We start from the raw sequence: 144179 nt of genomic DNA, 5'->3' as shown, positions 1-144179 counted from the left end.
TGATGATATTTTTTTTTATATTGTTAAAAACTTGTATTTGTCATTCATTTTTGCACGAAGGAGACGTGCGGAAATGGGTGATTTACAGTGATGTATGTGTGTTAACATTTTTTTTTTTTTTTTTTTTACATTTTTAAACTTTTAATAAACATGTTATAAACTGTAATACATATTATGAACGTTGCGTTGCCATATTTCAACATTTGAATTAGCCATATCGAAAATTGCCATTTTATTACTCTATACCAGAGACGTATATATATATGTCTCTGTCTATACCAAATAAACATTATAACAATCAACTGGATTCTTTCTTATTCTTCTATATACATACAAAAGATATCAATACTAAAGCATTACAGTATTCTGCAGATTACTGACATCGATTGCTAGTTATAATGTAAAAACAGTATGCCTATTAGAGTTACTCCCCTTTACATAGGCCAATTGTCAAACATCCAATGAATAAGGAGTTATATTTGTTTTGTTCTCACATACAACTCGTTCTTGCTGGGTAAGATCGAGATCTTTTTAGGTGCTTTGGGAGTGATTGTAAATGTTTGTTTTGCTTTGTTTTGTTTTGCTGTTTTTTTTTTATTTTTTTTTTGGGGGGGGGGGGGGGGGGTTGTATCGGGGTAAATTGTCGCGCTCTTCCGAGGGCGTTGTTTGAGCGCTTGCGAGACTCAGGTCTCCCAGTAAGATCTACCAAGTGAGATCAACAGTTGTCTAACCAGGTCAAGGTTTAAGCGATTCTGGATGATTCAGTTCTAAAGACAAAGAATCATATCAACGTCATAAGGCAACGTGTCAGGAACCATAGGAAAGAATTTTTCCGACATTAAAGAGAACGCTCTTCAGGGCCAATACTTAGATTGACGGATATTGAACGTGAGTTCATTCTACAGACTGACGAATACAACTTGGAACAGTTCTCTACAACGGCGAGGTTCGAAACTAGGAGAAAGTGAATGTTCTCATGAGGTTGTAGAGAAAGAGTATCTAGATTTGGTTTTGGAAATAAATAAGTTTCAGATGGACCTGTACGAAAAACAATTTTTGAAACCAAACATCAACCATTAATCTACCTTAATACGATGCCATGTCCAAATTCCAGACTTACGCGTCGAGCGCTCCAAATTCAACAGTAACTTTTCCATTGTACGAGCGATTAGACGCACGGGTTATGTAGGTGCTGATATTATCAGCAGACTGTGAAATGATCCGAGAAGATCATACTATGTATTCCAGGATAATAAGTGGAAGATAAATATCACTTTTGTAAATATTTACGTTATTCATATCCATGTTTGTTGTGGGAGATAACACGTGATCACAATAATGATCATAACCAAAATTTAATAAATCAACACAGAATTTGAACATGTTTGTAGGTTGAACAAAAACTACTCATTGTACTGTTGTGCTCCTTATATTAGACCACACCTATGATTTCATTTTAATAAAAACTGGACAACATTTCAATTTCAATTTCGGCGATGGCCATATTGATTTTTATTACATTGTCCAACAAATTTTATATTGTCATTAATATCCACATCAAGTCTTATTTAAAGCTGAATAACGGTTTTTTAGTTATAAGGTTTTATGATTTAACCAATCAGAAGATCTGAATCAGACCTACGATTTTCGAGAGATTTGTCGGACAAAGCGCGGCGGAACACAAACAAATTGATAATTAAATAAACATTTATAAAATAATCAGAATTTTATGTTAATGGCGACTAAAAACAGCTGCCGGATTATGTACTATTTAATTCTATGTCCTAGGTCCGTCACTGTCGCCATTGTGTTTAAAACGTTACATCATGCACTGGAGCATATACGTGTTTGAAAGAGTCAGTATTGCAAAGCTGCTAAACAACTCGAAAATCCATGGACTACTTTTTCCTTAAGTAGGTGCTACAATCGGATTTTTTATAGGTTAGTTGCTTATGTACTGTGAAGCAAACAGTCGATAAATTAACCGTACTCTGTCTAGTTATTTAGTTTTTTAACAAGGAAATCGATTAAAACCGGGGTTCGATGCTCAGTTCATTTATTAATGTATTATTATTATTATTGTTGTTGTTACTATTTCATATTTATCTTTCATTGTCATCCGTCAACTTTTTCTACAAAATGCTTCTCGTCATGAACGACTGAGGGGACTGTGACCAAATTTGTTTGTGCCCTGACCCCCTATGACCTGTGGGGCGCGGGCCAAAAGAGTCAATTCCACTAGTTCTTTAAAATTCCACTCCTCCTGAAGGAATTATTAACTTTTGGCCATATTTGGTCTGAATCGTGTTTGGATGAGAAGAAATCAATTTTATATTAACTGTGTATCGCCTGTAGGAATGATTGGACTGAATCAATTTGGTGTAAAAGACGGATCTCGACTCCTCGGGGTCCAATATGGGAAATAGAGCAAATTGTTTAAAGACCCATTCCTCCAGTAGGAATGATTAGATTTTGTCTAAATGTGGTCAGAAGCATTTTGTATAAATGGCGGATCTCAGCCCATTAGGGCAGGTTGGGTGGGGAAATAGAGCACATTCTTTAAATTCAACTCCTTTTGAAGGAAAAATTGGATTTTGCCAGTATTGAGTCTGAAGTATTCTTGGGTGAATGGGAATCTGTTATGTATAAACAGAGCATGCAGTCCCCCAGGTGCCCGAGGGGTGGGACGCAATTGGACAAATGTAAGTTAATAACAAATATTCTTCCGTATAAGGACTGTCCAAGTTTGGTCTGAAGATTTTTTATGAATAGTGAATCTAACTTCAGTTTGGTCACAAGGCCGGAATAGGAATTATGTCAGAAATTATTTGTGATATTTGAAATTCTTACAAAAAGGCTGAAAAGCTAGATTAGCCAGGTGAGCGATGCAGGTCCCTTGGGCCTGTTTGTTTCACCATAATCGCAGTTGTATGTGTCACCGAACCCTGAGGCCATGTCTTGGGAACTTGAATAAAAAAAACCAGGATGTGTTTATGAAACACTTTTCCCTTGGTTGCACCACAATTTAGAAGTGGGACATTAAACATGTACCGTGTAAGGCATGTGCTAATTGAATAAACTCTTTATGAAACACTTATGTCTTCATTGTGCCAACGCCTTACCTCTTACAGTGCGACAATTATGGCCAAAGTTAAAGTTGACAACAGACAGCACAAAAACAACATGCCTTGGAACTTTCCATTCGGGGCCATAAATAGCATACCTTACACACAGCTACATTTAAAATACACTGAAATATAAAAGCTTATTAACGGCTAGTTTGTAAGAGGAAGAAGAAACTGGGCAGTAAAAATAAAAAGTCTCACACTTCGTTCGGGGGACTCAAAAATTGATAAAACCAAGTGTAAACAAGTCACAATAAAGTTGTGCTACATTTTGATTTGTCATTGGACCTTAGCAATGTGTTGTAGCTTTTGATTTGTCATTGGACCTCAGCAATGTGTTGTAGCTTTTGATTTGTCATTGGACCTTAGCAATGTGTTGTAGCTTTTGATTGGTCATTGGACCTTAACAATGTGTTGTAGCTTTTGATTGGTCATTGGACCTTAGCAATGTGTTGTAGCTTTTGATTTGTCATTGGACCTTAGCAATGTGTTGTAGCTTTTGATTTGTCATTGGACCTTAGCAATGTGTTGTAGCTTTTGATTTGTCATTGGACCTCAGCAATGTGTTGTAGCTTTTGATTGGTCATTGGACCTTAGCACTGTGTTGTAGCTTTTGATTGGTCATTGAGAACTATTCCGATGTATGGCCACTGGAAGCCCATATTGCTCAGCGAGATCTTAATGTAACATGTAAATCCACATACAATTGTTTGTGATATATAATTATGGAAACCGGTATGGGACAAAGACATTGTGGTGTTGTATGACGTGGTCACGTGCTATCCACTATGTACAGTGTGTCCGGAAGTCGTAGTCGCCGTATATCAATGTGTTGTCGTCAGTTGTAACACATGAAAGTATAGGCATGTGTATTAGGCAGTCATGGGGACTGCCATTTCAAAAACATGTATGTCAACAATTTTACATTTTTTCTGTAGGTCTATTGTTACTTAACGTTTTCTGAAATGGCATGGAAATGAGTCAAAAATCATCTTTTTTCAATCGCGTAAGAGCAGTATCATGTATAATAATTCATTTCGTTGACTTTTGCAGAAAGGCACGGGAATATTTATCAATGAACTTATTGGAAAGACACGATGTGAGAATTAAAACAACGCTCAATAAAGGGATCAAGGGAGTTTAAGTCTGCCTTATTTAGAAATTCATGGTAAGTTTACATCTTATTCTATCAAACGAACATTAATTAAGAAATGTTTCAAGTTTCAAAATAATTGAGACATAAACTAAGGAATAATGCCTAATTTCATTCGGGATGTTTCATGAGAGACCCATCAGCAATGCTAATTGTGAAAAGAATATTTCTGAAATAGCTTGAAAACAGGAGTATTGATCATCCAAACCAACATATTAAGACCTCTCAGCTGAAAAGGGGAAAACCAAACAAACGATAAAGGAAGAAAGAAATGACCTGAAATATTGGTACAACTTAAGACCAGAATTCAACTACAATGCTTATGAACAGTTTATTTTCAATAGATCGACTGTTAGTATATATAAGGTTTAAATTTCACATATATATCAGTGTCTGAAAACATCAAATGCATTTTGGCAACGGTGACAGAACAGAAAAGGAACGAGTCTTTGGCGAGTCACTTTGTCTTTCTATCCTCAGTTTCAGCTTACCTTTTAAAGCACTTATTATTCTATTTATCCTGTTTCTCTAATTGAGAATTCAGACCACCGAAACTTCAACAATTTGCTAGACCAATGTAATCTGATGTTGACATTGCGCTGAATGGTGCACGTCAAAATAATTGCTCTGTGCGCAAATACAGCTCCTCATTTAATTGGATAGTAAACGCAGTTTTTTTAATTTTCGTAAACAATCCTGTTTGTTTCAACAAACAAAATCGTTTCTTTTCAATAAATTATAAAATAAATCTGCCGAATTAATGCACGTGCTAAAACACTGCAACAGTTTATATGACAGGTTTATTTCGACAATGGCAGCGAAAGTCGCAGGTAAAAAAATCTCTCACATGTTTACGTCATAGTGTTTGTTGTAACTGTAGCACCATTACGTCATGATATTCACCAAAATATTGGGAAATCAATCTCAGGTTTCAGCAAAGAAAAAAAAGGCATTGATATATTGTGTTGTTTTAATCAATCTAATTTATTACTGACAACACGTAAACAATATTTACACTAATCTATATATTAATGACAACACGTAAACAAGATGATGTACAATAATGTATATGTTACTGACAACATGTAAACAACATGTACAATAATGTATATATGTTACTGACAACACGTAAACAACATGTACAATAATGTATATATTACTGACAACACGTAAACAACATGTACAATAATGTATATATTACTGACAACATGTAAACAACATGTACAATAATGTATATATTACTGACAACATGTAAACAACATGTACAATAATGTATATATTACTGACAACATGTAAACAACATGTACAACAATGTATATATATTACTGACAACATGTAAACAACATGTACAATAATGTATATATTACTGACAACATGTAAACAACATGTACAACAATGTATATATTACTGACAACATGTAAACAACATGTACAACAATGTATATATTACTGACAACATGTAAACAACATGTACAACAATGTATATATATTACTGACAACATGTAAACAACATGTAAAATAATGTATATATTACTGACAACACTAAAACAAGATTTACAACTAAGTATTTATTACTGACAAACACAACAGTTTTTATAGGTCTATCACCAAACTTAAGTTTTCTACGAAAGACCTAGTGCTATGTTTAAGCAAATCATGGCTGATATATGCATTACTATCGCACCAACATAACATTAGCTTTTCCTACAAACATAAAACCATTTGTCCCTCGAAGTTTTGTGTCATATAAATATCCTTGCTATTCTTTTTAGTAAGTAATCGTGGAATAAGTTTCAAATGAGTGCGAATAAATTTCCTTTTTGAAGACAATTTTTGATATGCACCACATCTCTGACTACAAATTAACACGCTTAGTAAAGCTCTCTATTAATGTGTATTTGTATCAATGGAGACATGTAGCAATTAAAACATATCTTCCGCCATAATTAACAAACAATTACAAGCCCAAATATACACCAATAGTTATAACAGTAGCATTCAATTAACAAATACGTTAAATATGAGCATTAAGAGAACAAATACTGAGACTTAACTGTATACAATAGCATTGATCTTTGAATAATTTATTAAGTGAACATTTGTATATATCCAGAGTTACATCTGTATTAACTGATTTGGCTTATAGAAAATATCACAACAATCACAAGCGTTACATAAATCATTTTACAATAACAAAAAATCTAAATACATACCAAACATACTGTGTTGGTTAGATGCAACTAACCTCGAAAATAACTTATTCACTCGTAAAAAATATTTGGTCTGACGGTCAAACATTTTTAAGTTTTGTTCTGGTGATGTGTGTTTGAAAGGTTGCATGAGAGAAATCATAAAAGCAGGATATGTCAAATTAGGGGGATATGTCAAATTAGGGGGATATGTGAAATTAGAAGGATATGAGGAGTGAGGGAAATATTTCAAATAAAGGGGATATGTTAAATAAGGGGGTATGTCAAATAAGAGGGATATGTTAAATAAGGGGGTATGTCAAATAAGGGGGATATGTTAAATAAGGGGGATATGTTAAATAAGGGGGTATGTCAAATAAGAGGGATATGTTAAATAAGGGGGTATGTCAAATAAGGGGGATATGTTAAATAAGGGGGATATGTCAAATAAGGGGGGTATGTCAAATAAGAGGGGTATGTCAAATAAGGGGGGTATGTCAAATAAGAGGGATATGTTAAATAAGGGGGATATGTCAAATAAGGGGGATATAACAAATAAGGGGGATATGTAAAATAAGGGGGGTATGTTAAATAAGGGGGATATGTTAAATAAGGGGGATATATCAAGCAAAGTGATATTAGAAGTGAGGGGGTATGTGACGTAAGGAGGGTATGTCAAGTCAGAAGAATATTTGAAGTGAGGGAGGCATGTCAAATAAGAGGGGGGAGGGGTATGTCAAATAAGGGGGTGGGTATGTCAAATAAGGAAATATGTGGAGTAAGAGGGGTATTTCAAGTTAGAAAAATATGAGAAGTAAGGGGATATGTGAAGGGAAATATGTCAAATAAGGGAGATGACTGAAGTAAGGGGGGTATGTGAAGTAAGGGGGATATCTGAAGTAAGGGGGGTATGTGAAATAAGGGGGTATCTGAAGTAAGGGGGTATGTGAAGTAAGGGGGATATCTGAAGTAAGGGGGGTATGTGAAGTAAGGGGGATATCTGAAGTAAGGGGGGTATGTGAAGTAAGGGGGATATCTGAAGTAAGGAGGGTATGTGAAGTAAGAGGGATACCTGAAGTAAGGGGGGTATGTGAAGTAAGGGGGGTATCTGAAGTAAGGGGGGTATGTGGAGTGAAGCGGATATGTCAAGGAAGGGGATATGTGAGGTAAGTGAAATATTTGGAGAATATGCCAAACACCTTTTCGAAACTGGAATGTTCATGTCATTTCAAATGTTTGCAGATCACAAAATGAAAAATAGTTAAATCTTAAAAACAAAAGCACTTACATGGTATTATCATTATAAATTGTATAAAAAGACGATGACCGGCCCAGCCTTGTATCAGTATGGCAAAATGAGCTTCCTTTCTGCATATTTAACTTCACATGCATTGCTATGACTTGGTAAATACGGTGGTTCACTGGTTTTGTACATCTTAAGGTAACATTTAATAGGAGCTGGTCTAGCCTTTTCGAAACTGGAATGTTATGTCATTTCAAATGTTTGCAGATCACAAAATGAAAAATAGTTAAATCTTAAAAACAAAAGCACTTACATGGTATTATCATTATAAATTGTATAAAAAGACTGCCCTAACTCCAGATTTAATGGCAAAATGAGCTTCCTTTCTGCATATTTAACTTCACATGCATTGCTATGACTTGGTAAATACGGTGGTTCACTGGTTTTGTACATCTTAAGGTAACATTTAATAGGAGCTGGTCTAGCCCCAGATTTATTGGATTTAGTTTAGTCCCAGATTTAACTGGACTGGTCTAACCCCACATTTGATGGGAGCTGCCCTAACTCCAGATTTAATGGATTAGATCTAGCCCCAGATTTAATGGGAGCTGTCCTAGCCCCAGATTTAATGGGAGCTGTCCTAGCCCCAGATTTAATGGGAGCTGGTCTAGCCCCAGATTTAATGGGAGCTGGTCTAGATCGACCCAGATTTAATAGGAGCTGTCTTAGCCCCAGATTTAATGGGAGCTGGTCTAGCCCCAGATTTAATGGGAGCTGTCCTAGCCCCAGATTTAATGGGAGCTGGTCTAGCCCCAGATTTAATAGGAGCTGTCCTAGCCCCAGATTTAATAGGAGCTGGTCTAGCCCCAGATTTAATGGATTAGATCTAGCCCCAGATTTCATGAAAGTTGGTCTAGATCGCCCCAGATTTAATGGGAGCTGTCTTAGCCACAGATTTAATTGGAGCTGTCCTAGCCCCAGATTTAATGGGAGCTGGTCTAGATCGACCCAGATTTAATAGGAGCTGTCTTAGCCCCAGATTTAATGGGAGCTGGTCTAGCCCCAGATTTAAGTTTAAAAATGTAAGCATAATGCTGCAGTAACTACACTATTGTCTACAATACATATCCTGGTTCTTTCATTCGTTCCTTTCTTATTGAATTTTGACACTTAGATAAGTAAAGGTTTCTCATCAGTCGTAGAGAGCAACCAGGAGGACCAAAGTGACGGTAAAAGCTGTCGCAATGGCCATGTGGAAAATCAGAAGTATTTTTTTCACTGTGCTGTCCTGAAAAGATATTATAAAAAAGATTTATAAGCAGTGTATATTATTTATATATATAACAATAGGTAATAACACACACACATACACCACCACCACCACCACACCTACACACTCACACACACACACACACACACACACACACACACACACACGCACACAAACACACCACCACCATCACCATACACCTACACACACACACACACACACACACACACACCACCACCACCATCATCACCACACCACACACACCTACACACACACACAACTTACAAATCCACACCCACCCACCCCCCACACACTCACTACACACACACACACGCCACCACCACCACACACATACACACACACTAACCACACACATAACACCCACACACACCACCACCACCACCTACACACCCACACCCACACGCACACACACACACTACATACACTCCCCCACACACCCTCCCTCACACAATACACACACCACCTCTCTCTCTCTCTCTTTCCCCTCTTTCCCCACCACTCTCTCTCTCCCCCCCTCTCTCTCTTTATATATACATACCTTAGGGGGTTTAACTGTATCCCTTTCAGTGTACGCAGGAGGCGCTTTGAAGTGGTTTCCGTTCTGTGCTGAAACTCCAGTGTTTGTCATTCCCAGAGCATCAATACGACCTAGTGTTTACAAATTTGTCAATAAATCAATTTAAAGAAGACAAAATCAGACCAGGTTATGTTATATTGTCTTTCCGTTGATCAAACGGTGGAGGGGGCAAGCGAAAACGATGACATTCAATATCACTAGTCCGAACACATATTAACCATGACATGCAGCAAGATCATTTATCAAAAACAGTATGTCAGTGGTGGGATTGTTTCAGGATATTTTCCAGTTAAAACAAATGATGAAGACTGGGAATCATCAGTGAACTTACCAGGGTCTGATCTGTTCAGGTAGAGATCAAACGACTTCAGTGTAATCTCCATAATCACGTGATATATCACGTATCCGACTACGACCCACACGGAATACGATGGAGCTGTCGACTTCTTCATCTCCATCCCAAAACATATCGCTATAACTGTAAGGTAAATTCAATATAACGATGGTCCCACTAATTAACGTTTTTAATACTGCAGCTCTTCTCTAACAATAGTTCGGCAGTATCATGACCGTATCGAAACAATAGAAGCACATGTTTTAACAAAGAGAATGAAAATGAGATTGAAATCTCTTACCGGTAGTCGAAAAAAAAAGATAATTATCTGCGTACTTTTTACTCTTACAATAATCGATATTACTTAACACTTACTAGATAGGATATGGGCGGGACTCTCGGTAATATCAATGATATTAACACTTACTAAATAGGATATGGGTGGGACTCTCGGTAATATCAATGATATTAACACTTACTAAATAGGATATGGGTGGGACTCTCGGTAATATCAATGATATTAACACTTACTAAATAGGATATGGGTGGGACTCTCGGTAATATCAATGATATTAACACTTACTAGATAGGATATGGGTGGGACTAGATAGGATATGGGTGGGACTCTCGGTAATATCAATGATATTAACACTTACTAGATAGGATATGGGTGGGACTAGATAGGATATGGGTGGGACTCTCGGTAATATCAATGATATTAACACTTACTAGATAGGATATGGGTGGGACTAGATAGGATATGGGTGGGACTCTCGGTAATATCAATGATATTAACACTTACTAGATAGGATATGGGTGGGACTAGATAGGATATGGGCGGGACTCTCGGTAATATCAATGATATTAACACTTACTAGATAGGATATGGGGGGGACTCTCGGTAATATCAATGATATTAACACTTACTAAATAGGATATGGGTGGGACTCTCGGTAATATCAATGATATAAACACTTACTAAATAGGATATGGGTGGGACTAGATAGGATATGGGCGTGACTCTCGGTAATATCAATGATATTAACACTTACTAGATAGGATATGGGTGGGACTCTCGGTAATATCAATGATATTAACACTTACTAGATAGGATATGGGTGGGACTAGATAGGATATGGGCGGGACTCTCGGTAATATCAATGATATTAACACTTACTAGATAGGATATGGGCGGGACTCTCGGTAATATCAATGATATTAACACTTACTAGATAGGATATGGGTGGGACTCTCGGTAATATCAATGATATTAACACTTACTAGATAGGATATGGGGGGGACTCTCGGTAATATCAATGATAATAACACTTACTAGATAGGATATGGGCGGGACTCTCGGTAATATCAATGATATTAACAATTACTAGATAGGATATGGGTGGGACTAGATAGGATATGGGTGGTACTAGATAGGATATGGGCGGGACTCTCGGTAATATCAATGATATTAACACTTACTAGATAGGATATGGGCGGGACTAGATAGGATATGGGTGGGACTAGATAGGATATGGGCGGGACTCTCGGTAATATCAATGATATTAACACTTACTAGATAGGATATGGGCGGGACTCTCGGTAATATCAATGATATTAACAATTACTAGATAGGATATGGGTGGGACTAGATAGGATATGGGTGGTACTAGATAGGATATGGGCGGGACTCTCGGTAATATCAATGATATTAACACTTACTAGATAGGATATGGGCGGGACTCTCGGTAATATCAATGATATTAACACTTACTAGATAGGATATGGGTGGGACTCTCGGTAATATCAATGATAATAACACTTACTAGATAGGATATGGGCGAGCATACCCACGGACCAGTGAGCCCAGTTAAAGATTGGCCGTTTTTCATCTTTTGGACCTGGTCTGAATATTGACATGATAGGCTGAAAAGAAATTGTTATTATAGAAATACACATGTTTCAATGTAGTGTAAATAAATGGTTTGATAAAAAGTTATCTTTAGACTAGAAACCATTTGCCATTTGCAAACAAATGACACAGTCATACTTAATATAATGGTGTGATTGATGGATAACAATTTTGAAACAGAAAGAGATGTTTGACTTATTATTTAAACAAACAAACTTAAATTATAAGACAAGCGTGCATAGATGATAAATTGTGGGTTAAACTATTGTAGATATACTAGCAGTGCCGTTTTACAATATATTTGTATCTGGTGACACCATTCATTCTATGCTGTTTCATTTGGCCCGGCAGGGTGACCTCCTCTTGAGACGAGACACACCGTCTCACAAAGGTGAACCCTTATCCCAAATATTAAGTTCCCGTAATATATAAAATAGGCCCAGATAAACATTTTTTTCTTTGATATCGGACAAAGGACAAAGAATGAAGATATTGAACTCAAAGTATAAAATAGAAATTGCTATCAGTATGGGACTTTTATTGATTTCATATCAACACGAGGTCAGATATAAATAACAGTATACTCACATTTATGATAGCTAGAATCGTGACTATTATTCCCAGTGGGGGATGAGCTTGTAAATATTCTTTTCCTTCTATTTTTGGAATCTACAAAAGAAATGTTTAAATGTAAGTAAAAACCTTTCGTTATATACAGTCTTTCCAATTTCTATCGATACAACAAGGTTATAGAAAGTCTTTTTCAGCATGCTGCTCATTAATATTAAAACAAGCGCCTTGATGAACCTGCACCGCTTACCAGGTATTCTATCACAAACACACATGATCATTTCACACCATAGACATTCCTCCAAGAAACCTAGCAGCCAAATATCATGTTTCTATTCCTTCTGATGAATTAGTACTGTTTGGACGTTTTTAATAAACTGCTTTTAAACATAAGTCAAGGTATTTTTTACCTTTTTTTTTTTTGAGCTTCATCCTTGGAACCAACCATCACTATTCTAAGGACCCATGTGACCTATAATATTGGTCAAGGTTATTGGATTTCGCGCTCTTCCAGTCAAATCTTTTGTTACTTTGTTAGTTTTTTGTTCGGTTTTTTTCTTTTTTTTTTTTTTTTTATCTTTTCTTTCTTTTTTTTTGGGGGGGGGTTGTTTCTTGTTATTTTTTTTAACTTTATCTGGCTTTATCGTAGGAACCTAATATCAAGGGTCTATGGATTGTGATAAATCTGAATATATGGATTTAATGTTACCCCTGTGACATTGAATTGAGGTCAAAATCATTTCTTTCCGCAAAAGTAAACATTGGAAGACCAAGCCCGAAGCCCCACAGGATAATGTAACTTGACCCTTCTGGTTACTGAGATAATGAAGTGTGATGTCAATGTTACACTATTGTAGGTTCCAAACTATCAGATCATGTGAATTTGATTTCTTGACGTTGCTCGCGAAATACACTTACACTCAATGTTGATTCATGTAAAATAAAGAGAACCCACGAAAAAAACACACACGAAAATCAAACTTCAGCCTGCGTGTAAATATGCGCAAAAATTACATAAATGAATCACTTTCGTATTAAAGTAATCTGTTTCGTGAAGCTACATAAGGGATATACTTAATGGTTTCCAACATATACTTATAAAGTGCCGGATAAAAGAAACATAGCTCACTTGACTATATCCTCCCGCCTCAACGAAAATAATTACAAAGCCGATGAGTGTTAACACCAAGGCGGTCACCATGCATGTTCTGTGAATCTGAAACCCAAAATACAGAGCTCAATGACTGCTAAGACTAGTTATAAATTTACTGATGTTCAATGTTACAAAATGCAATGCATGTCTTGAAAAAACAACAAACATGAATCAACGACGTGTACTTAAAACTATTCATTGATGTCAAAAAACATTAAAGTGGTTAAAAAATCAAAATATGAAGTTAGGAAATTTTAATTGTAATTAAGCAAATACAATGCTAGTAAATGCCAATCAATGCCAGACAGCTGTTAGTCATCACACAGCGGTTTGTTGGGACAAAACATCATCATACAGATGTTTGCTGGGACTCAATCTTCATCACACAGCTGTTTGTTGGGACAGAACATCATCACACAGCTGTTTGTTGGGACAGAACATCATCACACAGCTGTTTGTTGGGACAAAACATCATCATACAGATGTTTGCTGGGACTCAATCTTCATCACACAGCTGTTTGTTGGGACAGAACATCATCACACAGCGGTTTGTTGGGACAAAACATCATCATATAGATGTTTGTTGGGACAAAACATCATCATATAGATGTTTGTTGGGACAGAACATCATCACACAGCGGTTTGTTGGGACAAAACATCATCATACAGATGTTTGCTGGGACTCAATCTTCATCATATAGATGTTTGTTGGGACAGAACATCATCACACAGCGGTTTGTTGGGACGTTGGGACAGAACATCATCATACAGAAGTTTATTAGGTTTGAACATAGTCATACAACTGATTGTTCAGAAGTTAAAGTTTGAAAATACCATGCTATCAGCTGCATTATTTTATCGTATTTCTGGCATCCTCTGACAGTAGTCTTACCTGAAACCATATTCTCTGTCCCATCACGTTGGTGGCGGTCCACACTGGTTTGTAATAGCGAGCGGCTACAATTCCTATCCCAGTACACAGGATCCAAGCGATTATCATCAAAATCGCTAAACAAAGGAAGAAATACTTTTAATAAAGGCAATAAGTTCCAACTATTGTCTTTCTAAATTATTTATTAAATGAAGATAATTCATGAAATAAAAAAAATCTTTGTATTTTTCCTTCTTTATATACTGGGTCATGTGATTATATAAATATTTATAAAAATTATAAATATGGCAGTCCCTGGAATCGTTTGTTTGTTTATATTCAAACTGTTGGGTAGATTTATAATGGACAAGGTAAAACAGTATTTTTGTCCTCATGTGTCAAACCTCAAGTAAAAAGTACAGTAGACACTCAAATGAATAGTACATTTCATCAATTTGGGTCATTCTGTGGTCATATATGATAAGCTTGTTTTTTGCAGAAAGATGTTTTAAAGTCAACTGTACATAACATGGTATTCACAGTTTCAAAGTTTGTGTAGGCTCATAGAAAAAAAATGTTTTGTCAATTTGGGAGGATGTAAAACGAAATATTTACAATAAAATCATTACAACAGATTATTGATTTGATAGTTGTTGTGTGCGTGCGTTGGTTTTCACTAAATAGGTACAGGTCTTAAAATCTAATACCAAAAACTGTGAAATAGGACATAGACAAATAATCTTTACCACACCAAAAAAAACAATATATAACATGAAATATTTCTCAAATCACTAACCTTTTTAACAATAATCACTATATTCAACTAACTTCTCAAGACTTGATGATTATTTGGCAGATTAAAAAATCATATGTACTTCTTCCTTTCGCTCCATATTTTTCCACATCTCCCATTTTAACTCTAAAATTTTCAGTGAGCCAGCAAAATAACGTAATTCTATAAATAGCAGGTAATATGGATGTGACATTAACTTGTCATTCTTCAAAACAATATTGTGTCAACAGAATGGTACCAATTGGCACTCTCCCTTCAGAATTAGACTAGAGTTAAATTATGGGTTAGGCTGTATTCTGTATCATACAGCAGTTCTTCTACGTTTCGTCAGTGACGCTAACGGCTTAAATTGCTATAACCCAAGACTGAGCAAGGTCCCAGTCGGTAAAATGAAAAATAATAAAAAGAGAAAGAAATAGTAAAGATTTTCTCAAAATTCATACTTTTCCAATACACTGCTTCGATATTCGAATGCATTTAAACGAGACATGCAGATTTTGGCAAACCTTGAGGACTCAAGTCAACCAGCTTTGTCCACTTTTGGAGATCTCAAAGTGCAAAAGTTAGGCAAGAGAAATGCATAAGTGGTTTTACTGTGTGTATTATTACCTCATAAAATGTTCCTGTTGATATTATCAAGCATACTTCTGATTAACAAAATCTCCACCTCGTTAAGATTATAAATCACTCGATAATACGTTAGTCAAGTATGGCATTTACAGGTCATGACATCTGCTGAAAATTAATGCCTTACCTACCAGCACAGGCAAGTGCTAATAGTTTTGAAACACCAGCACATTGCAAGTACAGGTTGGCTCAGGCATCTACACCATCATCATTTTATTTCACATATAACATATATTGCTGAAAATTAATGCCTTACCTACCAGCACAGGCAAGTGCTAATAGTTTTGAAACACCAGCACATTGCAAGTACAGGTTGGCTCAGGCATCTACACCATCATCATTCTATTTCACATATAACATATATTGCTGAAAATTAATGCCTTACCTACCAGCACAGGCAAGTGCTAATAGTTTTGAAACACCAGCACATTGCAAGTACAGGTTGGCTCAGGCATCTACACCATCATCATTCTATTTCACATATAACATATATTGCTGAAAATTAATGCCTTACCTACCAGCACAGGCAAGTGCTAATAGTTTTAATACACCAGCACATTGCAAGTACAGGTTGGCTCAGGCATCTACACCATCATCATTCCATTTCACATCTTTGATGTATTGTTGAAAATTAATGCCTTACCTACCAGCACAGGCAAGTGCTAATAGTTTTGAAACACCAGCACATTGCAAGTACAGGTTGGCTCAGGCATCTACACCATCATCATTCCATTTCACATCTTTGATGCACATTGCAAGTACAGGTTGGCTCAGGCATCTACACCATCATCATTCTATTTCACATATAACATATATTGCTGAAAATTAATGCCTTACCTACCAGCACAGGCAAGTGCTAATAGTTTTGAAACACCAGCACATTGCAAGTACAGGTTGGCTCAGGCATCTACACCATCATCATTCAGGTTTCACATCTCAGGCATCTACACCATCATCATTGTTTCACATATAATTATATGCTGAAAATTAATGCCTTACCTACCAGCACAGGCAAGTGCTAATAGTTTTGAAACACCAGCACATTGCAAGTACAGGTTGGCTCAGGCATCTACACCATCATACCACTTCCTTGTTCGTTGTATCATACTATACCGACGTAACGAATATCATTTTAATCAGGTTTTATCAATTGTTTTATTAATCCGAGTCAAGCGCACGACCTTGATTTTTTTTCAATCTGAAAACAATATCAGTGAAGTATTCAGATTTGCAAAAAAAAAACACGGAACCTGAATTTCATTGAAGTTGGAAAATGTAAACATTTCAACAAATTGACAGACTATAAGTCGCCTCGTTGACATCGAGATTGGTTCTGCACTGTTATACAGTTTTACTTTTGCAGTGATCAAATTTCATTAAATATAGATATTTTGAACAATCAGAAGGTAATATACATTTTAGGTTGCTATGGAGATTTGCAACTGTTAAGTCAAATTGAAAATTAGAATTTCGATGTCATTACTGCTTATTGCGCCAGTATCAGTCTATTTCAAGAGAAATCAATATTGCTGGAAACAACTATCGGTTCAAAAAATACTCATCATTTCAAAAAAGTAAATACTTCCTGCCCTATGAGTCGAAGATTTATTTCAGAAATTTTGGCCGTGTGAGATTCATGCATCCTCATGGGATGCACCAACCAAGCTAATAATGATTTATAAATCATCATGAAAGTTGATCTTCGGCCTGTTTTAAACAATAATTCAGTGGTGACAAAAAGTCATCATTTTAAAACATCCTTTCCTCATGGACCCTAATAGCGGGCTTACCATTTTAACATCATTAGAGAAAGCGATCGCTATCCAGTGGACACCATCAATCTCGATCTTCGATGATACTTCGAAGTCGACATACTCTGGTCCATGTTTCCAAGTGACAACATATTCACAGCTGTCCCCCTCACAGCTCACGAAACAGCCCTTGCTGGTACCGCATGTATCATCCATTGTCACTCTTCCCGATGCTGGTGTCGTTTGCTAAATCAACGGACAATATGTTTAATTGACACGTTCATTTCCGTATCTTAAAGCTCATGATAAACTTCAATAACAAATTAACTTTATTGACAAGGAAAGACTAGAACTAGTTGGAGAAAATACTACGCTTTCATTTACTTACAAATTAAGGAAATTTATGGGTTGTACTGTTCCAGAAAGAATTTTTTTAAATGTAACAACAATGTTTACAAATGTGACAAAATTTTAATGTAGCGTAATAGTTTTTTTAAAAAGACAATTTATATCATCTTAAACATGAGTACATCTTAAATATTAATTTATCAAAGTAATTAAAATAAAAAATGATATTAACTTCATCCTACCATTTAACTACAACGTGTTGATTACGTTAGGTAGGTTATAATGCAATGTTCCAAAGAGTATCACACGTGACATTAAAAAAACATCCCTGTATGTAAATCCCATTGATAAATACCGTTTGTATCTGTGTTAGATCTGTCGTTACTATGGTAGGCGCCTGAGTGGTGATTTCTTCTGTCATTGCCGCCGATGTGGTGGTCTCAGGCGGCAGAGTGACGGGTGGCTTTCTTGTTGACGGCACTGTGACCACCATGGTCGTTGGCGGTTGTGGTGGAAGAGTTGGAGGAACGGTAACCGCTGTTATTTGTGGAGAATTCACGTTCAACCAAAAAACATTGTAGGTCTGCACAACAGTTGCACTGAAATGAGAATGGCAGACTTGAGTTTGATCATCACTGTTAACAAGACAAGTAAACTTGAGTACAGTGTAAAACCTTTGCGTTTGATGACCTTACTAATGACCCAAAAAGACGGGTGTACATGTTCAAGTCGTACTGACACTGTTTGTTGAAAACATGAAAAGATATATATGTGTTACAAAACCTAAACACTATAAGCACGTGTGCCCTAAATTCAGGTCAACAATTCACTTTGAAAAAAATGGGTTGATTTCACAACGTTTTAGTCACTGAAAAAGCAAAAGAGGCACAATTCCATTTAAAAGAAGACAAAGGCAAGAAAAAGGAAGTGCTTCCTTTCATTTCACACTGTTATTATATACCTCTGATGAGAATCCAGTTTATACTGTGGAAGGGGTTAGTTTTACAAGCTTCAATTTATCGTAGTGACGAAACATTTTAAGGATGTACGAGAATCATGCTTGACCGGAAGTGGGAACAATTCAATAAATGGCAACGTAACGTCACACAGTTTTGCGTTTCGATACATTTTGTCAACAATTGACGTGCGTTTTAAAACTTCCCACAATGTTATTTTGTAGATTTTTCTAATGGACTACATTTGTAGCGGCGTAGTTGATGTGATTCTCTTTCCAGCGAGTTTTCGTTTCCTGTGGTATTTTAAACACGTAATGCTGAATTGATTGATCATTTTTTCTTGAAGACCCAAAACTAAATATTTCACTCTGTTTAAGATTTGAGAAGAAAAAAAAAGACATTTGGATGAAAAAAAACCAAATAAATAAACACGACAACCTCCCTTCTTTTGTATCTTTTTTTTTCAAAACATAAAATCGAAAACAAATTTTTGATTTCAAATCATTGTCACATAAATATATATTACTATGGAGATTTGCGGCTTTCAATCAAGTTAAAAATTGGAATTTAACATTTTTGTTTTTGCTTTTGTTTTAATTATCCTGGTATCATTCTAATGCATTTTAATGGAAATGAAATTTATTTGAAACAAAAATCGCCTTGAAAATATAAAAAATATTCAGCATTCACGACAAAAATAAGCGAATGTTTCCTGTTACATATATTTTGAATCCAGTAGTGATTTTTTAGTGTTTTGTTGTTGTTTCATTTTTTTCGGGTTTTTTTCTTTCTTTCTTTTTATTCTTTTAATTTAACCTCTCAAATGATCCTCACCAGAAAAAAGTCTTAATTTAACCTCTAAAATAGGGTGTAAGAGAAGAGAATTATATATGTTTGAGTGATATACACACATTTTGACTGTGACAGTAATTGATCAATAATATGTGGCCAGGGAGAGAAAACCAGTAACATAAAAATTACTTACATGAACTGGATGCCTCCTACAGCGGGGGTGGGTGCTTGCCAAGTAAAACTTACACCCTGTTTGTTTCTGGCGTTACTGTGGGTCAGTGCTCCATTCTACAAACGTTCAGTAAACAATTAACAAATACTGTATCAAACATGTCATTGGTATTGCTATGGGTTGTTATTGTTATGGGTTGTTATTGCTATGGGTTGTTAGTGTTAAGGGTTGTTATTGTTATGGGTTGTTCGTGTTATGGGTTGTTATTGCTATGGGTTGTTATTGTTATGGGTTGTTAGTGTTAAGGGTTGTTATTGTTATGGGTTGTTAGTGTTATGGGTTGTTATTGTTATGGGTTGAAGTAAGATCTATTTATACGCTACGGTGCCACGTATCACTCCGTCTTCGACATAACAGAAATAAAGAATTATTTCACAGCGGCCCACGATGTACTCATTGACAATATTTATTCCTCAAAGAGCCTAAATCTATCATTCTTAATGTTCACATGTTATCCGTGTGCCTTAAACGAGATATATACTCTACATTATAAACTGTTCAGCTTTATTAAGGCATATTCCATAACCATTCCGATGGCATACATCAGCTGTCTATTCACTGTATAATTTTCCAGAAAATACTTATTTCCTCTTAAAGTTGTTGTGAAAAATTCATTTTTTGATTTTGTCAATTTTCATTAGAGTTACATGTTGATCATATTTAAACCTGTTTCATCAAATCTTCACATTCATAAATATCCTTGAGTCTGCACTACATCTTTGGTTGCAGTTCACATTATGTTAATGATATGAATCAATGATAAGTTTCCTTTCAAATGAGTATTCATGTTAAAGCTAAGACGGAGGTCTGATAGTACACGGAGGAAGAGAGATGAGGCAATAATATGTGTTTAAATTACCAGAGACACAAGAGAGACATGATGAAGTACGAGACACCATGACTGACAATGTATACTGATTTACAAGAAGGATGCTCAATGCAAAATTCAAAAGTAAGAAGGTATACATGTATGGCACTGTTTTGTGGTATTGTATACACAGTGTAACATAGGACTTGACTAGAATGCTCAGTGCAAGATTCTAAAAGAAGAAAAACAGGGTTGTAACATAGGACTTGACTAGAATGCTCAATGCACGATTCAAAAAGAAGAAAAACAGGGTTGTAATATAGGACTTGTCTAGAATGCTCAATGCACGATTCAAAAAGAAGAAAAACAGGGTTGTAACATAGGACTTGACTAGAATGCTCAATGCACGATTCAAAAAAAGAAAAACAGGGTTGTAACATAGGACTTGACTAGAATGCTCAATGCACGATTCAAAAAGAAGAAAAACAGGGTTGTAATATAGGACTTGTCTAGAATGCTCAATGCACGATTCAAAAAGAAGAAAAACAGGGTTGTAACATAGGACTTGACTAGAATGCTCAATGCACGATTCAAAAAGAAGAAAAACAGGGTTGTAACATAGGACTTGTCTAGAATGCTCAATGCACGATTCAAAAAGAAGAAAAACAGGGTTGTAACATAGGACTTGTCTAGAATGCTCAATGCACGATTCAAAAAGAAGAAAAACAGGGTTGTAACATAGGACTTGACTAGAATGCTCAATGCACGATTCAAAAAGAAGAAAAACAGGGTTGTAATATAGGACTTGTCTAGAACGCTCAATGCACGATTCAAACAGAAGAAAAACAGGGTTGTAACATAGGACTTGACTAGAATGCTCAATGCACGATTCAAAAAAAGAAAAACAGGGTTGTAACATTGGACTTGACTAGAATGCTCAATACACGATTCAAAAAGAAGAAAAACATGGTATATATGTATGACACTGTTTTGAAAGATGGTGGCATTGTATATGCAGTGTAACATAGGACTGTGGCTAGAAGTCGCTGATAATCTACTGGCAATTTTCAAAATTCAGAAAACTAGGATTGGAAGTAAAATCTAGTTCCAAAGGCAGTGACAGTAGACTGAAACCGTTACAATGTTACGTTTGACCTAAAAATTGTATTTATGTGTAATAATTAAAAGTGATCTTTGTCAATTTCGTTGTCGCTGCGTCACAAATAACATTAATTTATTCTGAAATGGTACAAATACATCGTTTTGGTATACGACCTCACACTATTAATATGCAGAAATAAATATCAGTTATAGTACAAACTACACGGCCCCTTGGGATGTATTTTATTGTAACAGGTGTGTACTCACCTCCAGACCACAGGTGATCGTCCTGGCCCCGGCGGCTGACGTGAACTGTCCTACCACGTTACCATTCCCATCTCGGGCTTGAATCTGGTACCCTCTCAATATCACTCCATTTCCAACCAAGTTCACTGTAAAATTAAATTTTACACTTCAATATGATCGTCAAAGACCACTTCATCGATTATCAGGTCCTGTCGTGATTTATTCATTCAACATGATATCTCAATTTTCACATCAAATCATTTATAATTATATTGTTATACAGTTTGTTTTTGCCCCAAAAGATCAGTATGTTTTAAACTCCACACCAAATTTGGTCACTTTCAATCAAACAGAAGAAAAATTGGAGAATGGCTTTAGTTGTTTACCCTATTGTGCCCCGCCCCTCTGCCTCCAAGTGGCTCGGGAAAACATACTTTGTTTATACAAAATTTGGGACCCTACAACCAGATACGCACACATGTGGTTTTCATGCTAAAATTCATTTTCAAATCACGCTTTCCTTTGACATATTTTGTATTTACTGATGAGAGGCCCTGAACACCTCTTCTATTGACTAAGGAGTAACTTTGGTGTTTTGTATCTAATAATAAATACAGTAAATTCAGCAATGCTACAAAACCACGTAAAATCCTACGATTCTGTCCGTTCGCCTAGAATAAAAGCACGCGACTCGCTATTTTCATCGGAAAATGACGTCATCGGAATTAATTTGAATTATGATAATATCAACATTTCACACATTGGAAAATCGGAGAATGTCAGTAATTACATAAATCATTTAAAATATGTATAGCGTGGAAATATATAAATGAGCTTAGTATTAGACTGATCGAGCGAGGCCGAGAGGGAAGGCGTGGTCGCCTATCATTGTCATACTGGTTATAGGTAAGCCAATATGGAGAATTGTACGCGGGTCACAGTTACGTATACCTACAAAAAACTGATTATAATTAGTAAAATGAAAGTAATCGCCCAATTTGAATACTTCGGGTATAGTTCTATCTTTACGGTTGTTTACAAATGAATTTATTGACCCGTGCATTTAAAACAGGAAATTGATAAATGTCGTGTCATGGTTTCAGGAATGCAATTGTCGCTGTTATGGGCATTTTCATTTTAACAGAAAAGTTTGTTATATAAAATTGTTATTTCTATCGATCGGTTGTAAATGTATCAATCATTTCCCACACAGAAATGTGACAGTAAACACTCCATATGGTAAATGTTGTAGATTTTCATGCAGTGGTACCTGAGAGTGTTTCTCCTGGTGTGAAGGTAGTCTTGCTGAGCTGGAAGAAGTACGGCGGTTGAGTGGTCTGTGCAGGACTACCACTGTGTACGGGAAACATGGTGGAGCAGGTGGTAGAAGGTGCCCCCATACTGTAGCTCCAGACCATGCCCACTTTGGCAGAGAGTAACACCACCCACCACATCCTCAAACGTCCCGCTGTCAATCAAAGTGTTGATCAATTAGTATAAATCTACACATGTTATTTAATGTTAGAATTTGGAATTAAAAGTTCTGAAGGAACCCTGAAGTAGCCTTATTGAATATTTACAAAGATCTTCTATGACCAAAGGCTTAGAAAATATATGAATTATTGTTCCCATCCCACAAGGGAAATTGCATTTCTCGAATCCCAGATATGAATCAAATGCTCGTCATAGATGGAAGGATTTTAAGGTGCTCTACCAAAAATGTGAATTTCATGACTCCAGGTATAATAATCGCCCTGAGGAGAGTTAAAATCTGTTCTAGTTTATGTAAGAAACTTATGTTTTAGCATAGTTTGTTTAATTTCCATTAGAGATATTCCAATGTTAGTAAGAATTAGCGTTATAAGCTTTAAGGATATGTACACATACCGACATAGCCTGAACCCTAGAGTTGATGGAAATGGTTCACTTTGATTTACATTTTACTCAATACCGAGATATGACAAAATACAATACTCTGCATGGATACAAGGTGCTGAAATGGAATTGTGTCACGGCCCAGGAGTCTCACATGACCCATTGGGGATCGGAGTATTTCTACTGTTCGAAAAGGAAATTGGCATTTTTGTGCAACATTTGCTCAATTTTTTATTAAAATCATTCACACATAGTAAAAAGTATTAAAATGTGATGACGGATACTGATGTGCGTTATCAATTAAGTATAATGTAATAAGGCCAACGTGGGCATTATAAATTATAAATATTGTATTTATGTCATCGTAAGCCCCACCATGACTGACCTGTAGGCCTCCTTAGTTCTAACTGATTACAGACCTGTAGGCCCTCCTCAGTTCTAACTGATAACAGACCTGTAGGCCCTCCTCAGTTCTAAACTGATTACAGACCTGTAGGCCTCCTCAGTTCTAACTGATTACAAACCTGTAGGCCCTCCTCAGTTCTAACTGATTACAAACCTGTAGGCCCTCCTCAGTTCTAACTGATTACAGACCTGTAGGCCTCCTTAGTTCTAACTGATTACACACCTGTCGGCCTCCTCAGTTCTAACTGATTACAAACCTGTAGGCCCTCCTCAGTTCTAACTGATTACACACCTGTCGGCCTCCTCAGTTCTAACTGATAACAGACCTGTAGGCCCTCCTCAGTTCTAACTGATAACAGACCTGTAGGCCCTCCTCAGTTCTAACTGATTACAAACCTGTAGGCCCTCCTCAGTTCTAACTGATTACAGACCTGTAGGCCCTCCTCAGTTCTAACTGATAACAGACCTGTAGGCCCTCCTCAGTTCTAACTGATTACAAACCTGTAGGCCCTCCTCAGTTCTAACTGATTACACACCTGTCGGCCTCCTCAGTTCTAACTGATTACAGACCTGTAGGCCCTCCTTAGTTCTAACTGATTACAGACCTGTAGGCCTCCTTAGTTCTAACTGATTACAGACCTGTAGGCCCTCCTTAGTTATAACTGATTACAGACCTATAGGCCCTCCTCAGTTCTAACTGATTGCAAACCTGTAGACCCTCCTTAGTTCTAAACTGATTACAGACCTATAGGCCCTCCTCAGTTCTAACTGATTGCAAACCTGTAGGCCCTCCTCAGTTCTAACTGATTGCAAACCTGTAGACCCTCCTTAGTTCTAAACAGGTTACAGACCTATAGGTCTTCCCCGGTTCTAACTGATTACAAACCTGTAGGCCCTCATCAGTTCTAAAATGGTTATAGAGCTGTAGACCCTCCCTAGTTCTTTAATGGTTACAAAACTGAAAGTCCTCCTGGTTTCACAACGGTGTGTCTGAATACTGTATCTCAGTACTGACCACAAGTATTCTTAAGAGTGTTAATCAGGACATGTTCGAACTTTATATAAATATCTCGAGCATTTGATATTTTAGTCACATGTTCATAGGAAAGGCCAACCCATTCATTTAACATTCCCCACAGATCACGACATCAGATTTTATTGTTTGTCATACATGAATCTCACTATTTTAGTTCCGGGTCAAGACACCTGAGGGAACGTCTGATAATATTATTAGTCATTATTTAATAAAAGAAACAAATTGATAGACAACATTTATCACTTAAACATACTGTAAGGGAAGAATTTCAAAGAAAATAGCTTCTGTATGCGAAAAAAAATCTGTGGTGACGTCATAAATCAGGTTGTCTTGCATATTTTGAAATTGTTCGACATGTTATTGCAATTAGCCTGTCACGTGCTGGTATGACAGGAGCCGGCATTATCACAGAATGGATTGTGTCAACGATAAACGTAGGCCTTTCATGTATATAAACTGGGTTTCCGTTTTTTGTCGCTTTAAAGGAACAATTTACCGACCTTCCAGTTTGAAATCGACAGGATAGATTTCATTAATAAAACTGCCTGTTTTAATTTCAATATCTGGTAACGGGATCACTGCTGTTGTCCACTTAGTCCTCGTCATTATAGCATCACTTGTCTCGATACAATAGTAATCTTACTTCCTATCAATTCAACAGTGCAGCAAATACAACAGATTCGTTTCCGTTTTTTGCCTCTGATTAGTTATCTAATTTATTCGAATAATCAATATAAGTAATTAACGACATTAAATATCAAGACAGATAGTTTAATGGTTGTCCTTTCTTTACCAATAACTTCAGGAGTTGTGTTGGGGTAGGGGTCTGCTGGAGTTGAAGGGTGTCCTGATACAGGAAAGGGGCATGTTTGGGAAGGGGTCCTGATGGAGGAAGGGTCTGTTGAGGGGAGGATGTATTATTCTGGTGGTTACGGAGATTTTTTTTATCCAGATATAGAGTAGAGATTATCCTATCTGGAGAGATATATTTACGATGTTTAATTTGGTTTGCAGTCAGGGTGAGGCATGGTCTCTAACCTGATCAATCTTGCGATGAAATGCGATATGTATACATTTATTTCCCATTAATATATCAGATGAAAATGAACGAAGATCACAAAATGTTAATGTGCAATCTTTAAATGTCTAGGCTGGCGACCAAATAAAACGAAATATTCTTCTTCACTATCTATATATAAACGAGAGAGTTAGTACATATAAAAACTACATTGTGTGGACGGTTTTATGTATAAAAGGAATGGTTTTTGTCAATATTTCGGCATCACTAGTTCGTTAGAAATATAGAGAAGTCGATGCTACTGTAACAAATATTCTGAGTTCCCTAAATCTCCATTCTAAAATACTAAATCTATGTTGATATAACTGAAAAAAAAATCATATTTTTAATCTTTTCTACTTGATCGTTAATTTATGTTCAATTGTCTCTATAACTGTTATAATTGCTTTGATTAATAACACATCAATGTATTAATATCCTCGAGTATTTGTTTTCAGAGTGACACACGGACTCTCCTAGTATGTTTTGTTACATATCTATCTACATGTCTACCCGAGGTCATTACGTCATCTATTGTCTAGGCTACATCGGATTCCCGATCAGAACTGTGTCGTGTCCATTTTGGACTTTTTCAGTTTACACATTAGGACTTCTACCTAGGAGCTATATATACTTAGGAATACCAATGTAGACTGAATTTAACTTGTCAACACATCATCATTGTGACTGAGTACTCGCCGGTTTTAGATACGTCACTTTCTACGTTCTTATGTTTCTCTATGAAATCGCATAATTATTTCTTTCCAATTAGTTTAATTTGTGTGCGAATTTTCATGGCTTGCGAGCATGCTTGTGTTGTGTGATAACATGATTCGGTTGGTGCGGTTAAATGTGTAATATAGTGTATAGTTAAGATGTGTTTTGTCAGAATGTATTTATTTATTTAGCCATGAAATTCGAGTAAATCTCTGAATTAAAAATGATATGTACATGATTATTTTGAGGCAATTGTTTTTGTTCTAAAGGAATGGTCGTTAATAATATTGTTGTAATTTGTGCTCAATCCTTTTTCTTCATAGCAATACAGTAAGTTTAAACTAATCATTGTGATTTGAAACGAATGCTTTGAAAAACGATCAACCATTACAATCTCTGAACTGTTTGTTTTGTATCTGATCACATGATCTTTCTCGCCATATCACATTCAACAAACGGAATAGTGATGTTTTATATGAAATTACTGTACATAACCTGTCCTCAGTTTAAACGCTGTCTCTTTGTCGTCTAGTTTTCACTGTGAGGATATGGGTTTCACAAAGACATTCTGAGGGCATCCATCTCCTATAGTAATGTCATAGATATGGTAATGGTAAGTGTATACTGTTCCTTAACCCAACTTAATCTCTCCTGAATATTGAATAAATTTGCGTCAGGTTTTAATTTCGTAGACAATCTTTGTAGGCACATGTTTATCTATGTAGGTGCGGGGACATCAAAGCGATGTCCTGACATAAATTAGAAATAATGTCCTGGTACAGTTACAAGGAAGGGAAATATTCATGCACACCTGAGCACTATTGAGGTAGTAAAAACGTTATGGGGACATTTGAAATAATTATTTTTCTTGACATTTCGCGCAATTTCAATGCAATTTAAGAGGCCAATTAATTGTGGGGACATGCCAAACTCCCCACAATAGTAAGCGTACCTTTCCCACAACGTGGGTAATAAATGGAAAAATAATGTCCCCCATAACTACGGACTCTCTCCCCCCCCCCCCCCACTCTCTCTCTCTCTTTCTCTCCTCCTCTCTCTGTGTCTTTCTCTCGCTCTCTGTCTGTCTCTCTCCACCTCGCTCTGTCTATCTCTCCCGCACTTTCTCTCTCTCCAAATAAAAAAATGATAAAAATTAGCAGTCCAGGCAGATAAAAGAGAGTTCAGTGACGTAAAGCCGTCATGATCTTCTATAAAGCGTATGAGATGAAAGCACTTTTACCATTTTACAATTTCCGGAAATTACACTTTTATGTATACCGACAAGCATGTTATACCATTGCTACTGGGGACAGTGTCAGAGACATGCAGGTTTACAGGTCAGGCCATTATTGCCAATCAGCCCCGAGGTCCCCATAAACAAGACCATCTCAACATACAGGTACAACACACAGGTACAACACACATCACAAAGTGTATTCTCTAATAAAAGTACATTAGTATTTATTTTAATTGTTTTATGCCAATATTTATATTGCTATTTGTGCGTAGATAAAATCAAGTGTCAACGGAGAGGACACAGCCTGTTAATATTTTCAATTTCAGTTGAAATGTCGCCTCCGTTGAAAATCACTTCTAGTATTTTGATATTTATTATATAAATAAGGATCAAAATGGAAAGCGAGAAAAACAGCGGAAAATTAATAATTCTTTTTCTCAGTTGTAATATTAACATCAACATTAATCAGTGTTACCTAACTCGTGAAGGTGTTTGTACCTTTCGAATAGATGGTGAGTTCAAGATTTTGCAGAAAATTGCATATGTTACTCTTAAGGATTATTCGGGCGGGAATGTCGACGCTATCATGCTGATGTTTTGTCGGGGTGTGTGGGTAAGGTGGGGGTCTGATGTGACTTGTGTTTTTCTATATCGTGATGTATCATTATATTTCATATAAATGTTAATGCTCCTCTCTGAAATTATGTGTCATTGTCACCTAAAAGATGACATGGCTAACTTATGTATCAGAACAGAAGACACGTCAACACCATAACACAGATCCCTACACAAACAGAAGACACGTCAACACCATAACACAAATCCCTACACAAACAAAAGACACATCGACACCATAACACAGATCCCTACACAAACAAAAGACACATCCACACCATAACACAGATCCCTACACAAACAGAAGACACATCAACACCATAACTGAGATTTCTACACAAACAGAAGACACATCAACACCATAATTGAGATTTCTACAAACAGAAGACACAGCAACACCATAACTGAGATTTCTACACAAACAGAAGACACATCAACACCATAATTGAGATTTCTACAAACAGAAGACACATCAACACCAGAACACAGATCCCAACACAAACAGAAGACACATCAACACCATAACTGAGATCCGTATACAAACAGAAGACACATCAACACCAGAACACAGATCCCAACACAAACAGAAGACACATCAACACCATAACTGAGATCCATATACAAACAGAAGACACATCCGAGTTCTACACAGACGAACGCTGAATACACTTCCTCCGAAATCCTTACTCTAAGTCGTTATAATTATATTCCAGACTAGATAAATCCGTTGTTTCCTTCATTGCTTAGCTATACCGGAATAATGATGAGATAAAGCCGATGTTTCTTTATTGCTTAGCTATACCGGAATAGTGATGAGATGAGACCGATGTTTCCTTAGCTATACCGGAATAATGATGAGATGAGACCGATGTTTCCTTAGCTATACCGGAATAATGTTGAGATAAAGCCGATGTTTCCTTCATTGCTTAGCTATACCGGAATAGTGATGAGATAAAGCCGATGTTTCCTTAGGTATAACGGAATAGTGATGAGATGTGACCGATGTTTCCTTAGCTATACCGGAATAATGATGAGATGAGACCGATGTTTCCTTAGCTATACCGGAATAATGATGAGATAAAGCCGATGTTTCCTTTATTGCTTAGCTATACCGGAATAATGATGAGATAAAGCCGATGTTTCCTTTATTGCTTAGCTATACCGGAATAATGATGAGATAAAGCCGATGTTTCCTTAGCTATACCGGAATAGTGATGAGATAAAGCCGATGTTTCCTTTATTGCTTAGCTATACCGGAATAATGATGAGATAAAGCCGATGTTTCCTTAGCTATACCGGAATAATGATGAGATAAAGCCGATGTTTCCTTTATTGCTTAGCTATACCGGAATAATGATGAGATGAGACCGATGTTTCCTTAGCTATACCGGAATAGTGATGAGATGAAGCCGATGTTTCCTTTATTGCTATACCGGAATAATGATGAGATGAGACCGATGTTTCCTTAGCTATACCGGAATAATGATGAGATAAAGCCGATGTTTCCTTTATTGCTTAGCTATACCGGAATAGTGATGAGATAAAGCCGATGTTTCCTTAGCTATAACGGAATAATGATGAGATGAGACCGATGTTTCCTTAGCTATACCGGAATGATGATGAGATAAAGCCGATGTTTCCTTTATTGCTTAGCTATACCGGAATAGTGATGAGATAAAGCCGATGTTTCCTTAGCTATAACGGAATAATGATGAGATGAGACCGATGTTTCCTTAGCTATACCGGAATAATGATGAGATAAAGCCGATGTTTCCTTAGCTATACCGGAATAATGATGAGATAAAGCCGATGTTTCCTTTATTGCTTAGCTATACCGGAATAATGATGAGATGAGACCGATGTTTCCTTAGCTATACCGGAATAGTGATGAGATGAGACCGATGTTTCCTTAGCTATACCGGAATAATGATGAGATAAAGCCGATGTTTCCTTAGCTATACCGGAATAATGATGAGATAAAGCCGATGTTTCCTTTATTGCTTAGCTATACCGGAATAATGATGAGATGAGACCGATGTTTCCTTAGCTATACCGGAATAGTGATGAGATAAAGCCGATGTTTCCTTAGCTATACCGGAATAATGATGAGATGAGACCGATGTTTCCTTAGCTATACCGGAATAATGATGAGATAAAGCCGATGTTTCCTTTATTGCTTAGCTATACCGGAATAGTGATGAGATAAAGCCGATGTTTCCTTAGCTATAACGGAATAATGATGAGATGAGACCGATGTTTCCTTAGCTATACCGGAATGATGATGAGATAAAGCCGATGTTTCCTTTATTGCTTAGCTATACCGGAATAATGATGAGATAAAGCCGATGTTTCCTTTATTGCTTAGCTATACCGGAATAATGTTGAGATGAGACCGATGTTTCCTTAGCTATACCGGAATAATGATGAGATAAAGCCGATGTTTCCTTTATTGCTTAGCTATACCGGAATAATGATGAGATAAAGCCGATGTTTCTTTATTGCTTAGCTATACCGGAATAGTGATGAGATGTGACCGATGTTTCCTTAGCTATACCGGAATAATGATGAGATGAGACCGATGTTTCCTTAGCTATACCGGAATAATGTTGAGATAAAGCCGATGTTTCCTTTATTGCTTAGCTATACCGGAATAGTGATGAGATAAAGCCGATGTTTCCTTAGCTATAACGGAATAATGATGAGATGAGACCGATGTTTCCTTAGCTATACCGGAATGATGATGAGATAAAGCCGATGTTTCCTTTATTGCTTAGCTATACCGGAATAATGATGAGATGAGACCGATGTTTCCTTAGCTTTACCGGAATAATGATGAGATAAAGCCGATGTTTCCTTTATTGCTTAGCTATACCGGAATAATGATGAGATAAAGCCGATGTTTCCTTAGCTATACCGGAATAGTGATGAGATGAGACCGATGTTTCCTTAGCTATACCGGAATAATGATGAGATGAGACCGATGTTTCCTTAGCTATACCGGAATAATGATGAGATAAAGCCGATGTTTCCTTTATTGCTTAGCTATACCGGAAAAGTGATGAGATAAAGCCGATGTTTCCTTAGCTATAACGGAATAATGATGAGATGAGACCGATGTTTCCTTAGCTATACCGGAATGATGATGAGATAAAGCCGATGTTTCCTTTATTGCTTAGCTATACCGGAATAGTGATGAGATAAAGCCGATGTTTCCTTTATTGCTTAGCTATACCGGAATAATGTTGAGATGAGACCGATGTTTCCTTAGCTATACCGGAATAATGATGAGATAAAGCCGATGTTTCCTTTATTGCTTAGCTATACCGGAATATTGATGTATATTTTCTATTCTTAATTAACAATAAATGAATCAAAAATCACCATGCAAAGATCAGCGATAATAGTTCACTTGGGTATTTGGAGAACGCCGGTCTTTACGTGTGAACATTGTCATTATATTTACATGTAGCTAATTACCGAGTAAATGGTATACTTGGAGGTTACACAAACATGTCGACCAAATGATCTTAAATAAAAAGTAAAAATAATTAATTTTGATTCGTAGCTCTATCTATGGGGCATTTATTAAGCATGAATGAGATATATTACAGACTAAAAAGAACTATATATAGATCCTATCATTGTTCTGGTAGAGCTGGCAATGACATTGACCTTGACAGTTGATAAATAGTCCACTTATCCACTTAGTATTTTTGTGATGGTGGCCTCTCTGCTTTCCCATTAGACTCAACCATTACAGAGGGGGCCGGCGGGTGCGTTCGATTCACCTGTCACAATGCATACAGGACAATAAATCTCCATTTTCTGTCCCCATTAGATGTCAAGTTTATCGCTAAACCATATTCTGGGCTATCCTGTTATAATTTCTGGATTACATGCACAGTGTTGTTTTTCGCACTGGCCAATGCTGTATGAAATATTCCATCAAAAATGCTTTGCATAGATCATTTCTTTAGGAGTGAGCTGCGATCCTTGTTATCGTACCCAAGACAAACACAATCATGGCAGGGAATGTTTCTGTGAGTAAATGGTATAAGCTTCGATCCTTGTTATCGTACCCAAGACAAACACAATCATGGCAGGGAATGTTTCTGTGAGTAAATGGTATAAGCTTCGATCCTTGTTATCGTACCCAACACAAACACAATCATGGCAGGGAATGTTTCTGTGAGTAAATGATATATTGTTAAGTGGACTGTAGAAACTCGGAGAGAAAATAATGCTGTTCTCGGCCGCAGAGATACCAAATCTGCATAAAAGCTTAAAATACGCAAAATAACATCATTGATTTGGATGCAGATCTATATCTAAATCCGCGAGAACGGGAAAGATGCATCTCTTTCATCATAGACAAACATTTGATCATTTTATAACGGAAGTTTCATCTTTATGAGTTCTTTATTATGTAATGTGTACCGGTAATCAGTATACCTGCAAACATGGCCAGCTAAAATAGACATCGTAAAAAGTATAGAAAAAGCATGTTCATCACGACTTAGTCTGCATGTTCACTTATCACTCATTAATTTTCTGCCTAAAAAATCTCTTCATGTAATAATTTGAGGCAGATCTTAGTAGACAAGGTTGTTAGCGTCTTGTCTACATTTACAGCTAATTAAAAGCCAGCGACAACGATATTTTCGATGTCTCTTTATTTTGACATTTTGATATATCACCTTGGTAGTACCCTGAATCGATTTCCCCATCTCGATGCGGTTACAGCCGAGCCCTTCCGGCTACAGTGAATTTGATTATATCCCACGCTTCGGTCTTTTTCGGTCGCATTTGGGATTTCCAGTTTCCTAAATCTGTGACGTCGTTTCTGGCACATCCGCCAGCCGATACTAACTAGTGTTTTCACAATGGAAGTCTCTTATGATTTTACAATTTATGTTATTTCAATTATAAACAGCTCTCAAGGGGCATTATCATTTAAAACTCATATCCGAGCTTCTAATATACAAAAAGATGTGTAAAGCTTCTGAAAACAAAGATATCTGAGACAGATGTGCAGTAAACAAATAGAGCATAAAGGACATAGAATAAATCTCCTTACCGCTCATTTACACACAGACTGTATGCCTAAACTACATTTGTCTCTAGAATCATGTTTACTGTACATCATGTGGTTACTTTAAGGCTCAGGTGACAAACGCCATCCCTTAGTCGTTTAAATGTGCTGGACATGTGTTTGTAATTAAATATAGTCATTTAATGCACACGGCCTTCATAAAAACACTACTAATGAATATGTGTCGACTGGCGTCACAAACAATCTACCAATAAGAATCCTTGGTTTTCAGAAGGGAAATAACTCTAGATATTAAAACTTCCGCGAGTTCCGTCGTTGACGTTTAAGAATTTTTTGTGCGGGCGAGCATGGCGATCAGAGGGCATTAGGGGTCACACTACAATTAGACAGTAATTAGTTAATTGGACAGAGAATTCACATAGATAAGACGGCTAGATTGTCTGATTTCACTTGTATTAGGGTAAACAGGTCCTTAACATTGTTAAGAAGTCGATGTTTGAACGATACTGAAGGAATACGACATTTCAAATGCATCTCGTTACATCTATATACATAAATGATCCATTGCAAGATAAATACTGTAACAAAGACAATTAGAGAACATTAATTCTGGGGCGTATCTCGAATTCTCGACATTGTATGTAAAGAAAGCTGGGATCGGTAGGATCACGTGCGGTCTACGGCCGCCTATAACAGTACCATACTAAAACTGTCAAGGAGACGAAATAACGGAGAGAGACCCCAAGAAACGTCGCCGGTATTCATCCTAAAGCTATTCATTTTTACATCCTTGGTTCCTAAATGACCACAAATAGATGATCTACCAGGAAAGCACGACTTAAGATAAAACTAAATTAACACACCGCGAATGCGAAACAAAACTAGTGCTTTCCCCAGTGTGGCTAAGTCTGCTCGCTGAAATTTATGTCAAATAAGGCCGTTATCAAGTGGACACGCAATTAATGTGCGTCTTATTCACTTTCAGGTAACATAGTTAGGTTACGTCTTCGTATACAAAACTCCAAATCATATGTCAAGTGTCAAGTTGAAAAATATTCAGAAAACAGACACCTGTTCTTCGTGGTAGTACTTCATTCAAATCAAATCAACTACAAGCGATACACATAGGTTAAAAGTCCCAGTTACAAATCAAACAGAAACAGTCAGGGGAACCTTACAAATAGGATAAAAGTCCCAGTTACAAAATACGTTTTATAGGCGACAGAACAGAAACAGTCCGGGGAACCTTACAAATAGGATAAAAGTCCCAGTTACAAAATACGTTTTATAGGCGACAGAACAGAAACAGCCCGGGGAACCTTACAAATAGGATAAATGTCCTAGTTACAAATTACATTTATAGGAGGCAGAACGGAAACAGTCCGGGAAATCTTACAAATAGGATAAAAGTCTCAGTTACAAATTACGTTTTATAGGCGACAGAACAGAAACAGTCCGAGAAACCTTACATTTCTTTTTATAACAAAGAATCGAATGACACCTTCTACACGAGGTAGAAGTCACGCGTTTACATTAAATCCCTTAACAGTAAGTAAGGTGTACTTATCTTTTTATACAGATATACACGAAGTTCATTTTATTTGAAAACTTATTTAAGTGTGAGTCATATGTCGTATGGTCTACACGTCTTATTATATCGGAGGCGTGGTAATCAAACCGGTACAACAATAGTTAGCATGTGGACCATTGCTTGTACAATGTTAATGGAAAATGAAAGTAAAATATACTGTACAATTATCGGAAGAAAACGTACGGAAAGAGAGAATGAATGAAGACCTGACATTGTGTTGGTTAATGTTAATACATGATTGTCTCCTCACTTAATGTGTGAGTTACAGATTAAATGTCTTTAAAATAGAGAGGCCATACATAATTTAATGGGACTGGTTGGATACATAAACATAATTATTGTAGATCAGTAATTGTGTTAAATCATCAATATCAGTGCTTATTAGTAAATTCACGCTCGTTCACACTTTCACTTATTTCATATATATACTTATTGACGGAAAATAATTATGAATTCAATGTTTCTTCAATAACGTATCAAAACACCTTATAACTTATTAGGATTGAAAATTCAGTTCCTAAGAATATGTTCATACACTACCTAAGTTTTTTTTTTATAACCCGATTTGTTAATGATTGTAGCGACTAAATAACAACAGACCTGAGTATATCATGGTTAAATTGTACAAGGTTTATTTGAGGAAGAAGCTACTCCAGAAATTTATCGACTACTTTGTCCTTAAGTAACAAGTGATTTTCGCATTTTTTATAGGTTAACTGTTCCTTGTACTGTGGAACAAACAGACGATAACTTCACAGTGCCGTGGCTAAACAAGGAATAAACACTGGTCGCGAGCTGGAGGTTCGAAGCTCACCGGGCACATTATTTTTTATTTATCTTCCGGCGTCTTATATTTTTTTTCTATAAAACTGTCAAATATACTTCTATGTTAATACTTATCAATTGTTAGCTTGCAATAATCATAGAAGTAGTATAACAATTCCAGTTACAAGTTTTTGTTTCATAATTGAGAGTTCACTTGTGTTCATTCCATTTCGTATCCAAACACTCGTAGTCAGACTGGACTTACTCGTACCCACACACTAGTAGTCAGACTGGACTTACTCGTACCCACACACTAGTACCCACACACCAGTAGTCAGACTGGACTTACTAGTACCCACACACTAGTAGTCAGACTGGACTTACTCGTACCGACACACTAGTACCCACACACCAGTAGTCAGACTGGACTTACTAGTACCCACACACTAGTAGTCAGACTGGACTTACTAGTACCCACACACTAGTAGTCTGGACTTACTCGTGCCCACACACTAGTACCCACACACTACACACTAGTACCCACACACTACCCACAAACCAGTAGTCAGACTGGACTTACTAGTACCCACACACTAGTAGTCAGACTGGACTTACTAGTACCCACACACTAGTAGTCAGACTGGACTTACTCGTGCCCACACACTAGTACCCATACACTAGTAGTCAGACTGGACTTACTAGTACCCACACACTATTAGTAGTACCAAAACACTAGTAGTCAGACTGGACTTACTAGTACCCACACACTAGTAGTCAGACTGGACTTACTCGTACCGACACACTAGTACCCACACACCAGTAGTCAGACTGGACTTACTCGTACCCACACACTAGTAGTCAGACTGGACTTACTCGTACCCACACACTAGTACCCACAAACCAGTAGTCAGACTGGACTTACTAGTACCCACACACTAGTAGTCAGACTGGACTTACTAGTACCCACACACTAGTAGTCAGACTGGACTTACTCGTGCCCACACACTAGTACCCACACACTAGTAGTCAGACTGGACTTACTCGTACCCACACACTAGTACCCACAAACCAGTAGTCAGACTGGACTTACTAGTACCCACACACTATTAGTCAGACTGGACTTACTCGTACCCACACACTAGTACCAAAACACTAGTAGTCAGACTGGACTTACTAGTACCCACACACTAGTAGTCAGACTGGACTTTCTAGTACCCACACACTAGTACCCAAACACTAGTAGTCAGACTGGACTTACTAGTACCCACACACTAGTAGTCAGACTGGACTTACTAGTACCCACACACTAGTAGTCAGACTGGACTTTCTAGTACCCACACACTAGTACCCAAACACTAGTAGTCAGACTGGACTTACTAGTACCCACACACTAGTAGTCAGACTGGACTTTCTAGTACCCACACACTAGTACCCAAACACTACTAGTCAGACTGGACTTACTAGTACCCAAACACTAGTAGTCAGACTGGACTTACTAGTACCCACACACTAGTAGTCAGACTGGACTTACTCGTACCCACACACTAGTAGTCAGACTGGACTTACTCGTACCCACATACTAGTACCAAAACACTAGTAGTCAGACTGGACTTACTAGTACCCACACACTAGTAGTCAGACTAGACTTACTAGTACCCACACACTAGTACCCAAACACTACTAGTCAGACTGGACTTACTAGGACCCACACACTAGTAGTCAGACTGGACTTACTCGTACCCACACAATAGTAGTCAAACTGGACTTACTCGCACCCATACACTAGTACCCACACACTAGTAGTCAGACTGGACTTACTAGTACCCACACACTAGTAGTCAGACTGGACTTACTCGTACCCACACACTAGTACCCATACACTAGTAGTCAGACTGGACTTACTAGTACCCACACACTAGTAGTCAGACTGGACTTACTAGTACCCACACACTAGTAGTCAGACTGGACTTACTAGTACCCACACACTAGTAGTCAGACTGGACTTACTAGTACCCACACACTAGTAGTCAGACTGGACTTACTCGTACCCACACACTAGAAGTCACACTGGACTTACTCGTACCCACACACTTGTACCCACATACTAGTAGTCAGACTGGACTTACTAGTACCCACACACTAGTAGTCAGACTGGACTTACTCGTACCCACACACTAGTAGTCAGACTGGACTTACTCGTACCCACACACTAGAAGTCACACTGGACTTACTCGTACCCACACACTTGTACCCACATACTAGTAGTCAGACTGGACTTACTAGTACCCACACACTAGAAGTCACACTGGACTTACTCGTACCCACACACTAGCAGTCAGACTGGGTTTATGTTTTGTAGGTGAGAGAACAAAAATAGACCTGGAATCACATAGAAATTATTTTCAAAATACTTTATATAAAGTTTTCACTTTGTGACGTTTGTATTCTTACTGTACTCCAGAAGTAGCGAAGTACATGAAGATAAATACAGCCATATATATATATATATATATATATATAGACAGAGAACCTTTTGTTCCCGAATGTGTCTACATCAATACATAGATATTGCACTTTACTCGGTGGTAATAATAAATCTGTTTCGGGATAATTTTTATATTTTGTTACGGTAATTTTCCCTAAATAAAAAGTTTGGATAAGTATGACTACATCAGGACTACAAAAGGATCAAGTGTGATGTTAATTATAAATCTTATTTCCTACCAACTCTGACCGACCACGTATATCACTTCATCAGGTGGACATACAGGCCCACCATCTGGTATCAAAGTCGGAAATAAACACATGACTTGTTTTTACATACAAACATATCAAACTCACCTGTTTTCCACGGAGAAGAGTTAAAAGAATAAATGATAAAAGTATATAAATCCTGGTATAGGACACACAAATAATTCCGTTAAGAGTGAATTGGTAGTAAAGACGGTGCGGGACTGTTTATCGTGACGTAGTGACGTGAGATGGATTACTCTTGACAGGAGGCAGTGGCGAAGATTTCATGTCGCGCACATCCATCACTCAAGAGCGCCCCCAGTCATATATATATATACGCCATATGTATATATATATATATAAGTATGTAGCCAGCACAGGTAGCAGTGCTGTAGGAGCACACCCTCCCGATCCGGATGTATTCCACAGATATGTTCGCTTCCTGGATCAAATTTGTAAACAACTAGGCTAAATGTGGTACTTATTAATTAGCAGTAATGACAATGATAGGTGTTTTTACCGAAACGACCATTAACCTGGTGTAGAGAGTACCTTGCTAGCCACCTCCATAGTGACGTTTTTCGTTTATGATATCATCTCGAAGTCCCTTTTCAATACGGATGTTTAATAAATTGATGGAGATAAACCATTAACATCCAGGTTTTAACATCATCTCAAAGTCCCTTTTCAATACGGTTGTTTAATAAATTGATGGAGATAAACCATTAACATCCAGGTTTTAACATCATCTCAAAGTCCCTTTTCAATACGGATGTTTAATAAATTGATGGAGATAAACCATTAACATCCAGGTTTTAATGAAGAAAAAATATGAGAAACGTGTTTTGAAGTGGAATGTATTTCTAGGGACATATAACAGTTTAGTCTACGTCTCTAGTAAGATAACGATAATAAGGTGTTATTGGTGATGAATTCAATCTCATTAGTCCTAGTTATATACACGTTAAGGATCGTAAATATCCTTTGATTGAACGTTTATCGAGACCCGAGAAACCTACCCTGTCCATTATTTCTACTACAAGGTAAAGACGTTTATATCCAGGAATTAACAATTCCATCTAACGTTATATCTGATGTAATTCAATCCGACCTTCATCAATGAGAGAGAAAGGATTAAGTCTAACGAATTTGACAGAACTTGCCAGAAGGGTTTGTTTATAGTAAATGACACGAACATGTTTGTATATGTGTAGAATAATTGACATACATACAGGTATAAGGGTATCTAACGTGTTAGCCTTGGGCCACTGATAATATATAGGTATATTGACAGACTAAGTCCGTGGTATATTGTAAATAAAAATGTTTCCCTCATCACTACTACACAACACAACTAAATGAAAACACGACATTTACATGTTCTTGATGTAGTTTTCCAAATCGAGTCAAACAGTAACACATGTCAATTCCGATCCTACTTCCATGGACTTAGAGTCCGTGATAATTGTAACATGACATATCAATGTTTGGTAGTTTTCGACAATCATGTGTTAGCGATATTCCTTTTTCGTGTACTTTTTATACAAATGATATAATTTACCAGAACTGTGTATAACGATTCAAATCATTTCAATTCACAACAGAGCGGTCAATACAGCTAGATGATAAATGGACACATGTTGTGTACAAGGTGCACTGTCCGCCGATGGGTGTACATTTTAAGTGCAGACTCGCCGAACTGTCCATCGTGATGGACACATGACAATCACTAACAGACATTAAACTGCGTGCTGTCAATGGTGCCGTTTGGACTTATAGGGCCTGTATGTGTGGAGTTGATAACAAGGCGTAATGTGCATGCTAAATAGATGGGGCGTTCACCAGTATGGATATAGATATCTGCTGGCTCCTAGTTCTCTACCTCACAACACACAGTGGCTTGGAGTTTTGTCAGATCTAATATAGATTGAACAAAACTACGACTATTCATTAAAGTTTCCAGCTATTTGTTAAGGAGAACCTGTCTGATATTTGTGAGTGTCTATTTTGTTTTGAAAGTCCTTGCGTTCAGTGACAAGGAATCGAAAATTTTCAATAACCATTAGTTTTTAATTTGTCAGTTATGACTGAACACATCCTCTTGGTATACAGCACTGCAAATATTCTATTTCAGGGGCGTAGCTTCCATAGAAAGAAAAAAGCACGGGCTTACACATAAAAAAAATCCGTGCATAGAGTATTTTGGACAAAATTACAAAACTTAGGTTGAAAATAAATATCTAGTATCTTCGATGAATCAAAAAATATAAATAGAAAATTGTTGAATAATTAGGCCTAGTGCATTGCTTTCCGGAACTTTATACACGTCATACCGTTCTTCTTACTATCATTTCAACGTTTCCGATTATAATGTTGTTAAAGAGCAAATTTTCAAAATGAAGAAGGCTTCTGGATTACAGACGTCGATCGGCAAGTTTTTCAAACAAAGTAAAGTCTTTTATTTAATCAGTGGTTGACGTTTGTTGTTAAATAATAAAAAAAACTGTCTCAGAAAACGATTCAAACCATCTTTGAAATCATGAAATTATTTTTCCGTCGGGGGCTTCGCCCCCTGATCACCCGACCAGGGCCCTATTCTGGACCCGCTGGAGGCCTAGGCGGCCCCCAGACCCCTCACCTGGGCTTACACATTTAAGAAAGAGTCAACTGTAAGTCATCATTCTATGTAAGAACCTACCACGTGTAAGTCATCATTCTATGTAAGAATCTACCACGTGTAAGTCATCATTCTAAGAAAGAATCTACCACGTGTAAGTCATCATTCTATGTGTAAGAATCTACCACGTGTAAGTCATCATTCTATGTAAGAACCTACCAAAGTCATCATTCTATGTAAAAGAACACGTGTAAGTCATCATTCTATGTGTAAGAATCATGTAAGTCATCATTCTATGTAAGAATCTACCACGTGTAAGTCATCATTCTAAATACAAATCTACCACGTGTAAGTCATCATTCTATGTAAGAACCTACCACGTGTAAGTCATCATTCTATGTAAGAACCTACCACGTGTAAGTCATCATTCTATGTAAGAATCTACCACGTGTAAGTCATCATTCTATGTAAGAATCTACCACGTGTAAGTCATCATTCTATGTAAGAATCTACCACGTGTAAGTCATCATTCTATGAAAGAATCTACCACGTGTAAGTCATCATTCTACCTACCACGTGTAAGTCATCATTCTATGTAAGAATCTACCACGTGTAAGTCATCATTCTATGTAAGAATCTACCACGTGTAAGTCATCATTCTATGTAAGAACCTACCACGTGTAAGTCATCATTCTATGTAAGAATCTACCACGTGTAAGTCATCATTCTATGTAAGAATCTACCATGTGTAAGTCATCATTCTATGTAAGAACCTACCACGTGTAAGTCATCATTCTATGTAAGAATCTACCACGTGTAAGTCATCATTCTAAGAAAGAATCTACCACGTGTAAGTCATCATTCTATGTAAGAATCTACCACGTGTAAGTCATCATTCTATGTAAGAATCTACCACGTGTAAGTCATCATTCTATGTAAGAATCTACCACGTGTAAGTCATCATTCTATGTAAGAATCTACCACGTGTAAGTCATACAAATCTACCACGTGTAAGTCATCATTCTATCATTCTATGTACCACGTGTAAGTCATCATTCTAAGAAAGAATCTACCACGTGTAAGTCATCATTCTATGTAAGAATCTACCACGTGTAAGTCATCATTCTATGTAAGAATCTACCACGTGTAAGTCATCATTCTAAATACAAATCTACCACGTGTAAGTCATCATTCTAAGAAAGAATCTACCACGTGTAAGTCATCATTCTAAGAAAGAATCTACCACGTGTAAGTCATCATTCTAAATACAAATCTACCACGTGTAAGTCATCATTCTATGTAAGAATCTACCACGTGTAAGTCATCATTCTATGTAAGAATCTACCACGTGTAAGTCATCATTCTATGTAAGAATCTACCACGTGTAAGTCATCATTCTAAGAAAGAATCTACCACGTGTAAGTCATCATTCTAAGAAAGAATCTACCACGTGTAAGTCATCATTCTAAGAAAGAATCTACCACGTGTAAGTCATCATTCTATGTAAGAATCTACCACGTGTAAGTCATCATTCTATGTAAGAATCTACCACGTGTAAGTCATCATTCTATGTAAGAATCTACCACGTGTAAGTCATCATTGTAAGTCATCATTCTAAAGAATCTACCACGTGTAAGTCATCATTCTATTCCACGTGTAAGTCATCATTCTAAATCTACCACGTGTAAGTCATCATTCTATGTAAGAATCTACCACGTGTAAGTCATCATTCTATGTAAGAACCTACCACGTGTAAGTCATCATTCTATGTAAGAATCTACCACGTGTAAGTCATCATTCTACTACCACGTGTAAGTCATCATTCTATGTAAGAATCTACCACGTGTAATCTACCACGTGTAAGTCATCATTCTAAATACCACGTGTAAGTCATCATTCTAAGAAAGAATCTACCACGTGTAAGTCATCATTCTATGTAAGAATCTACCACGTGTAAGTCATCATTCTATGTAAGAATCTACCACGTGTAAGTCATCATTCTAAGAAAGAATCTACCACGTGTAAGTCATCATTCTAAGAAAGAATCTACCACGTGTAAGTCATCATTCTAAGAAAGAATCTACCACGTGTAAGTCATCATTCTAAGAAAGAATCTGCCACGTGTAAGTCATCATTCTAATTAAGACGTTGACCCACTTTCACGGTCATAGGGTTTAAGGTGTTAAAAGTCTTTAAATTTCTTCTCAGTAATGAAAATGCCCAGTGTACCGATCTTAAGACTGTAGCATGTTGGGGTGAAGGATTACCAATTTATTTAAAGTGATGACCTGATATGTTAAATATGTTAAAATCTTCAAACTATCTTCTTAATAATGAAAATGCTCAGGGTACTGATATTTGGCAAATTAACTTCAAATTATTATTCCCCTTTCTTAATGGTGTTTAACACCAAATTTGGTTGATATCCACTGGGGCATTATGGACGAACGATGCATGATAGCAAGTTGCCATCTTGACCCTGTAGCATGCTGCCATAAAAAACAATTTGTTCAAATGAATGACCATCTTTTAAGGTCACAGGGGTAAAATATGTTAAAATTTTTAAATTACTTTTTCTCAATTACCAAAAAGCTCAGGTGTCAATTATGGTCCAGTTGCATGTTGGGAAGAAGGGCTATCAAGTCTGTTAAAATAATTAACCTTGAGACACTTTCAAGGTCACAGGGGTCAAATTTGTGAAAAACTTGGGTCTTGATTTTTTTGTAGAAGCATAGTTGAGGATTAGCCTTTCAAGTTTCAAGATATTTACTTGACAAACTGATTCTTCCATGCAAGCTTGAGGACAGGAGAGTAATTTTAAGCTCATTGAATCTCTTTCTTTGAAACGATGTGATGTGTTTAATGCCTAACTGAAGCAAGTAAGTGATGAAAGGCAACAAGGACAATTGTATTGAGATATTCCTCCATATTGATATAAAATCAATTTAAGTGACCAAACCTAATATGTAAACCCAAACAGGACAATGTACTTCATAAGTCTGACCTCCACATTGTAACCCTCTATAGAACTATCATTTTAAAAATTATTACCAATTTTTCTGTTCTACAGATAAGTAAATGTATCAAAACCAGGGGGATTTTTAAGTTGCTAGAACATGTTCTTTGCCAAAATTTCCATCCATTTCAAATACTTGCATACATAATTATGAACATATGCAAATACACAAACCTACTTTGTTATCTTTGACTAGTTAGTGACATGTAACATAAAAGTATAGTTAACAATACTGAATAAAAAACAGCAGAAAAGATTAACTACATTTTCCCAACTCAAGGGAGAAAACAACTACAAAACACAGGAAATGGCATCATTTGTTTACTTCTTGATTTCATACCTGGTCAAAGAACTATAGGAAGTAGATGTGTACCTAATATAACATATCTTATAAATCCATTCAGACCATTTTATATAGGTTTACATGCTAGTCCTTTGTCTTACTGTTAGCATCAATATAATTCTTCCTCAACTTACAGTTTGGTATTCAGTTGACATGACAACTTAAGTTCTGCATAAATCATTGATTATCTTGAAGATTTGATTTATGGTAAATCCTTTCCAATCTCACTGTCTAATAAACAAATAATTCCTTCCTTGTCTCACTGTCCAGCAAACAAGCACATCCTTCCTGATCTCACTGTCCAGCAAACAAGCACATCCTTCCTGATCTCACTGTCCAGCAAACAAGCACATCCTTCCTGATCTCACTGTCTAGCAAACAAGCACATCCTTCCTGATCTCACTGTCCAGCAAACAAGCACATCCTTCCTTGTCTCACTGTCTAGCAAACAAGCACATCCTTCCTGATCTCACTGTCCAGCAAACAAATAATTCCTTTCCAATCTCACTGTCCAGTAAACAAATAATTCCTTCCTTGTCTCACTGTCCAGCAAACAAGCACATCCTTCCTGATCTCACTGTCTAGCAAACAAGCACATCCTTCCTTATCTCACTTTACAGCAAACAAACAAATCCTTCCTGACTGTATATCGCAGATATCTCACATCAAAAATATATGATTTCATATCAGTCCTCCCTTCTCTTAATATTTGTTATAATATTCATTATCTGGAATTTCAGTATACCTTATGAAACCTTTCAAAGTTCAACATACATTTCCACTATCTTTCACTTTTTGTTTCTACAACCAAATATTTAAAACAGTATTAAAATTTTGCCATAGATATATTTATCAAATATGGTATGAAATTTCAGCATGTTTTACTGGTCCTTTTTCTCTTCTTGCTTTGTCGGTCCATTCCTTCTTGATCTTCCAATCTCATTGTATTTTTCATTCATGATAAAAGTCATCCTTAAAATAAATTCAAAATAAATGCTTTGTTACATGTTTCAAACATAAATGATAATGACGACGACGATGACGATGACTATCTGTGATGCTCTGTTGATCCACGTGTCACGTTTTTTCATTGAAGCGAGGTAGCACTGGTAGTATCAAATTCCCAAATGAGGAGTCTTGTGTGATGAAGTAGCCCACAGAGTTGGCATTGGCATGCTGAAACATATCATTTATTCTGTATGTAAAATAAAATTAAAATACAAGGATTTCATTAAATGACTTCAGAACAAATTCGGGCAAAATCCAAGCGTTTCTACAGGAGGAATAGAATTTTTAAAAATTTACTCATTTCCCCCATTTGGCTGTGCCCCTCAATCTCCCAAGGGACTGCAACCCTCCATTTAAACAAAATTGATTCCCCTTCATACAAGAATGCTTCAGACCAAATTTGGGCAAAATCCAATCATTCCTACTGAAGGAGAAGGCTTTTAAATAACTTGCTCTATTTCCCCTATTGGGCACAGTCTCTCATGCCCCAGGTATCCCCCCTCTCCTCACCCACCCCCACCCTAGCTAGCCTAGCTTCACACCAAGTTTGATCAAAATCTGTTAATATTCACTCAAATTATTGTGTTCACAAGGTCCAATGGTATTAAAACTATGAAGGGCCATAACTCTGTAAAATATAATTAAATCTGTCCTATTGTCAAATAATTTGATATCATATTTATATGGGGCTACAAAGCAAATTTTAGCAAAATCTGTTCATGTTCACAAGTGAAAGTGAGCGCACGACACACCTTGCATGATACAAGATGGACGAAGAATGATTGAAATGATTCACCATGACCTAAAGTCTAGTGACCTTTATGATTTCAAAGTTCAACCTTTGTGAAAATGCTTATTCCCCAGATAAATATGGTAAGAAAAGGAAAATTGATTACAGAATCAGATTGAAGTACCTGGGTAGATTATTTTCTCATGTAACACTATCTGCCACAGTGAGCACGTACTAAACAGACTCTCACACATCAATGACCAAGGGTATTAAAGTTTAGCCAAATCGACTACAGAACATTGTTACCATCTTGTGTGTTTTGTTTTTCTATTTACCATCTTGTCACACTATTTTTTACCTCAGACATGTACTTATGATTACAATACAGTCAAAAAAGTTGGCCTTATCATCTTGTTCATGTTGCTCATCAGTGCTAATACATTTCAAGCTGGTCATTTGTCTGATGAGGGTTTATTGAAGTCGCACTTAAATCTCCTACTGATTGTGTTTTAAGAAATTTCATTCTATAAGACTCCTACCTGTAATGCTGCTCTCTGTGCTGGGGTCATTTGCTGTGTCTCCATAACCATGCTGATCTGCAATGAAATCCTTGGGCAATTGTACAACTGCTCACATATCACACAAAAGACAATAAGAGGCCCAAGGGCCTTAACACTCACCTAAGTCACAATAGTTCTTATAACATGTCATAGAAATGATTTTTTAAATTGTGTATATATTAACTGTTGTCCCAAGCTTAGGATTAAAACAAAGTTTCAATTAAAAGAAATTTAGTTCAAGATTTGAATCTTCCATCCAAGAACAGTAGAATATCTTTGAAACTTCAGTCAATTTGACTCAATTTTGGCCCCGGTCATCAGCCCATGGGAGTCAGTCAAGTTCAATATGTTCATCTCATCAAATAGTCAGTTTATACTAATAAAATAAATAAATTCTGACCAAGTTTGAACTATTTCTGAAAGAAATTAATAAATTATGTTCAAAAATGTAATTTTCATTTATGAAATAAAGTAAATTTTACTTCCTCCCTTTGGAAAAATGTGAGACCCTGGGGTCATGAAATTTACAGTATTTATAAAGCACAGCAATACACTTCCATCCATGAAGAGTATTTGGTTTTTACATTATCTGGGTCTTGAGAAGAAGATTTTTAAAATTTCAGTCAATTTGATCCATTTTTGGCCCCACCCAACAGCCCATGGGGATCAGCCAAGGTAAATTAGTGCATCTCCCTGAGCTGTCATCTTAATAAGTTATATCAGTTTTATCAAAATTGATCTAAGGACTGATGAGATAAGGCCATTGGTTTGACTTTCTTACATAAACCATCAGTCAATTTTCTACATTACATGTCTTCTGATCCATTTTGGTCAAAATCTATTCAGTCCTTCAGGACTAGTAGTAATTAAAGCAAAAAGTTGATGGACGCAAGACAATAAGACGCTGCGCCATGGCATAAGCGCACCAGTCTTTCGGACCAGTGAGCTAAAAATAACTGATGTAATTATTAGTACAGTACATGTTATTACTGTTTACCTATGAAGTCAGTGTTTTGATGTAGTAAGTAACCATCAGTACAGTACATGTTAATACTGTTTACCTATGAAGTCAATGTTTTGATGTAGTAAGTAACCATCAGTACAGTACATGTTAACACTGTTTACCTATGAAGTCAGTGTTTTGATGTAATAAGTAGTCACTAGTACAGTATATGTTAATACTGTTTACCCATGAAGTCAATGTTTTGATGTAGTAAGTAACCATCAGTACAGTACATGTTGATACTGTTTACCTATGAAGTCAGTGTTTTGATGTAATAAATAGTCACCAGTACAGTATATGTTAATACTGTTTACCTATGAAATCAGTGTTTTGATGTAGTAAGTAACCATCAGTACATGTTAATACTGTTTACCTATGTTAATACTGTTTACCTATGAAATCAGTGATTTGATGTAGTAAGTAACCATCAATACAATGCATATTGTTGACCTTTAAAGACATTGTTCTGATGGTTATAAATATGTTTAATGACTTGCGCCCGACATACATGGTCTTTGGGATGTTTGTTGTCAACATACAGAGACTGAGTATACTTACATTTGATAAATGTGAAGCTTGCTGAGAAACCGTGCTTGTAGAACTGTAATAACAAAATTGGCATCACTGTTTGACAACGTTACATAAACATCTGACATATACCTGAAAAGATTAGGGACTTCTGGCTATCACCTATATCTTAGCCTTGTGTATAGATACTTTGTGGTTAGCCTGTTATGAAATAACAAGAAATTAAGATCAGCACAGAGACTATTTCATATTATAGTGGGGTAATATGTGGGGTCAACTTCATAATTGACCTCATCTTGACAGAACTTCATGAATTTTAAAGATGCTAATGGAAAAAAAATGATCACATAGTCAAAAAGTAGATCACACTTTCTTTTGTATAACCCAATACACAGGGGCTAGTCATGAAAATCTAACACACTTTCTATTGTTTAAATCAACACACAGGAGCTAGTAACATTGACAAAACTGACCCACTGCTGACATTTGCAGCACCGGAGGCTCCATTGCCGCCTCCACTAACACCAACTCCTCCAGCACTTCCTCCATGAGTTTGCATCCGCAGTCTCTTCTTTTGTTCCTCCAGCTGTTCCAGTATCTTCCTATTCTTATGTTCTACAATTATAAGTCCAGTCATACAATTCATCACACATTTAACAAAAACATTAATTATCCTTTTGACTTATCCCTCTATAAACAAGAGATCACAGCTGGATGTTGGTGTCCACCATTGTTTGATCTTTATTTTTTTTTTTTTTTTTTTTTTTTTTTTTTTTTTAAAGTTTTATCCATTCCCTTCTATCGTCTGTTTTCACTCTTAATTCTATGGAATTAAAAAAGTCCTCTTAAATAGGTGACTATGAGCTTAACTGTCTAATTGAAGATGGCTTCCAGTCAGCCATTAGGCTTTTCCAAATCAATGAGTGCCTCAGTCGAAAGAGCAAACTAGTGACCTTTGGGAATCTGATAACAGTACTTCTCAAGAAATTGTAACAACACTATGTCCACACTGCTTACTTGATTTTGCATTTACATTCTTTTATGTTGACAGTGATTGTTACATTTATTTAACCTTTTTGCTTGTCGTCTGTAGAGCCATGCCTTCTGCTGTAGCTTTATTACACATTGCAGTTTATCCATGACATGGTTTTGTCTGACAGGATAATTTTTGATGGTACAAATATATGTTTGTCCTGGTTGGTTTTGAGCTCTTTCTTAAATTTATTTCAAAGATGTCCAATCACTTGTCCAATCTGACCTTGGTTTCTGATGCCGTCTGATGTTTTTGTTAGATATTTCTTTAGTTTGTCCCAGTTTGCTTTAGATTAGATGTAACACTTATATGGTATTAAGACTTCATAGTGTGGTTTAGTCTCTAGGTCTATGACTATGATCAGGGTAGTTTTGTTGGTTATGCATTTACAATCAGGTATGTAAATTTAAATAGCAGAATTCATTCATTTAAGTAGATTTAGAAAATTTAAAATTTATTAGCGTTTTTTTTGTTCTCAAGACATCAATTATTTTTATAGTCCTGGTAGGGGTTTCGGGGCCGTGTACGACGTACACGTTCAGTAGGTCTATTGTTGGACGGACGATGTGATGAAGAGAGGATGTATTTGGCAATGTACTGTAGGACTGTACTGTACTGTTCACATTGTGCCATTATATGTATACACGTTTAAAAACTCATATTCACAAAACCGACACTTTCTTCTTTGTTTAGCCCACCTTGTCCTGTTCCAAGCGGTTGAAAAGCCATTTCTGGTATATATCTATTCGTCTGCAACTTGCCCCTTGCAGCATTGAAAACGTAGCCTGCCGAGTGGTAAATCTTACGAGGTTTCTGATTAGTTGGAATTAATACTTCGACCAATAAAAACAAAGTATACATGAACAGCTGATTATCATTGATATCAGGGATCCGGTGCTGAAAATGGCCAGCTCGGAAGACATCTTCCCCGGGAAAGAAGACGATAACACATCTTCTGATGCATCAAACGATCAGCATAAATTCAAAGATCCATTAATTAGCGGTCTAGATCCAAGTGACGAGGGAGAGGTAAAGAAATTCCCTTATCCATCGCATTGTCTGCGTCATCCCTACCTTTGCTACTCTCAGCAAAACAAAAATATCGATTAAACATAGCTGATTAGTGATTGTCATTAAACTTAGATATAATACATTTCTTTAATTCTTTCTTGATGCATAAGTGAATTAGATAACTATATTTAAGTCCGTGGTGTTAAGTAGATTTATTTCTATTTTCTGTAACGTTCATACATGGGGCGTGTTATGATCTTTCGTACGATCCCATTTACACATTCTATCAATTAATGATATTTCTATTGAGGCAGTCCTGTGGCCTCTGTTTACATATCTAAAGATCCTATCATTTAGTATCAGAGTTGTCCATGTCCAAGTGGTGTTCAGATATCTCAATGATGGATATTGCATGAATCGGGTTGGGTGCACTCTCGTTTATGCGTTACACATTCTGATCTCCCAGAGTTATTGCCCTTCTTTTCACCTTGTCAGATAGTATATCAACAAACTTGACAGCCGATGGGGGCCGAGAATAGCATACCAGTAATAGTCCTGTATTTGAGTGACAGTCATGTGTGTTGGTTAGGGATACTGCAACTATACAACTTTTGGGATCTAGCAGCGTAACAATACAGATACAGAAACATTAAGTTCTTTAAAACAACAAGAAAAAGCGAAAAGCATCACATGGTTACCTGGTTAAATAGCCTCATTTGAGTGATATCCACATCGTAACATAAAGTAGTTATTACTGCATTGTCACATCATTGATCAACATTGTTAAAGTGTTTTTACTAGCTGTGTTGCATTTTATTCAATTTGATCAAAATGACGGCCATGGTAGCTGAGCCGTCAGACATTGGCCAATACATAACCTCACTGAAGACCGGTGGTTTTATACTTTCTAACCATGCTAGTTTTTACATTTCACAAGAAGCTGAGAATCGGTTAATTTGTGTTTTTTTGGTTGTATCCATGACCAAGGCATTTTATCCTGATTACTCTGAATGAATGTGACAGGCCTTCTGTATGTTGTTAAGTGAGGTAGCCACCGGCTACTGCAAGGAAATATATACCGCCTCAAAGTGACCCTTGCTGTTCATGGGATAATTACAACCAAGCAAAGGAAAAGACAATTAAAATGCAGTTATGAATGAATGAATCTTGAAACCTATGATTTAAAGCAAAATGAAGATACTAATTTTGAAAAAAGAAACAACAAAACAGAGCAGTGAATTGAAAGTTCACATTTGCTTTTAGCCATTTTAGCTTTTAATGCAAGCAAAGTTTGTTATCACTAGATCTTGAGAACCAATGGATGGATGTTTCTCAAATTTCCTATGTATGTCCCGCTTGGTCCCCAGTTATTCCATTTGGATTTTGGGACAGATCAGAAAAACAAAATGTCTTCCAGGGAGATATCATTGATTTTGACAATGAAAATTTGTTATTTTCATTTCTCAGATTTCATAGATAGGACCCCCTTAGTGTCCTTATGTTTGTACCCATTTCATTTTGGGCGAAGTGTAATGAATTTTCTTTCAATGGTGACTCTCGCCCCCCCCTGGGGTAGAAGGAGCACGGCCCAATAGGGGAACTAGAGCCAATTCTTTCAAATCCTACTTCTTCTTGTAGGAATGATTGGGCTTTGTCCAATTTTGTTCTGAAACATGTTTAGATGAAGGGAAATCAGTTTTGTATAAACAGTGAGTCTCACTCCCCTGGGGTAGGAGGGGAGAGGCCAATAGGGGATATATAGTACAATTATTTAAAGTCCTTGGAATAATTGGATTTTGTCCAAATTTGGTCTAAAGCACGTTTTGATGAAAGGAAACAATTTTTTTTGTAAATGGTGGGTCTTACCTTTCTAGGGCAGGAGGAGAGGGGCACAGTAAGAGAATTGTCTAGTTATGTCTTTAGAGCAGTTAAGAACTCTGACCCACTAACCATTTATAATAGCAATGTTGGGGATCAAAACACAATCATAATGTAAGAGTTGGCCCTGGTGTCTGGCTCCTACCCTCAGGACTAGGTTTCTGGGTTACGTCCTTGAAACAGTTGAGATTCCCACCACATAACCATAAATAGCAATGTTGGGCATTAATAGATAAACTGAATCATGATGGAAAAAATGGCCCAGGGATCTGATTCTACCCCCCAGGACTTTTTTTCTCAATCATATTTTTTAAACAGTAACCATATAAAATTACTGGACATCAAAAGAAAAAGACAGACATGATATAAGAATTTACCCACTGGTTGTTGCTATCAAAGAGATGAAATGACTTGAGTTGTAATTTGGGAATACTTGAGATACCAACCTATAAGCATGTACACCTTGCTGGGCTTTAAGATCTAGATGGGCAATACAGGCCCTATGGGCCTCTTGTTGATGCAGCCAGTTTACAAATTAAAGTAGCACTCGTTGCTATTCTCAGAACTTGTTACATGTTTAAATGTTGTTCTAAGTGTTAAGTAGCACTCCTTGATATTCACAGATGGAGAGTCTTAGTTTAGATGCCTCTGGAAAATCTGACCTGAGCGTGTCGCGCAGCTCCAGTCTGATAGCCAACTTGAGTCGGTACGATGATGACCTTGATGATGAGACTCGTGACCTCTTTGTGGTTGTAGATGACCCAGAGAAACATACAAGCACAATGGAGGCCTATGTCACATTTAGAATTAACACAAAGGTGAATTATTAAAATATCTTTTGTTTTGATCTTGTTCAGATATTTTTAATTGTCATATTACAACTAGAGAACAGTACCTCTGATTAGTTTATCACAGATTTAAAGGTTGAAATATTGAACAAGATATCCCACTCTCCAATCATATTTTATTAGTTTTGGGTCTTTATAGGTTGTTTTTTTCCAAAAAGACTTGTCTCCCCTGAATTTCTATGGACTTGAGGTCTAGAAAGCAAAAATAGCAAGCACACAAGCCATTCCTTGGAGCATGATTTTGCCTCACAATGTAAAAACTCCTGTATTTTGTAGTTCCCTCCCAGGTTTATACCTATATTTGTTGTCTTATCTAATATGGCTGCCATGGTGTCATAGGTCCAATGTTTGGTTATACAGCAAGTAGGTAATCAATGGGGCTAGCAAACTTTGAAAATCTTCTTTTGACTTGAAAATTTTCTCTTGTCTCGAAATACTAAGAATACATTCGAACTTTATTCATAATATTTGAATAGATTCTCATTATTGAAAACTGAGTGAAAAATTTTGACAAACATGTTGCACACAAACCTCTATTAATTGAAATCAAAAACCCTGAAAATAATCACTGATCTCCCCTATTTGTCTGTGTAAAATATGGCATGATGTGCTTGATAGGTTATTGTTTAATCTTACAAGTAGGGAATATGTGAACCAGAAGACCTGTTCAACTCATTCAAAACTGTTATTGATTTAACTTACATTTTGTACTGTAGACCACCAGGAGTGAGTTTGACGACAGCGAGTACTCTGTCAGGCGAAGGTATAATGATTTCCTGTGGCTACGACAACGGCTAGAGGAAAGCTACCCTACACACCTAGTACCTGTAAGTCATAAGTTGATGTTATATGAGAAATAAGCCGTTTGATTCTATTCTGTGATGTCAAAACAACATTGTTTTCTGATCAGGAAACACATGGTTTGATCTATCTAATTACCTGTACAAGGTGGCAAAGTAGGTCTTTATGATCAGGATTTAAAACCCATGGGCTCTAAGCGTGGTTGAAAGTATTTGAGCTGTCAAAACCAAACCAAGAATATACTTATTTCCATGTATGGCTTCTTCAACACATACTTCAGCTTCTTAATTTCACCTACAATTTACTTTTAAATATACTTTGTAACTTAATTGTGCTGTGTTAAAGTTTCCCGTTTAGCTCTACTTTTAACCAATATAATTTCTCTCTCCGTAGGTATGTTTTTTTATAAATCTGACATGAGGAGCAGGGACACATGGGACATCATTGTAATTCTTGTGTATAGATAGTAGGTCTTGGCCATGAGGAGATGTATATTATTTGAAGTCTTGTAAGAATGATAGGGTTTTATCTAAAATCGGTCAGAAGCATCTTTCAGGAAATGGAACTAGTTTTGAGTAAACAATGGGTCTCTTTTGAAATTAATGACTTTCAAGGATACAGGGGTAAGATGTAAACCTTAAACCTTTTGTTTTCGGAATTAGCTTTCATATTTGCAGAAATTGACAAGTTCTATTTGTAGGTTGCAGAACAGGTGAACAATTCACCAATATCAGTCTTTGTTACAAGTTCCTTACCAGCATTTTTGTGTCCACAATAATGTTTTCCTAATAAGTCTAAATGGAATGATGAAGATATTTGTACTGTTTTTGATAACTTGTTTCTTTAGTTGGATTCATCTTGTCATTCTTTTGAACTTTGAAGCCATTGCCAGAAAAGCACAGTCTACGACGCTTAGATAGATTCAGCCAAGAGTTCTTACAAGTACGGCAGTCAGCTCTACAGAAATTTCTGACTAGGATAGCTGATCACCCAGTGCTGTCCTTTGATACAAACTTTCGTGTATTCCTTACTGCCAAAGCCTGGGTAAGACCATTATTTTTACCTTTTTTTCTATATGAAAAAGGACGAATTTTCTGAAACAGTTCAACCTATGGGGACAGGGAAGCAGAATCCTAAAAGAGAAATTAGCCAAATCTTTGCTATAAAATGCTATTGTATCTAAAATTATTAGCAGATTTTGAACACTTTTGTCTGAAACATCAATAGTTAATTTGATAGGAGGGCAGTTAACCAAATTGGTCTCAATAATTAGATGAAAGAGATACATATCACATTTCTAGCTTAAAAATATTTTTGTACATGCAAGTTGAGAAACATTTTTACAGCATTCACAGTGCTTTTTCTGCTCGTATTTTCTGAATATCTTCAATTGAACTATTTCATTTGTGTTAATTAATTGAAAAATAAAACATATTTCAAAGTGTAATATATGTATATGAAATTTGGGTTTAGGAATTCCAAGCACACAAGAAGCAGGGATCTGGTATCCTTAGTCGTGTCTCTGACTCCATACACAACATCAGCGCTGCCTACATGATGAAAAATCGCTCTCCAGAGTTCACAATGATGCATGAATATGTTCAGTCCTTCTCTGATAAGCTTGGTGTTCTCGACAGAATATCACAAAGAGTGTCCAAGGAACAGGGAGGTGAGGTCACTGTTTAGTTGCTGGGCCATCTGACCTAACAGTCAGGATGACCTACATACATCATGGTTTGCCTTGCATGTCACTATGCAGTATGTTAACTCTACACATTTTTAATTTCTCAAGTTCCACTGATGCCAAATTCAAATTGATTCAAATCAAAAAATTCTCAATACCCAACCCAGACATGGAAGAATGAAATACACTTCATGGATAAACAATTTGGTAAATTTCATTATGCAGGGTTTCACATTTACCTTTGTTGAGGTGGGGGAGGGGGTTTCACATTTACCTTTGTTGAGGTGGGGGAGGGGGTTTCACATTTACCTTTGTTGAGGTGGGGGAGGGGGTTTCACATTTACCTTTGTTGAGGTGGGGGAGGGGGTTTCACATTTACCTTTGTTGAGGTGGGGGAGGGGGTTTCACATTTACCTTTGTAGAAGTGGGGGGAGGGGAATACTTTAGGTTATGAAGAAGGTTTCAGGATAGTCGATCATTTTCTTTCATTTTTCTGGCTTAATCACTGACATATCAGTCTTTTCTATTTTTAAGATCTGAAAGTATTCAACATTTGTGCATCACTGCATGATAAATGTATTTAATTGTGAGTGTCATATCACATTCCTCTAGAATAAAAGTTAGTACTTAAAGCAGCAGTCGAGGATGTCTATTGGGTTAGTTGTTTCCATACTTTGGTTTCCTTCTGACAACTAAAACAGCACTTGTACTCTCAGCTAAGTCACATCAAATAAAATTTTCAGATTATGAATTTTTTTGTGGTTTCAGAATATTTGTTAGAGATGAAGGACTGGGGACCAATATATACTCTGTGGGCAAACTCTGAGGACAATCTTACAACCTCACTGTTGGCAATGTCAAAGGCTGTGGACTCCAGCTGTGATGCTCTGAAGGAAGTGGTATGTACACAAAAGCTACAATAAGTGAAACTTGTGTATCATAATGATAATATCTGAATTGTAGTAAGATTGAAAAAGGCATTTTCCTTGCAGTTATATGTTTATCTAACTGATTGATCATTGTGTCAAAGATTTCATAAATGTTATTTGTGTACATTGACTTCAAAAATGAAATTTCTAATCACACATTTGAAACAGGGAAGGAGATTTGTTGATGCTTATGTATAACTACAGAAGTATTGTGGTGATTTTAGAGGAACATATGGAGAGATATGTGGTGATTGTAGGGTTACATCTAGAGAGATATGTGGTGATTGTAGTGGGTACATCTAGAGAGATATGTGGTGATTGTAGGGGGTACATCTAGAGAGATATGTGGTGATTGTAGGGTTACATCTAGAGAGATATGTGGTGATTGTAGGGGGTACATCTAGAGAGATGTGTGGTGATCGTAGGGTTACATCTAGAGAGATATGTGGTAATTGTAGGGGTACATCTAGAGAGATATGTGGTGATTGTAGGGTTACATTCAGAGAGATATGTGGTGATTGTAGGGTTACATTCAGAGAGATATGTGGTGATTATAGGGGGTACATCTAGAGAGATATGTGGTGATTGTAGGGGGTACATCTAGAGAGATATGTGGTGATGGTAGGAGTACATCTAGAGAGATATGTGGTGATTGTAGGGTTACATCTAGAGAGATATGTGGTGATTGTAGAGGTACATCTAGAGAAATGTGTCTGTAGATCAGTTTCTGTGCAGTGATGTTACTACAGAAAAACTTGGTCCAGTAATTGTAATTCTAGGTGTCTTTGGAAGCATAGTTGTATATTGGTTTTACATTTATAAACGTTTCTCCACAAATATAAACAGACTATATTACACCAGGAATATATACATGATGTTACACTGTTTTTGCAGATTGAGCGGACGGAAGCAAACTTCTCACAGCCTCTCAAAGAATACACTCTCTATTGTGATGCCATCAAGGTAAGTCCGTGTGGATGTGACAAGTCGTACTGTTTATGGTGATACGGTGGTACACTTCTGTTTACACAGGGTCTATTGTACAGGATTTGTTACTGATTATACCAGCAACAAATCTTCTTATAACTCCTATCTATTGATGACCAGTGGCATTGCTACAAGAAAAATATGCATTTCAAAACTGAAAAGTCAGAATAGACTAGCAAATCTGTGTCAAAGTATCTGAAGTAACCATACAGTATTCAGCCAAAGGTACGGACTAGAATTAAACTCTAAACATTGAGGGGGTAAGTGCAATATATGGAAAGTCAAATAAAAATCCTTTAGGAGTGATACCAAAATATTGTCTGCCCTACAATGACCTTTCTTTCGACTGTTTTAACTTGCAGCCCATGGTGCTCACACTTTTAGCAATTCTGGGTATTGTACACGGTGTATATACAGACTGTACTTCTATGTGATATATATATTTATCTGCGGTTCTACGACGTAGAGATGCTATTCAGTGTACTTCTATGTGATATATATATTTATCTGCGGTTCTACGACGTAGAGATGCTATTCAGTGTACTTCTATGTGATATATATATTTATCTGCGGTTCTACGACGTAGAGATGCTATTCAGTGTACTTCTATGTGATATATATATTTTTAGGCTGTTCTACGACGTAGAGATGTTATTCAGTGTACTTCTATGTGATATATATATTTATCTGCGGTTCTACGACGTAGAGATGCTATTCAGTGTACTTCTATGTGATATATATATTTATAGGCTGTTCTACGACGTAGAGATGCTATTCAGTGTACTACTATGTGATATATATATTTATCTGCGGTTCTACGACGTAGATATGCTATTCAGTGTACTTCTATGTGACATATATATTTATCTGCGGTTCTACGATGTAGAGATGCTATTCAGTGTACTTCTATGTGATATATATATTAATAGGCTGTTCTACGACGTAGAGATGCTATTCAGTGTACTTCTATGGGATATATATATTTTTAGGCTGTTCTACGACGTAGAGATGCTATCCAGATGGAGTATGACATAACAATTGAAGAGCTGAGTAAGAAAAAGGATGAACGAGAACAGGTAAATTTCTTCTTTCAACAAGCAATAGGTTCAGACTCACAGTATTTGTGTAGTAGCATTTATAAGAAAAAAGATTTCATATTTGCTGAAAATGTTTTTATAAATTGACCACATCTTCTTTGTTAGCTATAGAGAAGATGAACAACTTGGGCCAAGTTGACCTGTCATATATAGGTCTTTATAGTTAGGTGACCGTTAAGGCCCATAAGCCTCATTGATTTAACATAATGTCTGCCGAGGGGAGCTTCTGATTGGTCAAAATTTACATATTGTAAAAATTAGTACATAGGCGTTGTCTGACATAACAAACTCAATAATGATATTGTGTTATTGGACTAAATGATTGTCCTACACAGATGTCCTGTTGTAGTGAAATTCAAGTATTATTGAATTTTCATCACATTTTTGATCAGCTTTAGCCTATCATGTACATCAATAATAACTGTGGGGATGTTTTACTTGTTTGACTTAAATTTGTGATATCACTTCATCACTGTAGACAGATGTGTTAACAGTAACTTAACACTTCATCACTGTAGACAAATGTGTTATCAGTAACTTAACACTTCATCACTGTAGACAGATGTGTTATCAGTAACTTAACACTTCATCACTGTAGACAGATGTGTTATCAGTAACTTAACACTTCATCACTGTAGACAGATGTGTTAACAATAACTCAACATTTCAGCACTGTAGACAGATGTATTAACAGTAACTTAACACTTCATCACTGTAGACAGATGTGTTATCAGTAACTTAACACTTCATCACTGTAGACAGATGTGTTAACAATAACTCAACATTTCAGCACTGTAGACAGATGTATTAACAGTAACTTCACACTTCATCACTGTAGACAGATGTGTTAACAGTAACTGTAGACAGATGTGTTAACAATAACTTTACACTTCAGGTGAAGATATCAGACCAGACCTACTCCATCGGAGCTTTTCTTGGAAAGGATCCCGAAGACGTGAAACAACAAAAGCAAGATAAATTAGAACAACAAATTACAGATGTAAGTGTGACATGCTGTAAAGCATTTGTTTACTGTCAACGTCTTAAAGTTTTCTTTCTAAAGTGATTTTACTATTATTAGCTCAAAAGGTTCTAAAGACCAAGGTAAGCTTTTGCTGTACTCCATCATCAACAATTTCTTCAAATAACTTCTTTTAAAACATTGATAGGACTGTAACTTGAATAAAACCATACTTATTTGGTGGGGATTCATAGTTGTGCAAATGGTGTTGTAGGGGGAATTTGGCTTAATTGCCATAAACCAACATTTATACACTTGATTCATATTTGATCAGAGGTGGTGGGGATTTAGAATTGTACCAACTCCCCCACTTCTTCTCTAGAATAATTCACTGCATACCACTAGCATTTACTTTGAAAATTTTTTGGGAAGTGGAGGATCAAGTTGTGTAAATGGTGGGGCTGACCCACCTGGGGGCTGAGATATGTAGCTAAATGGGAGGAATCTGGCATTATTGCTGCTGTATTTGCTTGGAAGCTCTGAGTGGAGGTGGTGATTCAAAATTCTACAAATAGAGGTTCTGATCTCTCTGAGGGCTAAGAGGTGGGCAATACAGGGTTATATGGTTATTAATGATTGAAACAAGTTCTTCTCTGAAGAAACTGGGTTATATTACTGGTAAGTTCTCTAAACTATGGACTGCATGGGTATCACTAATATCTGGTTGGAAGCTTAAAACAAGGTGGATATTTCAAATTGTACAAATTATGGATCTGGTCTCCCTATAACCTAATGGATAGGGCCCAAATTAGGGATCTGATCTCCCTGTAACCAGATGAATGGGGCCCAAATGAGGGATTTTATCTCCCTGGAACCAGATGAATGGGGCTCAAATGAACCTGATGGACAGGCCCAAAACCTGATTTATGGCAAACTCTTCACAGTGTGTACAGGAATGACAGATGTTAAACTTTATAATACCAAACCTGATTGAATTTTACTTCTTCATTTCAGCTCACTACGCAAATGGAATCATTAAATGATAAAACAGCTTGTGCTGATGCAGACCTCAGGGTGGACATGGAGAGATGGCACAAAAACAAACAACGTGACCTCAAGGAACTCTTCATCAATCTAGCAGATAGGCAAATAGCTTACTACGAAAGGGTAGGCATCAACCTAGTTAATAGACAAATAGCTTACTACGTAGGGTAGGCATCAACTTAGTTAATAGACAAATAGCTCACTACGAAAGGGAAGGCATCAACCTTGTTAGTTGACAAATAGCCTACTACAAAGGGTAGGCATTAACCTAGTTATTAGACAAATAGCTCACTATGAAAGGGTAGGCATCAACTTAGTTAACAGACAAATAGCTTACTACAAAGGGTAGGCATTAACCTAGTTAACTGACAAATAACTTACTACAAAGGGTAGGCATTAACCTAGTTAATAGACAAATAGGTTACTATGAAGGGTAGGCATTAACCTAGTACATGGATAGGTGTCAACATAGCAGATTTACAACTTGCTTATATTAACCTGAAAGGTGTCAACCTAGCAGATTGAGATATTGACAAAAAGCTCAATATAACCTGATAGGCATCAAACTAATAGGTGTCAACTATAATCAGATTAAGGGTGCAATACCTTGAAATTGTGTTATGAAAGTGTGTTATTGAGATAATGTTGTATTTTAAGATGGTGATTTAAGTTCTAATAAAGAAGGCCATTTGAAAAAGATTCCTAGGTAAAGTTTTCACATCTTGAACAAACATCTACTTTTTTATTATCAAATTTGAAAGCTTTCATAGCTTTATTCATCATTCTTTATCAAAGCTCCTGCCTTGAATCTTGTTTAGTTTGACACGTACTGTCCAGATTTCACAGGTTACCAAATTACACAAGTCTGAATTGGCAGTCTTCAGCAGAAATGGAATCACTTGTGGGATTATAGAGAATATTGTAAAATACAGGTCAATTTACAGTTTGTTATTATTTCTGTTCAGACACTATCCTGCTGGGAAGAGGCTATCTGTGCAATTCAGGAAAAGAATTTGTTTGCTCTGAAGGAAACATCAAACACTGATTTATGTGAAGAAATTGAGACAGATGCAGAGAAAAAGGAGGAGATGGATTGATAACAGCGCAACGCTCTACATTAGGACTATCTCTAAGTCATTCTACATCTACATTTTAAATGGTTAGAATCAAACTACCACAAAAAGAGTGGCTTAGTGTTTTTCACATGCCTGCAGACCAACGTTTCAATGATGTATCTGTAAGTTGTCTTTGACCCAGTACTTGGAGGAAACAGAACATTTAGAAACATTGGGACACTTGGTAAATGTCTTAAATAGTTATTCCTAGTGAAGTACAGATGTGTAATTTGTCATTCAGTCAAGTGGTGGTAGGCTGTTAAATATTGCCCTGCGTCGGTGGTCTTTCCTTCCTTTGTCCTTAAAATAAATCTTGTTATAAAGATTTCTTGTCAAGTACACGATGGATAGATATTTCCCAAATTTTCGTTCCCTTTGGTCCTTCGTTGATACATCAATGCTTACAATTTGACTATTACAATTTGTTCACACTATTTCCGGCAGAATGGATCTTTCTGAAATTTCTTATGTAAGGTTCCCCTTGGTTCCCTGGTTGTGCCCTCTGGATATTGGGACCAGTTAAATAGCAACATGATAAGTGGCCATGTTGTATTTTGACTATGTACATTTTTGCTATTTCTTTAGAAGTACTTGGATCAATCTTTCTTAAATTCTATAAGTGAATCCCCTTGCTACCAAGTTGTGGCCTTTTGTTTTTTGGACTGTAAGAAGAACAAGATGGCAGACAGGTGGTAGTTAGGATTTTGTCAATGCAAGTGTATTATTGTTATCACTTGACAAATATTGGATAGATCTGTTTTAGATTTACGATGCAGGTTCCCCTTTGTCCCTAGTTGTGTTCTCTTGACTTTGGAACAGATCAGAAACTGGGGACCTTCTTTATTTGACAGTTAAAGATTATTGTTTTTAACATCACCTTGTCTAAACTACCTGTGAACTTATGTCATGCTCGGCATCTATCGTCTAGCATCTTGTGTCTGGCATCTGTTGTTCAGTGTCTGGTGTCCAGTGTCATTCAATTTTCTACTAAAAATCACTGCTAGTCATGAACAACTGAACAGCTTTTTACCTAATTTGATGGGAGGTGAATAAAGTTTGTATAAATTGTAGGTTTCAGCCCCACCAGGGCCTGAGAGATGGGGTAAAAAAGGAAAAATTTAGCAAGTTCTGTAAAATGATTCTTCATTTGTATAAATGATTGGGTTTTGTTCAGATTTATTCTGAAGTATTCTTGGGTGAAGATGGTTCCGATTTTGTATAAATGAGGGGTCTTGGTGTACTAGGGCGATAGGGTCAGAGCCCAAAAGGGAAAATGGAGCAAGTTTTAAGAATCCTTCTTCTTTGGGAATGTCAGGATTCTTTCCTAACTATGTCTGAAACATCCTTGGGTGAGGGGGTATCAATTTTGTATAAATGATGGATCTCAGGCCCCCATGTGGCTAGAGAGGCAGGGCCTTATATGTCAATTAGATTTAATTATGTAAAATCACTTTTCTTCTGTAGGAATGCCTGGATTCGGTCAAAATTTGGTCTGAAACATTTTTGGGTAGAAGGGACTCAATTTTGTAAAACACAGAGGACCTTGGCCCCTTGTGATAGGAAGGGCTTGGCCCAAGAGGTGAAACAAGTGCAAATGTTTTAAAGACTTTCTTCAGGAGGAAAGTCTGGATTCTGTTCCAATTTAGTCTGAAGCATGCTTAGGTGAAGGAGACTTCTAAGGAGAGGTCTGTAGGAATGGTTTGGCTGACCCACTGGGGACAGAGATTAGGAGCCTTAAGAGGAAATAGATATAAACCTTCAGACTTTTTTTTAGTTCAGTTTTGATAAAGCAGTTGCAGCTTAAGCAAGATGAGTGATGCACGCCCTTTAGGCCTGCTGTATAAAATTACATGCAAACAAGATAAAAAAGAACAGAAGAGAAAAGATCCAACTTTTAATAGAACAAATGAGGATTAAAAAATGGTGGGCACCAAGATCCTTCTGGGATGTCTTGTTTGTTATCGGGCATTTCTCTTAATATGGCATTGATGATAATGTATTCCTTGTAACAAGGAATAACATAGAACATCGTAATTTGGTGAAATTAGCCTTTTTATTTTAAGCAAAGGAAGTTAGCAACGAACAAACATCTTACAATGTGCTTCAGTTTAGTATAGAAACTGTGAACTGTGAAAATCTCACAAAAGATGTGAATTTGACTTTCAGAAAATGTACCTTTGATTTCCACATTTCTCTATATACATATAGCTGTGTATCTTGAATTGTTCAGCCATAATTATACTGACCATCTGTCATTTTGTGTGTGATCCACGCTTTCTACACAAGAGATTATCTTTAAAACCAAAAACAAAATATTCCTCTTCCGAAGTATACCCTTACAGGTAAATGTGTGATAGAAAAATGGTGAGGTTCTGAAATAAAGTGAGGATATAATCTGTTATTTACTGGGAATATTTATTTCTAGTGAGCCAGGCCCACAGTGTGGCCTTGCATCACCTCAGTATACTACTTCTGTGTTTACAATATGTCGGTGGTTGTATTTGTCATTTATCAATGTGTTATAATCAAACTTCCACCCTTTCTATTCTCTATATATTTATTTTACTGTATTTCAATACAAGTTGTTGTCTTATTGTCAAACTTCACAAATTTAGATCAATATTTTCAAATGAAAACATAAATGAATGAAATGTATTTAGTTTCACACTATTGTAGTTCAATTTGGCTCAATGAAACTACCAAATCTAGCCTTTTTCATTTGTCCATGTATTTGACGAGATGAAGAGTGTTCTAGGTGTATGAAAATGGCCTTCACAGATTCTGTAAGGGGAGACAACACATGTTTGATGCTAAACTTTTAACTCAAATTTACTCCAGATTTGTAGAATATAAATTGGATGAGATAAGTGCATGTAATGATGTAAACCATTAAACAATCAAAATGTGACATGGAGGAAATTTACAGCAGAACAGATTTGCTTGCTATGTTAGCTTAAAAACCGAGAAATGTTGTCATCTGCTAAGGATTTTTCATCCCTCCACTGACTGAAATGAAAATCATGAACAAGACCAAGATCATCGACTGAGTGAATCTGATACATCTGTTTGACTAAGTTCTTGGTGCCATGGATACATAAGAAGAGTCACAACACACGCTATGACAATTTAAAGATGACTACTGCCCAGTTTGTGGGAAGCAGGACACGTCTGTGGAACTCGGTACAGATGTTATTCTTCGAGGTTGAAGAATTTTCATGTTTTCTCTGATATATTGACAAAATCAATTATTACAATTTATTTATGTTGTTTTGAATTTTTCGTTTTAAATTGTGTCGTATAACCTTGTTTTGCCTGACTAATACTGTTTGATCATCCTCTAAGTTAAAATGTCAGACTATACTTTTAACTCAGTTCATTTAACTTTGCTCTAGTTCTGGTAACTATAGACTTGGATTAGTTCAATATATTGAAAACAAACCAATTTAACTGAAATATAAGCATTCAATCTTTGGTCATTTTGAAGGGGTTGTTCGGGAGGCTAATTCAACATGAACTGCAAAGGCAGTTCATGAAATTTGTCTTAAGAGCAACTCACCCCACGAAATGGGCCAAAGCAAGATTCATGTTTAAGTAAGGAAACTGTACTGATATTCACAAACTATATTTGGAATGTTTTTTTTTGGGTTGAAATTTCAAATTACTGTTGGAAAATCTTAGAGGCTAATCATTGATTCAGATTTTGAAGCAAAAAAAGTGGTTTTTTTCCCCTCTCTTTCTCTTTTGAGATGATTTTTGTTTTGCATTTGTCAATGTCTCCATATTTTTGTGTGCAATAATTAACACGTCACATTTATAGTTGTTTCTGTATTAGATACAAGTCAGGTCAAGTTTGCTGCTATTTTAGGTGTGCTGTATGTGTAAGTAGTTTAGAATTTCTATTTTGTTACACAGTAGAATGCTACATATCCTAACTTTAAGATATCAAATATCCTGTCATGTCCCCCAAAATATTACGATAGTTAGTAAGAGTTATGCTCCTTGTCTCGTGTATGCATGTTTTTGTTTCACAAACTTCACACACATTTTACACAAATTAAATCTCTTCAGATAAAGAGTAAAATCTGATTCATCTTAGAAATAATGGCTCAGAACAAAGGTTGATGATTTTTAGTGATAATTGTCATGTCCATCCACCAGATCATGTTCTATAATGTTTCTCCTACCTATCACCACCTCACAGCCATTAGACGATAGCATCATCAAAGCATCCACAGATCAGTACAGCCTAGTCTGATTGCTGAAAGATGCATCATACACATGGTTGATACATACGACAATGCAGAATTTCATACTTTTATTGATACTAAGGCAATGTGCAATGTACAAAATTTAGGGCCTGTGAACCCTATATACAGAGTTATTGCCGTTTAAAAACGTTTCATGTCTGGAGCCTAATTTTGCTTGCTTTTAAGCTGTATACATTGACCATACTAACCTGATGTGCAATTTTTGCCTTTTCCATCTGATAGGCTGTCTGACCTCGCAATTCTACAACATCCTTACGATTCCAGTTTGCATTTAAAAGCTCCATTTTTATTATACAAACCCGATAGCCATCAATTTGCTATATATAGACATATTCTCAGGAGTCTTATACTATAAGTCACAGTGAGAAGATTTTCTTTTCACTGAATTTTAGCTCATCATGATTTCTGTCATAACTTAGTAAGTTGTAAAACTGATTCATCAGCTTCAGCAATGTTGTGCAATGGTTATATAGCTCAGTATGCTGAGGTCCAAGTGCCGTCATCTGTCTTTCCGGCATCAACTTTTCCATTTAAACAACTTCTTATTAGCCAACAACCAATGTCAGGATATTTGGCTGGTTGGTTTTTTGGGATGAATCACAACAAAATTGAAAAAGCAATGACCTTGACCTATGTTCAAGGTCATATGGGTCAAATTTATTAAATCCTAAAAAAACAACTTCTGATAAACCTTAAGGCACTGAATTGTTGTATTTGACTGATGGGTTCCTTGGCTTTGTCCAAAGTTTGAGAAAAGAAATGATCTTGACCCACATTAAAAGTCACAGGGGTCAAAGTTCATAAAACCTCTAAAAGACTCTATCTGATTACAAAAAGTCACAGAAGTATGATATTTGGCTTAAAGGTTTTTAGTATGAATCCGGACAAAGTTTGCAAAAAGAAAATGACCTTGACCTATATTCAGGTCACATGTTAGGCCTGCAACATACTAGAAGGAAGAGCTACCACATGCGTTCAAATAAATGATTGTCTGTAGCTCACTTTCAAGGTCACTGGTCAATTAAGAAACTTAAACCAACTGTCCCAAGTCATGTTATTTTGTTGTTGTCTGCTTGGAAATGTTCAAGTTGGTAGAAATTGTCTTAATGAACTTGTATGGTCATCTTGTTTTATTTAATGTTGATTATCCAAACTGTCTCAACTTCTTTTCTGTATCACATGGGGAGGAATATTTGTTTAAAAACAATTATAGAAAACACGTTTAATGGGGTTTTTTGAGTTTCTAACCAATGAAGCATCAAACCCCTGTCCTGGGTCAAATCATCCCTCTTATCACCCAAAGTAAATGGTTTAAATTCTTTTTCAGCGGGGGAGGGGGGGTTAATTTGTTAACGTTTCACAAGTAAGTTTTGGTATCATAATCGAAAATCTCATCGAGCCCATCTATTATATTAAATGGGGAAAATAACAGAATAAATCAGAGTTGTCTTCATGATGGCAATATAATTTGAAGACTTATAAAACAATTGATCTCATTTACACCATGGTCCTTGCTAATCCAGACAAACAAGCTTTATTTTAACCTTTTTAAAACAAAAACACACAACCTGCATATCCTGTTGTATTCAATTTTTGAACTTTTTAAAGATTGAGAAATAAATGTTTTTCTGGAAATATTTCAGAAAGATGAAAATGTCTAGATTAGCAAGGTTCTGAGAAACTTTAAATGATGTTATTTATGTAAATATACAGCTTGATGCAACACTTTTGTATTAAATAGAGCTGCTTTGTATAACATGCAAGGCGTTGTCTGTATTGACAGTATTAGTGGGTATGTGCAATTATTTGTTAAAACATCATGCTATTCATGTGTAAAAGTTTTCATAGAAATATTAATGTTTACAGTGAAACCTGTCTAACATTCTGTAGATGTTGGTGTGACAGTAATGATACTAGGTTTTCATAGCTCATTAGATGGTAGGCTGTTAAAATTGAGGCAAATTTGGAAATCAGGCCTGATATTCCTCCCTAATGCCTGGACAGATTTCATCCGAACTTTGCCTGAAACAATGTGATTTATATAAATGAAGATATTGCAGGCTCGAGGGGTCAAGAGGTGGGCCCTCTTTGGCTAAATTGGTGTTTTAGCCTTCTTCTCTGGTATTTAGAGACATATTTCATCTAAATTTGATTTGAAATATAATTTGGGGAGGGCAATCATTTTAGCTCACATGGCCTGAACTTTCCAAATAAGCCATGGTGTGGCTTCTGTCGTCCATCTGTCTGTTTGGTGTTAACTTTTCCATTTTAATAACTTCTTCTCAGTAAAGGCGGAGTCCCAGAATAATGATGTTTGGCTGACAGGTTCCTAGGCTAAGGCCTACAAAATCTGAGAGAAGGCCTAGGCTAAGGCCTACAAAATCTGAGAGAAGGCCTAGGCTAAGGCTTACAAAATCTGAGAGAAGGCCTAGGCTAAGGCCTACAAAATCAAAGAAAAGGTTTCTATAAATAAAAGTGTTCCAACCCCTTATGGTCAATTGCATAGGGTGAGGACCTTAAGGGGAAATAGGAGTATAGGGCTTCAACATTCTTCTTTCCTAATATGCCAGGATAGTTTTCAGTGGAACTCTACCTGAAAATTCATGTATGAGAGTTGGTGTGAAAGAGCTTTTTCATGTTTCGATAAGTTATTTTAATGGTCAGTCTGTGGCTGTGACTTGTCAAAATTTGGCAAAAATTTAGATATCATCCGATTTCATTGAAAATTAGTATGCAGGGGTGTGGTTTTCCCCCAGAAACACATTGAAGAGATTCATTCTCCAATTGGACAAAATGGCTGCATCATAGCAGCTTCTGATGGTTGAAATTAAGATGAGTGATTTTTTAAAGAAAATTGTTGAATAGGTATTGTGTGATATCAGGACCACAATGATGGATTTTATTTTCTTATTTAACAAAATGGCTGCTGAGGGTAGCTTTAGATTGGTTGACAGTTGTGTCAGTTTTGATGAAAATGAATACATAGGTGTTGTCTGACACAACAAGTACATTGTTGATGTTCTTTTTTCTTATTTGACAAAATGGCTCCCCTACAGAGAGGACTAATGTAGTGAAATTCCAGTATTTATCACATTTCATATCAATCAACAGCAGGAGAGATTGGTGACATCAGTTATAGTCCCTTTTATAATTACTCTTGTTGTTGTGCCTGATTGTGTAGGAATGTGGAAATATGCCCAGTTAGACATGTTTCACTGTAATCAGAGATATCTGTGAGTAATGTTGAACTTGTGTGTTAATTGATGATAAATTTATATACGTTGTTGTTTGTTTCTGGTAATATATATAAAGAATATTCATACATTGTCAAAGACACTTTACCCACATAATGTAAATAAATATTCATTTTCTGAACAGTTTGTGATTTTTCATTAATTTATACGTTTATTAAAATCATTTATCCCTAAAGTTGTTATAGGATGAGTTTTCAATCAGATACATCAGCAGTGTCATACATGTCATTTTTAGCACACCTGGTCCAGACGAGGGGTGAGCTTATGCCATATGGCGCAGTGTCTGTCATCTGTTTTTCCCAGGAACCTACCTGTAACAAAAACACAAACAACAAATATATACCTAGGTACATACGAAAATGACCCAATAGGGAAAATGTTCATGTGCTTGATTGCTTGGTTTATTGCTAGGACAACAGTCAGGGTCTTTGTGAGAAGGGATTTCCATAGAACTGGTGGCAACCTTACTGAACAACATGGGAAACAAGGGATTTTTTGTTTTGATAAAACAACTTTCATTTAATGTTTCAGACTTTTGTACAAACAATCTGCAGTCCAGGGGTTAATTGATGGGTCCAATAGAGAAAGACAACAAAATTATTTTCTTGTACTGATAAATGAGTTTTTAATCAAGATACTAGCCTTGAACAAAGGCCATTTTTATTTACATACAACCAGACACAAAATCATTTTCCATGTATAAAGGAACTGAATAGGTCTGATAAACCCAGGTAAGTGATACAGCCCCAATGGGCCCACAACCCCTCAATTACAGAGTTATTGCCTTTTGTCACAATATTGTGTCCCGACCATAATTATTCTTTCATTAAACTATACATTGTTTACACTAAGAGGATGTGTAGTGTACCACACTTAATTACATAGTTATTGCCCTTTCTTAAAATTCATATGTTTCACAGATACATGTACTCCTGTTTTTTTATTTATCATTTTACAAATGTTCAGTGTCAGAAGGTTGTATATTGTTGTCAAAAGAAAATGTATTAATGATAGTTAAAGACTTTGTAATAACTTATTGGTGTGTTGTTTCTACATGTGTATCATTATACATACATGTATACTATTTGTATATTTATGAAGAAGTTTTGAGAAGGTTGAATGACCTTGTGTATATAATGTACAAGAATAGGTAGTGTGTCTACTAAGATAGAAATAAACACCCAGTAAATCAATCCATCATTGATATCAACATTCCACGTAGTTCCTATTGTATAGATTGTCTTTGTTGAGTGAGAATAAATCTAAAAAGCAAAGTTTCATACAGTCAAATTTTGTTAAACTGGATCAATTGAAAGTGCTTTGCTGGGCCTAGATAAAATGTCTCTTTGTCTTAGCCCTAAAACATTGAAAAACTTTAATGAAAATAGATATTGGACCAAAAGTTTTCATAGAGCAATCAGTGTCCTGTTGTCATACCAAATCCTGCAATTTGTTTTATTTGAATTCTTGGATAACTTAAAAATTATCCAGGGTCCCTGTGATCTAGAAATTATCCAGGGTCCCTGTGATTTAGAAATTATCCAGGGTCCCTGTGATTTAGAAATTATCCAGAGTCCCAGTGATTTAGAAATTATCCAGGGTCCCTGTGATTTAGAAATTATCCAGGGTCCCTGTGATTTAGAAATTATCCAGAGTCCCAGTGATTTAGAAATTATCCAGGGTCCCTGTGATTTAGAAATTATCTAGAAATTATCCAGAGTCCCTGTGATTTAGAAATTATCCAGAGTCCCTGTGATTTAGAAATTATCCAGGGTCCCTGTGATTTAGAAATTATCTAGAAATTATCCAGAGTCCCTGTGATTTAGAAATTATCCAGGGTCCCTGTGATTTAGAAATTATCCAGAGTCCCAGTGATTTAGAAATTATCCAGGGTCCCTGTGATTTAGAAATTATCTAGAAATTATCCAGAGTCCCTGTGATTTAGAAATTATCCAGAGTCCCTGTGATCTAGAAATTATCCAGGGTCCCTGTGATTTAGAAATTATCCAGGGTCCCTGTGATTTAGAAATTATCCAGGGTCCCTGTGATTTAGAAATTATCCAGGGTCCCTGTGATTAAGGAATTATCTAGAAATTATCCAGAGTCCCTGTGATTTAGAAATAATTCGGAGTCCCTGTGATTTAGAAATTATCCAGAGTCCCAGTGATTTAGAAATTATCCAGGGTCCCAGTGATTTAGAAATTATCCAGAGTCCCAGTGATTTAGAAATTATCCAGGGTCCCTGTGATTTAGAAATTATCTAGAGTCCCTGTGATTTAGAAATTATCCAGGGTCCCTGTGATTTAGAAATTATCCAGAGTCCCTGTGATCTAGAAATTATCCAGGGTCCCAGTGATTTAGAAATTATCCAGGGTCCCTGATCCAGGGTCCCTGTGATTTAGAAATAATTCAGAGTCCCTGTGATTTAGAAATTATCCAGAGTCCCAGTGATTTAGAAATTATCCAGGGTCCCTGTGATTTAGAAATTATCCAGAGTCTCAGTGATTTAGAAATTATCCAGGGTCCCTGTGATTTAGAAATTATCTAGAGTCCCTGTGATTTAGAAATAATTCGGAGTCCCTGTGATTTAGAAATTATCCAGGGTCCCTATGGTTTAGAAATTATCTAGAGTCCCTGTGATTTAGAAATAATTCGGAGTCCCTGTGATTTAGAAATTATCCAGGGTCCCTGTGATTTAGAAATTATCCAGGGTCCCTGTGATTTAGAAATTATCCAGGGTCCCTGTGATTTAGAAATTATCCAGGGTCCCTGTGATTTAGAAATTATCCAGGGTCCCTGTGATTTAGAAATTATCCAGAGTCCCTGTGATCTAGAAATTATCCAGGGTCCCAGTGATTTAGAAATTATCCAGGGTCCCTGTGATTTAGAAATTATCTAGAGTCCCTGTGATTTAGAAATTATCCAGAGTCCCAGTGATTTAGAAATTATCCAGGGTCCCTGTGATTTAGAAATAATTCAGAGTCCCTGTGATTTAGAAATTATCCAGAGTCCCAGTGATTTAGAAATTATCCAGGGTCCCTGTGATTTAGAAATTATCCAGAGTCCCAGTGATTTAGAAATTATCCAGGGTCCCTGTGATTTAGAAATTATCTAGAGTCCCTGTGATTTAGAAATAATTCGGAGTCCCTGTGATTTAGAAATTATCCAGGGTCCCTATGGTTTAGAAATTATCTAGAGTCCCTGTGATTTAGAAATAATATTTAGAAATTATCCAGGGTCCCTGTGATTTAGAAATTATCCAGGGTCCCTGTGATTTAGAAATTATCCAGGGTCCCTGTGATTTAGAAATTATCCAGAGTCCCAGTGATTTAGAAATTATCCAGGGTCCCTGTGATTTCAAGTTAATGAAGTTTGACTGTATTTTACTTCTGGTTGTTATCTGTTATGTAAGCATGCAGTCCTAATTGGAGAAGGAAATTAGGTACAAAAATCAGCTGGGATCTGTGTGTAACTTTTAAAATATTTGGGTCTTTCCTCTGTGTTACAGCAGTGAAATTGCAATATGATTAAAATGCTTGCAATGTAGAAAGATATGAGAGTTCCCAGATTTTACAATTTTTGCTTATGTTTGATCTGTGATATACATTATATGGCTAATAAATGATGGACTTTGATCAGCTTTCATGGTTATTTTTATTGGTGACTTACAGTTTTTTTCCCTTCATTGAAAGAAACTTATAATTAATGTGCAAGCCCTGCCAGTTAATGGAGTCTGGATATGGTATTACCTATATCTGTCCCATACCAAATTAGCCATATCTTGCTAACCTCTCTCAACAGATTTTGTTAATATTTTTAGCTCATCTGCCTGAAAGGCAAGTGAGCTTATGTTTTGGCATGGCACCAGTGGTCCTTCCATCCAAGATCATTTTTTCAAATATTCTCAATATAGTCCCGGGGTCCTGATACTTGTACCCTGCTAGACTGAAGGGATATCCAGTTTGTTATGTTCTGATCTGAAGGGTCTTGATGATGTACCCTGCTATAGTGAAGGGATATCCAGTTTGGTATGTTCTGATCTGAAGGGTCGTGATGATGTACCCTGCTATAGTGAAGGGATATCCAGTTTGGTATGTTCTGATCTGAAGGGTCGTGATGATGTACCCTGCTATAGTGAAGGGACATCCAGTTTGGTATGTTCTGATCTGAAGGGTCGTGATGATGTACCCTGCTATAGTGAAGGGACATCCAGTTTGGTATGTTCTGATCTGAAGGGTCGTGATGATGTACCCTGCTATAGTGAAGGGACATCCAGTTTGGTATGTTCTGATCTGAAGGGTCGTGATGATGTACCCTTCTATAGTGAAGGGACATCCAGTTTGGTATGTTCTGATCTGAAGGGTCGTGATGATGTACCCTGCTATAGTGAAGGGACATCCAGTTTGGTATGTTCTGATCTGAAGGGTCGTGATGATGTACCCTGCTATAGTGAAGGGACATCCAGTTTGGTATGTTCTGATCTGAAGGGTCGTGATGATGTACCCTGCTATAGTGAAGGGACATCCAGTTTGGTATGTTCTGATCTGAAGGGTCGTGATGATGTACCCTGCTATAGTGAAGGGACATCCAGTTTGGTATGTTCTGATCTGAAGGGTCGTGATGATGTACCCTTCTATAGTGAAGGGACATCCAGTTTGGTATGTTCTGATCTGAAGGGTCGTGATGATGTACCCTGCTATAGTGAAGGGACATCCAGTTTGGTATGTTCTGATCTGAAGGGTCGTGATGATGTACCCTGCTATAGTGAAGAGACATCCAGTTTGGTATGTTCTGATCTGAAGGGTCGTGATGATGTACCCTTCTATAGTGAAGGGACATCCAGTTTGGTATGTTCTGATCTGAAGGGTCGTGATGATGTACCCTGCTATAGTGAAGGGATATCCAGTTTGGTATGTTCTGATCTGAAGGGTCGTGATGATGTACCCTTCTATAGTGAAGGGACATCCAGTTTGGTATGTTCTGATCTGAAGGGTCGCGATGATGTATATACATTTTGTGATCATTATCATGCTTTATCCACTGTGTGTCAAGGAATGGTATGTGTAATAAAAGTGTGTCAAGGAATGGTATGTGTAATAAAAGTGTGTAAAGGAATGGTATGTGTAATAAAAGTGTGTAAAGGAATGGTATGTGTAATAAATGTGTGTCAAGGAATGGTATGTGTAATAAAAGTGTGTCAAGGAATGGTATGTGTAATAAAAGTGTGTCAAGGAATGGTATGTGTAATAAAAGTGTGTAAAGGAATGGTATGTGTAATAAATGTGTGTCAAGGAATGGTATGTGTAATAAAAGTGTGTAAAGGAATGGTATGTGTAATAAAAGTGTGTAAAGGAATGGTATGTGTAATAAAAGTGTGTCAAGGAATGGTATGTGTAATAAATGTGTGTCAAGGAATGGTATGTGTAATAAAAGTGTGTAAAGGAATGGTATGTGTAATAAAAGTGTGTAAAGCAATGGTATGTGTACTAAAGATGTGTCAAGGAATGGTATATGTAATAAAAGTGTGTCAAGGAATGGTATGTGTAATAAATGTGTGTCAAGGAATGGTATGTGTAATAAAAGTGTGTAAAGGAATGGTATGTGTAATAAAAGTGTGTAAAGGAATGGTATGTTTACTAAAGATGTGTCAAGGAATGGTATGTGTAATAAAAGTGTGTCAAGGAATGGTATGTGTAATAAAAGTGTGTAAAGGAATGGTATGTGTACTAAAGATGTGTCAAGGAATGGTATGTGTAATAAAAGTGTGTCAAGGAATGGTATGTGTAATAAAAGTGTGTAAAGGAATGGTATGTGTAATAAAAGTGTGTCAAGGAATGGTATGTGTAATAAAAGTGTGTAAAGGAATGGTATGTGTAATAAATGTGTGTCAAGGAATGGTATGTGTACTAAAGATGTGTCAAGGAATGGTATGTGTAATAAAAGTGTGTCAAGGAATGGTATGTGTACTAAAGATGTGTCAAGGAATGGTATGTGTAATAAAAGTGTGTCAAGGAATGGTATGTGTAATAAAAGTGTGTAAAGGAATGGTATGTGTAATAAATGTGTTTCAAGGAATGGTATGTGTAATAAAAGTGTGTCAAGGAATGGTATGTGTAATAAATGTGTGTCAAGAAATGGTATGTGTAATAAAAGTGTGTAAAGGATTGGTATGTGTAATAAAAGTGTGTCAAGGAATGGTATGTGTAATTAAAGTGTGTCAAGGATTTGTATGTGTAATAAAAGTGTGAAAAGGAATGGTATGTGTAATAAAAGTGTGTCAAGGATCGGTATGTGTAATAAAAGTGTGTCAAGGAATGGTATGTGTACTAAAGATGTGTCAGGGATTGGTATGTGTAATAAAGATGTGTCAAGGAATGGTATGTGTACTAAAGATGTGTCAAGGAATGGTATGTGTGAGAAAGTGTGTCAAGGAATGGTATGTGTAATAAAAGTGTGTAAAGGATTGGTATGTGTAATAAAAGTGTGTCAAGGAATGGTATGTGTATTAAAAGAGTTTCAAGGATTATTCGTAAATTTCTGTATCAGACATTTCAACTTTATCAGATAGCATTCTTTGGTCGTGCTGAAAGCTCTTTACACTATGCATCTTCATATCCCCAATGATGTCGATCAATAATCGCTTGGTTCATTTAGTGGTGAGAACCGTTTTCTCGCTTTTCAATTCATCAATTTTGTTCTGAATAATGTGTCTTCTATTCCTCACTAAATCTTCCCGTGTTTTCAAACATTGATGACTTTAATGAGGCATCAGACACTGAGACTTGAAGGTGTTATTTTTAAGTCCCTGCATTGCAGTGTAAACACAAGATGATTTCTTTGTCTCACCAATTTCATTTCAAGGCTCTTGAGCCATCACACATCTTTGGAATTGTCCATACTCTGATATAGCTCTGATATTTTGGAACATTTTCTTTGGGTTGGTAATGTGAATGGAATAAGAGTTCTTACAACACAAACAGTAGAAGGTTAGAGTGTGACGATGACTACACGGTCACCTTCATCTTATAACACCACCAGTAGGAGGTTAGAGTGTGACGATGACTACACGGTCACCTTCATCTTATAACACAACCAGTAGAAGATTAGAGTGTGGCGTTTCGATGGCTACACGGTCACCTTCATCTTATAACACAACCAGTAGAAGATTAGAGTGTGACGATGACTATACGGTCACCTTCATCTTATAACACCACCAGTAGATGAATGACCAGTGTGAAACATTTCTATATCAGCACTGATGAAGGTAGTCACTTTAGTGTACATCGGATTATAGTACAGCCATCTTGTACACTATATACGTCAGTGCTGATACATTTCACACTACCATTTGTCAGACTTCACGCACAAATCTTCCACTGGCTGTGTTATTCAATTATTATTTTATTCTATTGACATTACCAACCTAAAGAAAATATTCTGAAATATGCTTTCACATTTGCAGAAATTGACAGCTTTTTTTAAGCTTCAGGACTAACGATGGTATTGTGATAATTGGCAGTAACAACAAAACAGACTTGATTTTATAATAATAATTTTATTGTGTTCTCTCGTTAATTGAGAGAAAGACTTTCAGTGGGATATATATAGGATAAAATCTACCTCTTCACCCAACGTTTGTGTTTTACCTACCAACATTCAAATCATGTAAAGCACAGACAGTTGGCATCATATCTTCTTAAATCACCAAAATATATCTACAATAACCATAAATTAAGAAGTATTGATTACAAAAGAAAAAAAAAGATGTCACAGGTGGCTGGTGAATGTGATAAACTTCTGTGATATACAGCCCACTAATAAAGACCGATCAGCAGTAACATGACATTACCTCTTTACAACATGTTTCTTATTGATTGTATGAGTGGATAATTTTCAATATCAAAAAGTAGTAAAATATGAGAGGAAAGACAGAGTAACAGATCCATGTTATATATCAGTTTAATAAGACAGACCCAATCTATAAACACACAAAAGGAACACGTGGTACAACAATATTATAACTGGTACACTTGACAGTGTTATCACAGAAAAGGATTACTGATTGAAAAAAATGACATTATTTTTATATTGTGTAATATATTGATATAGAGGTACAAACGATAATGTAAAACAAACCTCTCGCCCAAAAAAGGAAAATGAGGACAATTGTTCACTGAAACAACTGGAACTGAAACTGAAACAAGTGGAATATCTAAAAACTGTACATGAAAAATCAACAGGATTCTAAAATCAGCCATGTACAGTACAGAATAGTGAAAGGAACCATCACCAAAGCGTTGCACCAAGAACATTGGTAAAAAGCATAAACATGTCAAACATATTGGCTTTTACTGCATTTGTAAGGCAAAATGTCAAATCAATATCAATACTAGTTTAGTAAAAATAAATTAAGATATGATATATATAATGAAGATTTTTGAACTTGTGTCAATTTGACTGAACCGACAGGAATTATCACCATAACATGATCCTCAACATTCACGGGAATTTTTTAATTCAAACGAACAAAGTATGTTAAGATTGACCCCATATTGAACACCGAAGTTGCTCAAGGCCACCTTAGCTGTTATGAAAACTATAAAGCTTTGTGGCATTCTTCTACATAGATACAATGAACTTAAACACGATAGTGTAACAACTATGTTTATCTTCGTTGTCAGTATTGTGATCATTCACAACAGATATGATACATTAATATATATAGAAGAACATGTGTGTTGTGTGCTTGACTAAGGTTCACCAAAGTGTACCGTACCCCAAGTATGACGTTCCAGCCACTAGCAGTGTAGGAGATAGAACTCATACACACCTTTTTCTTTCATTTAGGTCAAAGGTCAAACTGTAGGTCAGAATGACCAACTCTTGACAAATGACACATTGCCTTACCAAAGTGAACACATACCCCGAGTATGAAGTTCTATTACTGATATTGTAGGACATGGAGCCCTGGATAAGATAGTAGAAGGGTAGATATTTACATGTCTATTGAGACATGTACAACATCTAGAGGCAATCTTACATGATATCTGTTTGTATAAGGAGTAAATAAAAACATTGGTTCAATCATTTGTTCTTGGAACTATCTTGTTATCGTGGCGTTGTCAATGATGCCTGCTTGGTTCTGCCTATCTCTTCCAGTATAATATGACAATGCTACTATACTAACTGTTCTAATAATGTGTATAAGGTAATTTTATGACAGGATATTTAACAAACCAAAAAAAAAAAAAAATTGCAGGCCAACCATTAAATACCATATGTATATATAACAGCAATTTTTTTTTCATGTTTTAATTGTTCCAAATTTTCCCTCCTTTTCAGAAAATCAATCTTTGTTATATCATTTCAACTTATCAAAATGGTTTACTAGTTTGAAAGTAATTTGTCTGCTGAAATATAGATTTTATATCTCTTCTCATACAAGACTGAATTTGTAATCAAACATCACTTAAAAATGATGACGGTTGTGGTAACAAAGCAGCACAATCTATATATCAATGAAAATATAGATAGAAGAAATCTTACAGGGTGTTTGGCCATGATTTTGAATTTTATTGAAAACTGTTAAACCATACATGAAAATAGTGATACCATGGTCAAGGGCCATCAAATATGTCTTCATAGTTTTTTACAGGCAGTGGCTGTTACTGTTAGGAAATATCATTGGATATACAAGTATAAAACATGATGATGCATGATTTAGGCTGGTCAGAGGCACTTTACAAAATAACGATGTAAATCTGTTTTGATTAGGCTGATTGTATTAATATAATGAGCAAAAAAAAAAGGATCTGAAAACAAAGTTTTTTTTCGAGAAAAAATAATACTGTTGTATTAGATACAATACCGTAAACAGTAACACCTGTATCTATAGCTTTGTTTACATCACAACAAAGGGGCATCTGGACACACAAATGACCGATTTCATAGGTCTCTTTCACAAAGTCATTAATAACATTCAACTGAAAAAGTTTTGTTCACCTTCCATAATATGCATTTGTAAAGTTTTCTTCGCCAAAAAATTTCAATTTCTCTTAATGCGTTCATGTTGGTAACACTAAAGCATTCAGCATCATTAAGAAACTCAAAAGATCTTTATCAATATATCAACTACTTTTACACAGAACAACAAAAACACATGTTCAAAAAGTAAACAAAGAAATAAAGTACAAAAAAATGGTTACCTACTAATTATTTAATTACAAAAATTCAGAATTTTCTTACAATTTAACTGGTTTACTGAGAACAAAATTGAAATCTATGTAAAATGCTTGTCCAATAGAGACAGGTGTAAAACAGCAATAGTGAAATAAGCAGTGAATAAATAGTAATATATAACGGAGGAAAAAATAGAAAACCCAACCCACAATGGCGTCAAAATTGACAAAAAATATCTACTGAAAGTGAACACGTTTTAATCATCAAAATTCATACTTTACAGTCATACATGTACCGTTTGTGCACCTGATCCAAAACCTCAGTGTTTACCTTAGAGAGGTAAGGTTTTGTGTGGCCACACAAGAGTACAACAATCACACTTTTGTATTCATGGCATGTTGGATTTCATCTCATCACAGTTCATTGTGTATATCACAACACAGCACTTAACTACACCATCAGGTGTATATTAGAGTTTGCATACATAACATGATAATTACAAGACCACCCCCTCCCACCCCTTTCCATTTTTCCAGTCAAAGAATCTTGAGTATGGTTCAGTGACCTGTTCTGATCTATCTATGTCCATCACTGGTGTCTGTTAATATTTCCACTTTTCTGAGAAATAAAATGCAGCTATTTCCATGACTAATGACAAATTCAAATTGTAACTTGTATCGTTTCAACTTCCTAGTGGTCTGAAGGGCTTCAGAAATCTTCTTCTCCAGACCAAGATTACTGTTACATCTTAAGAATAAAAACTTCTCCACGGATGGGCAGATTAAATATTGCTTTATCAAATAATGAATTTAATCTTGGCTAGAATTGTTTTCAGTTAGATGACAGTTTGGTCCTATCAAAAATAAGATGTAGCCCACATCCCGGGGGGGCCTGAAGGGATGGGGTAAAACAGAGAAAACTTGCTTATACTTAAAACTCCAGACCGAATTAGTTAAATAAGAAACCTTCGGGCCTGTATTGCTCACCTGGTTTAGTTTGCTGAAATTGCTTCATATCCCATTTTTAGCCCATCTCTTTGTCTCTGGGTGGGATCAGACCCACAAATTATACATAATTGAGATCCCCTTTACCAAGTATGCTTCAAACAAAATATTCATAAAGAAAAGGGATTTTTAAAAATTGGCTCTATTTCTCCTATTTGGCCTTTCTCTCCCACTCGCAGGACAGAGACCCTGCTGTTTATATAAAAACTGATTCCCTTTTCCTAAAGGACAATTCACAACAAATTCTGACATAATCCAATTATCCTTACAGAAGAAGGTTTTGTAAATAATTTGTTCTAATACTCAGCCTGCCCTTCCTGGCCAAAGGAACACAAACCCATTATTTATAAACTAAATCCCCATCACCCAAGGATGCTTCAAACCCAGGAGGGACAGAATCCAGACATGATGAAAGATTTAAAATAATTAGATTATATCCCCTATTTTTTTTCAACCCCAAACAGGCCAAAACTCAGTCTATACAAAATTGATTCCCATTTTTCCTCTATCGGGCCCCATCCACTCTAGAAGGGCAATACCCACTGTTACAAATTTGATCTCACTTCAACCATATAATTAACAAATTCATTGCATTTGTGACCAAGGAAGCATCCTATCACGGGTTTCTAAGAAGAAGTTGAATATATAAATTGTTTACAGACACATGACAAATGATAGATGATGTATGACGATGGAGGAAAGGAAAAATTCTTAAAGAACGGCTAACAGAAGGACGACAGAATACAGCTAGACGCAGGGCGATTTGGTCAGCCCACCAACTACCATGGTGAACTAAAATCTTTTATCTCCACTACACATTCACATTCATACATAATTGTCCATTCATGGTCAAAACCAGTGTCCATGAAATTCAGCAAAAGTCTATTGCACAATCATGGCTGTTTTGATCAAATGTGGGACAATATCTTTAATTTCATCCATATTCAATAAAGGGAATTGCTAACAAAACTCTAAATGCTAACTAACTGATTAATATTCTTCGTAAACTCATAAATATTCAGTGTATCTTTGTACAGTCATATCTATAAAACTTAAATTTGAAAAGTTCATTGAAAATTTAATCATTTAAAAAAAATGTGGCCCTGTGGGCAATTGTGATTGCCAATTAAAAGTAGAATTACTAAAACTGTATTGCAAAAAAAAAAAAAAAACAAAAAAAAAATTTGTTATATGAGGGATGAGCTTGAACACTCCCAGCTCCCAAAGTATGCTACAGATCTAGGTCACTCAAAATACACCCCATACACAGAGCCTATGGCAAATAATTTATTGTTACGGAATTCATAGGAAGAAAATGTATCACATGTCGAGTCCCACAGGCATCGACTGCCGATCCGCAGACCCTGGTTGTTCAGCTGTCCAATGTGGACCAAACAGATGATCTTGAAGCGTGGGATATTCATTTCTCTCACTCGTGTCTTGATGATCTGAAACAGGTCATCATACAATTAAGTGTGAAATTCTTAACAAGATCAAAATATTTACATGTGTTCTCCTTACTCTGGTAATAATGTATGAACTCTTCAGACATACAGACTCTGTCAAACACATTTCAACATTTGAATTGACTAGAAAACACTCATGAACTTCAAATATTAAAAAAAAGGTTCACCTGAGTTATGAAATATTTCAGTCAATTTGACCAATTTTTGCCCCAACCATCAGCCCCTGTAAATATGTGATTACTATCACCATCCCATGCTAATAGTTCTAACCAAGTCTGAATTATTTTCAATGGCTTTTTAACAAATGATGCTCAATAATATGAATTCCTACACAAACTGTGTTAAATTTTACCCAAATGGGAAAATGTGATACACCATGTTTATTAGGTTCACAATTTGGGTGAAGCAGCTGAAGATCCTTCCATGTATGAAGAGTCTTTTAATCTGTCATTTCTGGATATTGAGGGGAAGGTTTTGATATTTTAGTCTATCATTTCTGGGTATTGAGGGGAAGATTTTAGATATTTTAGTCTATCATTTCTGGGTATTGAGGGGAAGGTTTTATTTTATATATTTTAGTCTATCATTTCTGGGTATTGAGGGGAAGATTTTAGATATTTTAGTCTATCATTTCTGGGTATTGAGGGGAAGGTTTTGATATTTTAGTCTATCATTTCTGGGTATTGAGGGGAAGATTTTAGATATTTTAGTCTATCATTTCTGGGTATTGAGGGGAAGGTTTTGATATTTTAGTCTATCATTTCTGGGTATTGAGGGGAAGGTTTTGATATTTTAGTCTATCATTTCTGGGTATTGAGGGGAATGTTTTTGATATTTTAGTCTATCATTTCTGGGTATTGAGGGGAAGATTTTAGATATTTTAGTCTATCATTTCTGGGTATTGAGGGGAAGATTTTAGATATTTTAGTCTATCATTTCTGGGTATTGAGGGGAAGATTTTGATATTTTAGTCTATCATTTCTGGGTATTGAGGGGAAGGTTTTGATATTTTAGTCTATCATTTGTGGGTATTGAGGGGAATGTTTTTGATATTTTAGTCTATCATTTCTGGGTATTGAGGGGAAGATTTTAGATATTTTAGTCTATCATTTCTGGGTATTGAGGGGAAGGTTTTGATATTTTAGTCATCATTTCTGGGTATATTTTATATTTTAGTCTATCATTTCTGGGTATTGAGGGGAAGATTTTAGATATTTTAGTCTATCATTTCTGGGTATTGAGGGGAATGTTTTTGATATTTTAGTCTATCATTTCTGGGTATTGAGGGGAATGTTTTTGATATTTTAGTCTATCATTTCTGGGTATTGAGGGGAATGTTTTTGATATTTTAGTCTATCATTTCTGGGTATTGAGGGGAAGATTTTAGATATTTTAGTCTATCATTTGTGGGTATTGAGGGGAATGTTTTTGATATTTTAGTCTATCATTTCTGGGTATTGAGGGGAAGATTTTAGATATTTTAGTCTATCATTTCTGGATATTGAGGGGAAGGTTTTGATATTTTAGTCTATCATTTCTGGGTATTGAGGGGAATGTTTTTGATATTTTAGTCTATCATTTCTGGGTATTGAGGGGAAGATTTTAGATATTTTAGTCTATCATTTCTGGGTATTGAGGGGAATGTTTTTGATATTTTAGTCTATCATTTCTGGGTATTGAGGGGAAGATTTTAGATATTTTAGTCTATCATTTCTGGATATTGAGGGGAAGGTTTTGATATTTTAGTCTATCATTTCTGGGTATTGAGGGGAATGTTTTTTCTGGGTATATTTTAGTCTATCATTTCTGGGTATTGAGGGGAATGTATTTTAGATATTTTAGGATATTGAGGGGAAGGTTTTGATATTTTAGTCTATCATTTCTGGGTATTGAGGGGAAGATGTTTTTGATATTTTAGTCTATCATTTCTGGGTATTGAGGGGAATATTTTTTTTCTGGGTATTGAGAAGTTTTTGATATTTTCAGTCTATCATTTCTGGATATTGAGGGGAAGGTTTTGATATTTTAGTCTATCATTTCTGGATATTGAGGGGAAGGTTTTGATATTTTAGTCTATCATTTCTGGGTATTGAGGGGAAGGTTTTGATATTTTAGTCTATCATTTCTGGGTATTGAGGGGAATGTTTTTGATATTTTAGTCTATCATTTCTGGGTATTGAGGGGAAGGTTTTGATATTTTAGTCTATCATTTCTGGGTATTGAGGGGAATGTTTTTGATATTTTAGTCTATCATTTCTGGGTATTGAGGGGAATGTTTTTGATATTTTAGTCTATCATTTGTGGGTATTGAGGGGAATGTTTTTGATATTTTAGTCAATTTAGGTATTTTAAGTAATTATTACAGTATTAATGAATGGAATGGAGTATCTTTCTTGTTACTTTTGGCCCAAATCTGGTGGTAATGGTGATGGTGGTTTATGGTGTCCATGACTTTTCCCATTACTGGACGTTGTCCCTGGCAAAGGGAGAGCCATGGAGATCAGAAAACAGGAAAAGTCATAGAAACTCAAACCTGTGTGAGTTTTATCTATATCTATATCTATATCTATATCTGTATCTCAGTACATCTGACTGATTTGGTTATTTTAACCCTATCCTCGGTCTCCAGGGGTCAGTCTGGTTCAACATGCCATCAAACTGCCATCTCATGCAGATAATTCTAAGTTTGTAGTATTTTATGTGATGGCAGTTAAATAAATAATGCTTTAAAGTGGGATTTCCCAATACATACATACTTCCCAATTTTCAAAATTTAGTTGTGAGTTTCCAAATTTTCACCACCCTGCCCCACCTCCAGATTGTATTGATTACTGAGATCCTGTTAGGTCACAAATAACCTCATTATACTTGTCAAACAGAAGCAAAGATGTAAAATTGACCACAGAATCAAAGACTAGTGAGATGACTTCTTGTGATCCTAGTCCATGGTTTTCCCTATTTTATGCTAGACCATAACATTTTTTACTCAGGAGGGAACTTTGACTATCATGGGTTTTTATACAAATACACGAGGGAAACTTCAAAGGAAATATAGGGGTAATACACCTAACTGTGATACAATTCTTATTTCATAACATACGATATCACGATAAAAACAAAATTTCAAATATCATGGACCATTAGATCAATATCTAAACAAGGTGAATTTCTTAAAATAAGTGATTTCATGTTTTTACCCATTTTTTCTAAAGTTGCCTATGTAGCATTGATGTCTTCAGAATTTCATGACCTAAAACTTCTGTTTATTTTGTGCATATTTTAGTTTCATCAATTCTTCATTACCAGCATCCAAGCAGATTACTATTAATTTCAATATCTGTTACATGGTATGATTTCAATCTCTACAGAACAGCAGTCATTACCTCTGATGTCGTTTTTGAGAGCTGACGACATAATTCTGGCTCATATTTTTCATGGCGAAGACAGCTTTCAAGAACGTCACTGATGATACAACGTATCCTGGCAGTAGGAAACTTTTGATTGGGTGCTGTCTGGTAAGAGTTTTCGTATTTGACTGGTGGACGGTAGTGGTCATCATGACCGGGGTCATCAGTGAAAGACACAGTACTCATAGAACTGGAAAAAAGTGAAAGAAGAAAATTAATCATCAGAGAGCATGCAGTTATCTATTAAAGTTGTCACTAGGTTTGAAACAAAATAATTTCTGTGTTCAATATGATATTAAAACCATGTGTATATTGCTGCTTGCTAACTATGATTAAATTATCAATTATTTAAAAACTTCAATAAAATTTAGATATCTGCTGTACAGTAACCATTGGTTTAAATCAGTTTCCATGCATTACTGAAAATGAGATCATTTATCATACTATGAAAATCAAAACTGGACATTGATAAGTAATCCAACAATGAACTCTCATTCCAAAACTGGACAGTTGACACATTAAAAATCCTGATGATAATATTTTTCAAATATAAATGGTGTTTGTATGTCTGATAATAATGTTTGTCAACAAGAGGTCTACTGGACGACCTGTATCACTCACCCGTGATAATTCAAGCTTTCACATCAAAACATTTTCATTTAAACATCACTATGGTCATGCTTTTTTTCTCCAATAGATGGGGATATTAATGCTTACAGCCAAATTTGGTCACACGGGTGAAATTCCTGATAAAGACATCCTGACATTAATTGCCAGGTGAACCATAATGACGATTCTAGTGACATGTTTACTATGACAAGGCTAAGTAGTTTGTTGGTGACTATCACTGGTTAAGTCCTCAATCCACTGTACCATCTCCAATCATACCTTTACTGGAAAATTTTGGAAAGAATGATGAAAAAACATAATTCAGAGAATTACAGTCCTGGCCACTAACTTAACACCTCACCCAGGTGAACTCATTTAGTATGGAGTAGGAAGTGCCAGTGACTAACAGTGAAGGACCTACGACCTGAAACAAACTTTTATGGGTTTTTTTTATGTAGGACAATCCCATATCCTAAACTTTAATTTCCCATGATATGTGACACACAGTCTCACAAAGGTAAACCCATATCACAAATGAAATTTCCTAGAAGTAGTAGTGTAGCAGATAGGGCCCAGATTTTCTTTGATGTAGGTCAAAGGTTAAAATATACCTCAGAGGGACCTTCTTCTGATGTGACACTGTCTCACCATGATGAACATATATCCTAAGTATCCAGTTCTCCTGATTAGTTGTGTTGGACTCTTGGGGACATGACTCAGTGATGGTCAACATTTTTAATTTTCACACATTAATACTACTATCTGCAGGTGACCATATTTCTAAATAAATTTGAATATTTCTCACTTCAGATATATAGAATATACATATATTTCATAAACTGAAGTACATTTAGCCCCTTTTGATGGGAAAATAGGGAACTGTGGTTTTAGGAAAAGCTTAGATTTGATAAAGCATCATGAGACCTTTCCATCCATGTTTATATACAGGCCAATTATTCCATTTCCCTATAAATATATCAAGCTCCAAGGGTGAAGGTCATATCAAACAGCTATCTAATGGTAAAAATCTCAGCCAGACTGAATTATTTCTCACTAAAAATAATCCAAACATCCTTTATTTGAATGGGTTATTTTGCTCAATAAAATGTAGTAAAATTTACCCTTCTGTGGAGTGATATGGGGGACCTAGGGGATATGAAATTTACAATTTTGATAAAACACCATGGGATTTTTTTATCCAATGAGATTGTTTGATTCTACAGCATTTCAGTTTGGAATAGAAGACATCTGAAATATAAGCAAATTTCCCCCTTTATATCCCACCTGCTAGGCCCCAGATATGGGGTCTACATCTTATTTTTCATGCAAACAAAACTCAAACTAATGACAATCACACCAGGCATGGTTGAATATTTTTTCACTGAAAATAAACAAAACAAGGTATCATAAACAGTCCCAATCCCTCAAGGAAGAAATGATATAACAATATTTAGACGATATTTACCATCAGAAGAGGAAAGACAAGGAATGAAACCTAGAATGTTTGCCTAGGAGCTGACATACCCCATGCATTTGGGCTGATTCACTGTAGGGGCTATAAAAATGAGTAAATATATAAAAATACCTAGTATATATGAATCAGTGAAAAATATTTGACCATGACCCCTGATCTTGACCTTTGACACTGTGACCTTGACTTTTTGTTAGTTGACCCCTTTTTAAAAATTCTGACGAATATTGCTTCATAATGTCATAACAAAATATGCATGAGATACAATGAGATACAAAATTTGACTTGACCTCCAACTGAGTAACCTTGCCATACTTGAAAATTTTCAATTAAAATATTTTCTATCTTTAAAAATCTATCCCAACTTGCATACATGTAAAGAGAAGGTTGAAGCTTTCTCTATGGATGGTTGTAATAGTTGTACATACTAAATATAAACTCTGGTACAATTACTTAATAGTAATAGTAATAGGATGGTTGTAATAGTTGTACATACTAAATATAAACTCTGGTACACTTACTTAATAGTAATAGTAATAGGATGGTTGTAATAGTTGTACATACTAAATATAAACTCTGGTACACTTACTTAATTGACAAGGTGTTAATCAACCTCAAAACCTGATCTTTTATAACACATGTATGTAATGCTTGCTATTATCCCTTACCGATTCAAATAGCTAATTAATCCTGTTATTCGTGTACCTAGGTATATGGTATATACAAGATTTGCTGTATATCCTACTTAATCTCAGTCCATTTAGTAATTCTCATGGTTGAGTAAATCTGTTTATTTATTAATTCAGCCTCTGCTGAGTCAATTTCTCATTTCAGTAACTCTCACTGTAGAGCCAATCTGTCTATCTAGTAACTCTCACTAGAGTCAATCTGTCTGTAAAGTAACTCTCACTGTAGAGTCAATCTGTCTATCTAGTAACTCTCACTAGAGTCAATCTGTCTGTAAAGTAACTCTCAATGTAGAGTCAATCTGTCTATCTAGTAACTCTCAGTATGGAGTCAATCTGTCTATCTAGTAACTCTCAGTATGGAGTCAATCTGTCTATCTAGTAACTCTCACTAGAGTCAATCTGTCTGTAAAGTAACTCTCAATGTAGAGTCAATCTGTCTATCTAGTAACTCTCAGTATGGAGTCAATCTGTCTATCTAGTAACTCTCAGTATGGAGTCAATCTGTCTATCTAGTAACTCTCACTAGAGTCAATCTGTCTGTAAAGTAACTCTCAATGTAGAGTCAATCTGTCTATCTAGTAACTCTCAGTATGGAGTCAATATGTCTATCTAGCAACTCTCACTGTTGTAGGAGTCAATCTGTCATTTAAATAACTTTCACTGGAGAGCCAATATGTCTATCTAGTAACTATCAATGTTGAGTCAATCTGTCTATCTAGCAACTCTCACTGTTATAGGAGTCAATCTGTCATTTAAATAACTTTCACTGGAGAGCCAATATGTCTATCTAGTAACTATCAATGTTAAGTCAATCTGTCTATCTAGCAACTCTTAACGTAGAGTAAATCTGTCTTTCTAGCCACTCTCACTAGAGTCAATCTGTCTATCTAGCAACTCTCACTGTTATAGGAGTCAGCATGTCATTTAAATAACTTTCACTGTAGAGTCAATCTGTCTTGTAACTCTTACTGGTGATTACATAATCACTAGGTATCACTTAATCACTAGGTATCACTTAATCACTAGGTATCACTTAATCACTAGGTATCACTTAATCACCAGGTAACACGTAATCACGTTGTATCACGTAATCACTCTGTATCACATAGTCACCAGGTAACACATAATCACCAGGTAACGCGTAATCACTTTGTATCACATAATCACTAGGTATCACTTAATCACTTTGTATCACGTAATTACTCTGTATCAGGTAATCACTCTGTATCACGTAATCACTAGGTATCACGTAATCACTAGGTATCAGGTAATCACTTTGTATCACGTAATCACTAGGTTTCACGTAATCACTAGGTATCACGTTATCACTTTGTATCACGTAATTACTCTGTATCACGTAATCACTAGGTATCACGTAATCACTAGGTATCACGTAATCACTAGGTATCACGTTATCACTTTGTATCACGTAATTACTCTGTATCACATAATCACTCTGTATCACGTAATCACCAGGTATTACGTAATCACTCTGTATATGTAATCACTAGGTATCACTTAATCACTAGGTATCACTTAATCACTAGGTATCACTTAATCACTTTGTATCACGTAATCACTAGGTATCACGTAATCACTAGGTATCACGTTATCACTTTGTATCACGTAATTACTCTGTATCACGTAATCACTAGGTATCACGTATTTACTAGGTATCACGTAATCACTAGGTATCACATAATCACTAGGTATCACGTAATCACTCTGTATACGTAATCACTAGGTAACACGTAATCACTCTGTATCACGTAATCACTAGGTATCACGTAATCACTAGGTATCACGTAATCACTAGGTATCACGTAATCACTAGGTATCACGTAATCACTAGGTATCACGTAATCACTCTGTATCAGGTAATCACTCTGTATCACGTAATCACTAGGTAACACGTAATCACTTTGTATCACGTAATCACTAGGTATCACTTAATCACCAGGTAACACGTAATCACTAGGTATTTGCTTTTTGTAACTTATCTGGTTTCATAACTTCACCATATATATACTCAACAAAAAAAGAAAGGTTAACATGTTTCTTTGGCGAATACCTGTAAATGAGTGAAAACAAAATGACGTTTGTGCAATATTAGAAAATGGTAATGTTCAAGCGTGAAAGTCTGTATTAGCGAAAGAGCTGCACAAGGTTTTCTACGACTAACTTGTATCTTCACTTGAATTTCATAAACATTCAAACTGACAACTGTTCCTTAGATCCTTAGGACTTAGAAATCACCAAATCTTACTATCTATCAACTTTATCATTATGCCCCGGCTGTCACAAGTACAGAGAGAAAGGGCTGTAGGCATGATCCAGGCTGGGGAGTCTCGCCGTCGAGTTGCACGGCATTTTGGTTGCAGTGTAAAGACAATTGGCCAATTGGTAAGTCATTTAAACCAAACTGGGTCAACATCCGCTTCATAAAACGACCACCAAGGATGACCGTCGTATACGATTGATACACTTGTGCAATCGATTCGTAACCGCAGTAGAGACTACAAGGCCATTGTTTGGGCGTCGTGTGTCTCCCCAAACAGTCTGCAACAGGTTGAGGGCCTACCAATTGAAAGTGCGGCGTCCCTACACTGGACCCAATTTGTTGCGACGTCACCGTAATAATCGGCGTAACTGGACCCGTGTTCACCATCGTTAGGCCTTACGACAATGGAACAATGTTCTGTTTTCAGATGAGTCCAGGTTTTGTTTGCAACACGGTGACGGAAGGCGCAGAGTGTGGAGGCGACGAGGGGAGCGTTTTGCGAACTGCTGCGTCGCAGAACGGGACCGCTTTGGCGGCGGAAGTGTAATGGTTTGGGGTGGTATTTGTGGGGGGACTCGTACCAGGCTTGTTGTGTTAAATGGCAATTTAACCGGCATTCGATATCGGGACGAAATTTTAAGACCAGTGGTTCTGCCATTCTTAAGACACCATGGCATTGGCGCCATTTTTCAACAGGATAACACACCAGCGCACACCAGTCGCGTCAGCAGAACTTTCTTGCAGCAGAATAACGTACAGGTGTTAGATTGGCCATCTAAATCACCTGATTTGTCACTGATTGAGCATGTCTGGGACGTTCTTGGGCGATGCGTGAGAGAACGTCAAAATCAGCCGCCAAACTTTCAGGAGCTGGCCCAAGCCTTGATCGCTGAATGGAACAACATCTCTCCTCGAATTATCCGCCGGTTTGTGAGTTCCATGCGACGACGCTGCAATGCTGTTTACTTCACAAATGGTGGCCATACCCGTTATTAATGGTGTTACCTTTGAAATTGACCCCAACGTCCTTTACAGTCGAATAAAATCAAGTGAACGCAAAGTTTTATAATGAACCATGACTGCAGTTTTATCAGAATTGATCAATTACTTTATTCATACATGATTGGTAAGGATTTATGAAGGGGTTAATTAATTAATCACAGAATAAAGTAGTGTTACCTTTCTTTTTTTGGTTTAGTACATATCAATATCATTATATTAGATATTCATTAGCTGAAGACATAAAAAAACCAACTAGCTAACATCACAACTCATCAATGTGGAGTCAATCTGCCCCTGAAGTTACTCTTACTGTGGAGTCAATCTGTCCTTGAAGTTACTCTCACTGTGGAGTCAATCTGTCCTTGAAGTTACTCTCACTGTGCAGTCATTCTGTCCTTGAAGTTACTCTCACTGAGGAGTCAATCTGTCCTTGAAGTTTCTTTCACTGTGGAATCAATCTGTCTATTACGTAACTCTTAATGTAGAGTCAACCTGTCCCTTAAATTAAATAATTCTGAGAGTGGAGTCAATCTGTACTTTTAATAACAATCACTGTAGAGTCAATCTGTCCCTGAAATAACTCACTGTGGAGTCAATCTGTCCCTGAAATAACTCACTGGAGTCAATCTGTCTATTACGTAACTCTCACTTTCTGGCCAGGCGAGCTAAAAATTATCAAAACATGCAGCATAAGGTTTATAAAAATCCACTTTTTCTACATGTGATATGATGTACTTTGAAGATCCTACAATTTCTCGATCAAATATTTCAAAATAATTTTTTTCCGATATCAATATCTAAAATCTGTTAGAGTACATCACATCACTAAAACTGGCAGTTACAAATCAAACCAAGCAAACAAAACAAAAGTCTCCTGTTAACACAAGCATGCAATAACAGTATACCAGCATTTACCATTCTCCCAGCAGACTTTTGTCAATGCTTTTTTCTACAGGTAGACTGCAAAGAAAATTTACCTTCAATATACATATAAAAACAATCACAACAATCACACTCACATTACTTATGTAGGTGCATGATGGGAGCTTGAGCAATATCCTTTTTGTCATTTTGAGATTATTTTTGTCCACAATTGTAGATCTCGTATAAATATATATATATATATATATATTTTTACAAGACATAAAGAATCAAAACAGAATTTAATAATTAACTGAAAATTAAATACATGTATCAACAGATTTGAAATTCTATAAACAAATAATAAATCTATAAAACATATATTTAGTTTTTCTTACTTGTCATGCATTATTATATGAGCCATTCAAATTATATAGTGAAAACTGCTTAATATCATGGTCCATCTGTCATGAAAAGATGTGATAATAACCAGAATGTAACATTAACAGCTGACACATTTTTTTCTAATTTCTAATCCCAGAAGTGAACTTTCGGATGTGCAAAACTAGCAACCCTTCAGTCTCTAGCCAGACACTCTATCGCTCAACTTACGAGAAACTCCCACTAACCGCAGCTAATAAAGCAAACTGTACTCTCAAATTCTACACTGCTCCCTACTTCATAAAGTCTTAGACCCCAATGACAACAACAACCCAGGTTCAATATCTCCAAGGAAGCATCTCAATCCCCTATAGCTTCTACCTTTGGAGTGGTCAGTGGCACCAAATCTACAAGAGGAATGAAATCCTCTTGCCACGACTGTGATTTGAACTAACGACCCTTTGGTCTCTAGTCCCTCCTTCACAAATAGATTGCTTGAAGACAAACATTTATAATTTGCTTTGTTTTTTCCCATAAGAACAGAAATACAGAATTTTTTTCTAATTTTTGTTTGTTTATTCTTTGAGTGATCATGTCAGATTTACAGTTTACACATGTTCAAATTTGTATGTAAAAATATGTGTGATCAGCTGATATTTACCTTATACCTCATTCATCCAATACTTTAGCAGGCTCCATGATAGGGCATCATTGTACAGTTCATAAATATACATACACAGTGTGTTTGAGGAATTTTTTTTGTAAGATTGCTTTCATCAAGCATTGCCAACAAAAAATAGAATATCGATTAATGATCACCTTTGAAATGCCACGTTTTATTGGCTGTTATTAGTGGTTATTTTTAATGGCCAATCAGATGTCATGAAACATGACATAGGGACAACCCAGTTTGAGAACATTTTTATTGTCACCTTACCAGTACTCTTGGTAATTTAAGCAATAAATCACTTGATGAAATGTTAATATTCTAACATTGTGACCAAATGGATCTTTTTAATCTAACACCTCAGCAAATATATGTAACAGACCATTATGTGTTTCGGAGCAGTCATTTTATCACATGAACTATCGCCTTACGTGGCCTTGCACCCAGATGAATTTGGATGCTCTAGCATGCTACACATGGAAGAAAACTGTGATTAATTTATTTAACATGAAATATTAAAAGAATAGATTTCATTGGCATTTCTACAAGCCAAACATTCTTCCGGATCTAAAACAACAACCCATCAATCCATCTGTGGATACCCATGTTTTGATATTGTTTGTTAAAAGAATTGTAATTCACCATCTATAGTAGGCCACACCTCAATGCAATTATTTTGATATGGAAGTCCAAACATACACATCTTATACTAGTAAAACGATAATTTCAAAATTATCACTTTTGAAGACTCATTTCTGATTTGAATGAAGAAGTGAGTTGCAGACTGTCATGTGCAAAAAAAAAAAAAAAAAAGTGTAATTGAAAAGTACAAACCCATATTCCACATATTAAAAGTATATTGGAATAGTTTTACAGTAGAAAATTATCACACAAACTGGTGAATGACAGATGGAGGGACAACACGATTACGTATAGTCCCCGCCGAGTTTCTAATTATATACCTACCCCAAGTTTTTGCCTCGGTGAACATCACTGCTGGCCAGAGAAGACATGGACCCTTGCTTCTTCAGCAGACGGGCCGCCTTGTCGCGTGCTACATCACTGGTCATGGTTGATTAGTTTATTGCACTGAAATATATGCAAATAAAATTATTTTCATAAAAAATTTTGTTGGAAATGAAAGTAAGACATTTATAGGTGTTACAATTTCAGCTAAAAGAAAATTAATTAGAAGATAGCTTTTAGCTCATCAGAATTGCCAACTTAGCATATGACATAGCATGGTGTCTGTCTTCCTTTGGTCAGAAACATCCTTGGAGGAAGGTAAACCAGTTTGAACAAGAAGCCCATAGGTACTATATTGTTCAACTGGTTTTGCTTGAGAGAAATTGCTTTATCCAAACTAAATGAAAAGGATTCTATGCTAATTTCCCTGTTAAGGTCTCGCTTTTGCTCCCAGAGTCATGACACCAATTTATAGCTACAGGGCTAATTATGTCGGTTGCTATGTTACCTAATGATGAAAATGAAAAATCACAAATGATTTTAAAATTGCATTGACGAGAGTGAAATATTTTCATAATACACAGCTGTAGTAAATTGTATCACCAATTTAGGTCATGACAAGTCATCCCATTCCTGACACTGGATTAATTATGTACTTGAAGAAGGTGTAAACTTCTATGTTTCCAGGGAAAACTGTGTAGCTGTTCCTAAGTATTTGTGGATCAGTAAAATTGTCCAATAAATCACATTGGACTAGTGTCATGGTAGCTGCTGTGTCCACTACTGCATTGCAACAGAGGTCATTATTCATTCCAATGTCACCGCTAGGAATTGAACCTAGGACCTTTGGCTTACGAGTCTGATGTTCAACCGATCGAGCTAAGGAGTTCTCTCTAGCGGAGTGGTATAGTGTGGCTAGTATTTTACCAGGGGTACAACTTGGACAGGAGTTCTGTTGAGGGTTAGTGGTATAGTGTGGCTAGTATTTTACCAGGGGTACAACTTGGACAGGAGTTCTGTTGAGGGTTAGTGGTAAAGTGTGACTAGTATTTTACCAGGGGTATAGCTTGGACAGGAGTTCTGTTGAGGGTTAGTGGTATAGTGTGGCTAGTATTTTACCAGGGGTATAGCTTGGACAGGAGTTCTGTTGAGGGTTAGTGGTAAAGTGTGGCTAGTATTTTACCAGGGGTATAGCTTGGACAGGAGTTCTGTTGAGGGTTAGTGGTAAAGTGTGACTAGTATTTTACCAGGGGTATAGCTTGGACAGGAGTTCTGTTGAGGGTTAGTGGTAAAGTGTGACTAGTATTTTACCAGGGGTATAGCTTGGACAGGAGTTCTGTTGAGGGTTAGTGGTAAAGTGTGACTAGTATTTTACCAGGGGTATAGCTTGGACAGGAGTTCTGTTGAGGGTTAGTGGTAAAGTGTGACTAGTATTTTACCAGGGGTATAGCTTGGACAGGAGTTCTGTTGAGGGTTAGTGGTATAGTTTGGCTAGTATTTTACCAGGGGTATAGCTTGGACAGGAGTTCTGTTGAGGGTTAGTGGTAAAGTGTGACTAGTATTTTACCAGGGGTATAGCTTGGACAGGAGTTCTGTTGAGGGTTAGTGGTAAAGTGTGACTAGTATTTTACCAGGGGTATAGCTTGGACAGGAGTTCTGTTGAGGGTTAGTGGTATAGTTTGGCTAGTATTTTACCAGGGGTATAACTTGGACAGGAGTTCTGTTGAGGGTTAGTGGTAAAGTGTGACTATTATTTTACCAGGGGTACAGCTTGGACAGGAGTTCTGTTGAGGGTTAGTGGTATAATGAGGCTGCTGCCCTCTATATTGTACTGGCAATAAGAGTTCCAAGACAACGAGGTGTATCATACACAGCGCCATTTATTGTAACCACATGGTTGTATTACTCAACACAAGACAATAGGCAGGTTCGATAGAGGAACCAATACTACGTGTACAATAGGTTCGGTAGGTGAACCATATAAATATTACTGTAACAAAATAGGGTTTTGATATATTGTTACAAAATGTGGTTTCGATAGTATTGTTAAATCACATACATAAGTCAATAATCTTTGACTGACTGGTTGATTAATTTTATCAATACGTAATATCCGGTAGACTGGAGGAGAATTATGAATGCACACCGATATTTCGTAACTGTATTTACAGTGGACAGCACTGATATCTTCTGATCATGTAAGTCTATTCTGTAAAACAGCTGGATTTTCATATGGGACTGGTTGAAATAAGTTAGCTTAAACAATAGTTTGTTTAATGTTCAATAGTATATCAATATAACACATATAGGTAGTTCACAGGGGTGTGGACAATTACTCGTATATATACATTTAGGTTGTTGTAGTCTGGGCCCCGAGAATCTTATTAGTGGATGTACAGCTTCGGCCAGTTAATCAATTAGAGACTATTCCCACTTCCTTGATAATCAAACTTATGCAATTTCCTGTTGGGACAGTGGTCACCTAGTAGTAGAGTAATTATTAGGGTCTATTTCAAGTAACAAATAAGCAGGGGGAATCTCAACCTTGCACCTCGAGTACAGGTGGCTATACTTCAACAATCGTATCATCTAGCAACAAGTGAAATCCATATTAGGGGATGGCCGCACAAGCTTGGTCAAAAGTAAGATAAAAGGGGAGATCTTTTTAGTTAGAACACATGGCCTTGGGGGAGCCAACCAGATAAACAGTTCTGATTGGAGACACAGCGCGAAGTGCTAGTATGAGTATATGAACTCTGTATGTTGATGAGATTTTGCTTTTGTACATGTAACATTATCATTATTCAACATGTAATAAACATGGCTATTACCAACAAGTATGTGTGTTTATGCCTGCTGAGTTACATTACGTTACACCCTCAACAACCACTAGCCTCATCCCTCTTATAGGCAATTGGTCCCTTGATAGTGTTGGCAATTGAGTTGCAGACCTTCATCTACCTGCTAAGTTTCCATTGGGTTCTAGGGATATGGAGCGAGGTCTCTGTGAGTTTTGGACCTCTATCCTTTCGTTGTTGCTCCGTCATTGATCCCAATAAAAGTCTGTACAGGGCCTAGTTTTCTATCCCTCTCTATATGTCCCTGATGAAATTGTGATCAGCCAGACATGGTGGCGTTTTTTATTGACACAAACATTTCATTTTATACACGATGTGGCCTTTCCATTGATAAAATGCCAGTTCGGAAGTACTTACAAATTGTTGTATTTGCACTCCGTTTCCTAAAAATGCGAATTAGGGACACTCTACTGAAATATGAATCTAAAATTATCGTTGATTCAAAAATATTGACGATTGTCCCGGTGTATATACTAGTATATTTTGTGAGGAAACGAAGAAACTTCGGTATTCGCCATCATATGCATATATACCATATGGGCATACGACTAAAATTCCGTATCGTGAAAATCGGAGAAATACGGCACACGCTCGTTTTGTTTATAACATTAAGTGATATTAGCGTGAACATCACGTGAAACAAATTTCTATCAAACTAATCCACACAAAAAACACAAGAGCATAAAAATTATCATATTTGAATGCCGAGTTATAAATTTATGACAGTAAATACATACCACTTCCACGTCTTATTTCAGTTCAGATGATACCGATGACAATGTGAAAATAGAAGAATGCAGTCAGTGTCTTCAGTTGCTTGGAGACTAGATGCTGTTTTGTGGCACGAAAGGCAATGTCTCGATTTCGGGACAGGTGCCCGTTACATGAAGTATTTTATTTTCATTTGTCAACAAATGTTTGGTTCATTTCTATACATATATATTGATCTCTGTTAATTTTTACACAATTTGTGCTATCAAATATATTGAAATGGTTCAAAATAGTAGAAATAAATATATTCGAATTTGTGCTCATGTATCCCTACGTGTCAATAAAAACGGGAAACACCTTTGCGTTATTCCAACATTAAACTGTAACAAGGATTTTCATTAACCGTGGAATTTCCTAACTGTCCAATCAGCGACGCCCTTCTAAGTATAATATCTGAGCAATATGGCTACCTGAGATGTCGTTGTGGCAGGGATCTGGTGGAACTAGCGTAGATAAACAATGTATTTTCCCATTGGATGGCCTAAATATTTAAAAGAAACGCAGAAAGATTCCCCCCAGCTTCACTATGTTATTAGTAACTGTGATAGAATGCTATTCGCTGTACTTTCGGAGGATACATTAAGTGTTTGGTATTGCAAGGTAAGAAACGAATGGTAAAGTGGTAAGGTATTCCACTACTATGCTCCCCATAACGATGTAATACTTCTTTGACCCGAGATCCATGTTCATCAGTTTGTATCCATTTATGCCATTGTACCATTTGTTATTTTTGTTGTCCTTCATAGTTTGCCACATAGGTTTTTAGACCGTTATGTCTTTCGGAGCGGGTAATATGTCAAGTTGTATCCTGTGAACTTTTGGGATCTTAGCCTGTGTGATAGCGTACTGGGTAAATTTAGGTCATTTACTTTATCATGGTCATGGTAAAGTGAAGCCCAGTAATTTTTGGGACTCATGATTTTCCTGTGGGCGTCACTCAAATTTTGAGAGCTCACTATATCAGTTACAGGGAATTCACTGTTGTGGTGGCTGTTTACCGTAAACACCTTTTCGTGATGGGTAGTTACAGGGAATTCACTGTTGTGGTGGCTGTTTACCGTAAACACCTTTTCGTGATGGGTAGTTACAGGGAATTCACTGTTGTGGTGGGTATTTACAGGGAATTCACTGTTGTGGTGGGTAGTTACAGGGAATTCACTGTTGTGGTGGGTATTTACAGGGAATTCACTGTTGTGGTGGGTATTTACAGGGAGTTCACTGTTGTGGTGGCTGTTTATCGTAAACACCTTTTTGTGATTGGTAGTTACATGGAATTCACTGTTGTGGTGGGTATTTATCGTAAACACCTTTTTGTGATGGGTAGTTACAGCGAATTCACTGTTGTGGTGGGTATTTACTATAAACACCTTTTTGTGATGGGTAGTAACAGGGAATTCACTGTTGTGGTGGCTGTTTATCGTAAACACCTTTTTGTGATGGGCAGTTACAGGGAATTCACTGTTGTGGTGGGTATTTACAGGGAGTTCACTGTTCTGATAGGTATTTACAAGGAATACCCCATTGTTTTGGGTTTTTACAGGAAGCTCCCAGTTTAGGTGGGTATTTAGATGGAACATCCTGTTGTGGTGGTCATTTACATGAGATTTTTGTTACAGCCCACAGTACAGATTGTAAACTACACACAGTCACAACGTGACCTTGCCTGTATTGGAGGATTCAGTGTGGCAGAATGGAAGCCCGACTCCTCAATGATTGCTGTCATGGTAAGATGATTATTTCTGCCTCAATCATAAGTTTATCAAATTTATGCTAATATGTTAAAGAAAATTAGTGTATCTATTATTAAATTTTATGAGTATTATTTTTAGCTCAGATGACACAAAGTGAGCTTATGGTATGATGAAGGGTCTGTTGTCCATTTACTTTTAACATCGTTAACATCTAAGCAAACTGAGTACTTATAATGGTTAATAACACTGACCTATTAATCAATAGTGGTCAAACTTTTAAGAGCTTCTCAAGTTCCAGAAGACCCAGAGGCTGAACATTACTCACATTTTCATTGAATTTACCGAAAATATGCCACAAAAATACTTAAAATGACATGCCTCCTAACACTTCTGTCAAAGCATATCAGAGATTTCAAAATATATTCTTGTGTACCTTAATGGTGCCTTAAAAGTCCCTAAAATATGCCTCCTTGCTACCCTGTCTAGGTATTAGGGGGGACTATTGTGGCTAGAAATCTATACCCCCATTACCATTGCAGTTTTCTGGAGGCTATTGTGATACTGTTATAATAGTTTTTAGGTCAACCAGTCTGAAGGACTGGTGAGATAATGCTATACAGCAGTATCTGTCATCTGTCTCAACTTCTCTCCTTTAAATCACTCTTAGTCAGTATGACTGAGAGGATTTTGACCAGATTTGGGCAAAAGCATCACTGGAGAAAGGTGGAACAAATTTTGTATAATTGGTGGGTCTCGGCCCCTAGGGGCCAAAGGTGCAGATGAACTATTTAAAGTTAATACATAAGTAAATAAAATTATTCAAAATTGTGTTCAGCTAGACATAAGTCAGATTTGTAATCATAATTTAAATGTCAGAATGAGACCCGCTTAATTTATTACTGACATTAATGGACAAGTAGCCAGAGGCATTTTGTGGTTACTAAACTACTACACATGTCCATGTAATAATTTGTTCCCTGGTTATATAAGTAATTACCTGAGGGCTATCTAAGTAGTCAGTAAGAAGGTCATTGTAACCTTATCCTGTGGAAAACAATCTAATCTATTACCATTTATGTGTATAAGACCATATCAGCTGCTCAAGTGTTATTTAATATTTATTGGCCTTTTGTATAATGGGTAATGTTGCTTTTCTAACACTTTCATGATGTTTAAGTCTGCAAAGATGGAGAAGAATTTTGTATAAACAGTGGTCTAGACACTGCGCGAGGGGCTAGGCCCAATAGGGGAAAAAGAGTGAATTCTGTAAATTTTGCCCAAATTTGGCTTGAAGCGCTCTTGGGTGAGGGGAGGGCCTTGTAGGTAAAATAGATGTAGGTGTTTTATACTTTTCCTTCCTTTAGTACAAATTAATCAGTTTCAGCAAACTAAACCAGCTGAGCAATACAGGCCTTATAGACCTCTTGGTTTTATTTTGTACATGTTGATTTTCCTAATGATTTACATCATACAATATATGTAAACTTTGGGAAAAAATCTTCAGTATTAAGACTTTCAGCAACAGCAGCACATATGAGAAATTTTTAATTCAATTACATGTACAGTCACAATGTTGTAATATTGATGTTTCACAGACGACCAGACAACATGTGATGTTTTTCAAAGTGGACCTGGATATTTCTGTCCCCAATCATCACTGCCTTTATGTACAACAGGAGGGCAGGTAAGTCATTTAGTACACTGGTGCCCTGATTTATGTTAATCTTTCCTTTTGTTTTTGCCGTGGAACATTTTCAGGTCTAAACATTGATTTGATAGAGAAGTCAATAAAGCATTCATAGAAAATTGAAAACAATAATTTTCAAGTTTGTATGCACCCAAGTTTGAAAGACAGAGGCCATAATGATTTTGGTCTGATTGTCAGTCGGTCTGCTTGTTTGTTTTAGGGTTTTTAGGGTTTTAGCTTACCTGGTCCGAAGAATTGGTGAGCTTATGCTGTGGCGAGGCGTCAAGCATCCAGTGTCCTTCAATTGTTTTTACCGAAAAATTACTGCTAGTCTTGAACGACTGAGTATATTTTGACCAAGTTTAAGCGGGCCCAAAAATGGGGGAAATTTTTCAAGTCCTTTCCTGTTGGAATGAATGGATATTGCCTAACATTGATCTGAAGCATCCTTGGGTAAAGGTGAATCAGTCTTATAAAAACGTTAGGCCTTGACCCCTTGGAGTTGGTGGGATGGGTCACAAAAGGGGAAATATATGAAATTCTTTAAAATCCTTGTCCTGTAGGAATGACAGAATTTTGCCCAAATTTGGTCTGAAGTGTTACTTAGTGAAGGGGAATCTATATGTATAAATAGTGGGTCTCATCCTTCTAGTGTTGGTGAGATGGGCTGTAATACGGCAAATACATAAATCTGGCTCAACTTTGGTATACCCACTGGAGCAGACATGGGGATTACAATCTGGAAAATAAAGCGAATTCACATTAATGTTCTTATTTTTTAGGAACAATTGAAATATTCTTAGGCGAAGGGATCTTACTTTTTTTTTGTAAATGATGCATTTGATTCCCATTGGGCAGAGGGGCATAGTTGGGGAAAAAGATATAAATCATTAAAATGCATTTCATTTAGTTTAAATGAAACACTTCCAGTGAATTAAACCAGGTGAGCGTTACAGGCCTCTTGTTACTTGCAGTTGCATCTCTAATATGGTATGTTGACATTGTTGTTTCCCTAGTGAGAACTTGTGTTTTCCTGACCTAGTGTTTATCATGGTAAACTACAGTAATGACTTATGTTACAGAGCTCACCCATCAAAACAGGACTTGAATGGTATTCCAGATAGTGACAGTGTTCCAGCCATCAAACTGACTGCTGTATTTCAGCTCAAACTCGCAAGTCAAATCACATGGTCAGTAACCAAATGCTTTTAGATGATTTGGATGTCATCAATGTACTACAGAGTATGGAGTTTAAGTTTCAAGATGTTAGCATAATAACAGCCATGAAAATTACTTGCCATACACATATTGACTTCCTAACACAGTTAAAAAAGACTGTAAAATTCGCTAATATCGCACAAAATTTGTATTGGAGGGGATAATATTACGAGATTTGATTGTTGCAAATGTTTGTTTACTGTTCAATAATTGAAGAAAATGCTGATTCTTACATTTGTAGAAAATAAATTAGTGTACATATACAAGCAAAATTAACTTACTGGGTATCACAACCTTGAGGAAACTGTTTAATTAACAAGAACTAGACAGAACTTCTAGCTATCTCCCTATAGACCAGGACTAGACAGAACTACTAGCTATCTCCCTATAGACCAGGACTAGACAGAACTACTAGCTATCTCCCTATAGACCAGGACTAGACAGAACTACTAGCTATCTCACTATAGACCAGGACTAGACAGAACTACTAGCTATCTCCCTATAGACCAGGACTAGACAGAACTACTAGCTATCTCCCTATAGACCAGGACTAGACAGAACTACTAGCTATCTCCTTATAGGCCAGGACTAGACAGAACTTCTAGCTATCTCCTTATAGACCAGGACTAGACAGAACTACTAGCTATCTCCTTATAGGCCAGGACTAGACAGAACTACTAGCTATCTCCTTATAGACCAGGACTAGACAGAACTACTAGCTATCTCCTTATAGACCAGGACTAGACAGAACTTCTAGCTATCTCCCTATAGACCAGGACTAGACAGAACTTCTAGCTATCTCCTTATAGACCAGGACTAGACAGAACTTCTAGCTATCTCCTTATAGACCAGGACTAGACAGAACTACTAGCTATCTCCCTATAGACCAGGACTAGACAGAACTTCTAGCTATCTCCCTATAGACCAGGACTAGACAGAACTACTAGCTATCTCCTTATAGACCAGGACTAGACAGAACTACTAGCTATCTCCCTATAGACCAGGACTAGACAGAACTTCTAGCTATCTCCTTATAGGCCAGGACTAGACAGAACTACTAGATATCTCCTTATAGACCAGGACTAGACAGAACTACTAGCTATCTCCCTATAGACCAGGACTAGACAGAACTACTAGTTATCTCCTTATAGACCAGGACTAGACAGAACTACTAGCTATCTCCCTATAGACCAGGACTAGACAGAACTACTAGCTATCTCCTTATAGGCCAGGACTAGACAGAACTACTAGCTATCTCCCTATAGACCAGGACTAGACAGAACTACTAGCTATCTCCCTATAGACCAGGACTAGACAGAACTACTAGCTATTTATAGGTCCAAGCATCAAATTTGTCCACACCTTTAAATGTCTTCTTCTGATTAACCAAAAGACACATATTTGGCTGATAGGTTCCTAGGATAAAGCCCAACCAATTTTATGAAAAGAAATGACCTTGACCTATATTCAAAATGACAGAGGTAGAAACATTTTTTTTCTGATTTACCATTCCCAGTGCAAGGTTTACAGGAGTCCAATTAATAGAGCTTAGTGTAAGAAGCTTAAAGCTATTTTAGAAATTGGTTAAAATTGATTGGGTGTGCCCACTTTGAATGCCAATGGTGTATATGTTAATATATTTGTAATGAACATTGATTGTATTTTTGATGAACATTGAATATCAGATGAGCAATGCAGGCCCATTTAGCCTCTTTATGTCTGTAGAATACACACAGAACTTTCTGTTGATATTATAGGTGTTTATGTGTGAGGGATGATCTTGTGGTCGCCACAGCTGATGGTTGTCTGAATCGGGTCAAGTGGAATGGCACACTCAATGCCAAGGTTTGCTTAGTCCTTCAGGATATTCCAGTATCTTTAGACTTCCAGAAAACAAAAGGTAGGTCTTTACTGTACCTATACATAGTAAGACTGTTAAGGTGCCATTTACATAGAGACTTAGTGATGTTATCAGAGTAGATGTACAAAGGAACTGTTGAGATATAAAGACATTTATGGTATTGCAATATGTAGTATATAAGATTGTAAATTATATAAATACATCTAGAGGTTGTAATTTGTAATGAAAATACTGTTTTTGAGTCAATTGTGTTGATAAAGAAATAGCAGCAACAAAATTGTGTTCTAGTGCATCTGTGTCTTTATGTGATCCTGTGCCATCTGTCAGTCTTAAGGCTTTCCACATTTTTTAGATCAAACTTGCCTGATATGATCCTTCGATGTTATTAACCAAGTTATATTAGATTTTTGGTAAATCCAGATTTCAATATGGCCACCATGGCTGCCATCTTGAGAAACACATTTGAACTTCTCAAATTTTATTGGTGCCATTGAGCTGAAAATTGGTGTTTAAGTTAGGGAAACAAAGCTTAAAAAGTGTTGATATTTAACATCCTTATGAATAAGAAAAAAAATTACCTGGTGGCTATGCTAGCCATTTTGTTGTAATATGATTGTGCAATCATGGCTATCCTGAATGCCTATTTTAAACTACTCCAGTTCCACCTGTAGGATTCAGCCTTAACTTTCCTGTAGGTAGAGTTGTTATTTTTTAGGTCCATCTAAAATCCAACAGCCAACTTTTGAAAAAACAAAACAAAACATTTTAGAATTTTTTTCCAGTAATGAGGTATTAAAGTCAGATGACTGTTATGGTCCTTACAATGTTCCAACTGTTTTATGAATTGGTAGATAGTGATATGGGGGACTCATATAGCTTAGATGTTTTCTTGTTTCTGTCAGGTCATTCTTTGAAAATATTTAATATAGTTGTAATACCTGATTTTATTGTTGTTCAATATTGTATGTTACAGCGGCCAAGCTGACAGCAAGTGACGGTCATGTTGTCCACATGGAGTACAGTCCCATTATTGGTGGCTACATCATGGTCCTGTCAAGTGGGCGTGGCTTGTTTGTTATGCCACCTTCCTCACGAGTTGACAACAGTGTATGCATAAACACCCTTTTTTTAAACTCATCAGATATATTACAGTGGAAACTACTTCATGTCAAGTCAGTTAATGTCACATTTTTTCCTAGATATTCTATGTAAACCAACATCTGATCAACACTTAACATCTCTTCATTTTGCCAACTATCACATAGAAATCACAGGTAAGTGTGAGCAAGAAGCATGGATTTATGTCTCAAGGGCAATACACTTCTTAACATGTAAAAACATCATCACTGACAGACTGGCCAACTCTTCACACTTTGTGACTTCCGAACGTTAGATTGGCCGGCTTACCTGTAAGGTCCAGCTAAATCCAGAAACGTCTGGTCATTTGCTTTTTAAATGACTAGCGCAAAGCTATGAAGATGCTAAAATAACTGAATTGAACTTCAAGTTTCATGAACTGAAGTCTCGATGAATTGAATATATAAAGTTATCACATGAATCCTGAAAAGCTTCACGAGGATGCTTTGCTGATACAGTAAACATCTTTCTTAAATAATTCGTTTGGGATATATAACATATCTTATGGAATTAAGATTGAAAATTCATATCAGTTGTGCCATGATGCTTTATTATGAAACCTGCACAGTAATGGATTAATTGTGTGGCATGATATCAGCTGAAGACACTGAAGTGTCACATACAAATTTGACTTCTTGTAAACTGTGAATGTGACATGATCGTTCACCATAATTTATCATAGCAGGTTAGATATTTCACAGAATAAACAAACGAATGCTAAGAAAAATCACTGTGCTTAAAGAAAAACAGAGCAAGTTACAAATTTCTATCTTCAAACAATTTCAGTAAGAAACAAGTCAGTCTGGTGCATCAGAAAATAAACTTCCATGTTTAGACATCAGGAAAAATGTGTCAACTATTAACATCACATTCTACGTATCACATTTTTCTCTCACAAATTAAACATGATATTAAGTGGTTTCCAATGTATTTAAAATCATTTTCCTACAAAAATATTTGAATATTTTTTTATTCATTTTCTTGTGAAACTACCTATATATTAACCAAGCAGGCAGCTTTTAAGTAAAAATTCACCAGTTGATGACCCTAACAACCTTTAATGTGTTAACAGGCCTTTATGACTTAAATTAAAATAAATTTAAGTAAAAATACAACTACAGATGAATTATCTTTAAATGATACACTTTTGTTGTAATGGTATGAATGGCATTGTCTAACTCTCTGACTTGACTACAGGCGGCTCAGGGTGTTTGGGTACAGGACTTGAAGGATGCCACTTGTCTTTGTGTGAACCATCGATACAGACTGATGGCCTTCGGCTGTTGTAGGTAGGTGATGACTAAAACTCATAATTTGTCCAGTAAAACCTTGCTAGGTCATCTGATCTGAAGGGTCAGGATGATCTATCGTTCTATCTGCTCTGTGTGCTGTGTGTAAGCTTTTTTTCCCGCTGTTTGAGGGGGATATTAAATTGGATTCTGTCCGCCCTGTCTGGCATGGGCATTTTCCAGACCAGAAGTATAAAACTGTTCAAGATAGTACTCGAGTAGTTCCTTTTGCTATGAACAAGTTATCCTTTTTGATGTTTATTGTGCAATGGTATGATGTACATCATTTGTCCATCAACATTTTACTAAAAATAGCTACTAGTCATGAGTGACTGAACAGAGTTTTACCAAATTTTGTCAGAATCATCCTTAAGGAAGCAAAAACAAGAAGGGAAAGTGGAAATAGAGTAAATTGTTTTAAAAAATGCTTCTCCTCTTTGGACCTTGTTTGACTGTTTAGGTCCGACATTAATTATTTTGATATTATGTTTAAGTGGTGATGGGCATGTGTATGCCATCAATGAACTGGAGGGGACCATTGAACTGTCACATAAGCTGACTGTATCCAGCAGGGATTATCCAGGTAAAGTCATCAGTTAAACTATCATATAAACAATGTTAAACAGGGATTATCCAGGTAAATTTATCAGTTAAACTGTCATATAAACAATGTTAAACCGGGATTATCCAGGTAAATTTATCAGTTAAACTGTTATACAAGCAATGTTAAACCGGGATTATCCAGGTAAAGTTATCAGATAAACCGTCATATAAACAATGTTAAACTGGGATTATCCAGGTAAATCTATCAGTTAAACTATCATATAAACAATGTTAAACATCCAGGTATAGTTAAACTATCATATAAACAATGTTAAACAGGGATTATCCAGGTAAAGTTATCAGATAAACCGTCATATAAACAATGTTAAACTGGGATTATCCAGGTAAAGTTATCAGTTAAACTGTTATATAAACAATGTTAAACTGGGATTATCCAGGTAAAGTTATCAGTTAAACTGTTCTATAAACAATGTTAAATCGGGATTATCCAGGTGAAATGTCGATGAGAATTCGTACACACAAGAATTCAGTTGTTTTGATTTTTTAAGAGATCTAAATTAAATCACCGATAATCTTCCAAATGTGTGTTTGTCCTGATCCAAAAGTTCAATGGAGATAGCTAATGCTGGTTTCGAAACTGGCGTAAAATGCATGATGGGATGCGAGAACTAATGCTACTTTGCCAAAAAGTGGTAAAGGGTATCTGGAGTATACACAAGTTAGCCACACGGTGTGGCCAAAATGGCCTGGAATCTTTGATAAGATTAGTAAGCATTTTTGTTGGTTTTAGTCAAGCTGACTCATGCATGTTCATAAAACAGAATCACATTTATATATTGTAGTGTACAAGCCACAAGTAAGTTTCATTTTTACCTGGACTTGACGAGAAAATGATGACAACATGTAGAAGCTCTCTTAATCTCGTAAATTTGGGTCTTATTAATGTTTTAGATAGATAATAAGTATTTAAAAGTTAGGAAGAATGTCTAGGTTATTTAATGTTAGAGAATTATTGAGATATCTTACTCGTGTATAGATGCAGCCCAGATTGCAGGCCCAGTGCGCTGTCTAAAGTGGACTCCAGATGGCACTGCACTTGCAATGTGCTGGAAAAATGGAGGGTTTTCCCTGTGGAGCGTGTTTGGTTCACTGTTGGTGTGCACACTTGGTGGGGACTATTGGTAGGTTGGCTGTGTTGATAAGTCTAATAGTTGTCAAGTTATTTATTCTTGTATAATGCATTAAGTCTACACAGAATGGTATTGTGATAACAGACAAGACTTTTTAGTAAGAGTAGGAGATGATCACAAATGAAAGAAATGAAAACATCAAAAATATCTATATACTGTTACATCCAGCTTTATTTCATGGTTTTTCAGTTTCCCAAATGATGGTGTTCGTCTGTTCCCACCTCCTATCTGTTCACTGGTAAGTTTATCTTAACAGCCTTTAAGGGCAGGCTTTTCCACTCTTTAACATAAAAAATGGGTGTACTACATAGTACATTGAGATTGCACATCCTTGATACTCTGGGGATTACAATTGCTTTTGCTCTCTGCACCCCGGGAACATTTCATGGCAAAGTTGAAAGTTCAAAATGAAACACTTTGTGGACAAGACAAAAAGACTTGAAGGATCCTTTGATGTACATCAAATGAATCACACGGTCACATAACGTATATTGTATTGACTTTGAAGTTGGGTGTTGCTTCTTTGTAATCTTCAAAAGGAGCATATCAGACTGTGATTGGTCAGTTTTTTCTCCTGGAACCAATCAAATTACTTCTCCTGTGCCTTCCATTTTGCCATGACATGTTCCAAATTCAAGGCTTACTATCCCTAGATTACAGAGTTATTGGCCTTTCTTAAGATTCTGTGTCCAAAGCATAACTTTGCTTTTCATTTAAATAATGCTAAGGATGAGCCCCAGAAGGGAACAAATCCTTTAAATCCCTCCTCTGAGTAATGGCTGGATCCTGTTGGAGATCGCAGTGGACTGTTGTATAAATGGTCTGAATCAGCTTTGTGTGAGAGGAAAATATTTCCATAGGAGATATTTCAAATCATATTGTTTGCATTACATGAACAATATAGATAAAGTTATCTTCCTTTTATGAACAAGCTGCTTTAAATGACATGTCAAAATAAAACCAAAATTTTCATAGAACTCAGGTAATGGTTTAGACACTTTGCCCCCTGTATTTTAAAGTGAAAAAAACAGTAAAATTTATTTTAGAAATGAAGGTCATTTTAAGATTATTTTAGAAATAAAGGTCATCCAGTGTTTTGAGTGACTGTTATGTCACATTTGTGTTTGCTTTTGTCAAAAATACAGTTTGTTTAACAGGAATGGGGACTAGAGGGCTACCAGTTGTGGATGGTGTGTGAGGCGTTGGAGACAGAGGAAGAGGGATATGTTGGTTACCATGGACACGGAAACATGTCACACATCATGCAGTTCCAATTTGTAAAGAGTGCTTTAACTGTCAATCCTTGTATGGTAAGTTGTTTTTAATTATTGTTCCTGTTTCTTGTTATATTTGAAGGTCTGTAGTGAAAGGTCTTCCTTCTACTAGCTCACATCATCTGTCAACTTTTTCTACAACTACGCAGATTTTAACCATTCAACAGTACAATTCCTGTCAGATAATTGGTAAATTGTATCTTTCGCTGACACCATTTGTCTTCGTTTCTAATATTGTGACAATGACTGATCTCAGTTGTTCCTCATCTGTAGATCAGCTTCAATAACACTTTAATTGTCGATAAAATCATTGATGGCTAAACTCTCCTCCTCTGTCCTACAAATGTTCTCTGTTGCTTTTCTGAAATACACTGTTGACTCCTTCCCCCAAGCGGAGAGCTACTACAACTATTCTTTTGTTTTTTGTGTTGGATTTCCAGTATATAAGGCAGCAGTTTCCAAGCTGATCTTTAATTCACAAAATGTGAGCTCGATGCAGTGCTATATTGCCATTTGTTATGTTCCTTTTTACTGTGTCATCGAACAGGATAATTTTCCATCGTTAAACATCACATGAAACTGTGTGATCACGGATTAGCTGTTCACAACCTAGGTTCATCTTTCTTGCTCAAATGGAACTGACAAAAATTGGTGTCACTGGGTTGGGTTAAGGAGATTTAAAGGGAAATAAGAGGTAAACAAGGTAAGGATATTATTTTGTCTTCCATCTACAGGCAAACCATGAACACATTTTCCTACAAGGGGAGGACAAACTCTACATGAACACCAGTGATGTTTCCCAGAAATCTACTAGTCGCACTGAATCTCACTTACTTGTGGGCAACAAACATTGGCACATCATACCCATTTCCCATAGTTACCTCGCCACCAACTGGCCAATCAGGGTAAGTGTTACATAAACACTGGCACATCATAGTTACTTCGCCACCAATCAGGCTAAGTGTTACATAAACACTGGCACATCATAGTTACCTCGCCACCAATCAGGCTAAGTGTTACATAAACACTGGCACATCAACCAGACCCTTAGCCTTTTTATTGTATATATTTCACACATCAGCAAGGTGTATGAAATATATACCATATATGTTGTATTATATCAAAATAACTAATATCTCCTATGGACTATACCATAATAAAGGTTTATCTTTTTACTTAATTGATATTAAGAAATTCAGTCGATGGAATATCACAATAAGCAGCATATCATAATATCAGATATTATAATAAGTGGTCTTCACTGTAATACATATTATTGTATAGACATAGATATACACATCAGAATATATCCCAACTATATCCAGATTCCTCCATTAAAGCATGACGTCATCAACTTGTGAGTTTATTGTTGATCTTTACATTCTGTTGGTTGTCATAACGTTGAAGACCTTTATTCGCTCGGATATGTTATAGTATGCAGCAGTGGACAGAAGTGGTCAATACTTGGCTGTTGCCGGCAAGACTGGACTTGCCCATTATAACTTTCTTAACAGAAAGTGGAAGCTCTTTGGTAACGAAACACAGGTAAGAAAGTTGGCCTATATTTCAAGATATAAATATATATGCTTATTCAATACTTGAGTTAATTTTTCTTTCCATTCTATATACAGACAATTTCATATTCATTGATGATACAACAATTTGATCTCAACAAACAGCAAATACTAAAACTGAGTTTAAATAAAAAGAGACATTTTCATTTATAAAACAGAATGTTTTCATTCATTAAACAAGAATAGAACTTTTAACAGAGATTTACAAGAAATGAGCAATGATTAATTCTGTTTTGTCTCTGATAGATATGTATACCTTCATGTATATGTATTTTACAGATAGATTTAGAATGAAATGATCCACAACACAAAGTAGGTGTTAAATGTTCCAGCAATTATTCAAAGAGTGATACTTGATTAATTGAATTAAATAAAATATCAGAATTTTTTTTGTCAAGAATTGAAGACATGTTTTTATTATAGATACTGAAAACTGAAAAGTAAATACATGATAAAAGTCACCAGGATTTGTATGTTTTTACACTTTCGTTAGTTAGATTATTATAAAATGGTGGCGATGAATGTCTAACAACATCCAATTGTTGTTGGTTAATGTCATAACTTGTAAGTAAGCAATTAAATTTTAATCTTTGTCTAGTCTTTAATTGATCTTGTAACACAGAGTAAACGGCAGTTTTCTTTAGTAATGCCTTTGTCTTGTAATGCCTTTGTCAGGTAGTGCCTTTGTCAGGTAATGCCTTTGTCAGTTAGTGTCTTTGTCAGGTAGTGCCTTTGTCAGGTAGTGTCTTTGTCAGGTAATGCCTTTGTCAGGTAGTGTCTTTGTCAGGTAATGCCTTTGTCAGGTAGTGCCTTTGTCAGCTAGTGCCTTTGTCAGCTAGTGCCTTTGTCAAGTAATGCCTTTGTCAGGTAATGTCTTTGTCAGGCAATGCCTTTGTCAGCTAGTGCCTTTGTCAGGTAATGCCTTTGTCAGGTAATGTCTTTGTCAGGAAGTGCCTTTGTCAGGTAATGCCTTTGTGGAAACGTGTAAAATTCTGCCAAAACTACAGTATATCACTTACATTTTGCATGGGATTTATTTTCAAATTAATAAGTGAGGAGATTAAATTCTTAATTCAAATTTCTCACTATTATTTGTGCAAACAATATCAATCCATATATCTAGTTGCCCATCATTTTGGAATTTAAAGTAATTTTGCGACCATAGTTCCCAAATTATGTATTTCGCTAATGTGTCTGAAGAAGTCAGTTTATGAAATAAATCACAATACCTAAGTGATTTACAGTGTGTATTTGCAGTACAAATAAATTAAGAATCATCAGATGTCAGTGACTCTACTATCATAGTCAAAGATCCAGGGAAAAACTCTGATACATGGAAATGCATTAAATGATACAAATCTTTGTTGATGTATTTTGGTAGGTACATCAATGTCATTTCAGGTCATCAGTGTGACGATTTTGTACATGTGACTCCGGAGGTATTGATAATGACCTGATGTATTTGTTTGTTATAGGAACGAGACTTGGTGGTATCTGGGGGTATGGCTTGGTGGAAAGATTTTATATGTGTGGCATGTTACAACATTGTTGGGCAGAGAGATGAGGTAAGATGTTGTGAGATAAAGATCCTTCTGTTATTCTTGATCTTTCAGGAGTTACAATCACTTTAGATTTCATCACCTAAGGACATTGTCATTGCAAGCTTGATGTAAAACATGGAAATAGCAAAGAAATTTCCCTTTTCGATTGAGAATTGTTTGAAGCACCAGCATTCATCCTCATAGCAACCGTAGATGTTGTCATGGATACATATGATGGAAATCAATGAGAAAAGCCATGAAGAGATATCTGGCTGGAAGCTTTGTCTTAACACACACAAGTGTCAGCAATCATAGTCAACATGTGCATGTAACTAAACAATGTTAACGAAAACAATGGATATTGTAGCATACTAATAACATTTCTAGTGTCACTGACACAGACACATTGACACTGATGGAGAATTGGGGGTTATCTCAAAACCATACTAATAGACATTTCTGGTGTCACCAAAACAGACACATGATGGAGAATTGGGGAGTATCTTAAAACCATACTAATAGACATTTCTGGTGTCACCAAAACAGACATATTGACACTGATGGAGAATTGGGGAGTATCTCAAAACCATGCTAATAGACAATTCTGGCATCACCAACACTGACAAAGACACATTGACTTGACACTGACAGAGAATTGGTGGGGGGGTTAGGGGCGGGGGGGGGGGGGCATCTAAAAAACATACTAATTGTCATTTCTTGTACTTTAATTGGCAGCATTCCATTTTCATATACTGTACATGTATAGTCAAAATGTTTGGCATTTTATGTTTTTAAAGTACAAAGTAGAACTATTTTCTCCAAAATTTACTAATTGCCATAAACAACTGATTGGATTTTACCACATTTGGTTAGAAGCAGTCTTTAAGAATGCAATCAAATTTTGTATAAATAGTGGGTCTCTGTACCAGGGGGCCTGAGGGGGAGTTCCAAAAACGAGAAATTTTGACATCCCATTCCTCCAGTAGGATTGATTAGATTTTGCCCAAATTTGGTCTGAAGCATCCTTGGGTGAGGGAAATCAGTTTCATATGAATGATGGATCTTGGCCCCCTGGGCAACTGTCGTCTCTAGAATTTTGGGATGGAAGGGAATCCATTTGTATGAGATTTGGATCTTTGGTGTTAGGTGTGAAGTCCAATAGGGAAAATAGGAGGAATTCTTTAAAATCCTACTCCTTTAGGAATGATAGGATTTACTCCCAAGTTTGGTCTGAAGCATTCTTGGATGAAAGAGATGCAAAAGAAAACCCTTGACAGCACTCCAGTAACTTCATTCCTTTAGAAAAGTTACACAAATTTGACCATCTCCATTAATAACTTTATTTGAAGTGGAACTGCAAGGGTTTGTTTTAATGCTATATTGATTATGTCTGTCAATGCAATAGGATAAGATTATTATGAAAATAATGGGTTATGTATGTCTCTTTTTTATTCCAGATAAAGTGCTATCCACGTAGCTGTAAACTTGATAACACCTTCGCCGTTAGTACAAAGGTGCCTTCCCAGGTTCTGTTACTGAACACATTCCGAGATGTCCTAATTGTGTTCTGTATAGACTCTCATATCATGTTATACAATCTGGAGAGAAAAAATACCCAATCCAGTAAGTTACAATCATGTTGGTAAAGATAAAATGTTGGAAAATTTGATATTTTATAAAAGACATGAACTCTTACAGTATGTTGTACATGATTCATTATTTGTTGTCTTTTTGGCTCGGAGTATCAGGACTTTTCATTCCCCTCACTCAGCTTTCCTCAAGAATCATTTCTTCAGATACTCTGCAAAGTGACCAAGTACTCCAGTTTCTGACACACGTTTAAATAACAATATGTTTGATGTTGTAGATCTGATGTTGGAAATAAATAAAGTACAGGAGGTTTCTTTGAACAACTATGTGCCACATCCAGTGTGTGTGACAGGATTGGCCCTTACCTCATTAAAGACAGAATATGGTAGGGGTGTTTTATATGTTGGTGATTTGATCCTCATCGATACAGTCTTATCAGGGTTATGTTTACATAATATTGATGAGTTCATGTGATGTAGTATATAATTAGAGAGGATAGTATGGTTGGTTTTATACATAATCTATCTTATACTTCATTAATTGCAGGATATTGTCCAAATCTGGTACATCCTGCTTGGGTGAAGTGAAATCAGTTTTTTAGAAACAATGCATCAAACCCCCTTTTGGAGGAGGGACAAACCTAATAGGGGAAATAGATACAAGTGTTTCAATACTTTTCCTATAGTTTAGATTGATCATTTTAAACAAACTAAACCAGTCGAATGGTACAGGCCATAAAAGCCTCTTGTTTAAGTGCACAGCATGAAATAATGGGAGAGAACTCTCCCTGAACAATAGATGGTATTTTGCGGACATAAATCAGATTATCAATAATATGTTATGCTATGTATATCTTTCTTGAAAGTGAAATACTATTTATAGTACCTCTTTTTACAGGTACAAGGTCCCAACATCACAACAAGGAGGCAGAGAGCTTACTACTAAGTGTGGCAGGCAAACTGCTTATGTTCCAACGAGATTTGTCAGGGCCACAGATCAAAGATCCCAACCAAACCAAACACAAACTTGTAAGTTCTGATTTATTGGTTAATCTAGTACACCCTTTTTAGGTCACCTGAAACAAAGTCTTATGGTGACTTATTGTGATACCCTTTTGTCCAATATCGTCCGTCTTGCATCTGTAAACTATTCACATTGTGAACTTCTGGAAAACTCCTGAATTGATTTCAATGAAATTTGTTAGAAACCTTGCCAAAGGTAAATATAAATTGTAAATCATATGGTCCCCATCCCCCAGGAGCCTGAGGTGCTGGGCCAAAAAGGATCAAATTTATTGAAATTTATAAAAATCTCCTTTTCCATGCCCGAATATGTTTGAATCAGGTTCTCTTCATAAATGGAAGTGTCTTCTGGTCTCACATTTGCCCCTTGGGAGGGTTAAAAGTTTATTATAGTTTATATAGGAAAATCACATTTTTGAGCATAATTTGTGTATTTTCTGTTGGAAATAGATCAAACTTGGTTAGTATTGGTAGTATAGGATGACATTTTCTTATCATGCACATATTGACCCTGGCTGACCCCTTGGGGCGGGTGTAAAGTTCACTGAAGTTTATATATGAAAATGACATTTTTAGCTAACCTGTTTAATGAAGTTCTGTTATGTCAAATTTCTCTTTCCAGCCACAATTTTGTCCACCTTCAGTTGTAGCCACCAGCATGGAGAACATGTGGACTACATCACGAGCAAATCAGGGTAAAATGCAGCTAATGGAGGCTTTATGGTTAGGCTGTGGGGCTCAGGGAATGAAGGTTTGTATAGCAGAATGTTGTATAGTATGGTTAGGCTGTGGGGCTCAGGGAATGAAGGTTTGTATAGCAGAATGTTGTATAGTATGGTTAGGCTGTGGGGCTCAGGGAATGAAGGTTTGTATAGCAAAATGTTGTATAGTATAGACTTCTGCGTACTGGTGAAACAAACCCACTTCTCCCCGCCAATTGTGTGTGAGTTGCTTATCATATTACACATTATTTAAGGCTGCAGTGAACCTACTCTGATGAGTTGGTAGTTAAAGTTCCAAGGTTAAGGCCACAGGCTATATATAAATAGATGTAGTGGGTTGTTACAACATGATTCTACCTAAATATGACCAACAATGAATATTTAATGTTCTGTTACTGTAAAATTGAATGGGAAATTTTAAGTATTCATATCCAAATGCCCATGATCAGAAAAAATATCTTGGATATGGGTCATGCGTACAGTGGATATGGGTCATGTGTACAGAAGATCAAAATTCCTACCTTAAGCAATATACACTAAACACAAATGTTTCCCAGCTTCAAATTCATCTCTGTTTGTATGTTCCCTATAAAATGCCTAACTCTCTGTTTGTATGTTTCCTATAAAATGCCTTATTCTCTGTATGTACTGTATAAAATGCCTTATTCTCTGTATGTACAGTATAAAATGCCTAACTCTCTGTATTCTCTCTATGTACTGTATAAAATGCCTTATTCTCTGTATGTACAGTATAAAATGCCTTATTCTCTGTATGTACAGTATAAAATGCCTTATTCTCTGTATGTAAAGTATAAAATGCCTTATTCTCTGTATGTACTTATTCTCTGTATGTACTGTATAAAATACCTTATTCTCTGTATGTACTGTATAAAATGCCTTATTCTCTGTATGTACTGTATAAAATGCCTTATTCTCTGTATGTACTGTATAAAATACCTTATTCTCTGTATGTACTGTATAAAATGCCTTATTCTCTGTATGTACTGTATAAAATGCCTTATTCTCTGTATGTACTGTATAAAATGCCTTATTCTCTGTATGTACAGTATAAAATGCCTTATTCTCTGTATGTACAGTATAAAATGCCTTATTCTCTGTATGTACAGTATAAAATGCCTTATTCTCTGTATGTACTGTATAAAATGCCTAACTCTCTGTATGTACTGTATAAAATGCCTTATTCTCTGTATGTACTGTATAAAATGCCTTATTCTCTGTATGTACTGTAGAAAATGCCTTATTCTCTGTATGTAAAGTATAAAATGCCTTATTCTCTGTATGTCCTCTATAAAATGCTGAACTCTCTGTCTCCAGGTGTGGTTACCACTCTACCCTCGTGATGAAACTAAGACATTAAATTTTATGTCCAAAAGAATCATGCTGCCGTTTAGAGTGGACATTTATCCATTAGGTAAGACTGTTATTCCATTGACATGTAAATCCATGATCATCTTGTATTCTGTGATAAAGCAAATTTCCTCATGTACTTTTTTCAATGAATAGTTTAACTTTTGTCAATTTTGCCCTTTTGCCAGGAAGATGAAAATAACTTGAAGGCTGAAGAATTTATTTAAAGCTGAAGTATTATCAGCTTGAGCCAGAGGTTTATGTGAGGTATTGCTCTGATGCTCCATCCACTGGCTAAAATTCATCGTCCATTAACGTTGCTGGACAGATTTTGATGAAATTTCGTGTGAATGATCAGTATTGTGATGTTATGTTTTGTATTGTAGCGGTACTGTTTGAGGACACTGTGATGTTATGTTTTGTATTGTAGCGGTACTGTTTGAGGACGCTGTGATGTTGTGTTTTGTATTGTAGTGGTACTGTTTGAAGACGCTGTGAAATTGTGTTTTGTATTGTAGCGGTACTGTTTGAGGACGCTGTGATGTTGTTTTTTGTATTGTAGCGGTACTGTTTGAGGACACTGTGATGTTATGTTTTGTATTGTAGCGGTACTGTTTGAGGACACTGTGATGTTATGTTTTGTATTGTAGCGGTACTGTTTGAGGACGCTGTGATGTTGTTTTTTGTATTGTAGCGGTACTGTTTGAGGACGCTGTGATGTTATGTTTTGTATTGTAGCGGTACTGTTTGAGGACGCTGTGATGTTGTTTTTTGTATTGTAGCGGTACTGTTTGAGGACGCTGTGATGCTGTGTTTTGTATTGTAGCGGTACTATTTGAGGACGCTGTGATGTTGTGTTTTGTATTGTAGTGGTACTGTTTGAAGACGCTGTGAAATTGTGTTTTGTATTGTAGCGGTACTGTTTGAGGACGCTGTGATGTTGTTTTTTGTATTGTAGCGGTACTGTTTGAGGACACTGTGATGTTATGTTTTGTATTGTAGCGGTACTGTTTGAGGACACTGTGATGTTATGTTTTGTATTGTAGCGGTACTGTTTGAGGACGCTGTGATGTTGTGTTTTGTATTGTAGCGGTACTGTTTGAGGACGCTGTGATGTTGTGTTTTGTATTGTAGTGGTACTGTTTGAAGACGCTGTGAAATTGTGTTTTGTATTGTAGCGGTACTGTTTGAGGACGCTGTGATGTTGTTTTTTGTATTGTAGCGGTACTGTTTGAGGACACTGTGATGTTATGTTTTGTATTGTAGCGGTACTGTTTGAGGACACTGTGATGTTATGTTTTGTATTGTAGCGGTACTGTTTGAGGACGCTGTGATGTTGTTTTTTGTATTGTAGCGGTACTGTTTGAGGACACTGTGATGTTATGTTTTGTATTGTAGCGGTACTGTTTGAGGACGCTGTGATGTTGTTTTTTGTATTGTAGCGGTACTGTTTGAGGACGCTGTGATGTTATGTTTTGTATTGTAGCGGTACTGTTTGAGGACGCTGTAATGTTGTTTTTTGTATTGTAGCGGTACTGTTTGAGGATGCTGTGATGTTGTGTTTTGTATTGTAGCGGTACTGTTTGAGGACGCTGTGAAATTGTGTTTTGTATTGTAGCGGTACTGTTTGAGGACGCTGTGATGTTGTGTTTTGTATTGTAGCGGTACTGTTTGAGGACGCTGTGATGTTGTTTTTTGTATTGTAGCGGTACTGTTTGAGGACGCTGTGATATTGTGTTTTGTATTGTAGTGGTACTGTTTGAGGACGCTGTGATATTGTGTTTTGTATTGTAGCGGTACTGTTTGAGGACGCTGTGAAATTGTGTTTTGTATTGTAGCGGTACTGTTTGAGGACGCTGTGATGTTGTGTTTTGTATTGTAGTGGTACTGTTTGAGGACACTGTGATGTTATGTTTTGTATTGTAGCGGTACTGTTTGAGGACGCTGTGATGTTGTTTTTTGTATTGTAGCGGTACTGTTTGAGGACGCCGTGATATTAGGTGCTGCCGGTGATGCTATAACTTACCAGTACCATTCAGCAAATGATGCTTCGCCAAAGAAACCTACACATATTCTACCTTTCTGCATTCTGGAAAGAACTGTAAGTAAAACAAATGTTAATGAATATAGATATATATAGATATATATAGATATAATATATATTGATGTCGTTTTCTCCAGGCCTGGATTTATATAATACACTTACACTGGTACACATTAATTGTTCAGAAAGTCCCAAAACTACTCAGTTATCAATTTTTGTTCATAATGGAGAAACAAGTATAAAATTTTGTATTTTATTATATATATATGTAAAATTACTTACCATTTTTCACAGTTTGGTGTTTCCTATCTTAATGCATCATTAATTCTTTATTCTGACCTCCAACAAATCTGTTGTAGAAATGATGAATGTTTATTTTGAGACAGTGATGGTTGTCTGGGGTTGCTGGGTTGTAGAAATGATGAATGTTTATTTTGAGACAGTGATGGTTGTCTGGGTTGTAGAAATGAGGAGTGTTTATTTTGAGACAGTGATGGTTGTCTGGGGTTGGTGGGTTGTAGAAATGATGAATGTTTATTTTGATGCTGTGATGGTTGTCTGGGGTTGGTGGGTTGTAGAAATGATGAATGTTTATTTTGAGACAGTGATGGTTGTCTGGGTTGTAGAAATGAGGAGTGTTTATTTTGAGACAGTGATGGTTGTCTGGGGTTGCTGGGTTGTAGAAATGATGAATGTTTATTTTGAGACAGTGATGGTTGTCTGGGTTGTAGAAATGAGGAGTGTTTATTTTGAGACAGTGATGGTTGTCTGGGGTTGGTGGGTTGTAGAAATGATGAATGTTTATTTTGATGCTGTGATGGTTGTCTGGGGTTGGTGGGTTGTAGAAATGATGAATGTTTATTTTGAGACAGTGATGGTTGTCTGGGGTTGGTGGGTTGTAGAAATGATGAATGTTTATTTTGAGACAGTGATGGTTGTCTGGGGTTGGTGGGTTGTAGAAATGATGAATGTTTATTTTGATGCTGTGATGGTTGTCTGGGGTTGGTGGGTTGTAGAAATGATGAATGTTTATTTTGAGACAGTGATGGTTGTCTGGGGTTGGTGGGTTGTAGAAATGATGAATGTTTATTTTGAGACAGTGATGGTTGTCTGGGGTTGGTGGGTTGTAGAAATGATGAATGTTTATTTTGAGACAGTGATGGTTGTCTGGGGTTGCTGGGTTGTAGAAATGATGAATGTGTATTTTGAGACAGTGATGGTTGTCTGGGGTTGGTGGGTTGTAGAAATGAGGAGTGTTTATTTTGAGACAGTGATGGTTGTCTGGGGTTGGTGGGTTGTAGAAATGATGAATGTGTATTTTGAGACAGTGATGGTTGTCTGGGGTTGGTGGGTTGTAGAAATGAGGAGTGTTTATTTTGATGCTGTGATGGTTGTCTGGGGTTGGTGGGTTGTAGAAATGATGAATGTTTATTTTGAGACAGTGATGGTTGTCTGGGGTTGGTGGGTTGTAGAAATGATGAATGTTTATTTTGAGACAGTGATGGTTGTCTGGGGTTGGTGGGTTGTAGAAATGATGAATGTGTATTTTGAGACAGTGATGGTTGTCTGGGGTTGGTGGGTTGTAGAAATGAGGAGTGTTTATTTTGAGACAGTGATGGTTGTCTGGGGTTGGTGGGTTGTAGAAATGATGAATGTGTATTTTGAGACAGTGATGGTTGTCTGGGGTTGATGGGTTGTAGAAATGATGAATGTTTATTTTGAGACAGTGATGGTTGTCTGGGGTTGGTGGGTTGTAGAAATGATGAATGTGTATTTTGAGACAGTGATGGTTGTCTGGGGTTGGTGGGTTGTAGAAATGAGGAGTGTTTATTTTGAGACAGTGATGGTTGTCTGGGTTGTAGAAATGATGAATGTTTATTTTGAGACAGTGATGGTTGTCTGGGGTTGGTGGGTTGTAGAAATGATGAATGTTTATTTTGAGACAGTGATGGTTGTCTGGGGTTGCTGGGTTGTAGAAATGATGAATGTTTATTTTGATGCCGTGATGGTTGTCTGGGGTTGGTGGGTTGTAGAAATGATGAATGTTTATTTTGATGCTGTGATGGTTGTCTGGGGTTGGTGGGTTGTAGAAATGATGAATGTTTATTTTGATGCTGTGATGGTTGTCTGGGGTTGGTGGGTTGTAGAAATGATGAATGTTTATTTTGATGCCATGATGGTTGTCTGGGGTTGGTGGGTTGTAGAAATGAGGAGTGTTTATTTTGAGACAGTGATGGTTGTCTGGGGTTGCTGGGTTGTAGAAATGATGAATGTTTATTTTGAGACAGTGATGGTTGTCTGGGGTTGCTGGGTTGTAGAAATGATGAATGTTTATTTTGATGCTGTGATGGTTGTCTGGGGTTGGTGGGTTGTAGAAATGATGAATGTTTATTTTGAGACAGTGATGGTTGTCTGGGGTTGGTGGGTTGTAGAAATGATGAATGTTTATTTTGAGACAGTGATGGTTGTCTGGGGTTGCTGGGTTGTAGAAATGATGAATGTTTATTTTGAGACAGTGATGGTTGTCTGGGGTTGGTGGGTTGTAGAAATGATGAATGTTTATTTTGATGCTGTGATGGTTGTCTGGGGTTGGTGGGTTGTAGAAATGATGAATGTTTATTTTGAGACAGTGATGGTTGTCTGGGGTTGGTGGGTTGTAGAAATGATGAATGTTTATTTTGAGACAGTGATGGTTGTCTGGGGTTGGTGGGTTGTAGAAATGATGAATGTTTATTTTGAGACAGTGATGGTTGTCTGGGGTTGCTGGGTTGTAGAAATGATGAATGTTTATTTTGAGACAGTGATGGTTGTCTGGGGTTGGTGGGTTGTAGAAATGAGGAGTGTTTATTTTGAGACAGTGATGGTTGTCTGGGGTTGGTGGGTTGTAGAAATGATGAATGTGTATTTTGAGACAGTGATGGTTGTCTGGGGTTGGTGGGTTGTAGAAATGAGGAGTGTTTATTTTGATGCTGTGATGGTTGTCTGGGGTTGGTGGGTTGTAGAAATGATGAATGTTTATTTTGAGACAGTGATGGTTGTCTGGGGTTGGTGGGTTGTAGAAATGATGAATGTTTATTTTGAGACAGTGATGGTTGTCTGGGGTTGGTGGGTTGTAGAAATGATGAATGTGTATTTTGAGACAGTGATGGTTGTCTGGGGTTGGTGGGTTGTAGAAATGAGGAGTGTTTATTTTGAGACAGTGATGGTTGTCTGGGGTTGGTGGGTTGTAGAAATGATGAATGTGTATTTTGAGACAGTGATGGTTGTCTGGGGTTGATGGGTTGTAGAAATGATGAATGTTTATTTTGAGACAGTGATGGTTGTCTGGGGTTGGTGGGTTGTAGAAATGATGAATGTGTATTTTGAGACAGTGATGGTTGTCTGGGGTTGGTGGGTTGTAGAAATGAGGAGTGTTTATTTTGAGACAGTGATGGTTGTCTGGGTTGTAGAAATGATGAATGTTTATTTTGAGACAGTGATGGTTGTCTGGGGTTGGTGGGTTGTAGAAATGATGAATGTTTATTTTGAGACAGTGATGGTTGTCTGGGGTTGCTGGGTTGTAGAAATGATGAATGTTTATTTTGATGCCATGATGGTTGTCTGGGGTTGGTGGGTTGTAGAAATGATGAATGTTTATTTTGATGCTGTGATGGTTGTCTGGGGTTGGTGGGTTGTAGAAATGATGAATGTTTATTTTGATGCTGTGATGGTTGTCTGGGGTTGGTGGGTTGTAGAAATGATGAATGTTTATTTTGATGCCATGATGGTTGTCTGGGGTTGGTGGGTTGTAGAAATGAGGAGTGTTTATTTTGAGACAGTGATGGTTGTCTGGGGTTGCTGGGTTGTAGAAATGATGAATGTTTATTTTGAGACAGTGATGGTTGTCTGGGGTTGCTGGGTTGTAGAAATGATGAATGTTTATTTTGATGCCGTGATGGTTGTCTGGGGTTGGTGGGTTGTAGAAGTGATGAATGTTTATTTTGATGCTGTGATGGTTGTCTGGGGTTGGTGGGTTGTAGAAATGATGAATGTTTATTTTGATGCCGTGATGGTTGTCTGGGGTTGGTGGGTTGTAGAAATGATGAATGTTTATTTTGAGACAGTGATGGTTGTCTGGGGTTGGTGGGTTGTAGAAATGATGAATGTTTATTTTGATGCCATGATGGTTGTCTGGGGTTGGTGGGTTGTAGAAATGATGAATGTGTATTTTGAGACAGTGATGGTTGTCTGGGGTTGGTGGGTTGTAGAAATGATGAATGTTTATTTTGAGACAGTGATGGTTGTCTGGGTTGTAGAAATGATGAATGTTTATTTTGAGACAGTGATGGTTGTCTGGGGTTGGTGGGTTGTAGAAATGATGAATGTTTATTTTGATGCCGTGATGGTTGTCTGGGGTTGGTGGGTTGTAGAAATGAGGAGTGTGTATTTTGAGACAGTGTCTGGGGTTGCTGGGTTGTAGAAATGATCAGGACCCTGAAGTTGTTGCTCTGTTATAAGTTTCTATACACCATGTCTTACAGATCATTTTCATTTCTGTTTCAGAGTCAAATATATCTTCATCATATTCTCAGACAGTTGTTACGAAGGAAGTAAGTAAACTAATGCGTCTAGCTTGTAACGCTTGCTCACTGTTGATTATCAATGATTATAGAAGGTTATAAGTTATAAGGAAGTAAGTAAACTACTGTGTCCAGGGCTCTCACACCCCAGTTTTGGACTTGGGCCCAGGGGCCTTAGAATCGGGGAAAATAGCGGCGTTTTCCTTAGAATTAGGAACACTTGGGGTCTAAATTGGGAAAAAAAAGATATTATATTGCATTGGGAATTCGGCCCCAAATCTGGCAGATCAAGAGCCCTGGCGTCTAGCTTGTAACGCTTGCTCACTGTTGATTGTCAATGGTTATAGAAGGTTATAAGGAAGTAAGCATGATACCAAAGAACACCTATATACTCCTGATATTTGTCTCACCAGATTCACCATATTTCACCTTGATTTGTTTAAACAAAATCAATATTGCATAAATTGTGGGTCTCTGCCCTTGGGACAAGAGCGGCTGGGCCAACTAGGGGAGGTTGAGCAAATTCTTAAAAATCCTACTACCCCAGTGGGAATGATTGGATTATGACCAAATTTGATTTGAAGCGTCCTTGAGTGGACAGGACCCAAATTAGTATAAATAGTGAACCTTGAACCCCAGAGACAGGATGTAGGAATGATTGGATGTTTTGAAAATTTGGTGTGAATCATCCTCGGGTGAAGGGAAACAAGTTTTGTCAATTTTTTAAAATCCTTCTTCTCCTGAAGGATTGATTGGATTTTGTCCACCTTTGCTACATGTACATGTATATATATGTCCTGTATCATTTGTCTCCATTGTCACTTCACACTGGTAACCTTTGACCCCCTTGTGATACAGCTTGGGAGTAAATGCGCTTGATCTGGCTAGGAGCTGTACAGAGCTTTCCTACTTTCCCCATGTGTTGGAGCTTCTACTACATGAAGTTCTGGAGGCTGAAGCCACCTCCAAGGAACCAATACCAGGTAAGATTTTATCAGAATTTCGGAGATTTTGAAACATTCTTGGTGAATTTCTGGCTTAGTATTTGGTCTCATACTTAGCTCACCTGCTGACCTGTGACTCAGTGTCCAGTGCTCACTAGCTCAAACTTATGCTGTGGCTCAGTGTCCGTGGTCTGTCTGTCGTTTGGCATCAACTTTTTGCTTTAAAATGCTTCTTAATAGAAGAGGAATGGGGTCCGATGGGATAAATCTATAAAATCTATTAATTTCTTCATAATCTATATTGTTCTACAGGAATTTCAGGATATTGTCCAAATTTGGTCTGAAGCATGCTTGGATGAAGGGAAATAAGTTTATATAAATGATGGGTTGACCCATTCTGGCTAGAAAGGAGAGGCCTCATATTCGACATGTAGGAAATTCATCAAGTTTTCCTATAAATTGCTACTAGTCATGAACAGCAAATTTTAACCAAATGGTCTTAAGCATCCTTGAGTGAAGATTAATTGATTTTGTATAAACAAATTTTGTATACGTCACCTGGTGACCTGAGGGGCAGGGCCCAACGGGGAAAATCTATCAGTTTCTTCAGGAATTGCAGGCTATTGTTCAAATTTGGTCTGAAGTGCTAAATGGAAAGGAAATCAGTTCTGTATGAATGGTGTGTCTGAAGCCCTACCCCAGGACCAGAGGGTGGAAATATAGCAACTTGGTCAATTTTCTTATGATTTGATGTTAGTCAGGAATGACAGTTGATTTTAGCAATCTTTTGTTGTTTCAGGTGATTACTGCTACATTCTAACCATTATCTGCTTTCTTTTGGATTCCAGATCCTTTGCTTCCAAGAATTGTAGCATTTATCCAGGAATTCCCGGAGTTCTTACAAACAGTTGTTCATTGTGCCAGAAAAACAGAAGTGGCCCTCTGGCCATATCTGTTTTCATCTGTGGGGAACCCCAAGGACCTGTTTCAGGTATTTTAATCTGTTGTTTTTGAATCAGTGACTAGATGAATCAGAATCAAGTATTTATTTCCTTGCTGAATTTATGTTGTACCAGGATTGTTTTGTAGTAAAATTAGCCCAAAGGACCATTAGTGAGCTTGTGGCAAATTGTGGGGAATCATTCCTTAAATTCTGAAAGTTGATTCAATCTCTGGGGACTTGGGGAAGTTAAATAATATTTTGCTTTAAAATGCTACTCTTCGTTAATGTTTGAACAGCTTTCAACCAAAAATAGATTTTGATTAAATATGGTCTGAAATATTACCAGAGAGTGGCAATGATATCAGATATGCTTTAAGTGATCCTGAGATTGTCCTGACCAAATGTTATTTTTTTCTGTTTAGTCCAAAATCCGATATAATTAATCTTGGGACAAATATTCTTTTTTCTGAGTTTTGTGATATGATTGTGCAACCTACCATTTATGAGTTTCTGATCCTTTCTAAGGATGTTCATAATTTGAATTCATCAGATTTGTTAGACCACCATCAGAAAATTGTGAGCTATCCTAATTACCTTTTGTCTGCGGTTTGTCCATTCATCCATCCATTCGTCCATCCATTCGCCCGTGCATTCGTCTGTCCATTGATTTTCAGATGACCGATAAGGGCCTTGACTCTCTTGTTTCCATTGTCCTGTCTTCTGTGAGATCAATTTGTTGCTATGTAGTATAGGCAACATACATAGCAGTGCCATATAACAGGCATCTGTATCATTAGACACTGCTCCCTACTAAACACACATTTTACTTCAGTTACTGACATCAGCAGGACATGAAATAAGGACCCTCCAAATCATGTTCACATCAGCTTTAGATTTTCTAGCCAAACTCTGGCTACGGTTTAATATTTCTGTCTTTTTTAATGTGTTGTCATTAAATGGTGAACTAACCGCTCTTTGTCTGTAGTAAATCAGCTGTCGATAAGTTATTATTGTTATCACTATTTCTGCAGAAGTACTGGATGGATCATTCTCAAAGTTAAGAAGTAGCTTCCCCTTGGTCTGTTGCTGTGCTTTTTTGATTGTGGGATTGATTAAAAAGATGAAGTGATTCACAGGCACCATCTTGTATTTTGATGATGAAATTTTATGGCTTTTTAATGAGGAAGTGTTGGATCTTTTGTAAATTTCAAATACAAAAAAAAAAAAAAAAAATTTTGGACTGATCAGAATGACTGACGGAGGTCTGTCTCTTTGACAATGAAAGTTTATTGTTGCTGTTTCTTGAGAAGCACTGGATTGATAATTTCTAGATTATATATATAAAGTTAGAACAAAATAGGTAGGTAGTCTGAAACACAATGAGAGTGAACTCCACTAACCTAGCTTGTGCAGGTCAAGGGTAACCTAATCAGCTGTAGACTTTGATGATAAGATGGCGAGATATAAAGTATATTTATCCATAGGTTTAATAGGTTAACAACTTACTAACAACCAATAAGGTACAAAGATCCTTCAGAAATTTCTTGTATTACAGGAGTGTTTGATGAGTGGAAATGTGACATAAATATCAATTTTTTTATTTCAGGAATGTTTGATAAGTGGAAAATTAGAGACGGCAGCTTCATACCTCATCATTTTACAGAGTCTAGAGAAACCAATCGTCAGTAGACAGGTGAGGGAAGACATGCGTAATGGTTGTTGAATCTGTTGGGGAGTTCAATAGATGTGGGGTATGGGGAGTCCAATAGATGTGGGTAATGGGGAGTCCAATAGATATGGGGTATGGGGAGTCCAATAGATGTGGGGTATGGAGAGTCCAATAGATGTGGGGTATGGGGAGTCCAATAGATGTGGGGTATGGGGAGTCCAATAGATGTGGGGTATGGAGAGTCCAATAGATGTGGGTAATGGGGAGTCCAATAGATGTTGGGTATGGAGAGTCCAATAGATGTGGGGTATGGGGAGTCCAATAGATGTGGGGTATGGGGAGTCCAATAGATGTGGGGTATGGGGAGTCCAATAGATGTGGGGTATGGGGAGTCCAATAGATGTAGGGTATGGAGAGTCCAATAGATGTGGGGTATGGGGAGTCCAATAGATGTAGGGTTTGGAGAGTCCAATAGATGTGGGGTATGGGGAGTCCAATAGATGTGGGGTATGGGGAGTCCTATAGATGTGGGGTATGGGGAGTCCAATAGATGTGGGGTATGTAGGGCTGGAAAGCTGCTCAATACGTATGGGAGAAGGGATTTCAGCTTATGGTAATGAATCTCTGTGAAATCTTTAAATTTTTTGAAATATGAATGAATGAATGAATGAATGAACGAAGGAACGAAGGAATGAACGAACAAACAAGTTCAAATGATAAGAAAGTTCTTTTAATTTGATTTCATTAGATCACATGATCCAAACTGTTGTACTTGTGAGTTTTTACAATGGCACATCGCTGTTTGTTTATCTGTCTATCAACAATTTTCCCAACCAATTGCTACTAGTTGTGAACAATGGAACAGATTTTGATCAAATTTGGTCTGAAGTATCCTTTGGAAACAAAAATCAACTTAGGGGCTCACAACTTATCAAGCAACCCTCTGCCCATTCGAGCTGACCAGAGATTTAGCATGTTATTTTGTTTTGGAAAATAATACTTCAGGGTATGTTTTCTTTTTTTCAATAAAAGTTCATCTTCATCATTTGTCACCAGACATTAGTTTGATATTATGGATTTATTTTACTTGCAGCATGCCACACTGTTATTAGATTCATCACTGGACAAGGGCAAATGGGATTTAGCTCGAGACTTGGTTCGATTCCTCAAGGCAATAGGTAAAACTATCAAATATTTCATTGTCTCATGCTGCTTGGCGAAGTAACTGTAGAATTGTTCATCTAGAACAATCCAAGGGATCAGGTTTTTGTTAAATCATTAATGATTTTTTTTATTGTCAAATCTTGAGTTTTTTACTTCTGTGAGTTTTTCTATGGGCTACATTGTCCTGATCTAGAAACAGATGAATGGTTTCTGTACATTATGTTTGATTAGATCTTGATTGCTGAACCATGTTGGTTTTCCATCACAGATCCTTCAGATGTTGACTCTCCCACAAACCTGTCCTCAATAGGCAGAACCACGGGGTATTCCAGTCCTCCAATATCACCACCAGACGCAGACGGATTCAGCTTTACAAATGTCAGTAATGTCAGCAATATTAATCGTGTACGAAGTTCCAGTGTGACCTCTACAGACTTGGTTCAGAATGTCCGAGTCAAAGAAAAGCTTAAACACACGATGTCGGACAACCCAGTCCATGGAAGACGGTGAGTCAGTGTATTCAAAAGTTTTAATGCGATGATATTGTCTTGTGATATGGTCTTTATACATACTATGTAAGCTCTGACACCTTTAATACATTCTCAATTTGGTCCATATAGACAGTGAAAATTTAGATTTTTAGGACCCTGATTATCCATACAAAAATAAACATTTTCATGGCAATAATTGCATATTTTCAAGCTTTTCATTGCCTAGAAAGTTCTGCATGTCCATGATATTGAAAAAAAGTTTCATTTTTAAGGTCATGTGACTGTTTTATGCCTCTGGTCATCTTATTTGTGTTTGTGTTAACGTTTTTTGTACATTGTGGATTGTTTTGCATTTGGCCTCTTGTTTTGTTAAAGGAAAAGTGAATGAAAAGCAAACTATATGGTGGCTTCACTTTACCATGGGGGTTTGGCACATTTCACGATGACAGTAAAGAGATCCACACTTTACCATGGGGGTGTGGCACATTTCACAATGACAGTAAAGAGATCCACACTTTACCATGGGGGTGTGGCACATTTCACAATGACAGTAAAGAGATCCATACTTTACCGTGGGGGTGTGGCACATTTCACAATGACAGTAAAGAGATCCACACTTTACCGTGGGGGTGTGGCACATTTCACAATGACAGTAAAGAGATCCACACTTTACCGTGGGGGTGTGGCACATTTCACAATGACAGTAAAGAGATCCACACTTTACCGTGGGGGTGTGGCACATTTCACAATGACAGTAAAGAGATCCACACTTTACCGTGGGGGTGTGGCACATTTCACAATGACAGTAAAGAGATCCACACTTTACCGTGGGGGTGTGGCACATTTCACAATGACAGTAAAGAGATCCACACTTTACCGTGGGGGTGTGGCACATTTCACAATGACAGTAAAGAGATCCACACTTTACCGTGGGGGTGCGGCACATTTCACAATGACAGTAAAGAGATCCACACTTTACCATGGGGGTGTGGCACATTTCACAATGACAGTAAAGAGATCCACACTTTACCATGGGGGTGTGGCACATTTCACAATGACAGTAAAGAGATCCACAGTTCACACTATTATGGGCTTGACTTTATCATAATACATTACTTCTTTTAAAGAAAACAATAATATAGTGTAATAGTGAATAAAAATGTTTTGATGTGAAAGATGAAATATCCAGGTGAGCAATACAGGCCACTTGTTCAACCTATGTTAGAATATCAATTCTCAAATGTTAGCTGACCATGTGTAAGGAGAACGCTTGAATAATTTTATGAACTAAATGTATTTCACTGTGTGATAGTATGCTTTGTATTTATTGTGTAGAATGTCACCAAAGCCTAAAGATGATTCCTCACCCGACCAATTGTACATAGATGTGATACTGTGTCGTCACTGCCGACGCCTTGCCGAAACAAACAGGATGAGAGACATGGGCTACTTTGCTGCTAATATGGAAGACTTTCAGCTTGTGTCCTGGCTCAAACGAGAAAGGTAGACAATAAAGGACAGAATTAGCCAATAATCTGGCTAATGTTCTGTGTATTTTGTAATAGGTAGCATTAAATCTGTTCATTAAATGTATTTTCTGTCTCTGCAACATGATAAAGGAGTATTAGATGTTGTTTAATAATCAGATCAGCAACTCAGACTTTTTATGAGTTTGTGTTTCTGTATGTTAGCTTACCTGACCCTAAGGAAACAACTTCTTCTTGATAACCAAAAAGCCAAAAGTCATGATAATTCACTGTAGATTCTTTAGAGGTAGCCAAACAACATTGTGATTGGAAGTGACATTAACCTATATTCAAGGTTATGAGTCAAATTTGTTATGATATTCAAACAACCTCAAACCAAAAGACATAGACTCATAATACAGTAGACCTCTGACACAGATAATCTAGAAAACTGACAATCCGAACAAAAGTGATGCTCCAAACTGGTCATTTGTCTGTTGTTGTGCATATTTAAAGTTTGGACAGATAGAGAAAAGATAAAAAGGTGAAAAGATTAACTTTTGAAGAACTGTTAAACATAAACCTTATATTGTGTATAGAGTATCTTTTTTAACAAATATTTAAAGGTTACGTGCAGCCAAAGTTGAAGATTTTGTGACAGCACTAAGAGACCTACATCAGCAGTTTGAGTGGCCATTCCCTATTCTTTCCTACTCTGCCTTTCAACAACTTAAAAACAAAACTTGTAAGTACAGTAGCACCATTTCTACAAACGATAATTCCTTCAATCTGTGACAAGTCAGTCATAAAAATTGTTTCTGTGTTGCTACAATTTGATGATGAAGTCGAGATATCTTGTGTGTTTTTGCTTCTTATACATACCTCCAGTAAACCTGGTGGTAACTCCATGTTTACTTACCTCATCATGTTATACACACCTCCAGTACACCTGGTGGTATGTCCATGTTTACTTACCTCATCATGTTATACATACCTCCAGTAAACCTGTTTGTATCTCCATGTTTACTTACCTCATCATGTTATACACACCTCCAGTACACCTGGTGGTATGTCCATGTTTACTTACCTCATCATGTTATACACACCTCCAGTACACTTGGTGGTATCTCCATGTTTACTTACCTCATCATGTTATACATACCTCCAGTACACCTGGTGATATCTCCATGTTTACTTACCTCATCATGTTATACACACCTCCAGTATACCTGGTGGTATGTCCATGTTTACTTACCTCATCATGTTATACATACCTCCAGTACACCTGGTGGTATCTCCATGTTTACTTACCTCATCATGTTATACACACCTCCAGTACACCTGGTGGTATGTCCATGTTTACTTACCTCATCATGTTATACATACCTCCAATACACCTGGTGGTATCCCCTTTTATTACCAATTGGCCACAGCTATGCTTTTAACCCTCTTATGAAAGGGAAGCTACCATATTTATTGTAATAAACACTCAGGACCAGGTGAATCATGAATGACAGTGGGGTATATCAGAATCATCCAAAGGCAAACAAAAACCAGTTATCATTACTGATGGATCTTGGTCCCCAATGCAGAAAAGGAGAGGCTCAATAGGGGAAATAAACAAAATTCTTAAAATCCTTCCCCTGTAGGAATGATGGGATTATGTTAAAGTGTACTCTTTCCAACACCTTGCAGTGGGGTGACAATTTTCATGTTCATTGTGATATTGTTAAATAGCATTGGTTAAAGATGCCTGAAGATTGGATGAATCATTTTCACAGTTTTTCATTGTCCAATGAAAATGAGTGCATGTTGGATGAACTTTGTCCAGACCATGTTTTTCCACTGAGCTGATCCTAGATACATTAACCAACACTTTAGATAAAGATATTTATACCAAGTAATTATTTATATTTGCAGTTTCAACATCAAGTCTAGCGTCAATGTCTTTATTAGAGGAAGAGTTGCAAAAGACAGAACAAGATGTATCTCTGGGGGAGAAAAAAGAACGAGAGGAGGGAGGAGCTTATAACCAGTATTTAGGCACTACTCGACCAGGCTCTAGTGAACAGAACATCTCCCACTCCCTGTCTGATGATATCATACTCAGACCACAGATATCTCAAAGTTAGTATTCAGGATCATCCACCAAATCCGGTCTGTCTTTCTGTAATCTGTCGCTCTTCATCCGTGACCTTCAGTCAGAAATGTTAATTGTGTCTGTTGATCTAATGTGCATCTCATTAATTAATTCCATACACAACTGAATTTACTCTCTGATATTTTTTATCATGCCCCCCCGAAAATTTTGCTGCTTTGTCCATCTGTCCTTCTGTCCATCTTTCCATCTATCCTTTCATGTCGGAAGCATAGCTTTGCCCACATTTGATCAAGGACCATGAAACTTGGCCTATGACCCTTCAATTACAGAGTTATTGCCCTTGGTTATAATTTCATTCCAAAGCATTATTTTACTTCCATTAAATCTAGGATAATGAACTTAGTGTAATCATACAATGTGCAGTGAACTAAGTTCAGGGTTCACAATTCTTGAATTACACAGTTATTGCCCTCTTAAAGTGTTGGGTCCAAAGAACAACTTCAAATAGTTTGCGTTTAAACTAGGATAACAGAACTTGTTGTACACATTGATCATACAAGGACATTGTGCAGCACTGTACCAATGTTAGGGCTCAATTACAGAATTATTGCCCTTAGTTAAACATTTGTGTCTAGAGCATAACTTCGCTTCGCACGCTAGGATAACGAAACTTGGTGAATACATCTGATATTAAGATGACGTGCAGTGTACCAGATTCAGAGTATGAAAACACTTTGATTACAAAGTGATTGCCCTATGTTAAACAGTGTGTGTGTCCTGAGCATAAATTTGCTTTAATAAAATTTAAATAGTTTAAATGATTTAAACTGCAATAATGAAACTTGTTGTGTACTTTAGTCATACTGATATACAGTTATTGCCATTTGTTAAAATTTTGTGTCCAAAAAAGTTGTTTTCGTTTTTGAGGAGCGTTCATCAGTTTCATGGATTCTCTAATGTAATCATTCAGGATAATCTTCTTGAACTATTCCTTTCTGGAGAATATCACTTTTGCAAGTTGTTGGCTTTAAAGATACTGTCCATTATTAGCTCACTTGACCCGGATGACTTTGATCATTATTCAAGGTCACATGGGTTCAGTTTGTTGAGAACCTTTGAATAGTTTCTTCTCATTAACCAAAAGTCCTAGAATCATTATATTTGTCTGGTAATTAACCAAAAGTCCTAGAATCATTATCTTTGTCTGGTAATTAACCAAAAGTCCTAGAATCATTATCTTTGTCTGGTAATTAACCAAAAGTCCTAGAATCATTATATTTGTCTGGTAATTAACCAAAAGGCCTAGAATCATTATCTTTGTCTGGTAATTAACCAAAAGTCCTAGAATCATTATATTTGTCTGGTAATTAACCAAAAGTCCTAGAATCATTATCTTTGTCTGGTAATTAACCAAAAGTCCTAGAATCATTATATTTGTCTGGTAATTAACCAAAAGGCCTAGAATCATTATCTTTGTCTGGTAATTAACCAAAAGTCCTAGAATCATTATCTTTGTCTGGTAATTAACCAAAAGTCCTAGAATCATTATATTTGTCTGGTAATTAACCAAAAGTCCTAGAATCATTATCTTTGTCTGGTAATTAACCAAAAGTCCTAGAATCATTATCTTTGTCTGGTAATTAACCAAAAGTCCTAGAATCATTATATTTGTCTGGTAATTAACCAAAAGTCCTAGAATCATTATATTTGTCTGGTAATTAACCAAAAGTCCTAGAATCATTATCTTTGTCTGGTAATTAACCAAAAGTCCTAGAATCATTATATTTGTCTGGTAATTAACCAAAAGGCCTAGAATCATTATCTTTGTCTGGTAATTAACCAAAAGTCCTAGAATCATTATCTTTGTCTGGTAATTAACCAAAAGTCCTAGAATCATTATATTTGTCTGGTAATTAACCAAAAGTCCTAGAATCATTATCTTTGTCTGGTAATTAACCAAAAGTCCTAGAATCATTATCTTTGTCTGGTAATTAACCAAAAGTCCTAGAATCATTATATTTGTCTGGTAATTAACCAAAAGGCCTAGAATCATTATCTTTGTCTGGTAATTAACCAAAAGGCCTAGAATCATTATATTTGTCTGGTAATTAACCAAAAGGCCTAGAATCATTATATTTGTCTGGTAATTAACCAAAAGGCCTAGAATCATTATCTTTGTCTGGTAATTAAAAGTTTCTCAGATGAAATCTGACAAAGAAATGACCTTGACCTATGTTCAGAAGGTGCAGGAGCATGATATTTGGCTGAGGCAAGGAGAAAGCCTGACAAAGTTATCAAAAAAAAAAAATGACCTTGAACCATATTCAAGGTCACAGGGCTCAAGTTTGTCAAAATATTTTGACAGTTTCTTCTTACTAACCAAAAGGTCTAGAAGCAGGACATAGTGGAAGGGAGGGTGTATTAAGGTTGAAGCCCAACAAATTTTTAACAAAAAAGCAAAATATCTTGCTAGTAGGTCTGTGGGATGAAACTCGGCAAAGTTTGCAGAGAGAAATAACTTTAAACCATATACATATTCACCGGGGACATAAAAAAAAAAAAAAAAGGAAGTGACATTTACCTATAATCCAGGTCTTAACTGTTACTGTTTAGAGTTCAATGTGAGAAGTTGTTTGTTGTGGAAATTACTTTAAATTGATTTCATAAGTCCAGTTTGAATACTAATGGTGTACATGTTAATATATTTGTAATTAAGACTGATTGCATTTTTGATGAACATTGAATACCAGGTGAATGATGCAGGTCCATTGGACCTCTTGTTTAGCATATTATTACCAGGCGAGGCCTCTTTTAGACAAAAAAGTTATAAGTGATGATGGACTTGTTTCTAGCGGAGGAGAGCAGCTTAGCTACCATGGAAGTATCAGACAATAGTTCTCTACTGGGGGAGTTTGAATACCTGGCCGACATCAGTAGCAGTACAGATCCTTTGTCACCAGAACTGGAGATCCTCTCTCAGGAAATGGCTAACAAGGGTCCTATACAGTCAGAACTGGAACTCAGGTGAATTTAATTAAAATCTACTAGAATGTATTAGTGATCAGTTAAAATAGATATCAACATTATATATATAACGAGGTGTAAGTATACTGATATACTGTTACCCTCAACCTTTTCAGACTCTTTTTCTGTACTAAATAGGCATAGCAATAGAAATTTCGAAAATATTTTCATTCGTAAAACATTAATACTATATCATGAACTTGCCTTTAACTTTCGTATTGCTTTTTGTTGGGTTCCTGGGCACATTGGAATACCAGGCAATGAAAAAGCAGATCGTGCCACAAAGGAAGCTTTATCGCTACCACCTGTTGTTTTTAAACTTCATTTTACTGATTTTAAACCATTTATCAAACAATTTTTCACAGCTCAGTGGCTGGAGGAATGGAATCAATATACCATAATAAATTGCACTTTGTAAAGCCTATCATCAGTGAATGGTCTCCAGGTTATAGAGACAACCACTGAGACGAAGTTGTCCTTGCCCGTCTTCGGATGGGTCATACATACCTTACACATTCATATATGATGAATGGCGAAGATAATCCTTGGTGCATGGGATATAATGAGCCATTCTCTGTTAAACATTTTTTATTTGACAGCATTGACCTTCGATGGACCCGAGAATTTGTTTTTATCGTAACGTTACAAGTCTAGAGACCCTTTTTAAAACTGTTGAGATTTGTAAAATTCTAGGTTATCTGAAAGATGTTCAATATTATAGACTATGTCATACCATTTTAATATTTTGTGATAGTATAACCATTTATGATTTTTAGCCCTAATGACCTTTTATGTGTTGACAGGCTGTTGATATTGTAATAATAATAGTAATTTTCCATTGGAACTAACTTTGTAAGAATTATCAGTATAAGATGACAGTTTTGATGGTATGCATGTATTAACACTGGCTTACTATAGTCAGTGTCACAATGTCTTTTTCAATGCAGTTTAAAGCTACTTATCCATTAACCTTTATATTCCATATTATTTATCTCAGATGACCGACAAGGCTTGTTTTTATTGATTAGCTGTTCCAACTTCTTCAACTTTGTTTTGCAGAAAAATTGAACTTCTCTCCATCTTTAAAGACACTATATGAAGTTATTCTCCTGTTCTACTGTTGTTATTAAGCTGAAATTTAAAAGGAATGTTTAGAAAGTGAAAAAAAGTGTTTTTGGGTTACTTTTACTGTGAAACTGTTGCTTGAATCCTTAAAGAATTGTACTGACTACTACTACTACAGCTGTGTACTGACTACTACTACAGCTGTGTACTGACTACTACTACAGCTGTTATATATATTGTACTGACTACTACTACAGCTGTGTACTGACTACTACTACAGCTGTTATATATATTGTACTGACTACTACTACAGCTGTTATATATATTGTACTGACTACTACTACAGCTGTTATATATATTGTACTGACTACTACTACAGCTGTGTACTGACTACTACTACAGCTGTTATATATATTGTACTGACTACTACTACAGCTATGTACTGACTACTACTACAGCTGTGTACTGACTACTACTACAGCTGTTATATATATTGTACTGACTACTACTACAGCTGTTATATATATTGTACTGACTACTACTACAGCTGTGTACTGACTACTACTACAGCTGTTATATATATTGTACTGACTACTACTACAGCTGTTATATATATTGTACTGACTACTACTACAGCTATGTACTGACTACTACTACAGCTGTTATATATATTGTACTGACTACTACTACAGCTGTTATATATATTGTACTGACTACTACTACAGCTGTGTACTGACTACTACTACAGCTGTTATATATATTGTACTGACTACTACTACAGCTGTTATATATATTGTACTGACTACTACTACAGCTGTTATATATATTGTACTGACTACTACTACAGCTGTGTACTATACTACTACAGCTGTTATATATATTGTACTGACTACTACTACAGCTGTTATATATATTGTACTATATTACTACTGACTACTACTACAGCTGTTATATATATTGTACTGACTACTACTGTTATATATATTGTACTGACTACTACTACAGCTGTTATATATATTGTACTGACTACTACTACAGCTGTGTACTGACTACTACTACAGCTGTTATATATATTGTACTGACTACTACTACAGCTGTTATATATATTGTACTGACTACTACTACAGCTGTTATATATATTGTACTGACTACTACTACAGCTGTGTACTGACTACTACTACAGCTGTTATATATATTGTACTGACTACTACTACAGCTGTTATATATATTGTACTGACTACTACTACAGCTGTTATATATATTGTACTGACTACTACTACAGCTGTGTACTGACTACTACTACAGCTGTTATATATATTGTACTGACTACTACTACAGCTATGTACTGACTACTACTACAGCTGTGTACTGACTACTACTACAGCTGTTATATATATTGTACTGACTACTACTACAGCTGTGTACTGACTACTACTACAGCTGTTATATATATTGTACTGACTACTACTACAGCTGTGTACTGACTACTACTACAGCTATGTACTGACTACTACTACAGCTGTTATATATATTGTACTGACTACTACTACAGCTATGTACTGACTACTACTACAGCTGTTATATATATTGTACTGACTACTACTACAGCTGTGTACTGACTACTACTACAGCTATGTACTGACTACTACTACAGCTGTTATATATATTGTACTGACTACTACTACAGCTGTTATATATATTGTACTACTACTACTACAGCTGTTATATATATTGTACTGACTACTACTACAGCTATGTACTGACTACTACTACAGCTGTTATATATATTGTACTGACTACTACTACAGCTGTTATATATATTGTACTGACTACTACTACAGCTATGTACTGACTACTACTACAGCTGTTATATATATTGTACTGACTACTACTACAGCTGTGTACTGACTACTACTACAGCTGTTATATATATTGTACTGACTACTACTACAGCTATGTACTGACTATATATTATTGTACTGACTACTACTACAGCTGTGTACTGACTATATACAGCTATGTACTGACTACTACTACAGCTGTGTACTATACTACTACAGCTATGTACTGACTACTACTACAGCTGTTATATATATTGTACTGACTACTACTACAGCTATGTACTGACTATATACAGCTGTGTACTGACTACTACTACAGCTGTTATATATATTGTACTGACTACTACTACAGCTATGTACTGACTACTACTACAGCTGTTATATATATTGTACTGCTGTGTACTGACTACTACTACAGCTATGTACTGACTACTACTACAGCTGTTATATATATTGTACTGACTACTACTACAGCTGTTATATATATTGTACTGACTACTACTACAGCTGTTATATATATTGTACTACTACTACTACAGCTATGTATATACTACTACAGCTGTTATATATATTGTACTGACTACTACTACAGCTGTTATATATATTGTACTGACTACTACTACAGCTATGTACTGACTACTACTACAGCTGTTATATATATTGTACTGACTACTACTACAGCTATGTACTGACTACTACTACAGCTGTTATATATATTGTACTGACTACTACTACAGCTATGTACTGACTACTACTACAGCTGTTATATATATTGTACTGACTACTACTACAGCTGTGTACTGACTACTACTACAGCTATGTACTGACTACTACTACAGCTGTGTACTGACTACTACTACAGCTATGTACTGACTACTACTACAGCTGTTATATATATTGTACTGACTACTACTACAGCTATGTACTGACTACTACTACAGCTGTGTACTGACTACTACTACAGCTGTTATATATATTGTACTGACTACTACTACAGCTATGTACTGACTACTACTACAGCTGTTATATATATTGTACTGACTACTACTACAGCTGTGTACTGACTACTACTACAGCTATGTACTGACTACTACTACAGCTGTTATATATATTGTACTGACTACTACTACAGCTGTTATATATATTGTACTGACTACTACTACAGCTGTTATATATATTGTACTGACTACTACTACAGCTATGTACTGACTACTACTACAGCTGTTATATATATTGTACTGACTACTACTACAGCTGTGTACTGACTACTACTACAGCTATGTACTGACTACTACTACAGCTGTTATATATATTGTACTGACTACTACTACAGCTGTTATATATATTGTACTGACTACTACTACAGCTGTTATATATATTGTACTGACTACTACTACAGCTATGTACTGACTACTACTACAGCTGTTATATATATTGTACTGACTACTACTACAGCTATGTACTGACTACTACTACAGCTGTTATATATATTGTACTGACTACTACTACAGCTGTGTACTGACTACTACTACAGCTGTTATATATATTGTACTGACTACTACTACAGCTGTTATATATATTGTACTGACTACTACTACAGCTGTGTACTGACTACTACTATAGTTGTTATATATATTGGGATGTTTATTAAGACACATCAGTCTCTAATTTTTCAGGTACTTACTCCAGATAGCACTAGAAGCAGGATGCCTAGAGTGGGCTCTTATCTTCTCTATGTTGTTACGAGATGCTTTGGCGGTGGTTAGGACCGTCAACACTGCCAGTATGACAGACACACCGTTGGAGATTGTTGCCCGGATGAGGGAGGGTCTGTCCTACCTTGAGCTGTGGGCAGATACTGAATGGTAAGTACAGAACAAGGTTTTTTTATGCTCACAGCACTATAGTAGTCATCTGGGTGAGCTGGTAGGTTTCTGGAATGAATGAGTGATTGCTTATGTTAAAATCTATAGGGATACTGTGGCATTTGGCATCTGTCAGTTGGTTGTCAGCTACCTTTTCCTATAAATTGCTACTAGTCATGACTGACCAGATTTTAATCAAATTGGTTATGAAGCATCCTTGTAGTAAGGGGAAATAACTTCGTATAAATGATGGGTCTGTTGCCCGTGGTACTTAAGAAGGCTAGGCACAAAGTTGAAAATTTTTTGTTAGCTTTCCTGGCCCAGCAGTGAAATCGAGTAAATTCTTTATATTCCTACTCCTACTGTAGGAATGATTGTATTTTGGCCAAGTATTTTCTGAAGTATAAGGGGAATCAATTTTGTATAAATGGTGGGTTTCAACTGTTTATCAGAGCAAGGTAGAGGCTAGAGTATTTTTATACTTGTTAAAATTCTCTACTTATTTTTTGCTATTTCATACTGATTTATCACTGCCTTGGCAATCCATGATGAACAGAATGTGCCATTAAGCACTTTGATTTTAACTGCATTCAGTAATGTCTCCAAATATATTACACTAATATATGTTTATATCTGTTTTACTTCATGTCTTTTCAGTCTTGGGTACAAACCTTTCTTGCATGCTATTCGAGGACAGATTCAATTGTTAAATAAACTAGCAGAACAAACGCCACCAACTTTACAGCTGAGCACAACACCTATAGAAAGCTCGTCATTGAATGAGGGACAAATATCACCTGTGTTACAAGCGATGCGCTCCATGGATATTGAAAATACTATAGAGAGTGACATTGACAGCAAAATCAAAGAGGAAAAGGGAAGTGATTGCGCTGTCTCATGATATAAAAAATGACCAGACGTTGTTGTATAAACTATATCATGTTGCTATGTAAAAGTCAGCGGACCAAGATTTTCACTATGGCTGTACCCAGGTAACCGGTTACAGGCAAGGTTTTAGATGCGACAACCCAGTTTGGAAAAAGTGTACTTGAACCCAGAAATGTGTTACCGTTATAATACTGACTGGATACAATTATAAAAAGCTTACAGCCTCGATAGACTTACCATTCATATCGATGAATCGTACCCAGTATTATACTGTGGTTCGTGTACCTGTTGTATAAACTGCTGCATTGTTGCAGGGACACAAGAAGTTTGACAATTTCTCATGCTGGTTATACTGTAGCCTTATCCTGTAATTTTGTTCATTCTGAAACCATCAGTGTACATTGTGTAAAACACAATACATTATCTGTACTGTATTCAACAAATTACCATAAATACAGTGTAATACACAACACATTAGGGGTACCTGTAATGTATTCAACTAATTACCATAAATACAGTGTAATACACAACACATTAGAGGTACCTGTAATGTATTCAACTAATTACCATAAATACAGTGTAATACACAACACATTAGGGGTATCTGTAATGTATTCAACTAATTACCATAAATACAGTGTAATACACAACACATTATCTGTAATGTATTCAACAAATTACCATAAATACAGTGTAATACACAACACATTACCTGTAATGTATTCAACTAATTACCATAAATACAGTGTAATACACAACACATTAGCGGTACCTGTAATGTATTCAACAAATTACCATAAATACAGTGTAATACACAACACATTACCTGTAATGTATTCAACTAATTACCATAAATACAGTGTAATACACAACACATTATAGGTACCTGTAATGTATTCAACTAATTACCATAAATACAGTGTAATACACAACACATTATCTGTAATGTATTCAACAAATTACCATAAATACAGTGTAATACACAACACATTAGAGGTACCTGTAATGTATTCAACTAATTACCATAAATACAGTGTAATACACAACACATTAGGGGTACCTGTAATGTATTCAACAAATTACCATACATAGCATCAAAAACACAATATTTTAATCTTGAACTTGCCATCACAGTCATTATTGTGATATCTTAAGTTGTTGAAAAATGTATAGTATAACCCTTGATTCAACTGGTTTGTATACCAGGTAATTAAGATTTCTTCTCTGTGTATTTACTGGTGATGTTATTATTTATATTCAGTATTAATTAAGTACAAAACATATAAACTCCTGAACATACCACATAGATTTATAGATCAAAGTCATCAAGGCTGCATGGAACTTCACCAAATAAAGATGGTAGAAAACAAACGTAGTACATACACAGTCACAGCTAGTAATTCTACTTTTACTAGAAAATCTATTTCATTCATTGTGAACTTTGTAAATAGATCATGATCTTCATGGTTTTAATTCTAAAGGGTGTGTGTGTGACTGGGTATGGGTTGGGATACAGGTACTAGGACCAGAACTTCTTTTATCTGTGACAGCTCTAATTTTCATCACCATCAATAACACCATTTTTGACCTAATTAGCACACTAAAACACAAAATGGATCACTTAGTTAACTCTTTCTATGTTCATTTCATATATCACGGTCACCATGTATTCTTTACAGAGCTCGTGGCAAAATGAATCTGATTGGATTGATAAGGATTTACGGCTGTGTTCAGTATGTCATTTATTTGCTGCTATTTATTGTATCAATAAGGCAGAAAAATGCTTTCAGAATATCTACAGCAAGAAGATTTCAACAAAATCGTTTGATAGAATGACTGAAACTGGTATTATGTTTAAAGTATTATCATGTATCTTCTCACTGTACTACTGTTAGTTATCACTTTATT

General features: G+C 36.4%; 5 protein-coding genes across 5 annotated transcripts; 2 read left to right on the top strand and 3 right to left on the bottom strand.

Moving 5' to 3' along the window:
* Positions 1 to 8901: 8901 nt before the first annotated feature.
* LOC132560347 (putative ferric-chelate reductase 1 homolog) lies at positions 8902 to 23522 on the bottom strand. The gene is made up of 12 exons (XM_060225018.1): positions 23339 to 23522; positions 22090 to 22214; positions 19875 to 19969; positions 18289 to 18532; positions 17625 to 17831; positions 14436 to 14570; positions 13520 to 13606; positions 12409 to 12489; positions 11735 to 11834; positions 9909 to 10055; positions 9539 to 9648; positions 8902 to 8997 (listed from the first exon to the last, which is right to left on the bottom strand). Exons 1-12 carry the CDS (start codon positions 23520 to 23522, stop codon positions 8902 to 8904), a joined length of 1611 nt encoding a protein of 536 aa, XP_060081001.1.
* A 21578-nt stretch (positions 23523 to 45100) lies between these two features.
* Positions 45101 to 50747, bottom strand: LOC132560357 (SOSS complex subunit C-like). The gene is made up of 5 exons (XM_060225028.1): positions 50689 to 50747; positions 49431 to 49572; positions 48988 to 49030; positions 47406 to 47462; positions 45101 to 46304 (listed from the first exon to the last, which is right to left on the bottom strand). Exons 1-5 carry the CDS (start codon positions 50717 to 50719, stop codon positions 46206 to 46208), a joined length of 372 nt encoding a protein of 123 aa, XP_060081011.1. The 5' UTR covers positions 50720 to 50747; the 3' UTR covers positions 45101 to 46205.
* Positions 50748 to 50893: 146 nt separating this feature from the next.
* LOC132560358 (sorting nexin-30-like) lies at positions 50894 to 62327 on the top strand. Its single transcript, XM_060225029.1, has 11 exons — positions 50894 to 51019; positions 53503 to 53697; positions 54444 to 54554; positions 55411 to 55572; positions 56002 to 56197; positions 56981 to 57111; positions 58036 to 58104; positions 59118 to 59204; positions 60121 to 60225; positions 61201 to 61353; positions 62196 to 62327. The coding sequence occupies exons 1-11, from the start codon at positions 50894 to 50896 to the stop codon at positions 62325 to 62327; spliced, it is 1467 nt and encodes a 488-aa protein (XP_060081012.1).
* A 19829-nt stretch (positions 62328 to 82156) lies between these two features.
* On the bottom strand, positions 82157 to 98518 carry LOC132560359 (dynein light chain Tctex-type 5-B-like). Its single transcript, XM_060225030.1, has 5 exons — positions 98446 to 98518; positions 94851 to 94973; positions 92891 to 92935; positions 85900 to 86113; positions 82157 to 82498 (listed from the first exon to the last, which is right to left on the bottom strand). Exons 2-5 carry the CDS (start codon positions 94952 to 94954, stop codon positions 82295 to 82297), a joined length of 567 nt encoding a protein of 188 aa, XP_060081013.1. The 5' UTR covers positions 94955 to 94973; positions 98446 to 98518; the 3' UTR covers positions 82157 to 82294.
* Positions 98519 to 98938: 420 nt separating this feature from the next.
* LOC132560353 (guanine nucleotide exchange factor subunit RIC1-like) lies at positions 98939 to 142402 on the top strand. The gene is made up of 32 exons (XM_060225025.1): positions 98939 to 99079; positions 100096 to 100203; positions 101766 to 101854; positions 102940 to 103047; positions 104833 to 104975; positions 105910 to 106043; positions 107271 to 107362; positions 107857 to 107945; positions 108963 to 109107; positions 109306 to 109354; positions 110274 to 110426; positions 111125 to 111295; positions 111825 to 111935; positions 113440 to 113529; positions 114963 to 115128; positions 115373 to 115480; positions 115993 to 116123; positions 116740 to 116868; positions 118175 to 118271; positions 120178 to 120308; positions 124794 to 124840; positions 125669 to 125793; positions 126603 to 126745; positions 128304 to 128390; positions 129460 to 129544; positions 129799 to 130036; positions 131357 to 131524; positions 132114 to 132232; positions 133408 to 133614; positions 136441 to 136612; positions 141195 to 141383; positions 142041 to 142402. The coding sequence occupies exons 1-32, from the start codon at positions 98939 to 98941 to the stop codon at positions 142282 to 142284; spliced, it is 4209 nt and encodes a 1402-aa protein (XP_060081008.1). The 3' UTR covers positions 142285 to 142402.
* Positions 142403 to 144179: the final 1777 nt, after the last annotated feature.

Source organism: Ylistrum balloti, unplaced genomic scaffold (genome assembly GCF_031769215.1).
Source record: "Ylistrum balloti isolate Yb309-2 unplaced genomic scaffold, AGI_CSIRO_Ybal_v1 Utg371052, whole genome shotgun sequence".
In the NCBI taxonomy this organism is placed as follows: Eukaryota; Metazoa; Mollusca; class Bivalvia; order Pectinida; family Pectinidae; genus Ylistrum; species Ylistrum balloti.
This window is presented reverse-complemented; position numbering and strand designations above follow the sequence as displayed.

Bases quoted from the DNA above. Each gene is read 5' to 3' on its own strand.
- LOC132560347 (XM_060225018.1), bottom strand. From the start codon at position 23,522: ATGTGGTGGGTGGTGTTACTCTCTGCCAAAGTGGGCATGGTCTGGAGC. The intron at 19,970-22,089 runs GTGAGTACACAC...GAACGTTTGTAG, and splicing joins CGATCACCTGTGGTCTGGAG to AATGGAGCACTGACCCACAG. The intron at 18,533-19,874 runs GTAAGTAATTTT...TTCTCATTTCAG, and splicing joins GTAGGAGGCATCCAGTTCAT to TGCAACTGTTGTGCAGACCT.
- LOC132560357 (XM_060225028.1), bottom strand. From the start codon at position 50,719: ATGGCTTTTCAACCGCTTGGAACAGGACAAG. The intron at 49,031-49,430 runs GTCAGTTTTGTC...TTGTTATTACAG, and splicing joins GCTGCAAATGTCAGCAGTGG to TTCTACAAGCACGGTTTCTC. The intron at 46,305-47,405 runs GTAGGAGTCTTA...GATATGTTTCAG, and splicing joins CACAGAGAGCAGCATTACAG to CATGCCAATGCCAACTCTGT.
- LOC132560358 (XM_060225029.1), top strand. From the start codon at position 50,894: ATGGCCAGCTCGGAAGACATCTTCCCCGGGAAAGAAGACGATAACACA. The intron at 54,555-55,410 runs GTAAGTCATAAG...TGAACTTTGAAG, and splicing joins ACCCTACACACCTAGTACCT to CCATTGCCAGAAAAGCACAG. The intron at 55,573-56,001 runs GTAAGACCATTA...ATTTGGGTTTAG, and splicing joins TCCTTACTGCCAAAGCCTGG to GAATTCCAAGCACACAAGAA.
- LOC132560359 (XM_060225030.1), bottom strand. From the start codon at position 94,954: ATGACCAGTGATGTAGCACGCGACAAGGCGGCCCGTCTGCTGAAGAAG. The intron at 92,936-94,850 runs GTAGGTATATAA...TTTTCTTTGCAG, and splicing joins CACCGAGGCAAAAACTTGGG to TCTACCTGTAGAAAAAAGCA. The intron at 82,499-85,899 runs GTAATGACTGCT...GACCTGTTTCAG, and splicing joins TCTCAAAAACGACATCAGAG to ATCATCAAGACACGAGTGAG.
- LOC132560353 (XM_060225025.1), top strand. From the start codon at position 98,939: ATGTATTTTCCCATTGGATGGCCTAAATATTTAAAAGAAACGCAGAAA. The intron at 106,044-107,270 runs GTATGCATAAAC...ACTTGACTACAG, and splicing joins CCTCACGAGTTGACAACAGT to GCGGCTCAGGGTGTTTGGGT. The intron at 109,108-109,305 runs GTAGGTTGGCTG...ATGGTTTTTCAG, and splicing joins ACACTTGGTGGGGACTATTG to TTTCCCAAATGATGGTGTTC.